The following is a 144,179-nucleotide window of genomic DNA, read 5'->3' on the forward strand; positions in this document are numbered from 1 at the left end:
TTTTGTTATAATATTGATGGGACAAAAAGAATACTTGCCAACGTTGAACAAAACAATGCTAGTTGAGGACCTGGTTTTATTATGTGTCCTTTTACTAGAAGTAGGAGTTTCTAAGAACCTATCGATGATGTAAAGTGAGGACTTTCCTGTATTCTTTTATCTGAAATACACTGTACAGTTATATAGAAACTTCAGCTTTCTTTCCTTTTTTTTGTAATAGTTTTATTAAGATAAGATTTACACTCCAGGGCCTCCCCGGTGGCGCAGCGGTTGAGCGCTGGGTTGTGAAGCTGCCCGCAGCCTCTGCAGTGCATGTTCGATCCCCGGCTGCTCCCCAGACACCAGAGGAGGGTCCCACATGGCGCGCAGACCTCTCCTGCCGCCCGCTGCTCCCTCAGCAGTGTACTTCGGTCCTTCTGCCTGCTCTGCTCCCCGCTCTGGCTCTGGTGAATTCTCTCACCTCCCGCGCTTCTGACTGTATCCAGTGCTTGTATAAATAAATAAATAAACAAACAAACAAACAAATAAATCGATAAATCATTAAAAAAAAAAGATTTACACTCCATTAGGATCATATTTTTTGAAGTATACAATCCAGTAGCTTCATGTTCACAGAGTTGTGCAGCCAACATCACTATCAAATTCCAGAATATCTTCATCAATCCAAGAGAAATTCATGACATCAATTATTTTACATTTCATCTTTTTTTTTAAAGATTGATTTATTTATGCATACAAGAACAGGGGTATAGGCCAGAGGTGTGGGGGGTGAGAGGATTCTCCAGAGACAGAGTGGGGAAAAGAACAGGCAGATCAATGGAAATACACTGCTGGGGAGCAGCAGGTGAGTCAGGAGAGGTCTGCTGCACCATGTGGGAAAGCTCCCTGGCCAGGGATCAAACTCCTGCTGCAGTGGCTGTGGACAGCTTCATAGTGCTGAGACTTTAACCCCTTGCACAATCAGGGAGGCCCCTTATCCCCCTCTTGTTCTGTCTTCATGTTCTCAGTCATTTTTCTGTGATGTCTAATTTGCAATTAATCTGTTATGAGCTGAATGTGTCATCCTCAAAGTTCATGACTTGAAGCCTTATTGTTACTTTATTTGGAGTTAGGGCCTGTAAGAATAATAAGGTTAAATAAGACCCTAAGAGTGAGGCCCTAATTTAATAGGGCTGGTGTTCTTATAAGAAGAGTAAGAGGGCCTCCCTGGTGGCACAGGGGGTTAAGATGCAACCTATGAAGCTATCCACAGCCACCGCAGCACAAGTTCAATCCTCAGCCAGGGAGCTACCCATATGGCGCAGCAGACCTCTCCTATCTCACCCGCTGCTCCCCTCAGCAGTGTATTTCAATAGATCTGTCTGTTCTGCTCCCCACTCTGTCTCTGGTGAATCCTCACCGCCTGCACCTCTGGCCTGTACCCCAGCTCTTGTATGCATAAATAAATAAATCTTCAAAAAAAAATAGTAAGAGACACCAGGAGTGCATGAATATAGAGAAAAGGCCATGTGAGGTGAGGCCACAGTAAGAAAGTGGCCATCTGCAAACCAAAGAGGGAGCTCTTCTCAGAAGCCAACCCTGATAGCACTTTCATCTTTGACCTCAGCCACAGAACAGTTTGAAAATAAACTTCTGCTACTAAACCATTTAATCTGTGTTATTCTGTTGTGGCAACACTTAGCAGATTCCATGCAGTGTATTTTTCATCTCTAAAAGTTTTATGTAAATATTTTATATATTTTCTGTGTCTTTCAACGTGCTTTTAATTTTATCTAACTTTTGAAATTATGGAATATATTACAGCTATTTCAATGCTTTTGTTATTACTGGGTCTGCTTCTATTGATTTTTCTCCTCATTGTGAGTTGTATTTTCCTGCTTATCTGCACACCTGATAATTTTTTATTGACTGGTCAACATTGTGAATTTAACATTCTTGATGCAAGTTATTTTGGTCATCTTTAAACAATTTTGTGTGTGTTTTGGGATTCTGTGAGGTTACTTGAAAACAGTTTAATATTTTCAAGCATTGCTTTTAAGCATAGTTAGGTAAAATCAGAGCACTTTTTATTCTAGAGTTGGAAACAGCCCCTCTACGAAGTACTCTACCCTAGCCCTGTATATTATAATGTGCCCCACTCAGATTGTTTGGACTATGAACAATTATCAGCCCTATGTAATTTCAGGGAATTATTCTGCCTCCTTCTATCCACTGTTTTTTTTCCAATGGTATAGTGTAGTCTCTCATACCCTCGTGCTGATCAGTATTCAACTGAAGGCTAAAAGCAATTCTTAGCAGATCTCTGAAGTTCTCCCCTCTTCAGTAGTTTGACTTGTGAAGAACAGATGTCTTGTTATCGCCAAATTCTTAACTACAGCTCCACAACTCAAAGAGACTCTGGGCTCGGGCCTCCCCAGTGGCGCAGCGGTTGAGCGCTGGGTTTTGAAGCTGCCCACAGCCTCTGCAGCGCTGGTTCAATCCCCGGCTGCTCCCCGGCCACCGGAAGAGGGTCCCACAGGGCGCGCAGACCTCTCCTGCCGCCCGCTGCTCCCCTCAGCAGTGTACTTCGGTCCTTCTGCCTGCTCTGCTCCCCGCTCTGGCTCTAGTGAATTCTCTCACCCTCCCGCATTCTGACTGTACCCAGTGCTTGTATGAATAAATAAATAAATAAAATATAAAAATAAAAAAACAAACAAACAAATAAATAAACAAATCTTTAAAAAAAAAAAAGAGAGAGACTCTGGGCTCTGTTTGGGTCCTCCTCACTGTGCTGATGTCTAGACACTGTCTCTAGCTATGAAGCTACATGGTTCATTTTCCCCCTTTTCTTCCAGCAGACTCTTGCATTGTTTGTGGTCCACTTTAGGAAAGCCATTTTATCTAAACTTTAATTTGTGGGTGTATGTGTGTGTGTGTTTAAAAGATATTTATTTATTTATGCGTATAAGAACTGGGGTGTAGGCCAAAGGTATGGGGGTAAGAGGATTCACCAAAGACAGAGTGGGGAACAGAACTGGGGGATCTACTGAAATACATTGCTAATCAGGGCAGCGGGTGAGGCAGGAGAGGTCTGCTGCATCATACGTGGCTTAACTTCCTGGCAAGGGATTGAACTCAGGCTATGACAGTTATAGTGCTGAGACTAAATCCCTAGGCTACCAGGGAGGCCCTAATTTATGTTGTCAGTTATTTAAGGTGAGAGGATGAATCTGGTCTCTTGTTATACTTACGTGTTCAGAAGTTGAAATCTTCTTAAGAGCATTTAAATACTTGATCCTTATAGCTGAATGCATGCAAAGAGCATAATATCATTAATGTGTGACTAGAATAATGATCTTGGGATATAAGGCTCATAAAATTTCCTTGGATTCCATTATGTCAAAGAGAAAATTAACTCGAGCAAATCTGTGAAGGTATATTATAGGCCCTTCTGGGGCAAAGCAAATAGTCTCTGGTGATTCCTGCAAATAGATACATGTTTTTAAAAATCCTTTGCAAGATCAAAAGGTACATATCTGGGCCTCAGCTGGTGGCGCAGGTGGTTGAGTGCTGCGCTGTGAAGCTATCTGCAGCCTCTGCAGCACTGGTACGATCCTGGCCGGCCGGCGAGGGTCCCACATGGTGCAGCAGACCTCTCCAGTCTCACCCACTGCTCCCCTCAGCAGTGTATTTCGTCAGTCTGCCTGTTCTGTTCCCTGCTCTGTCTCTGGTGAATCCTCTCACCCTCCCGCGCATCTGATCTATACCCCGGTTCTTGTATAAATAAATAAATAAATAAATAAATATTTTTTTTTTTAAAAAAAGGTACATATCTGTTATTTTTATTTGTTCCAAAAAATATATCATGTCTGAAGTAATAGCTGTAATTGGAGTCACTATCTCATAAATTTTATGATCCACAATTGTTCTCTAGGGTCCACAAAATAAACAGGTGCGCTAAAAAGGAGTATTTTAGATACCAATATCCTTATAAACATCAAGCTTAGAAATCAGGATCACCAATTACAAAAAAAGTTAATATTGTGTGGACCATATTTTCTGATAAGGAGAGAAAATTAGAAATCAGTCATAAAAATATAGTTTTTTTTTTTTTTTAAAGATTTATTTATTTATTTATACAAGCACTAGGTACAGTCAGCAGCGTGAGAGGGTGAGAGAATTCACCAGAGCCAGAGCAGAGAGCAGAGCAGGTAGGCGGACAGACAGAAGAAGTACACTGCTGAGGGGAGCAGTGGGCAGCTGGAGAGGTCTGCGAGCCATATGGGACCTTCGCCCGGCGGCCGGAGATGGAACTGGTGCTGCAGAGGCTGAGGGCAGCTTCGCAACCCAGCGCTCAACCGCTGCGCCACCGGGGAGGCCCCATAAAAATATAAAATATAATTTTTAAATGCACATATTTGGAAAACCTAAAATGTACTTCTCTATAGATTTATATGGAATAAACAAACTATGCATTTGAAGTAAATACCAAACATTGTTTCATATATGTTACTATTTATGTAAAGAGAGAAATTATACACACACATATATTGCACGTATATGCATGTAAAAATTATTTGGACATATGTTCTCAAAATCTAATAGTGTACACACATATTGAGGGATTATATAAAATGATATGGGTCCTATCACTAGAAGGAAAGAAAGCACTGAATGTTAGTTTACACTTTTTCATTTTTGACTTCTATGACTATATTAACTCACCATAAATTATCTGCTTAAAATCATTTGAGGGCCTCCCTGGTGGCACAAGGGGTTAAGCATAGCACTGTGAGGCTATCCTCACACTCTGTCGCATGAGTTGGATCCCCGGCCAGCCAGGAAGCTACCCACATGGCGCAGCAGACCTCTCCTGTCTCACCCGCTGCTCCCTCCAGCAGTGTGTTTTGGTCGGTCCGCCTGTTCTATTCCCCACTCTGTCTCTGGTGAATTCTCTCACCCCCCCACCTCTGACCTGTACTCCAGTTCTTGTATGCATAAATAAATCTTTTTAAAAATTTATTTTAAAAATATACCTTAAAAATCATGAGTCCTATAAAACAATTGCCATTTGAAATAGCATGAGTGGAACTGGGGGAATTATGTTAAGTGAAATAAATCAGAAGGAGAAAGGCAAATTCTTGGTGATTTCAATAATATATGGACAATAATGAAACAAAACCAAGAAACAGAAAAACTAAACAAAAATAAACCCTAGACATCTGACTGCAGAATTGAGGCTTCCAGAAGGGGAAGGTGGGGGTGGGAGCAAAAGAGAAGGGGGCCCATTGGGCTATGGGGGAGGGTTCTTGATGTTTTGGCGGTGGGCATGGTATGGTAACATATATACGAAGAGGTAATACACAGAGTTGTAAGCCAATATTACCTCAATAAAATAATACAATTTAAAATGTGTTAATTAAATTAGAAAATGAAAAAAAATATGAGCCAAAGAAGAAAATATAATGGGGAATTTAGAACTGAGTAACAATAAAATTCTTATATTTCAAAATTTGTAAGGAATGGCTGAGGGAGTTCCAAGAGGAACATTAGTAGTCTTAAATAGATGGATTGCAGAAGATGGATTGGGGTTAAAGTGACAAGAATTTTCTTCTAAAATTAGAAGTATTATAATAATCATATAGATATAGGGAAATGTTTTAATTGAATTCTGACTATATGATGAAGAAAAAATTTGAAGAAACTTGTTTCAATTAAAATTCTTAATAAAATAGTATTTTGAAAACCATTCCTTGGGGCCTCCCTGGTGGCGCAAGGGGTTAAGATGCAACCTCTGAAGCTATCCACAGCCACTGCAGCATGAGTTCGATCTCTGGCCAGGGAGCTACACACATGGTGCAGCAGACCTCTCCTGCCTCATGCGCTGCTCCCCTCAGCAGTGTCTTTCAGTAGATCTGCCTGCTCTGCTTCCCACTCTGTCTCTGCTGAATTCTCTTATACCCCCCACCTCATACCTTTGGCCTAAACCCCAGTTCTTGTATGCATAAATAAATAAATCTTAAAAAAAAACCCTTTCCCTAAATGCATCAATGGGCTATCTTAAAAGAAATATCCAAGGCACTGTGAAGCTATCCAAAGCTTCTGCAGCACAAGTTTGTTCCCTGGCCAGGGAGCAACCCACATGGCACAGGAGACCTCTCCTGTCTCACCTGCTGCTTCCCTCTGCAGTGGATTTCAGTCAGTCTGCCTGTTCCTCTCCCCACTCTGTCTCTGGTGAATCTTCTCACCCACACCTCAGGCCTGTACCCCAATTCTTATATGTATAAATAAATAAATCTTAAAAAAAAAAGAAATATCCAAATTTCCAATATGAGTTCCAGAGAGGGATTCTGGAAGTTAAATGCTATAGCATCTATTCTGAGGTTTTCTGACCAACCCAAGGTCTTGATTTCCACTTTGATGCTACCTAGATCATGGGATTCAGAGGACAAGCCAGTTGTTACAAAATTGTGCATGTGCAAAAAAATCTACTCAAAGTGAAAGACAGATCAATAGATTCTAATTTAACAAACTGAAGGATTTATTGGTAGGGTTTTAGATTCCACATTGCAACTAACTTTTAGGAGATCATTACTTGCTGAATTTTGGTATAATAGTAAAGAATCATCTGAATAGATTATTGAAATACTTCTTTTTCCAATTACATATAAGTCAGATTTTCTTCAACTATTCCAAACAAGGCAACATATGACAATAGATTGGATGCAGAAGTGTATGAGCTACTATCTCTTAAGCAGAGTTGTAAAACAGTATCTTATATACAAACAAATTATTGTTTCTAGGGGAAGACAACAGAAAAGTATTCTCAGGCATATAAGGACCCTATGAATAGAATACCTACCTGTCCTTCTGAAAAGAAATTACTTGTATGGGCCTCCCCGGTGGCGCAGCGGTTGAGCGCTGGGTTGCGAAGCTGCCCGCAGCCTCTGCAGCACTGGTTCGATCCCCGGATGCTCCCCGGCCACCGGAGGAGGGTCCCACATGGCGTGCAGACCTCTCCTGCCATCTGCTGCTCCCCTCAGCAGAGTACTTCAGTCTGCCTGCTCTGCTCCCCGCTCTAGCTCTGGTGAATTCTCTCACCCTCCCGCGCTTCTGACTGTACCCAGTGCTTGTATAAATAAATAAATAAATAAATCTTTAAAAAATAAAAAAAAGAAATTACTTGCAGATTTACTTCTGCCATTCAAGATATGACTAATTATGACAATGAGAATGGAGAAATTGGGTGCTAAAAGGATTGTTTTGTGATTTAATTGTCTCCAAATTACTTGTACTATTGCTAGGAGAGGGGCATTTCCCAAAAAGGGGAGGGGATGCCGGCCAAGCAAAAACTGAGAGCCAATACATCACCTGTTATTGGAATAAAAACAGGCCCACAGATCAATGGAATGGAGTTGAAAGTCTGGAAATAAACCACATGTATATGATAAAGGAGGGAAGAGCAAACAGTAGATAAAGGAAAGTCTCTTCAATAAATGGTACTGGGAAAACCGAATAGACACACACACACACACACACACACACACACACACACACACACACGAGACTAGACCTGTATTTTTTTTGATATACTAAAATTGATGCAAAATGGATTAAAGCCTTAAATATAAGACCTGAAACATAAGAGAAAACATTGGTAATAAGCTTTTCGACATTGACCTTAATGATGTCTTTGTGAAATTGTCTCAGCAAGCAAGAGAAACAAAGGAAAATATAAAGAAATGGGCTTCGGGCCTCCCCAGTGGCACAGCGGTTGAGCACTGGGTTGCGAAGCTGCCCGAGGCCTCTGTGGCGCCGGTTCGATCCCCAGCTGCTCCCTGGCCACCGGAGGAGGGTCCCATTGGCGCGCAGACCTCTCCTGCCACCCGCTGCTCCCCTCAGCAGTGTACTTCGGTCTTCTGCCTGCTCTGCTCCCTGCTCTGGCTCTGGTGAATTCTGTCACCCTCCCGCGCTTCTGACTGTACCCAGTGCATGTATAAACAAAACAAACAAACAAACAAATAAATAAATAATAATTAAAAAAAACACATGCCTCTAAAAAAAAAAAAATTAAAAAAAAAAAAAAAGAAATGGGCTTCACCAAACTAAAAAACTTCTGCACAATGGAAGAAGCCATCATCAAAACAAAAAGGCAGACTACTGAATGGGCAAAGATATATGCAAACCAGATATTAGACTGGGGAATTAATATAAAAAATATAAAAACAACTCACGCAACTCACCAACAGCAAAACATGTACAAGCTGATCAATGGGCAAAGCATGTAAATAGACACTTCACCAAAGAAGATACACAGTCAACAGGCACATGGAAAGATTTTTTTTAAAAAAAGATTTATTTTATTTATTTATGCATACAAGAGCTGGGGTATAGGCCAGAGGTGCTGGGGGTGAGACAATTCAAGAGAGACAGAGTGGGGAACAGAACAGGCGGATCTCCTGAAATACACTACTGAGGGGAGCAGCGGGCGAGACAGGAGAGGTCTGCTGTACCATGTGGGTCAGTTCCCTGACCAGGGATTGAATTTGTGCTGCAGTGGCTGTAGATAGCTTCATAGTGCTGAGACTTAACACCTTGCACCACCAGGGAGGCCCTGGAAAGATTTTTTTTTTTTAAGATTTATTTATTTATGCATACAAGAACTGGGGTACAGGCCAGAGCTGTAAGGGGTGAGAATTCACCAGAGACAGAGCAGGGAACAGAACAGATAGACTGAAATACACTGCTGAGGGGGGCAGCGGGCAAGTCAGGAGAGGTCTGCTGTGCCATGTGGATCAGCTCCCTGGCTGGGGATCAAACTCATACTGCAGTGGCTGTGGATATTTTCATAGGTTGTCTCTTATCCCCTTGCGCCACCAGGGAGGCCCTGGAAAGATCTTCTATATTGTTTCTCATTAGGGAAACGCAAATCAAAATCACAATGAGATTTCACCTCACACCAGACAGGATGGCTGTAACAGAAAAGTTAAGAAAACTAGTAAGTGTTGAAAAGATTGTGAGGAAAAAGGAAATCTTGTGCACTATTAGTGGGATTGTAAATTTGTGCAGCCACTATGGAGAACTGTATGGAGGGTCCTCAAAAATTTTAAAACAGAACTACCAAACTACCATAATCCAACTACGGTAATTACCAACTACGGTAATCCCACTTCTCGGTATTTACCTGAACAGAAAAAACTAATAATAATTCAAAAAAATATATGCATCCCAATGTTTATTGCAGCTCTGTTTTCAATAGCCACAAATAAAGAAACCTGCCAAATGCCGGATGATGGGTCAAGAAGATGTGGTACATAGACATAATGGAATACTACTCAGCAATCAAAAATGTCACATCCTCTTGCTACTTTTGACAACATAGACAGATCTTGAGGGGATTATATCAAGTGAAAAAGGTCAGAGGAAGAAAGATAAATACCCTATGATCACTCATTTGTGGAATATAAGGGGAAAATTTCAAATGAACACATGAAACGAACCCTTAGAGTCTAACAATAGAATGATGGTAACTGGTGGAGATGGAGTGGTGGGTGGTGACTGGACATTTGGTAGTAGGTGTGGTGTGATATGTACAGTTGCTGAAGTGAGAAATTCTACACATGAAACCTATAGTGTTGTAAACTAATGTTACCCCAATAAAAAGGAAAAATAATAACTGGTATACAATAAAACTGAAAAAAAAAACCAAAAAAACACATCACCTTGTCAAAGTCCTGTTCAGAACTCCCATCTCCTTCAGTGCTCATCTAAGTCCTATTTATGTTTCAAGACAAAGATCAGATACTACATACACTCAGAGAATATCAGTACTGGAATGGCACAGAAGAGAGGGAAATAATTTTTACTGAGATCTGCTATGTACTGCCAGGGTCTTTAAAATTCATTCCCCTTTAGTCCTTACAGTAACCTTGAACAGGGTTCTTATCTCCACTTTATAGACAAGGAGGTGTTCTTATTGGCCTTCAGAGAGGTCAAACCACTTGTCCATTGTCATCCTACAAGCTAGAGGCAGGTTGGGAACTCAACTCCAGATATTTTTTCCTTTGAATTGCACAGCGTTTGCATTTCACTCTACTGCCTTAAAGTTCACATGATCTAAATAAGTCCTGCCCAATCTGTTGCTTAAATTCTCAGTGTTACTTAAATCCCCGTGTGTGGTTATTAGCCCAATCTCCATGGACAGAGAAAATCCCACACATTTTAGTGCAGTCCATTATATTTATTGACTGCATAAAAGTTTCTCTTGATAGTAACCTAGTGTAGTTCTCCTGAAACACTTACCCTTAAGTCCTAACAATGCCCTTTGGGGTGATGTGTAATTGGTGGAAGAGGCTTGGTGGAATGTCTATCCTCTTCTGTTTACAAGGTCATTGAATTTTTACCTCCCCAGAGGCCCACTAGAGGCCCACTACCAGAAAACCAAAAAAGCTACAGCTTCAGAGCCCCCCATTTGCTGTGCCCTCATGAGTGCTGGCAGTGGCTGGGAGTTTGGAATGTTCCAGGTGGAGAGGGGAACAGATTGCACAGGAAGCATGTCTGCCAACTTGGCTAAAGAGACTTCAGAAGAAAAGGGCCTGAAACCCCACAGCTCCAGTAATTTGTTGTGATTTATTTTCTTGTATTTAACAAATATTTGCTCTTGTACCTAATTTTGTACTGGAGACTTTTTTTTTTCCTTACCGAGGGTTCCAAAAATTATGTTCAGCCTTATAAAATCTGAGCAGACTCTTGTTTTTGTCATTAGCCATCCTGTTAAATATATTTTCAATACTAGATAAGTCTGGACTTTTTACATGAGAGAAATTAATTCCTATCTTATTTAGCCTGTTGTTATTTTGGATCTCTATCACAGTGGCTAGACCAATGTCATGGTCAATATCAGAATGTTTAATTTTGTATCCAGTATGCGCGTACATAACCACTCCGGTACTACCACCATGGGACTGCACTGCCTCAGGGAAGGCCTGGCCAGGCCATTAATTCCTTGCTCACAACTTTTGAACTAGGATAATAAAGACAGTCATTCTCTGCGGTTATCTGGACTTTAATCAGTACAGCACTGGGTCCCTGCACTCTGTGTCTCATTATTTCCATGTAGAAGAGGATAGTTCCCATTCAGAGAACATGCAGAAAAGGAAAGAAAAGATGAGAGCTATAAAAAGTCTGTCTCTTCAGTTATTTCTTGAGTTTATGTCCTTCCTGTGGTTTGCATAATCAATTTTTTCTTGACTAGGAAAACAACACCAATATCCTTCCAATAAATGACTGGTTTTCCCAAGCTAGTTAAGTTGGGTTTCCATCTTTTATAACCAAGACACCAGACTATTAGAAATCATTGTGCCAGAAAAACTCGTAAGGCACATGTGAAGCAAGCAAGGAAAAAGGCCCAGGGCACCCCCACTCGGGGCCTTTTCATGTTCACAATTTGCCTCTGACTATATATCTCTATTTTTTTATGCATATAAGAGCTGGGGTGCAGGCCAGAGATGGGTTGGGGGGTTTGCTGGCAGTGAGAGGATTCACCAGAGACAGAGTGGGGAGCAGAACAGGCAGATTCACTGAAATACACTGCTGAGGGGAGCAGCGGGTGATATAGGAGAGGTCTGTTGGGCCATGTGGGTAGCTCCCTGGCTGGGGATTGAACTCATGATGCTGTAGCTGCAGATTGCTTCATAGTGCTGCACTTTAACCCCTTGCACCACCAGGGAGGCCCTTATGACTCTGTATCTCTTGAGCTCCTAGATCCACCTGCCTTACTGACAGGGTATTGCAAAATTCCTCAAACTCTGTATTCCATGAGCTGAAGTCGCAAATTATGATGTGATCCATGTCTTGAAAGAATTAACAGATGCTGGCCCCTGTACACCCCTCCGAGGTCAACCATGCTGTTTCTGCTTCCGTTTCTACCTCCAGCCACATGGTTTATCTGAAATTAATTATGTAACCTCTCTCTTCCCCCATGTTCCTCTCCAGTGCCCATTTGCGTAGAGCTTTCTTTTGCAAATCCATCACTGTATGCAAAGTACTTAAAATGGAGAGTTACACAATGGAGTGAAGCCACAAGCTCCTTCCGCCCTCACCTCTGTCTACACAAGACACAGCTCTCAGGGATAAGGTTAAACTCATCCCCACATATCTACGAGTTTGAAATAAAGGGGATAGAAATTTAAAAAACAAACACAAAAAACCACCAGAGGGGCCTCCCCGGTGGCGCAGCAGTTGAGCGCTGGGCTGCAAAGCTCTGCAGCGCCGGTTTGATCCCTGGCCGCCAGGCAAGGGTCCCACATGGCGCGCAGACCTCTCCTGCCGCCCGCTGCTCCCCTCAGCAGTGTACTTCGGTCCTTCTGCCTGCTCTGCTCCCCGCTCTGGCTCTGGTGAATTCTCTCACCCTCCTGCGCTTCTGACTGTACCCAGTGCTTGTATAAATAAATAAATAAATCTAAAAAAAAAAAAAAAAAAAAAGAAGTACTTAAAAAAAAAAAAAAAAAAAAACACCAGAGAGGTAATGGGGTATCATGGCCCATACTGACATATTGATACATAGGATGAGTTGGGTGAGGCCCTATCCTGTTGTGGGGGCTGGGGGGCGGGGAGGGGGAGGATGTCCTGAACAAACTCCACCCCCACCCCAGACCAAGGAGATCTGAGGCACCAAGGACTACAAATCCCATAATGTCATCACCGCCAAAGGGAAGATTGCTGGGAACTGAGGCTTGATCTATGCCAGGCTTGATATATAACCAGACATGTGGGCCTTGGGGGGCTTGGTTTTTTGCCGTCCTTCAGCGTGCTATTGGGGGTCCCAGCTCAGTGGCACTGGTGGGACACATTCACCAATTTTCTTGCCCTCTTTCTCCCTGAGTTACTCCTTTCTTCATTTTCCCCTTTTGTAAATAAGCCCTTTATTACCCTTTTTGTGTGTGACTGCGGCTGAGTCTCATTATAAATCCCTTTTAAGCGTGCAAGTGAGGACACACAGTTAGGCCACTCCATTTCACATTGGGGTTGCCCTGTGACAATCTCACTTGACAAATAGATGATTGGGCATCTGCTGATGCACTGGTATTGAAAATTGGTCCTGCGTGCCCCTTGCATCCCTATCCTGCTCTCTTCCTAATCAGAACCTCACATAGAAGCATTTGATTGGAGAGCTGCTTTCATGCTGTGCCCTAGTTGCAAGAGATACTGAGATAGTGAAGGCCTGGCTTCTACTTTGGGGAGGTAAGACTTACAATGGCACCCTCAAATCATAGGGTCCCCTGCTCCTAGCTTAATCCTATCAGCTCATGGCATTCTTTTGGCCATGATTGTTTTGCTGTAGATTTCTGATCCACTTCACCGCAGTGAGATGTTGGGGAGATTTCCAGGGTTGTTGTCAAACAAGGTCCCGCAGCCTTAAGGTCAGCCAAAAATTGTTCTCTCCTTCTGGACAATGTGAGACCTGGAATTACTGTAGTAATCTGTCGTCATGAGAAAGGTTATGCCCTAGGTGAAGAGCAAAGCAGGATGCAGAGTGGAGATACGGGAAGGCAGTGAGAAATGAAATTTCACCAATCCCAAAGCCTGCACATATACTTCTGGGTCTTACAATTATGTGAGCCAATATATTGCCTTTGTATTTTAAGCCAGTTGAAGAGTTTTTGCTTGGTTGTCTAAAAAAGCACCCATCTGACAAGAAGCCAGTCTCCATAATATATAAACAACTTTCAAAATTAAATAACAAAATAACAAACAACCCAATTAAGAAAATGGGCAAGGAATTTGAAGTGATGCTTCACCAGAGAAGATAATACATATAGCAAATAAACATAAGAAAAGATGATTGTTATCATCAGTTATTAGGAACAAATTAAAACCACAATGTGAAACTACAAAACTGTACAGCTACAAGGATGACTAAAATGAAGTCTGACAAAAAAATAGCAACTGAAACTTCACACAACGTTGATGGGAATACAAATGAAACAGTAGTTTGGAAAACAGTTTGATAGCTCTTTTTTTTTCTTATTAAAGATTTTATATTTTTATTTATTTTTTAAAAAAGATTATTTATGCATACAAGAACGGGGGTACAGGCCAGAGGTGTGGGGGTGAGAGGATTCACCAGAGACAGAGTGGGAAGCAAAACAGGCAGATCTACTGAAATACACTGCTGAGGGAAGCGGTGGGTGAGACAGGAGAGGTCTGCTGTGCCATGTGGGTAGCTCCCTGGACAGGGATTGAACTCGTGCTGCAGTGGCTGCGGATAGCTTCATAGGTTGCGTCTTAACCCCTTGTGCCACCAGGGAGGCCCAGATTTTATATTTTTAAAGCACTTTAATTTTCAGACAAAAGGAAACGGAATTTCTTTTATATTAAATTAAATTTTATTTATTTTTGTGTAGAACTGGAATGTGGGGGGTGAGAAGATTCACCAGAGACAGAGTGGGGAGCAGAACAGGCGGATCTACTGAAATCCACTGCTGAGGGGAGCAGCAGGCAAGACAGGAGAGGTCTGCTGTGCCATGTGGCCGGGGATCAAACTCAGACCATAGCGGTGATAGCACTGAGACTTAACCCTGGGCCTCCATGGAGGCCCACAGAGAGTTTCTTTTCAAGTTAAACATACAATTGCCAAATAATCTAGGAATCCCATTCTTATGTTCCTAATCCTAAGGGGAATAGGCAATTTTTGTTGACACAAAAACTTGAACATAAATGCTTATAGTTGCTGTATTCATAATCACAAAAATCTGGACACAACCCAACTTCAACTGGTGGAAGGATAAGCAAATCTGACACATCCATGAAGGAGAATACTACTCAGCAACGAAAATGAACAAATGGGCCTCCCTGGGGCACAAGGGTTATAAGTCTCAGCACTGTGAAGCTATCACCAGCCACGCAGCTTGGGTTCTATCCCCGGCCAGGGAGCTACGCACATGGCGCAGAGGACCTCTCCTGTCTCACCTGCTGCTCCCCTCAGCAGTGTATTTCAGTCAATCCACCTGTTTTACTCCCCACTCTGTCTCTGGTGAATCCTCTCACCCCCTGCTCCTTTAGCCTACACCCCAGTTCTTCTATGCATAAATAAATAAAATAACTTAAAAAAAAAAGTGGGAAAGTACTCAAGTCAAATGAGAAGCCCCAGAATAAGTCCCTGTGCACAAGCGCCAAGGCTGCCAAGACCCCAAGGATTTTCTCTTGTTAGGGGCAAAGCTTAGGGGTTACCATCTGGTAATGTCTTGATATGGGGTGACTGAGGATTGGCTTTTGCATGGCAAGGTTTGCTCTCTGAGTGCCTGGTCTTTTTTTTTTTTTTTTTTTAAAGATTTATTTATTTATTTATTTATACAAGCACTGGGTACAGTCAGAAGCATGGGAGGGTGAGAGAATTCACCAGAGCCAGAGCGGGGAGCAGAGCAGGCAGAAGGACCGAAGTACACTGCTGAGGGGAGCAGCGGGCGGCAGGAGAGGTCTGCGCGCCATGTGGGACCCTCCTCTGGTGGCCGGGGAGCAGCCGGGGATCAAACCGGCGCTGCAGAGGCTGCGGGCAGCTTCGCAACCCGCACTCAAACGCTGCGCTACTGGGGAGGCCCTGAGTGCCTGGTCTTACTCTCATGTGCCCTGCTCACTGTGAAGATGCAGGTTCTGTTGGGTAGAAGAGCAAGTCCCCACCTGCCTGCACTGGGGTACTTCCTGGGGCAGCCCCCACGCTTGCCCACTTTTCCTGCCTGCCTGCCTCGCTCAGCATTCTGCAGAAACTAGCTTCGATGGTATCACGTTTCCAAGATCTGCGAGGGTCCTCTCAGCTGCAGAATGAGGATGTAACAACTAACCTTCAAAGTGGACTGATCCCAGGTAGGGGGTTCAGAGCAGCAACCACCTCCGGAAAGTCAGTATCTTGTGAGCCCACTAGTACCCCACAAATCAGCTGCCACTGAGATTTGCTAGAATGAAAGAAAACTGTTTAACCATTTTACTTGCCCCGCCAAGGATCTGAAAGCCTGAATTCTCCCCATCAAAAGGGTTCTTTGCCTTGCAAGCTACAGAGTAGGAAGCGTAAAGAATACCTATTCAAATAGGTCCTGTAATTCCTTCCCCTTTTGGGCAGCCCTAGCTGGACACTTTCCCTGGACACCAGACACTCAACTCTTTTTTCTGGGGAAAAAATAAGGATTTATCTTATTTTTTTTTAATTTATTTATGCATAGAAGAACTGGGTGAAGGTAAGAGGTTCAGGGGGTGAGAGGATTCACCAGAGAAAGAGTGGGGAGCAGAACAGGTGGATCTACTGAAATACACTGCTGAGGGGAGCAGCAGGTGGGACAGGAGAGGTCTGCTGTGCCATGTGGGTAGCTCCCTACCCAGGGATTGAACTTGTGCTGCAGTGACTAGTGACAGCTTGATAGTGCTAAGACTTAGCCCCTGTGCCACCAGGGAGGCCCTGAAAATGTCCTTCTTTTCAACTCTAGAATCTACTAATCGTTCATGAAAATACCTTCCTCCTGCTGCACTGTTGTTGCTTTGGTTTTCTGTTATTGTGGAAGAGATCTTCATAAGTACACCTATCTCAAATTTTAATGCCATAGAAGAAAAGCACTGACTCTGATCTTCTAGAGTGAAACCTAGCAACACATGATTTTTTTTTTTAAAGATTTATTTATTCATTCATTCATTTATTCATTCATTCATTTATTTATTTATTTATTTATTTATTTATTTATTTATTTATACAAGCACTAGGTACAGTCAGAAGCACGGGAGGGTGAGAGAATTCACCAGAGCCAGAGCGGGGAGCAGAACAGGCAGACTGACGAAATACACTGCTGAGGGGAGCAGCAGACGTGGCAAGAGAGGTCTTTCACGCCATGTGGGACCCTCGCTGGCAGCCGGGGATCGAACTGGCACTGCAGAGGCTGCGGGCAGCTTTGCAGCCTAGAGCTCAACCACTGTGCCACCGGGGAGGCCCAACACATGATTTTTTAAAATCATAAACACATCACATGGAGGGGAAAACAAAGGTGTAGCAAAAAAATATTCACAGCTCCCCCTCTTGCAAGTTCCTGCCTATACGTAGAAAAGAGTAGGGGGCTCCATGCAAAACCAAGAAGTACAGAGAGACTGAAAATCACTCATTCCTTCTAAAATGTTTCTGGACATATGTATTTTTTTAAGATTTTTTTTATTTTTGCATACAAGAACTGGGGTACAGGCCAGAGGTGTGAGTGGTGAGAGGATTCACCAGAGACAGAGTGGGGAACAGAACAGGCAGATCTACTGAAATACACTGCTGAGGAGAGCAGCGGGCAAGACAGGAGAGGTCTGCTGCACCATGTGGGTTGCTCCCTGCCTGAGGATTGAATTCATGTTGCAGAGGCTGCGGATAGCTCCATAGTGCTGAGACTTAACCCCTGCAGCACCAAGGAGGCCCTGGATTTATGTGTTTCTTTCCTTTTTTTTTTTTTTTAAAGACTTTTTCTTTCTCTCTTTCTCTATTTCTCTCTTCAAGCACTGGTACAGTCAGAAGCGCCGGAGGGTGAGAGGATTCACCAGAGCCAGAGCCGGGAACAGAACAGGCAGACTGACGAAATACACTGCTGAGGGGAGCAGTGGGTGCAACAGGAGAGGTCTGCACGCCATGTGGGACCCTCACCGGTGGCCGGGGATCGAACCGGCGCTGCAGAGGCTGTGGGCAGCTTCATAGCCCAGTGCTCAACCGCTGCGCCACCAGGGGAGGCCCGATTTATGTGTTTCTTAATGCAATAGCAAAAGACTTGCTTTCATCTCTTTTTCTATTTTGCATACTCAGAACTTGAGAGACACAGAAAATATTTACAATATATTCTAATTACAAAAGGTTTTCCACATTCAATGCGGCATTGCCCTGGCCCTCAGCTGTCCCCCTTCTTCTGGCCTCCTCTCCTCGAGGTGACCTGGCACCTCCAGGGTCCCACCTGCCCTTTACTCTTCCTCTGCCTCAGTTCTCTCCGTGTAGCTCAGTTTCATCCTTCTAGTTGTGGCCAGACCTGGGGGTTATTTCACAAAGGCAGGAAGTGCTATGGGGTCCTGGGCAATTTCCTTGCCCAACCCACAGACGGGGAGTTTGGAAAAGCCTAGAGAGCACCTAGTAGGCTTTAAATTCTCACATTCTAGGGCCTCCCCAGTGGCGCAGCGGGTTGAGCGCAGCGCTATGAAGCTGTCCACAGCCTCTGCACCTCCGGTTCGATTCCAGCCGGCTGGTGAGGGTCCCACATGGCACAGCAGACCTCTCCTATCTTGCCTGCTGCTCCCCTCAGCAGTGTATTTTAGTCAGTCTGCCTGTTCTGTTCCCCACTCTGTCTCTGGTGGATCCTCTCACCCCCCATATCTCTGGCCTCTACCCCAGCTCTTGTATGCATAAGTAAATAAATATTTGAAAAAATATATATATAAATTCTCACATTCTAAACAAAGGCAGCCCCCAGGGGACCGGATCGGTGAGGAACTCTAGCCCCACGGGCAAGGTGCCTCTGCCTGGAGACACCACAGCAAGTGGGAATTGGGAATTTTCTAGCCAATCAGCTTAAACCTGTAAGTAAAAGTCTCTGAGGGGGACACTCTGGGACCAAATGGGGGAATGAAAAGCAGTGCCTGGGTTAGGCAGGTGCAGAAAGCACAAGCCAGCTGTTCCTGTGAGGGCTGGGAGGCCCTCCCTGCAGCAGTGGGGTGTATACGTAGCATGTGCACTTTGGGGGCAACCTGTTCATCCCAACATCACAAATCAAGGCAGAGCTCAGATGATGTATTTAAATCCATGGGATAGGAAAGCTGCTTGGTGCAGTGACAGATGTAACATCCTTGAGGCAAGACATGAGGAGCCGCTGGGTTCATATCTTCCAGACCTGCAGAAATTTCCAGGCAATACAGATGTAGGACCTAAGTGCTCGGGTCTATGATGCTTGGTCCATGCATTGAGAGGAGAACGTTATTCTAGTTTCATGGAACACTTTACTGTTCAGAAAGTTTGTATGCATTCTCTGATTTCATCCTTGTGATAATCTTATGTGGTGGCCTTCCCCCCCACCTTACAGAACAGGACACTAAGGCTTGCCGAGAGGAAGGTGTATGGAGATCGAACAATTCCAGTGACACAGTAGCCGGGCCTTCCGCTGCCTAATTTGGTCTTTGTTCCACTACTCAGTGGTTCTCAGATGGTTTTTCAAGACCTTTAGCAATTCCATGGAGGTGGTTGCGGAGATTCTACTACAGGTCGGAAACTTCAAATCACTGCCTAGTCATGGCTGAGCCAGGTGCAGACCTTTGATTCCGAGGACATTTGACTCCCTCAGCTGTCCCCAGAGGGTTGTTAGCCTCACTTCCCCCCACCACAGTGATGAGGCGGGATAATAACAGAGATGGGACCTGGCCTTGAAACCAAACCTCGCGTCGGTGAGAATCCCGGCCTGGCAGGCTGTGGTGAGAGACAGGCTCAGCGAAAGGAAGTCTGTTACTGATGCTCCGTGCTTTTGGGTGATAAGGCAACCGTTCATCTTCCTGTGGAAGAGCTTGAAGTGCTTTCACAGTTATGAATTAAATGCTCCCAGATTGGTTTTCAAAATTCTCTTAAAACCTCTAGTTCCTGAGTTATTATAACTTCCTGCGCCAGCAGTTCTGACACATTTCCACAGTGACCACTCTGACATAAGGCGGGGTTTGCTCGCAGTCGGAACCCCCTTCCTATGTTTGAGGAATTCCCTGTCATTTGAACCTGAGTAAAAACAGGGCCAGCGTCCCGCTCCAGAAGGGCAAGGCCCAGCTACTTACTTTCCCGGCACCTCTAGCAGCTGGGGGCTGCATGAGCTGTGGGCCTGGACAACTGGACATGCCCACCTGGGATTTTTACTCAAGAAACAGTAAAGCAGAGAAAGAAGTGGGAAAACAATATTATCTTAACAACTGCTGTCCCCAGTTTCCACACCAGGAACGTCACGCGGGGCCAGTGCTGGCCCGAGCAAAGCTTCATCACACCGGCTGTGCCATCCCATCTCCACCTAGAGCCATTTTCAGAGATTGAGTCTCCATCTTCTGGACTCCATCTCCTTTGCTTGCTCAGGTCCAACCCTGAGACATCTTTGAGTCTTCTTTGCACCTCTGTTACCCAATTCATCAAGAAATTCTGGAAAGTGGCCTACCTCTTCTACTGGTGCCGCCTTCTCCCTCGCTGGACCACTGTGCTGGTCTCAGCTGGTCTCCAGGCTTCGCCTTTGTTCCCATCCAGTCCCGTGTCTACACGGTAGTTTGTGATTTTTTAAAGTCATGAATCAGGTCATGTCACTCTTGTGCTCAAAACCAGCTCCTTGTAGTTCCTTAATGTTTATCTTACTCAAAATTCAATCGGAAATACTTAGCAAGGTCGATATGATTGTCCCCTTGCTTGAGACTTTTCTGATCTCATCTCCTATCTCTTCTTCACTTGCTTGTCTGCTCTGGCCACACCAACCTCCCTGTCATTCTTCAAAATGCTGAGCAGGGGCCTCCCCAGTGGCGCAGCGGTTTAGCGCTGGGTTTCGAAGCTGCCCTCAGCCTCTGCAGCGCCGGTTTGATCCCCGGTCGCCGGGCGAGGGACCCACATGGCGCGCAGGCCTCTCCTTCTGCCCGCTGCTCCCCTCAGCAGTGTACTTCATCAGTCTGTCTGTTCTGTTCCCTGCTCTGGCTCTGGTGAATTCTCTCACCCTCCCACGCTTCTGACTGTACCCAGTGCTTGTATAAATAAATCAATCTTTAAAAAAAAAAAACAAAAACAAAATGCTGAGCACACTCTTGATGCTGGACCTTTAGCTTTGCTGTTCCGTCTTCCTGAAACACTCTTCCCACAGTGACCTGCTTCTTTACTTCACTCAGGATTTTTTTTAAGATTTATTTTATTTATTTATACATAGAAGAACCACGGTGTAGGACAGAGGTGCGGGGAGTGAGAGGATTCACCAGAGACAGAGTGGCGAGCAGAACAGGCAGATCTACTGAAATACACTGCTGAGGGGAGCAGCGGGAGAGACAGGAAAGGTCTTCTGCGCCATGTGGGTAGCTTCCTGGCTGGGGATTGAACTCGTGCTACAGTGACTGGTGATAGCTTCATAGTGCTGAGACTTTAACCCCTATGCCATCAGGGAGGCCCTTCAATCAGGATTCTTAAATGCTGACTTTACCAGCTAGTGCCTGGTCCACCCTATCTAAATTAGCACTCCTCTGCCAGATCCTTTCTTTCTTTTTTTTCGAATATCGGAATCACTCATCTTTATTTTCCTCTTCAGCACTTGAAATGAAACATATTTATGCATTTGTTTATTGGCGATTTCCCCTACTACAATGTAAACTCCTGGAGAAAAGGGACTTGGTTGTCTGCTATGTACCCAGGGTATAGAGTGCTGAGCACATGGTGGGAGCAGAATAAAAATACATTAAGTAGATGTGTTGACCAAATGTGGTAACCATTTTGCCTAAATCAGTCATAGTTGGTATCTGTTTCTTACTACTAAAACACCTTAGACCAGATAGACATAATGTAGGATTCAGAATATTGGGAATTAATTTTTTTTAATGATTTATTTACTTACGCATACAAGAATTGGGGTACAGGCCAGAGGTGCAGGGCAGTGAGAGGATTCACCAGAGACAGAGTGGGGAGCAGTGGGCAAGACAGGAGAGGTCTGCTGTGCCATAGGTGGGTTAGCTCTGGAATTCATGCTGTAGTGGCTGGCATTAGTGTCACAGCGCTGAGACTTAACCCCTTCACCACCAGGGAGGCCTCAATTAACTTCTCTTGAACTCACTTGGAAAATGACAGGGCTATGTCAAACTTACTCCCTATTCAAAAACATGGACATTCTCTCAGCTAGTCCATATTTCTTGTGAAATGACATTATACTATCTCCTTAAGTATCTATTTTCCTTCTCAAAGACAAAACAACAATATTTCTCTTCGGTCTAATGATATTTTAGCAATGGTGAGTCTTGCAATTTTCCCAATAATAGTCTAATTTTGATTCATTCCACAAATGTTTGTTGAGTGCATAGTATTAGGCCTTTTGCAATCATCAGAGCCAGTTAAGCATTCTACTTGAGTCTGTGGCTTCTGCATTTGGTGCTAGGCCTGAAATCAGCAAGGCTGACAGTTGCAAAGGGGAGACAGACATGATGCGGGGACCAAAGGACAAATTGGACCCTTCGGGATAAACTCAAACTGTGTGTCTCTCCACTCTTTCTACTCTAAATGCCACAGATGATCTGCAGAATAAGCTGGTATTCCTGTGTCCATACTTGGCCCAGGGTTTGGAGGAGACGGAGGAGATCCAATGGGAGATGGCTACTGCACCAAACCAATGAAATGAGTCAGTAAATAATCGATGGCATTGAGCCACCCACCTGCTTCTGCCCTATGTTGTGCATCAGAGGATAAAATTGGCTATTTCTACCTCCAAAATTTCATACAAATTTCTCTTATGGATAATTCGAACCAAGAAATATACAGGGAAGGAAATTATGGAAAATGTAGTTCCAGTTTAGCTATGTCGACCCAGTTCAAAGCCATCATAAGAAACAAAATACCAGGGACACACTTACATACTTCACCCTTGCTCTTCACCCACCCCAAATTCCCTGTTATTGCAGTTGTTTCTATTATCAGGGTAGGAAAAAAAGAAGAAAAACATCTTCAAAAATCCTTGCACACTCCGGTGGCATAGCGGGTTGAGTGCAGTGCTGTGAGGCTGTCCACAGACTTTGCAGACCGGGTTCGAGTTCTGGCCAGCCAGGGAGATACACACATGGCGCGGCAGACCTCTCCTGTCTTGCCCGCTGCTCCCCTCAGCAGTGCTTTCGATCCATCTGCCTGTTCTGCTCCCCACTCTGTCTCTGGTGAATCCTCTCACCCTCCCATGCCTCTGGCCTGTACTCCAGCTCTTGTATAAATAAATAAGATCTTTTTTTAAAAAAAAATCCTTGCAGAGAAAATTTGGAAACCTTATTTTAAGACATAAAATTAAGGAAAAAAATATACCATGATCATGGATGGGAAAGGTCAATATTGAAAGTCAATTAAAATGTGTTAGGCCTAACTAATCTAAAAATCCAATGAAAATCCCGTTAGACTTGTTTTATAGAATTTATACTTCACATGAAAGATTAAAGGGAATAGCCAGGACAATTATAAGAAGGACAAGGTATCAGATATCAAGATATCAGATGTCAAGACCTATAAAAAGACACATTAAGATCTGTGGTACTGGTTAAAAGGGTTGTAAAGGCTGCCAGCAAACAAGAAAGAGACCATGGTACAGACCATCCAAATATGATTGAGGGCCTCCCCTGGTGGCACAGGTGGTTGAGCGCCGCACTGTGAAGCTGTCCGCAGCCTCTGCAGTGCCTGTTCGATCCTGGCCTGCCGGCAAGGGTCCCACATGGTGGGGCAGACCTCTCCTGTCGCGCCCGCTGCTCCCTTCAGCAGTGTATTTCGTCAGTCTGCCTATTCTGTTCCCCGCTCTGTCTCTGGTGAATCCTCTCACCCTCCCGTGCATCTGGCCTGTACCCTGGTTCTTGTATAAATAAATAAATAGCCTCTGGCCTGTACCCCGGTTCTTGTATAAATAAATAAATATTTTTTTAAATTATAAAAAATATGATTGAGGTGTATTAAAATTTTTGTAGCAAAAAAATTATTATTGAAAAGTATACATTAAAATAATTAATAACCCTAATTGAAAAAAATTACAATGGATCTTTATTTTACATCTTATGCATAAAGAAAAATTCAGGGGCCTCCCTGGTGGCACAAGGGGTTAGGATGCAACCTATGAGGCTATCCACAGCCACTGCAGCACAAGTTCGATACCCAGCCAGGGAGCTACCCACATGGTGCAGCAGACCTCTCCTGGCTCGCCTGTTTCTCCCCTCAGCAGTGTATTTCAGTCAATCTGCCTGTTCTGTTCATCACTCTGACTCCAGTGAATCCTCTCACCCCCATACCTCGGGCCTGTACCCCAGTTCTTGTATGTATAAATAAATAAATGTTTTTTTTTTTTAAAAGAAAAGCCAGATAGACCGCAGATCTTAAAATATTTTAGAAGAGAATAGTGGAGAATATTTTTTATGACATTGGATATAGACCTTAAAGAAAAAGAATAATTTTGAAACTATTGTAACTTCTTTAAAACAGGATACCACAGGGCCTCCCTGGTGGTGCCAGGGGTTAAATACAGCACTGTGAAGCTATCCACAGCCTCTGAAGCATGAGTTTGATCCCTAGCCAGGGAGTTACCTACACGGCACAGCAGACCTCTCTTGTCTCACCCACTGCTCCCCTCAGCAGTGTATTTCAGTCAGTCTGCCTTTTGTGTTCCCTACTCTGTCTCTGGTGAATCCTCTTACCACCACCCCCTGCACCTCTGGTCTGTACCCCAGTTCTTGTTTGCATATATAAATAAATCTTAAAAAAATAAAATAAAATAAAACAGGGCACCATAAATAAAGTGAAAACAGGCCATTGGCAAAGAGAATATAATTGTATTAAATACAAATGACAAGGAGTTAATAATGAGAATATCTAAAGAACCCCTACAAATCAATAAGAAAATGAAGAATAACCTACTAGAAAAATGGGCAAAAGATAAGTTCAAGCAATTCACAAAAGAGAAAACCTCAAATAGCCAATAAACATAAGAAACCTAACCTTTCTACTAAAAAAGGAAAAGTAAAACAACAACACCTCCCACACCTCTGGCCTGCACCCCAGCTCTTGCATAAAAGCAAGTATTAGTAAGATTGTGAAAAACTAGAACCAGTTAGCAGAAGGTAAATTGGTACAAACACTTTAAGGAATAATTTGACAATGAGTAATAAAGTTAAAGATGCATGTAACATGTGACCCAACAATTCTATTCCTAGATATAAATATTCTATAGAAATTGTATGTGTACATGCAAGGAGAAATTTACCAGAATATTCACTGCAGCACTTACGTGCAATGAAAATGCACGTAACAACCCAAATTGGTAAATAAATAAATAAATATAAATTGCAATATAGTCATTCACTGAAAATCATTCAATAGTTGAAGTTAATGTACCAGAGTTACATCAACATGGATAAATATAAAAATAATCTTCAATGGAAAAGCACCCTGTAGAGCCTCCCTGGTGGCGCAAGGGGTTAAGACACAACCTATGAAGCTATCTGTAGCCACTACAGCACAAGTTCCATCCCCGGCCAGGGAGCTACCTACATGGCGCAGCAGACCTCTCCTGTCTCGCCTGCTACTCCCCTTAGCAGTGTATTTCAGTTGATCTGTTCTGTTCCCCACTCTGTCTCTGGTGAATTCTCACCCCCTACACCTCTGGCCTGTACCCCAGTTCTTGTATGCATGAATAAATAAATCTAAAAAGAAAGAAAAGTAGTCTGTAGAATCTATAGTAAATGTCAGGGTACAGTCAAATAAGGTTAAAAAGCAAGCCCCACTGCTGACTCAGCAGGTGGGTTGGGAGGCTGGAATGGATAAGGGAATGGTTAAGGCTGTCTCGGGGAAGAGGACATAAAACTGATCACCAGGACCAGAAGGACCAGCCCGGCAACAGGAACCAGAAGCAGAGGCCAGAACATGTTTCTGTGTCAAAGGCCAGTACCAGAGACCAGACATCCCAGCAGATAGCTGGTGCAAACTGATGCCTCAAGTTAGAAAGTCCGCGAAAACAAAGTATAATATAAAAGAGAGCCTCAAATCCTCCTTAGCACATAGACGTCTCCCATCTTACCTGCTGCTTCTCTTAGCAGCATATTTCTTTTTTTTTTTTTAAGATTTATTTATTTATGCTTTACAAGAATTGGGGGATAGACCAGAGGTGCAGGGTGTGAGAGGATTCATCAGAGAGGGGGGGGAGCAGAACAGGCGGATTGACTGAAATACACTGCTGAGGGGAGCAGCGGGGAGACAGGAGAGGTCTGCTGCGCCATGTGGGTCAGCTCTCTGGCTGGGGATCAAACTCGTGCTGCAGTGGCTGGTGATAGCTTCATAGTGCTGAGACTTAACCCCTTGCGCCACCAGGGAGGCCCTAAGTGCTTTACATTTACTAATTTATATCAATGAAGAATCTGGGACACACATGCTTAAGTAACAAGCTCAAGTGACACAGAGCATAGAGCCAGGATCTGACTCCTGAGTCTGTGTTCTTAATCCCACAGCTATACATAGATAACATAATTTCCTCTGTAGAGCTTTCTCTTTTCTTTCCAAAGAAAACAGAATTTAATTCCTCTCATCTCATGAAAACACTCCTTTTTATTTTATTTTATTTTTTTTAAAGATTTATTTATTTATACAAGCACTGGGTACAGTCAGAAGCGCGGGAGGGTGAGAAAATTCACCAGAGCCAGAGCGGGGAGCAGAGCAGGCAGAAGGACCGAAGTACACTGCTGAGGGGAGCAGCGGGCAGCAGGAGAGGTCTGCGCGCCATGTGGGACCCTCCTCCGGTGGCCGGGGAGCAGCCGGGGATTGAACCAGCGCTACAGAAGCTGCTGGCAGCTTCGCAACCCAGAGCTCAACTGCTGCACCACTGGGGAGGCCCGAAAATACTCCTTTGTAAACAAGTAGAGTCAGTGCTGGGATTCAGATCCAGGCATACCTGACTCCTCTAATTCACCACACTGAGAAGCAGCAGGGGTGGTAAGAGACACTAGACAGATTCTGTGAAATCCCAGACTAAGATCTTTGTGCTGGTGCCATCCCATACTTTCACAGTTGTGTAAAAGAAGGAACATTCTAGCTGTGTTACTTTGAGTGGTCAGAACTGAAGAGTTTCAGTCTATATCTTTAAGAAATGGGCGTTCATGGAAAACTCACTTGCACTCAGTAATAGGAGGAACTGTATATAGTAGAGGCAGGTGCTCTCACAGGAGCAGAAATCAAAGGCAAGAAGAGCACAGGGAAGTCAAGGAGTTGGGAAATTGACTCTGGGGTCACTGCCCTCACCCCTTGAGCTTCATTTACTCATGCCAAGTCTAATCCATTCCCTTCTTGCTAAGCAGTCCCTGAATCTTTCTTTCCACTGTCTATTTCCACTGTTTGCCCTAGAGCTCCTCCTCTCATGGTGAATGCTTTCCATGACAGTGAGTGCCTGTGTCTTCTCACGGCTCCCATTCCACATTTACTTCATAAGGTCGATAAGAGAAGAAACCAGAAGACCAGATTTGAGAAAGAAGGCCACGCATCGAGTTTGAGCTGTTACAGGCTACCTAAGAGATGCTGAGATGGGTAAATTTGGTCTGCTGAGCCAGGGAGGTATTGGCCTACTGAGCCAATGTGAAGCTTTTGATCTGTATGTGTGGTGTGAGGCATGAAGAAGAGCAAGCCTGGGCTAAAGATGTGGACTTGGAAGTCACTGGTCCCTAAGTGGCAAGTGCTCTGAACGGAGGCCAGGAAACTCTCTAGTACCCTCATTTCTTGCTTGTGCAGGGTAGCATATTACAGTGGTGAAGATGTGTACGGGCCTTGCAATCTGATGAGTGGCATTAATAGCTAAATACTGGGCTAAACAGTCAAACAATTTAATAGCTAAACTAACTAGGGCATGTCATTTAGTGTTCTTGAATCTCTGTTTCCCATTTTTAAAGTGGAGCAATTATTTGAAGATTAAAAAAAAAAATGAAGGGCCTCCCCGGTGGCGCAGCGATTGAGCGCTGGGTTGCGAAGCTGCCCATGGCCTCTGCGGCGCCAGTTCGATCCCCGGCTGCTCCCTGGCCACCGGAGGAGGGTCCCACATGGTGCGCAGACCTCTCCTGCCGCCCGCTGCTTCCCTCAGCAGTGTACTTCGGTCCTTCTGCCTGCTCTGCTCCCCGCTCTGGCTCTGGTGAATTCTCTCACTCTCCCGCGCTTCTGACTGTACCCAGTGCATGTATAAACAAAACAAACAAACAAACAAACAAATAAATAAACATTCCTCTATTAAAAAAAAAAAAAATGAAACTGGGCCTCCCTGGTGGCACAAGGGGTTAAGCACCGCACTATGAAGCAATCCACAGCCTCTGCAGCGTGAGTTCAATCTTGGCTGGCCAGGGAGCTGCCCACATGGCACAGCAGACCTCTCCTGACTTGCCCACTGCTCCCCTTTGCAGTGTACTTTATGGTTAATCTGCCTGCTTTGCTCCCCACTCTGTCTCTGGTGAATCCTCTCACCCACTGCATCTCTGGCCTGCACCCCAGCTCTTGTATGCATTAATAAATAAATCTTAAAAAAAGAAATGAAACCATGGGCCCCTTCATGGCCTAGGGATTAAGTCTCAGTGCTATCATTCCTAAAGACTGAGTTCCATTCCCAGCCACCGATCTAAGCCACCTATGGTGCAGCAAACCTCTCTTGTCTCACCTACTGCTCCCCTCAGCAGAGTATTTCAGTAAATCCACCTGTTCTGCTCCCCACTCTGTCCTTGGTGAATCCTCTCACCCCCCGCACCTCTGGCCTACACCCTAGTTCTTCTACAAAATAAATATATACATGATGAACATCTCTTTAAAAAAATAATGAAACCTGGGCCTCCCTGGTGGCACAAAGAGTTAAGCACCCCACCGTGAAGCAATTCGCAGCCTCTGTAGCTCAAGTTCGATCCCCGGCTGGCCAGGGAGCAACCCACATGGCGCAGCAGACCTCTCCTGACTCACCCGCTGCTCCCCTCAGCAGTGTACTTTGGTCAATCTGCCTGTTCTGTTCCCCACTCTGTCTCTGGTGAATCCTCTCACCTGCCCCCCGGGCATCTCTGGCCTGTACCCCAGCTCTTGTATGTATAAATAAATCAATCTTTTAAAAAAAATAATAAAATCAGAGGATACTACTTAATATGCTAACTAAATGCAATGTGATCTCCTGAATTAGATCCCAGAAGAAAAATTAGGGCAAAATTAGTGGGAAAATTGATAACATTTGAAATTTATTTAATAATAATGTACCTGAATTCATTTCTTACTTTTGACAAATGTACCAAGTATGTAAGATGTTAACATTAGGTAAGGTTGGGTGAAAGGATTTTAGTAATTTTCTGGAGTATCTTTGTAACTTCTGTTTAAATATAAATTCCAAAATAAAGCTTATTTGAAACAATCACCAGTATCAAGAGAGTGACTAACATGTTCTTTTACAGTCGTAAAAAATTAGTCACTTTTTTTTTTTTAAGATTTATTTATTCATACAAACACTGGGTACAGTCAGAAGTGCAGGAGGGTGAGAGAATTCACCAGAGCCAGAGTGGGGAACAGAACAGGCAGAGTGACAAAATATACTGCTGAGGGGAGCAGTGGGCACGGCAGGAGAGGTCTGCGCACCATGTGGGACCCTCGCCGGCGGTTGGGGATCGAACTGGCACTGCAGAGGCTGCGGGCAGCTTCTCAGTCCAGCGCTCAACCGCTGCGCCACCAGGGGAGGCCCTGTCACTTTTTTTTTAAAAGATTTATTTTATTATTTATGCATACAAGAGCTGGGGTACAGGACAGAGGTGCGTGTGTGTGTGTGTGTGTGTGTGGGGGGGGTGACAGGATTCACCAGAGACAAAGTAGGGAACAGAACAGTCAGACTGACCGAAATACACTGCTGAGGGGAGCAGTGGGCAAGACATGAGAGGTCTGCTGCGCCATGTGGGTTGCTCTGTGGCCGGCAGGGGGATTGAATTCGTGCTGCAGAGGCTACGGACAGCTTCATAGGTTGCGTCTTAACCCCTTGCGTCACCAGGGAGACCCTCTGTCACTTTTTTGTGAGGTCCTAGAGACAGGATTCCTCAGGTTTGTAGGAGCAAATACCAGGAAAAAAATATGATATTCAATATATTTATTGAACATAATATGTAAATTGTTTAAATAAAGAGAGCACAATCAGGCCTCCCCGGTGGCGCAGTGGGTTGAGCATGGCGCTATGAAGCTATGCAGCGTGGGTTGGATTCCCAGCTGGCCAGGGAAATCCCACATGACATGGCAGACCTCTTCTATCATGCCTACTGCTCCCCTCAGCAGTGCTTTCAGTCATCTGCCTGTTCTACTCCCTGCTCTGTCTCTGGTGAATCCTCTCACCCTCTCGTGCCTTTGACCTGTTCCCCAGCTATTGTATAAATAAAACATAAATCTCTAAAAAAGAAAGCACAATCATACATTTATATAAATTACAATTGCACATAAATAAGAAAATACTTAATAAGCTTTAAATAAAAGAACGTTTATTTTTCTCACATTGGAAATCTGGATGTATTTGTTGTTCAATGAATCTATCAGGGATTCAGGCTTCTTCTGTCTTTTAATTCTAGTTGGTCAAATTGTTGCTGCTGTTGCTCCAGCAGTTTCATCACAGTTCCAGGCAGGAAGAAGGGGGGGGAACAAGCAACAAGAGTGACATCTGTGGTGGTGGATGGGTGATTTGTGATGCGTGCACTAAGATCGCAATACCTAATAGGGGTATCCAAATGTTACTTCAGTTAAAAAAAAATAGTGGCCCCTGTCCTTTATATAGGAAGGCAAATCTTTCCACAAACCACAAGACAACCTCTTCTTTCTCATTGTCCATACTGAGTTATGTAGCTACTTTCACAGGCAAGGGATGCTGAGAAATCAGGTATATAAGTTTATCAGTCTTTTTTTAAAAATATTTATTTATTATTTATGCATACAAGAACTGGGGTACAGGCCAGAGGTGCAGAAGGTGAGAGGATTCACCAGAGACATAGTGGGGTACAGAACAGATTTACTGAAATACACTGCTGAGGGGAGCAGCGGGTGAGTCAGGAGAGGTCTGCTGCACCAAGTGGGTAGCTCCCTGGCTGGCTGGGTATTGAACTTGTGCTGCAGTGGCTGCAGATAGCTTCATAGGTTGTGTCTTAACCCCTTGCGCCACCAGGGAGGCCTGGTTTACCAGTCTTTTTAAGGGATTATAAACAGGTGTTAACTAGCAAGCTCACTACCTGCTATAATGAAATATAGGATTAGCTACAAAAATATACTATTCTCCTGTTGTTCCAAACACAAGAAAAATTGATTACTGAAGGGGAAACTGAGAAAATTAGTAAATGGTGTCTTATCTCAGAAAAAAATTAAAAAAATAAGAGGGGAGGAGCTAAAACTATTTCTGTTCTCAGATTAGAATTGGAGATATCAGTGTGAATTTATGTTTAATTATACACACATACACATATATACACAGAAATAGTTATGGAGATGTCTACACGTGGCTAGTATACACACTTACATTTCCTAGATCCATTCTGCTGAGTCTAGAAGCAGTGATATCCCAGTAGCAATGAGCACACCTGAGCCCAGATTTTGCTTTCTAAATCATTCTCCAGTAAAAAGAATCAAGGGGTCATTGAATAAATGATTGATTCAAGGGTCAGGGCAAGGGAAAAAGATGGGTTTCCAGCATGTTTTAGTGACAAAAAGAAAAGATGGCTCAAAAGACTAATGGGGGCATGTCAAAGGGACACAGGAGCCAGCTGAAAGAGCGACCAATGACAGAAGCTGGGACAATTTGAACCATAAAATAAATAGCACAGTATTGGATTAAAATCCAAAGCATGACATAAACAATCATGAATCTATGTGGACACAGATGATTGCATAAAGGGAGAAGAGAAAAATACTCCTGACAGAAGAACTCCAAGTAATACATGTAGACATTTTCCCTCAAGGTGTGGAGCATAATTGCTCTACCTTGAGTGTGAGCTGTAGTAAGTCACTTGCCTTCAAAGATAGTGTGAAAAGAGAAGAATTCAAGGTTTCAGTTGAGAGACTTGGCCGACACTACCCTAACCAAGTGATCAGGGTTAACTCACCAGCAATGTCATGTTGATAACAGGACTACCCCTAACATCTGTGCCAATACAGCGGGCATAGGCACAGGAGGTTCAGGTCAAAGGTCACAGAAGATTGTAAACAGAGGTTTCCAGTCTCATAAGCATCTAATTAAAATCCAAAGATCTTCCTGGGAGAAATATATTGATAACACGTGTATAATTTTTTTTTAAAGATTTATTTATTTATGCACACAAGAGCTGGAATACAGGCCAGAGATGCGGGTGGTGAGAGGATTCACCAGAGAGAGAGTGGGGAACAGAACAGGCAGATTAACCATAAAGTACACTGCTGAAGGGAGCAGCGGGCAAGACAGGAGAGGTCTGCTTTGCCATGTGGGTTGCTCCCTGGCCGGCCGGGGATCGAACTTGTGCTGCAGAGTCTGTGGATTGCTTCATAGTACAGTGCTTAACCCCTTGCACCAGCAGGGAGGCCCCATGTACAATTTTTAAACACACTATAACCTTCTTCGCCTTTTTGATGGGGCTTTTATTATAAATTTAACAGAATAAGTCCTCACTAAACGTTGTGAATAGGTGCTTGAAAACTGAATTTAAGTGAAATGACATTTAAGAAACCAATTTTACCTTAGGTCAATTGATAAAAATAAGAGATAAGGTATCTTTACCTTATCTTCTTGAGAAAGGTAAACTTACTGATTGTTTCAATAGTTTAAAAAAGAAAGCATAATAAAATTCAGCAACATACTCATTAAGAGCAAAGTTATATCCTACCAGCATTAACCACACTGTAAAGACTGAGGGAAAACAGCCTCTCTGGTGGCCTAGGGAAAGTCTCAGCCCTATCACCATGAAGACCTGAGTTCAATCCTTGATCAGGGAGCTGACCCACACGCCACAGCAGACCTCTCCTGTCTTGCCTGTTGCTCCCCTTAGTGGTGTAGTTCAGTAGATTCACCTGTTCTGCTCCCCACTCTGGTGAATCCTCTCACCCCCTGCACCTCTGGCCTATACCCCTGTTCTTCTCTACATAAATAAATCTTAAAAAAAAAAAGCTAGGTGGGCCTCCCTGGTGGCACAAGGGCTTAAGCACAGCACTATGAAGCAATCCGTAGCCTCTGCAGCACGAGTTCGATCCCTGGCCAGCCAGGTTGCTACCCAAATGGTGCAGCATGTGGGTAGCTCCCTAACTCGCCCACTGCTCCCCTGAACAGTGTATTTCAATCAATCTGCCTGTTCTGTTTCTGACTCTGTCCGTGGTGAATCCTCTCACCACCACCACCACCCCACCCTGCCCCCGCACCTCTGGCCTGTACCCAGGCTCTTGTATGCATAAATAAATCAATCAAAAAAAAAAAAAAAGCAAGGAGCATTGCCAACCAGGGTAGCTCAACCTGTGTCTTTTGTGTCATGCTTTCATTTAAGACTTGATCAGAAACTGCCCACATGGTTGATTTTTAGTTTTCAGTCCTTCTCAAGGTCAAGTTAATGCCTTTAGTCATCAGTTCCTCTTGGAGGTAGTAAATGATATATAGGGCTCAAAGTTTGTACCACAATCATACTGTTATACTATTCAGTTATCAGAGCTCCCCAGCAAACAAGAACACCCCTATTAGGCAGGATGTTTCTGTAAGTCAGAGCCTAGAGATCATCTTCCAATATCAAAGGACAAAGGCTAGACATCTCTTTGAGTAAGATTCTTTACCATATATCCCTATAATAAGGAAATGTGCTTCAAATCATGAGCCAATATTCTATTTATTGGAATGAAAGCTAGAGATACTCTCTTCAAGATCAGAAAAACAAACATGTATGATCTATGTAAAAATTATTACTATGTCTTTGAAAGTTCTAGCCCAAGATTAAGAATTTGAAGAACTGATGTTTGTTTCTGGTAATGTTAGCCTAAGTATTTGGATCAGCCCACATCATCCATGGTGGTCAGATTAAGCAAATAAAAATACTGGATGCATGGTTAAATTTGAGTTTCAGACATATTAATACTGAAAAAATGATTTACCTAAAACCCAAATTAAACTCATGCCCTATATTTTATTTGGCCACCCCAAGTCCTCCCACTAAAAACTGAAAGTGCAGGAGATACACAAAGACAGACGTGTTAATATACACCTTCTTAAAGGCAGGTGTGGTGAGGATGTGTGGTGATTTTGTGTTGTGTCAAGGAATTAGTAATTTATTAACATATTAGAAATAAAATGTTATATACTCATGAGAGGCAAAGAATTTTCTCATATAGACATGCAGACCTACAGAGAGCTTCCTGCTTTACTATCAGAATTGCAGCTAGGGATTCAAGTTATCACAGAACACAAAATCTAACCAGTTCTGATCTCAAAAGGAAATTCTCTTTTTCAGTTTTCTTAATGATTTGAACTAAGTAGGAACACGCACAAATAAAGAAAAAAGAGTAACAAACCATACTGTGTCATGTATTAGTTAACAGAATAAACCCCCATCATGATGATATTGCTAACCAAATGGTCAGGCCATAAAATCAGATCCCTAGCTGTTATTTCACCAGTTGAGATTAGTTTATGAACTAGTACAAATCAGAAGTATAACTAAGCTTGGCCGAGAACCAAAAATAAAGTAAAAACTCAAGATCAGGAATAAAGACAGGGATCGAGAACAAAGTTATATTTCCAGCAGGATTCACTTCCCCTACCCCAACCCCAAAGAAAGTGCATGCACGTGGTGTACTTCTGGCACTCTAATTGGCTTTGGTAGACGTGTCCACTTGGGCATCTCAGTGGAGTCATACAAAGTAAAATATTCAAAAAGTTAGCAATGTATTTTACAAATAATAGAATGAAGCTATGTTAAAAAATTAATTCACTAATTATGACCCACAAAGATGGTAAAGCTCATTCCAAGTGATTACATAAAATAATTGATACATTATTTTTAAATTTTTGTTCACAGATTAAAAAAATTGTTTATGCTTACAAGAACTGGGGTACATGCCAGAGGTATGGGGGATGAGAAGATTCACCAGACATAGAGCGGGGAACAGAACAGGCGGATTGACTGAAATACAAGGCTGAGGGGAGCAGCGGGTGAGACAGGAGAGGTCTGCTGTGCCTGTAGGTCAGCTCCCTGGCCAGCTGGTGGTCAAACTCATGCCGCAGTGGCTGGCGATAGCTTGATAGTGCTAAGACTCTAACCCCTGTGCTACAGGGAGGCCCAATGCATTATTATTTTTTTTAATGCTAGATTAATATTGCTAGGTTAGATACAAAACTGGTAAAGGAGTTTCAGGATAATAAAACTACAACCTTTGGGTTATCTTTTCTAGTGGTCAGAAAGCTAAAAGCTAACACGTAATGTCACAGTCTGGGCTCTACAGATGGGAAACGGAAAGGCAAACACAGGCACAGCCTTGTGAAGTCAGTAACCCTTGGATGGTCTTGCTAAATAATGCTCCAGGAAGACATTGAAAAGATAGGCTGTACGTCTTTTGCTTACTTCCAACTTTCATTTTTTCCCCTCTTCTTTTAGATGAGTTCAGCTGAAAAAAGGAAAACTGAAACTGCAGAATACTCTCACCACATTGATACTCTCCTGATACTCTCCCCTGAACTCTAGTTGCCTTGACCTCACAGGAACCCAGCTCCATCTCCTTTAATGCAGGGAGTTATCTGGACGGTAGGGAGCACCCCCTCCCTGCATCCTGGCAACTGTTTTCTGTTGAAACAGCTGTAGGGCTTTATTTGTTTCCCAATAATCAGGTGCCTGAAGTTCAATGTCTTGAAAGCCATTGCTTTATATTTGGTCTGGTTATTACAGGCAGGAGGGCAAATCCATTTCTTTACGCCATCTTGGCTTTCCACTTCTTTCCTCTGCCTCACTGCAGTAGCTAGAACATTCAGGACAATGTTGAACAAGTGAGACTAGATCTCAATGCCTGCTTCCTGGTCATAGAATGCATTCAATTTTAACATTAAATGATGTTTAATGTAAGTTTTAAAAAAATGCCTATCCCTACCTAAATTTGCTGATTTTACCAAGAATGGATGTTGTATTTTGTCAATGTTTTTGTGCAAGTATAGAGATCATATTTTTCATAGGCAATTAATAGAGAATTCTACAAATTGGCTTCCTGGAATAAGGGAATGTACTTTCCTCTTTGATTTTCTGATTAACTTTGTGAGGAATTGGATTTTTTTTTTCTTCCTTTAAATGTTTGACAGAATTCACTTTTTTTTTTTTAATTTTTTTTTTTATAGAGGCATGTTTTTTTATTTTTATTTGTTTGTTTGTTTTGTTTTTGTTTATACATGCACTGGGTACAGTCAGAAGCGCAGGAGGGTGAGAGAACTCACCAGAGCCAGAGCAGGGAGCAGAGCAGGCAGAAGGACCGAAGTACACTGCTGAGGGGAGCAGCGGGCGGCAGGAGAGGTCTGCGCGCCATGTGGGACCCTCCTCCGGTGGCCGGGGAGCAGCCGGGGATCGAACCGGCGCCGCAGAGGCCGCGGGCAGCTTCGCAACCCAGCGCTCAACCGCTGCGCCACTGGGGAGGCCCCAGAATTCACTCTTCAAGAATCTGGGTCTGGAGTTTTCTTTATGCTATTTGTAACTACAAATCTAAATTGTTTAACCATTGTTACGTATTTCTTCTTGAGATTTGGTAGGTTTGTCTGTCAAAATTTTTGTTCATTTCATTTAAATTGTAAAATTTATTATTTATTCTTACTGTCTTTTAATTAGTAATATCCCTATTTGTCATTTCTGATATTCATAATTTTGCCATGTCTTTTTTATTCCTGTCCAGTCTAGCTAGACATCAACAACTAGGTTTTGGTTTCATTGAGTTTATTACTTTTCTGTTTTCTATTTCATTGATTTCCGCTTTCATTTTTATTACTTTTTTTCTTCTTACTCCGGATTTCATTTATTCTTTACTTTCTAGTTTCTTAAGGTAGTACAGGCTATTGATTTTAGAAATTTCTTTTCAAATACTGGTATTTACACTATAAATATTTATCTAAGTTCTGCCTTAATTGTATACATACATATCCAACATACAAAACTCCCAGATTTGATATGTTGTATTTTCAGTTTTTGTTCATTTTAGAATAGGTCCCAATTTCCCTTTAACTTCTGCTGATTCATTTGCTATAAAAAAGCATGTTCAGTTCCAAAATATTTGCGGATTTCGCAGACTTTTGTTATCAATTTCTAATTGAATTTTGAGGTTAAAGAACATACTTTGTGTTTTAATCCTTTTAAATGTATTGCTATTTGTCTTACTCCAAATATGACCTATCTCATGAAACAAAACACTTTTTCTGTTGCAGAGTACTGTGTCAATTGTATTAAACTGGTTGCTAGTGTAGTTCAAGTTTTCATGTTCTTATTAATTTCCTACATGTTTACAGTTATTGAGAGATGTTGAGATCTCTGATTACAATTGTGAAAATTTTGTTTCTCCTCAGTTGTTGTTCCATGTATTTTAAAGCCCTGTTGGTGGGCACATAAACATGTAGGATTGTTATTGACTCTTACTGAACTGATCCTCTGATCTTTGTATTTATTTATTTATGCATACAAGAGCTGGGGTGCAGGCCAGAGGTGGGGGATGAGAGGATTCACCAGAGACAGAGTGGGGAACAGAACAGGCAGATTGACTGAAATACACTGCTGAGGGAGCAGCTGGAGAGACAGGAGAGGTCTGCTGCACCATGAGGGTCACCTTCCTGGCCAGGGATCGTTGCAGTGGCTGCAGATAGCTTCATAGTGCTGACACTCAACCCCTTGCACCACCAGGGAGGACCCTCTTCTGATGTTTTTAAATGGTATCTTCTCCCTGTGTGCTGATATCTACTCCAATGATACTTGTATAGATTCTCCAGCTTTCATTTTATTAGAGATAGGTCATCTGTTGTTTTTTTTTTTTTTGAGATTTATTTATTTATACATACAAGAACTGGGGTGTAAGCCAGAGGTGCAGGAAGTGAGAGGACTCACCAGAGAATGGGGACCAAAACAGGCAGATCTACTGAACTACACTGCTGAGGGGAGCAGCGGGCGAGACAGGAGAGGTCTGCTGTGCCATATGGGTTGCTCCCTGGCCAGCACGGGATTGAACTAGTGCTGCAGAGGCTGTGGATTGCTTCGTAGTGCAGTGCTTAGCCCCTTGCGCCACCAGGGAGGCCTTGATATGATGGATTTAAATGCAATGCCTTGTCTTTGGTTGCTCCTAGAACTTCTGTGTTCCCCCTTTTCCTTTGTATTGTCTTCTTCTATGCTGAGAATTGAGTCCATTATATATATCCTTTGTTGGTTTGTCAGTTTTGTAATTTTTTGTATCTGCTTTAGGATTAATCGTATACACCAATCTTTAAACTATTACACTCTATATTCAAGTTAAGTAAGACTCTTTTCCCCTTCTGAAGGGAATTTTGTCACACATTTTTACTGCTACATATTTAAAGCTCTTGATTAATTTTATTAAGCTTTAATTATCTTAACGAAATCTTACTCCTATTCCTGTGTATAGATCCAGGTTCTCACTCAGTATCTATTCTCTTATGCCTGAATGATTTCTTTTAACAGTTGTATAATGAATCTACTGGTGATGAATTTTTTGAACTTTTGTATATTTGAAGCAGTGTACTTCACTTGTTTTTTGGAAGATATTTTTGTTGTTATTGGAGATTTCTTTCACGCTACTGTCTCCACACTTGCATTGTATCTGATGACAAATATGCTGTCATTCTTATTTTTGTGCTTTAATATGTACTTTCTTTTCCCCTGGCTTTAATATTTTCACTTAATCTCTGATTTGAGAGTATTGAGTGTTCAACTTTGATCTAGTTTCATTTCATGTTTGTTGTGTTTGGCCTTCAACTGAGATTCCTGGATCTATGGGCTTAGCGTTGTGATCAAATCTAGAAAGACTAAGCCATTATACCCTCAAACATTTTTTCTGTCTTCCCTTCTTGGCTCCTTGGGGACCTGCAGCATACATACAGACCATTTGAAATTGTCGCTCAGTGCCAGTTTGCTCAAGTGCTGTTCAAGCTTTAGTCTTTTTCTTTTTGTGTTTCATTTTGGATAGTTTCTATGCTATCTTCAAGTTTATTAGTCTCCTACTTTTTAATTCTAAATCTGCTGTTCATTCTATCTATTGTGTTCTTTATCTCAGACAGTGAAAGTCACATCTCTAGAAACTTGATTTGGATCTTTTTGTTTTTTTAATCTTTCGATGTTAAAGCATTTTCCACTTCTTTGAATATAGGCTAAGTGAAATAGTCACCAAAAAGACAAATACTTGTATGATACCAACTATATGGGTATCAAATCAGAGTAGTCAAAATCAGAGATACAAAGTAGAATTATGATTGTCAGGGGTTTGAGAAAAAAAGAGTTTGGGGATTATTCTTTAATAGGTATAGTTTTATTTTTTATTTTCTTAAAGATTTATTTACTTATACATATAAGAACTGGGGTACAGGCTAGAGGTGAGGGGGGTGAGAGGATTCACCAGAGACATGGTGAGGAGCAGGACAGGTGTATCTACTAAAATACACTGCTGATGGGGGCCTCCCCAGTGGTTGAGCGCTGTGGTTGAGCGCTGGGCTGCGAAGCTGCCTGCAAACTCTGCAGCGCCGGTTTGATCCCCAGCCGCCGCGTGAGGGTCCCACATGGTGCGCAGACCTCTCCTGCCGCCTGCTGCTCCCCTCAGCAGTGTACTTCATCATTCTGCCTGCTCTGCTCTCCGCTCTTACTCTGGTGAATTCTCTCACCCTCCTGCGCTTCTGACTGTACCCAGTGCTTGTATAAAGAAATAAAAATAAATCTTTAAAAAAATAAATAAATAAAATTCACTGCCGAGGGCAGTAGTGGGCAAGTCAGGAGAGGTCTGCTGCACAACATGGGTTAGCTCTCTGGCTGGGGATAGAACTCATGCCACAGTGGCTGGCGATAGCTTGATAGTGCTGTGACTTAACCCCTGTGCCACCAGGGAGGCCCAATAAGTATAGTTTTAGCTTTACAAGATGAAAAGAGTTATATAGAGATAGATGGTGATAACGTTTGCACATTACGAATGCATTCACTTAACGCATTACTTAATGCTCCCCTCAGCAATGTATTTCAGTCCGTCTGCTTGTTTTGCTCCCCACTCTGTCATGAATCCTCTCACCCTCCACACATCGCGGCCTGTATCCCAGTTCTTATATGCATAAATAAATAAATAAATCTTAAAAAAAAAAAAAAAAAAAAAAAAGGTAGGGGAGCCTCAAGTATTAATCTCTGGAAAAAGGATTAGAGATCCACAACCACATTCTTGAAATTTTCCTTGCAAAAATCCTGTCTCTAACAAGTCCGTACAATCAACTTGATGTACCTTTTTTGAAGACAAAGGATAAGGTAACTCCCCTGAGCCTGAGTATAACTATGTTCCAATTTTCCTTACCTTTCTTATATACTTTCATAACAAAGGGTAAGAAATGTTAAAATACTGAGTACATTCTGGGACACTCTTGGAAACATACCATATGAGGCATGAAGATGTTCACTGTGGCATAATTTATAATAGCAAAAAAGCTGAAACTATGGACATGTCTTATAAATTATGATTTGCCAACTCAATGGAATATCATGTGCAACGCCTAAAGGACAGCAGAAAAAACTATTAGAACAAATTTAATTAAAGGTGAGATTTTTTTAAATCCCTGAAAGTCATAATAAATTGTCTTAACAATGAACTCTGGAATACTCTATAGAGTTGAAATAAGGTAAAAAGATTATAGTAGAGTACTTTTTCTTCCCTTTAGCTGTCTGGAAGAAGTTAACAATAAAAGGAAATGCCCTTATTGATCGTCACCTACAGCTTTTCCTGCAGCTAATTCCATGACACTGAACCCTAGACACTTTTAAAGCCTCCTATACAGAAATGAAATAATTCCTCAAATTTGTTCTAAGAGGTGGTGGGAAGATTATGTATGAAAAAAGCCTAAGTAGTAGCCATGAAAAGATCCATTTGGCATAAAAAACAAAAACAAAACAAACAAAACACAAAATTCACACTTCTTTGAAAAGAACAACCTGAAAAAATTTTTTCAATCCAAAAGTCTATGTTAAATGTTAAAAAGTTCGTAAGACAAAGAAGATGGGACTTTCCAACTGGGTATTCAGCTACACAATTAGAATCTTAATAAACTATTTAAATTTGTTTTATGGGATTTATATCTAAAAATATAAGAAAAAGAGCAAAATCAGGTCAAAGAATTAAGAGGTAAAATCTTCTTTTACCATACATGAAACAGTGAAATAGTACTGAAGATAACTATAATAAATTGGATATATATTGTAATCCCAAGGAAATAATGCTTTTTTCGTTTTTGTTTTTTTTTTTGTTGTTGTTTTTTTTAAAATTTATTTTATTTATACAAGAGCTGGGGTACAGGCCAGAGTCGTGGGAGGGTGAGAGGATTCACCGGAGACAGAGTGGCGAACAGAACAGGCAGACGGACCACAAGCACTGCTGAGAGGAGCAGTGGGCGAGGCAGAAGAGGTCTGCTGCGCCATGTGGGATTCTCCCTGGCCGGCTGGGAATTGAACAAATGCTGCAGAGGCTACGGACAGCTTCACAAGTGCTACGCTCAACCCGAGGCGCCACTGGGGACGCCCCCAAGGAAACAATGTGGAAAAAAAATTTTTTTGATGAGGGAGAGCTAATAAACCAATAGGAGAAATAAAATGGGATCATAAAAATAATCCAAAAGATAGAAAAATGAAAAAAAAAAAGAGGAAATGGGACAAACAAAATATAAAATGAGGTCAAGAACTATGAAATATAAGAAATTTTCTTTCTTGCAAGCTAACGAGTTGGACTGCCAGTTTCATGGCTGTTGGAAGAAAACATGAAAATCTGGATCAGGGAATGCAGTTTATCGCTCACTTCAATGGCAGCATCCAGAGTATCAGCATCTTTGCACCAGATCCCTAATATCAATTCCCTGAGTAAAGAAACGAGGCCCACAGTATACAGCCACATGCAATGGGCTGTATTATAGCAGAAAAACCCTGAATTTGAGTAACTACAGCTTAAAGAAAGATATATGTTTTCCAACGATGGTTGCTAAGTAAACATCCCGATAGTCCTAAACAAAGTGCAGTTAGTACTTTGCAAGACTGACAGAAATATAAGAGATTCATGAACTGTATCCTGGCAGATTATGGTTTTATACCAATCATATCAATAATTAAAGGTAAATGACTTAAATACCCCACCACCACTAAAAAGGGGCAGAGATTGTCAGACTAGACCCAAATCTACTATTAACCCACTTTGTTCAGCAATTGAGAGAATGAGTAAACCAGGTATTAATGACATAGGAGACCTAAACAAAACTATTAACCAGTTTGACCTACCTGACATTTATAGAATATTTTCCCCAATGACAGAATACATTCTTTTAAAATGCATATAGAATATAGAATATTCTATATACTACGGTATAGTACCAACAAGCTTAAAAAATTAAAAATAACTGAAACTGTATCTAGTATATTATCTGAGTTCATTGAATTCAGCTATATAAAAATGGATTAATATACCATGACCAAGTGTTTATCTCAGAAATGCAAGATTAGCTCAACACTGAAAATCAGTGATTTACTTCATCAGACAAAAATAGGAAAACTCTAGGATCATCTCAAGATTCAGGAAAAGACTAGGAAAACTCAATATACTTCCATTTCAAAAAGTCTAAGCAAGTAAAGGGTATTTAATCTGATAAAGGGATATATGCAAATGAAAATGAAATACTGTTACATATCAGAATTAATTTGGTATTACACAATACCAAATCTAACAATATCAACGTGAATTCTAACAATACCAAATGCAGAGCAACTGGAACTCTCATTCACTGCTAACAGAACTATAAAATCAATTTCCAAATAGTCTGATAGACTCTTCTAAGGTTAAAAATACACTTGTCATTTGACCTAAGTAATCCCACTCATAGATATTTATCCAGAAAGTTAAAACATGTCTGCAACTAAGGTTTGCACATGAATTTTACAGAAGTTTATGCATAATTGCCAAAACCTGGAAACTCAAGTGTCTATTAACTAGTTAATGTATAAACAAATTTTTTACATCCGTACAATGGAGTATTGCTCAGCAATAAAAGGGAACAAACTACTGATACACAAATTATGAATCTCAAGAGTATTACATGAAGGAAGCCAGACACAAGAGGCTACATAGATTTCAGTTGCATGACATTCTGAAGAGACAAAACTCTTAAGTTCAGAAAACAGACTTGAGGTTGTAAGGCAAAGGAGTGGATAAGGTAAATTTACTACAAAACGGCCTGAGGCACAATTTTGAATTTTAGACTATGGTAACACTACACATCTATATATTTGCCAACTATCAAAATATACAAATACAAATTCTATCTCAATAAACTTGATTTTAAAAAAATTCCAAAAATTATGTTTTGTTCTGTATGGGATGAATTTATATTTTCCCTACATACATTCCTAGCAAATGATCTATAATTACAAAAATACTTGCGTATACCTGACATTGCTAAGGTGCTTTCTTATGTATTATCTCATGAAATTAATCCAACAACCCTATGAAACTAAGATTCACATATTTGGGTTAACTTCAAAGTTGGGATTTAGGGTCTCCCTGGTGGTGCAAGGGGTTAGGATGCAACCTATGAAGCTATCCACAGCCACTGCAGCACGAGTTTGATCCCCGGCCAGGGAGCTACCCACATGGCGCAGCAGACCTCTCCTGCCTCATGCGCTGCTCCCCTCAGCAGTGTATTTCAGTCAATCTGCCTATTCTGTTCCCCACTCTGTCTCTGGTGAATCCTCTCACCCTCCCACACATCTGGCCTGTACCTCAGTTCTTGAATAAATAAAAAATAAATCTTAAAAAATAAACAAAAAACTAAGTTGGGATTAAATCCAGGTACACTGGACTTCAGGGTAATCTTTCCCTCAACATCTCACCACTTCGCCATATCTTTGATGGACTAGATTATATATGATTTACTCTATCTAGCACATATCAACATCCAATAAAAATTGACATTGGTGAAAAATAATACCCTACCAAACTTATTATTTTAAGGAATAGAATCTTAAAGTGACTGTTTTCCTGGATAAAATACTCTTACCCTATTCCTCTTCTACTGTCCAATCCTCTGTCTTGTAACGCGGCAGTACATCAGGAAGAGCATTCATTTGTTTATTCTCCCGTTTCCCACTGCAATTTCCCAGCCCAGCAAAACATCTCTAATTCAGAAGGCTCTGGGGACGAGGTTAATCTGCTAATACTCCAGAGACAGCAGTTTCTATGGACATGGAATGATGGATGATGGTCATCTTTCTCAGGAATTATTTTCTTAACAAGGGAAGGAAACAAAATTTACTGCTTTATTGAATAAAATCAGTCACAACTACTTATTTCTATTCTACCATATTGTCCAAAGTTATCACTTCAGTTGCCAACTTTCTCAACTATGACATTTAACAATTTTTCTAAGCAAATGATCCACTGTCAGAACAGTGTTGTGACACTGTTCTCAGTTATAATGCTTTTGTTGTGACAAAACCCAACCCGGAAATTTATTCTCTCACATAACAAGTTTGGTGGCAGGGAAGTTCCTGAGCTGATTAATTCAGTAGCTCAAAAGTCATTGAACACCAAGTTTTTTCCGTTTTTCCACTCTGGTATCCTTAGGATGTTGGCAGTGATTATTTCATACCAGCTTCAAGTAAGTAAATCTCATTAAAACAACTGTCTGATGATTGGCTGGTGTGAGGAAAACAATTTCCCCCCATGCACTTTCGAAGGCAGTTTAGAGGAGTCTACAGAATTTTTTTCCCTACCCCACCCTATCTACAGAATTTTTAAAACTATGCATATCCTTTATTTTTTTTTTTTATGCATATCCTTTAATCTAGCAATTCCACTTCTAAGAATTCACCTCAGAAAAACATGTAAGTGGGCAAAAGTAGGTATAAAAGATGTTCATTACAAAACTTTTTTTTAACAGCAAAACAGCTGGTAATAAAATATCCATCAACAGAGGAATGTTTTGGTTTTTTTTTTTTAAGATTTATTTATTTATTTATACAAGCACTGGACACAGTCAGAAGCGTGGGAGGGTGAGAGAATTCTCCAGAGCCAGAGCAGGGAACAGAACAGGAAGACCGATGAAATACACTGCTGAGGGGAGCAGCAGGAGCGGCAGGAGAGGCCTGCGCGCCATGTGGGACCCTCGCCGGTGGCCGGGGATCGAACCAGCAGCCCAGCACTCAACCACTGCGCCACCAGAGGAGACCCGGAATGTTTTCTTAAATTGAGAGATTAATACAATGAAGTACATAATAGCTACTTAACACGTAAATATGTCAAAGTTTTGCTGATATGAGCAAGTTGAAGAGCATGCAGAAATACAGGGGCCTCCTTGGTGGCGCAGGGGTTGAAGTTTCAGTGCTATCAAGTTATCTAGGCAGCCATTGCAGCATGAGTTCAATACTTGGCCAGGGAGCTGACCCACATGGCGCAGCAGACCTCTCCTGTCTTGCCCGCTGCTTCCCTCAGCAGTGTATTTCAGTCCAGCTCTGTCTCTGGTGAACCCTCTGCCCCCAGCCCTTGTACCTCTGGCCTAGACCTCAGTTCTTATATGCATAAATAAATAAAATAAATCTTGAAAAAAAAATAAGTAAAAATACTTTCAACACCAAAAGCATAGGCAACAAAGAGGTAAAGAGATAAATTGGATTATATCAAAATTTAAACTTAAAACTTCAGTGCATCAAAAATCAAAATCTATAATAGAGTGAAAAGGCAACCCACCAAATGGGAGAAAATATCTACAAATCAAATTCTAATAAGAGGTTAAAATCTAGAGTATGTAAAGAACTACAACTCAACAATCAAACTGCTTAACAACTGACACCCATCAGGATGGGTGCTGGCAAAAAAACCAGAAAATAAGTCTTGAGGATGTGGAGAAGTTGGAATTCAAAATGGTGTAGCTGCTGTCAAGTTTCAAAGAAATTTCTGGATGTGTAGTCAAAAGAATTGAAAGCAGAATCTTGAAGATTCTAGAGCATCACTATTCACAACAGCCAAAAGGCTGGAGCAACCCAAGTATCCATCAATAGCTGAATGTATACAGAAAATGTGGTCTATACATACAATGGAGTATTCAGTCATTAAAAAGGACATTTACACATTCTATAGTGGTTTGAATCATCAGGACATATATGCTAAATGAAGGTAGCCAGTTGCAAAGATATTTATGAGGATTTGTTTATATGCATATCTAGAGTCATGAAATTCACAGAAACATAAAGTAGGATGGTAGCTGCCAGAGGGTGGATGGAGGAAAAGAGAAAATTATTTAATAGGTAGTGATTTTATCATAAATTTTCAAAATTACTTTTAAAAAAAGAAAAAGGGCCTCCCAGGTGGCACAGCGGTTGAGCACTGGGTTGCGAAGCTGCCCGCAGCCTCTGTAGCGCTGGTTCGATCCCCAGCTGCTCCCCGGCCACTGGAGGAGGGTCCCACCATGGCGCGCAGACCTCTCCTGCCACCCAGACCTCTCCTGCCGCCCACTGCTCCCCTCAGCAGCGTACTTTGGTCCTTCTGCCTGCTCTGCTCCCCGCTCTGGCTCTGGTGAATTCTCTCACCCTCCTGCGCTTCTGACTGTACCCAGTGCTTGTATAAATAAATAAATAAACAAATAAATAAATCTTAAAAAAGAAAAAAAGAAAAAAAATCCAAATGAGAAAACAAGCCCAACTATACATGTTTGTCAAAAGCTTAAAAGGATAAGCACCTAACTATTATTATGGTTATTTGTGAAGAGTATTGGTGGGGGAAGGGAGGATTTTTGTGCTTTCCAGCTTTATAACTTTGCATGTTACATGACTTTTGTTTTCTGCTTTCTATCTTTGTTAACTGTTTGTATGTTGATTATCAACGTACTAAGCTAATATCTTTCAATGAAAACTTTTAAAGTCCTGTTGGATATAATTTTTAAACTCTAGCTACTAATCAAGTTCTCATGACGCCTTAATAAAAGCTTTACCAACATCTCATAAGCACACCATTCGCTCTAGAAGTCATTAAGGGAAAGCTCTATTATCCTGTTAACATAAGATGCTGCCAGCTGAGCATCCCCAGGAGCTGCCCATGGCAATTCCTGACCAATACGCCTTAAGTCAAATTAGATAGAGATCTGGAAACTGTGACAGATAGGACAAGAGCTGGAGTCTGCAAACACAAAACCCTAGGGTTTTCCAATCATTCTTTTCCTTCTTTCTCCTTACTACTAGTAGAATATCAGGCCCACATCACACTTTTCTTTAAGAGCCTGATTCTCCTCCAACCCCACTCTCCCTTCAAGAGAGTTAGTGGGTGGTTAGCAAGACCCCCCCCCTCAGAAACCAACAACCATTCCAGAAAAATAATTGCTCACATTCCAAGGGCTGCCAACAAGAGCAGCTTCCCAGCAGCATGTTTTAATAACCTTAATGAAGCAGAGAGCAACGCCTCCTGTAATACAAATTCTAGTTGGAAGAATTGACAGATTGTGGAAAAATAAAACTCAAAAAGCAAACACCACAGGCTCCAGGAGCACAGGAAAGCAAATGGACATTTCTAAATACAGCTTGATTGTAAGAGTTCACTCTACCTTATTTCTCACTATCATCATTTGCTGCCGGAAATAGAAACTCTCACGTGTTGATCCATTCAGAGTAAGCCACAGCAGGCACAGCTTTGCTTACACAGTGCAGCCAGGTAAGAAAAGCAGCAGAGGGAAGTGGAAAAGCAGCCAGCAGGTTTTCTTAGGGATTATACTGCTCCAGCTTTTATCCTTCTTCCCAGCTATTTTGGTGCCAAGAAAGCTGCAGGGAGGTCTTTGCTCTGCTCTGAAAAAGCTGAAATCTTTTCAGCAGAAAGGCTCAAGCAGCCTATAGGCTGCAACTCCCTCTGCTGCCCGGTATTTTCTTTACACGCCACAGCAGGCTCAGTGAATTTAACTCAATGTTAAAGGAGTTCAAGTGGCCCTTTATTGCAAAATGTGACCATGAAGGGAAAAGTTCAAGTAACAGAGGAACAGCAGGAACCCACATTTGAAGCTGAACTGGTTTCTACACTCACCTACAAACCTCCTCTGGCTCACGAAGGGTTTCTTTTACTCAGCTTGACCAGAAGTTCTATTTCTACTTCACAGGCACTTGAAAAGCAGGAAGTGGACTTTCGGTCCTTCCTCAGCCATCCTCAGTAATGCTACCTATCAGAGGAACTGAAGGCAACCTTACTCACCTTTTTTTTTTTTTTTTAAAGATTTATTTATTTATACAAGCACTGGGTACAGTCAGAAGCACGGGAGGGTGAGAGAATTCACCACAGCCAGAGCGAGGAACAGAACAGGCAGACTGACAAAATACACTGCTAAGGAGAGCAGCAGGCATGGCAGGTGAGGTCTGTCCTGCCATGTGGGACCCTGGCCGGTGGCCGGGGATTGAATGGTGCTGCAGAGGCTGCAGGCAGCTTCGCACCTCAGCGCTCAACCACTGCGCCACCAGGGGAGGTCCAAACCTTATTCATCTTTTAGGATCCAGTTTAAACAACAACTTAGCATGCCATTTGTCAGTTTCACCAAATGTATTCAACTGTGCACTTAACAGCAGATGCCTAATTGTCATTTAACAGAATTATAATTCAATCTAACCTAAAAACTGGGTGAGGGGAGATTTGTCCAATGAAAAAATACGAGATTACTGGGAGGGTACCCTACATTTAGAGACAGGTAGTAGCTCTCCTGCGCGCCCGTGACTATGCAGGTGTTTTTTCACAAAGCTTTTCCCTTTGCAAAGCAGCAGCAGCTCTCCTGTGACTATGCAGGTGCCTCTTTTTCTTTCTCCTTTTCCTAATAAACCTGTCCTTTTAAAATGTAAAAAACAAAATACAAAAAACAAGAAAGAAAGAAAAAAATGAGATAGGCAGTTCTCCAAGTAATATACTTATTCTCCCTAACAACTTACCAGTTCTGGGTAAGGGCATTTTCAGGTTACCAATCTCAGTCTTCCATTAACTCTCAGCTGAGCTTGTTTTTAAGGTACTTTCAAGGGACTTCATTCTTTGCCTGTATGCAATTACTTCTCTCACATTCTGATCCTGGTGGTAAAAGAGTCTCAAAGTCCTCAAGCACTGACTCTATGAGAGTGCTAAGCAAATACTGCAGTTATTATAATGGTTAGAGGGCCTCTCTGGTGGTGCAAAGTGTTAAGACACAACCTATGAAGCTATCCGCAGTCATTGTAGCACAGAGTTCAATCCCTGGCCAGGGAGCTACCCACATGGTGAGGCAGACCTCTCCTGTCTCGCCCACTGTTCCCCTCAGCAGTGTATTTCAGTCAATCTGCCTTTTCTGTCCCCCACTCAGCAGTGTATTTCAGTCAATCTGCCTGTTCTGTTCCCCACTCTGTCTCTGGTGAATCCTCTCACCACCCCCACCTCTGGCCTGTACCCCAGTTCATGTATGCATAAATAAACAAATCTCTAAAAATAAATAAACAAATAAAATGGTTAGAAACGCTAGTCTTCCAGCATCAGAACTGAAGACAAAGACTTGTATTAGTGCAACAACCTTTGTTTATTTTTGTGAACCTGCCCATTTTCAGCCACTTTCCTATCAGGTAGAATTCTTACTTTCTGCCTTAAGAATCTATATGTCAACCTCCTAGAAAGCAACTGCCAACAACTCCCAACCTTCAGAAACCATAAACACTAACAGCTAGCAGTGCTGTTGTACACGTTTCTACCACTGGATAGAAAGAAACAATGTCAATTTTTAAATAAAAACAATTCCACAGAATTTATTGCCATCTGGTAATAACATAAGGGTTATCCAAACAATAGGAACAAATGCTTCAGAACTATCGTCCCAATAAAGAACAGGTAAAAAAAGCTAACTGAATTATCTTCTCAACCATCCCTCACTTGATTGATCTTTTCTAGTTGGAGACACTTTGGAGCAGGGTAATGTTATCACCTTTCAGCATGATCCGACCTGCAATACAAAATAATAAAAAAAAGAACTATTAATAGCCACCCAGACAATCGTGCAACCACTTTTTAGCCTCAGTATTTTGGATTGCTCTCAAGCAACATTTTGACAATGACTTCTCTCATGAAATCTGTGAATATTTTCACGTATCCACGTTCTGAAAGGTGTGCATATCAGAGCACTCGTACAATTTCAACCACGACCTAATGAAGGCAGATTATTTTATCAACAGTACAATATCCAGACACTAAGTCAACTGAACAGTCTACCCCCCAAATTTCCCCATGCTCTGAGCTTCTGTAAAACTGAAAATGAGTTAGTCTTATGCCAAATTTAGTGACTGCAGCATGTAAACCCAACTCTTAGAACTCTTATTAAAAACTTTGCCCTGATATAACAAACCTATGTTTCATCCAGAAATAAACAAAGCTGTTTGTTTTATCCAACATTTCCTAAACTTATGTGAAAAGAGGACACTTTTTTCCTGAGAAGTATCCATAATCTTTAGGACACCTGTAGTCAGTAAACACTCTGAGAGATGCTAATCAACCTCAAATGTGGTTAAATTCACCAGTCTCCTACAAGAGCAAGTTAAGCCTATTCTACAGGTGGGCATTTCCATGGAAACTCAACATTTTGCAAGTAACTTACAAACACGTCGTAAGGCTAGCTTGTCCTTGTGGCAAGGTATGTTTAAATTTGAAATATTCCAATTTCCATCTAAAATGGCCTAAGCAGGAAAAAGCATAGTAAAATATTCTCTCACTTCTCAAAAATCTACTCTTACTTATCTACCAGACTCCTGCATCCTCAGAGTCAGGAAAAAAGAGATACCTGAAACCCACTGTAATAAAATGGCTAGCGAGCCATGAACCAGGGTATTCAGTGTGGACGCTCAGCAAACTTCAAGTTAATTGGACAGTAACAGAAATAAATTTGTCTAGATAGGCTTTATATTTCTAAAGACTCTTTATCAACTGGGTTAAAAAATTATATCCACAGTTCAAATACTTTTGAGTTTCAACTAAATGCCAGGCAGTGCCTTACTGAGTTGAGCACTGAGCATATTAGAGAGCAAGAGACATGACTCGTGCATTTATGAAGAATCTGGTCTAGCGGACAGAGTTTTGCTACAGAGCACACCCTGTCCTCCCCCTCCCCACTCCAAGTAAAACCAAAACAACTCAGGGGGGGACTAACATTTGATCTGAGTCCTAAAGACACTTCAGGACTTATGGCAGGGCAATTCAAAGGGCTCAAAGAAAACAAATATGGCAAAAGTTCAGAAAATGGGGGTCTCCCTGGTGGCATGTGTTAAAGACAGAGCTATCACACTATTGCCAGCCACTGCAGCACGAGTTCAATCCCCGGCCGGCCATGGAGCTGACCCATATGGTGCAGCAGATCTCTCCTGTCTTGCCCTCTCAGCCCCCACACCTCTGGCCTATACCTCAGTTCTTGTATGCATAAATAAATAAATCTTAAAAAAAAAAAAAAGTTCAGAAAATGAGGCAGTGTGTTACAAAACAAGCAAAGGGAGATAAGAACGTATCATGAAGGAGCTGTGAATGCATTAAATATTTTCTTATCCTACAAGTAAAAGGACACCACTAATAAATCTTTAGTGATCTTGGTGTGAGCTGTCTGAATGGAGAGACAGTAGTAGAAATGGAGCGGACAAGGAGTAAGTGGTAGAGAATGATTTCAAAAGTATACTACTTTCCCGAATACTAACTACTCAAATGCAAACTAGGTTTAATCATGGACTGAGTCACAAGTCATTCAATTCTGCCAGTGAATAAAAATGTCACAATTCATTAAGGCCGTTGATATTCTTACCCAGTTGTTTTCGTGACTTTGTTTTAGAATGAATCTCTTCTGCATCATCTAATACGAGGTTCATATACTCATCAAAACCCTAGAAAAACAAACCAACTGACCGTCATCTTTAAATAAGATCACATTCAAACCATTTTAAATGAATATGCCTATTTGGATATTGAAATGATAACTAACTTCACTCATCTTTCAGTTGCAACACAGCCTCCTTGGTCTCTTTTTAAATAACAAAGAAAGTCTAATGCACTCCAAATTCCTTCCGGAAGATTTTGGACATAAAAGATTTCAACAGCTATGCCAAAGAGTCACTCTCTATCTTTTAATAACCTGCTCAAAATAAAATGTGTGCATGTATGAATTAATTGCTACTACTCCCACACTTTCCGTGTTCCCCCACAAAACACTAACACTGCTAACTGCCACCATTTTAACCACTAAATAGGAAAGGGGGTGATTATTAATGGAAACTGAGTTCACATGATGCTTTCAGCCATATTTTATCTTCCTTTAAAACACTATTTAGGGTACTCAATGTGCCAAAGGTTAAGTAAATTTAACCTCACCTTGCTGTATTCAGGACTAATCTTCCATTAATCCTCACCCCATCCCACTTTATTTCTTTTGTCTCCTATTTCAAATAACACTGTTGTTTAAATAATTTTTGAAAGTTAATTTTCCCTCTATTTTGTATTGCTCAGTTTCTATTAAGGAGGACAATCAGATAAGGACAGTGGGCCTTGCAAAAGTCTTCCTGGGTTGGGTTTTAACTTTTTGTACATTGCTCTGGCTGGTCACTTTCTATGAAATAGTTGTCAGTGAACAAACTGCTGAGATAAAATATCGTGGGTACTCACAATGATACAGCCCTCTATCCGCATATTCACTTGCTCATAAAGCCACACCTGAATCCGAGATCGCTGAAATAAGCATAAAAATAGAAAAATTAATAAGTTAACAAAATATGGTTAAACAGTAGGGAAGTACAGTACTTAAAAAACTTTAGTATGTTAAAGTTAGGAGTTTTAACCATCTGACTCATATCCAAGAATTAGTAACCAAGATTAGTTACCTGTCAAACATTTTAATTTACTAAATTCTACACTAAGACTTTCCAAGTGAGTAATTTTCCTGCAATCTTGGATCTCAATCATCGTTCTTACTGCTTTTACTCTCAACACTTTCAGGGTCAAAAATGGTGATAGTATAGCACAAAATATTAATTACCGATGATCAAGAACTTTTTCCTTGTCTGTGAGGGAAATCCAGCTACAACAGAGTTCTTAGTTTTTCATGCCTCACACCTAACAACCCAAAGAGCAACCCTCCATTTTGATGATTAAAGATTACAAATGGCTTCAAGTTATTCTGTTATCTAATTCTGTTGTCACAAACCAGGAATTGTCTTTTCAGAGATCACTTAAACATACTGCCCTGGCAACTCAAAAATCTGAGTTGCTATAAACACCCTCAAGTAGGGCCTCCCTGGTGGCACAGCAGTTGACCGCTGGGTTGCGAAGCTGCCAGCAGCCTCTGCAGCACCGGTTCGGTCCCGGGCCACCGGGTGAGGGTCCCACATGGCTCTCAGACCTTTCCTGCCGCCCGCTGCTCCCCTCAGCAGTGTATTTCGTTAATCTGTCTGTTCTGCTCCCCGCTCTGACTCTGGTGAATTCTCTCACTCTCCCGCGCTTCTGACTGTACCCAGTGTTTATATAAGTAATTAAATCTTTACCCCCCCCCCCAAAAAAAAAACACCCTCAAGTAAAGCCGACTGCCACTAAATTCTCTGATATAATCCCTCCCCTCTTTCTCTTTTAGTGTCTTCTCAATTTTTAAGTTTCCCTGCAGGTACTAAACACACCACCGTATACCAAGTTTTAAGCTGATTTGCTTTTCCTCCCATACTTGTGGGGCAAAGAGGTAAAGTTTCCAACATCGTGTTCATAAAGACAGTGCCCAACTAGCACTGTCATGTCTGCCAATAATGATTTTAATTAATTTTGGACAGGAAAATAGTAACGGTACAATTCTTTGCAAGCTTGGAATTGGCATCGCTAGACACCATTTTATCAAATGAGAGCCCACCCTCTACCTCTTCCCCTGGAATGCTCCTCCAATCTCGCGTTTCATGTATTTTGAACTCTAGGACAGTGATCAGACAGGATAAAACAATAGCTCAGTAAATTTACCATTTGCTTAAGAAGCAATTACAAAGCAACAAACCACAAACAACTTACGTACATTTTGCAAGTATCTGAAGATGAGGTTCTGCATCGGTGGTTAAGGAAAAAATACACACACAGCATGCTCTGCTCCCTGAAACTGGTCAAACCCCACCCCTTCTCACCGTGTTTCCTCAAACAAGATCTTGTGTCTACATAATGAAAAGTGTCCAACTAGGAGCTATGGGGTCCAACAAGGCTTTGAAGGAACATTCCCCCACCCCCAAGCCCCAGTCTTGAGACCGAGAACTCTCTTCACTCAGTACCTAATTAAAAGTGTCTTCCCTCGCACACCCCCACCACCCTGCATTGCCCACCGCAGGGTCCGCCCGAGCCCACCTCCCACCCATCCCCGGCTCTTCAACTACCCGCGCTTTCTCCCCGGCTCGGTCGCCCCGGTGGCTCATGGGATGTGGCCCGCATTCCGCTCCCCCGGGCCTGTTCCCTGCTCCCTCCTTCCCGCGTTTCCGTCCCGAACCTCCTAGTCCTAGACATCCCGCGTAGGATACGATGGGCTGCACCATCACCTTCTGCACTTTCTGACCCTGGCCGCGGTACGCCATGGTGGAAGCTCACAAAGACCACACTAAGTCGCACGCTAGCTCAGGGGCAACTTCCGGAATAATGAGCCGGAAGCGGAAGTACTTGCTAGCGCGATGACCTGGGTGGCTCCTGGGAAATGCCTCTCTAGCCACGATACTCTGTGCTCTGTAGCTTCCGGGGGCGGCAAACCGAGGAGACTTGTGTTGGGACGTGGGTCGGTCCTACGGCGCCGCCTGGAGGACAGGGGTGGAAGAAAGCTCTGAGGGTCTTTGGTGCCGTGAACGCGGGGTGGGTGGTGGCGTCTTCGTCAGGTTGTGTACCTCTGCCTGAGATGGTTGGGTTAGTCCCTTTTCTAAGGCCTGGTTTCCTAGAATTTGGGTTGGATGGCAACATTGTCCCAGAGAGGGCGGGACAGCGAGAAACCCCATTTCAGGGCTTCTACGACGGGCACCCTCAGCCACGGGCAGTCTCAGTTCAAAAGCTGGGCCCTGGGCCGCCTATGAAGCTATCTGCAGCCTCTGCAGCACGAGCTCGATCCCCAACGAGGGAGCTACCCACATGGCGCAGCAAGACCTCTCCTGTCTCGCCTGCTGCTCCCCTCAGCAGTGTACTTCAGTCAGTCTGCCTGTTCTGTTCCCCACTCTGTCTTTGGGGGATCCTCTCACCACACGCGCCCCTGGCTTGTGCCCCTGTTCTTGTATGCATAAATAAATAAATCTTAAAAAAAAAAAGAAAAAGCTGGGCCCTGTTTCTGCATCGACAGCTTTGCAGGGAGCAACAGAGCACGGCTAATTAGCGCTGAGAGCCAGTTGCAGGGCTCAGGGGTTGCTGTTCATGAAGTGGTAGTGTACGTGCACTTGAAGCCCTCAGTGTTCAAATTTAGCGTGTCCTGGGTAACAGCCGCTGGGATGGGAGGAGCTGGAGTTTGTTAGGTTATGTCATGGGCTTGTGATCTGGCAGAAGTTTCATTCCATTGGAATGTCTGTTTTATAGGTGAGAAAACTGAAACTCAGAGTTGAAGGGGTTAAGGGGACTTGGGGCAAGTGGCAGAATCATAACTTGCTGACCTGGGCTCTTATGTTTAATGAAGATATTAATGCTGATCTCATAGAGGTGTAGAGATCAAAGGATATGAAAGTGATTTTTAAACTATAAAGAGCTACAAAACACATGGTATAATTATTTTTGTGAAAAAAAAAAAATTTCCCCACCCTAAACCCAGTAGGTCTTATTGTGCACAGAGTAAACTGAAGATAGATTTGGTGAATTCAAAGATAGCATGCATAGAACATAATGGAATGTCTGTCCCATCTCAGATGCACACATATTCAGCTACTGATTTTTGCATTCTCCTGTTTCTGAAGTAATGATTTTTAAAATTTTGGGGGAATCCCTGTTGCCAATCATTTGACTGCTAATACAAGTCATCAGGAGTGATTTTAATAATATTGCTTTTTTACATATAAATCATAGATACATCTAGAATTTATCCTAGTATATCTTAGAACTGATACAGCTTGATAATTTCTAGATGGCTACACTGTTTTCATTACTACAAAAAAAATTCATAGTTCCCAATTCAATCCGAAATGCCACATTTAAAATATGCCAAGTGTATGTGAATGTATATAGTTTCTATTTTGCACAATTGATTTTTGTGTCTTTTTATGGCCATGTATCACCATTATAAATATTGTATTATGTTTTCTTATTTGATAGGACTAGATGAGGACAAAATTTTCCTATCCATGTTTATTTTTCTTACAAACTTTAAAATTAGCTTATCTAATTGTTTTAAAATCATTTTTGATAGTTTTTTTTCTTTTTTTCTTTTTTAAAGGTTTATTTATTTATGCATACAAGAGCTGGGGTACAGGCCAGAGATACAGGAGATGAGAGGATTCACCAGAGACAGAGTGGGGAACAGAACAGGCAGACTGACTGAAATACACTGCTGAGGGGAGCAGCGGGCGAGACAGAAGAGGTCTGCTGCGCCATGTGGGTTGCTCTCTGGCCTGCCTGGGATCAAACTCTGCTGCAGAGGCTGCTGATTGCTTCATAGTGCTGTGCTTAACCCTTTGCACCACCAGGGAGGCCCGGTAGTTTTTTTTTTTTTTTTACTGTGATTACATCTAACTGTAAAACAACTTAGAATTAATTTGTTCAGATCTAAGTACATGATGTCTTTATTCAAATATTCAAGTACTTGAGAAGTTTTTAGTAATCTTTAGCGTTTACTTCTTTCTAATTTACCTAGTTTCATCAAAAATATTTCATCTTTCTTTTTTTTTTTAAAGATTTATTTATGCATACAAGAGCTGGGGTACAGGCCAGAGATGCAGGGGTGAGAGGATTCACCAGAGACGGATTGGGGAGCAGAACAGGCAGATTGACTGGAATACACTGCTGAGGGGAGCAGTGGGCGAGTCAGGAGAGGTCTGCTGCACCATGTGGGTTGCTCCCTGGCGGGCCGGGGGATAGAACTCGTGCTGTAGAGGCTTACAGATTGCTTCATAGTGCTGTGCTTAACCCCTTGCGCCACCAGGGAGGCCCTTTCATCTTTCTTTTTCTTGCAATTTGTCTTCTCCTCGACAGGATGCTCTAGCATCCTGATAAATTCAAATGCATAAATAAATTCTGCATGATTGGGCCTCCTTGGTAGTGCAAGGGGTTAAGCACAGCACTGTAAAGCAATCTGCAGCCTCGGCAGCACTGAGTTCTATCACCAGCCAGACAGCAACCCACATGGCAAAACAGACCTCTCATGTCTCACCCGCTGCTCCCCTCAGCAGTGTATTTCAGTCAGTCTGCCTGTTCTGCTCCCCACTGTCTCTGGTGAATCCTCTCACCCCTGCACCTCTGGGTGCATAAATAAATCTTCAAAAAAAAAAAAAATCTGCATGACTAAAGAGCCACCATAGTAAGCAAAGTCTAAAGACCCAGGAGAAATATAGCTGCACCACATCAGACAAGTTGCTAACTTTACAAATATACTTTTGATATGTGAAGAACTCAGGAAAAAGCTCTTCTGGTTAGTAATTGCTATGTAAGGAATATTTCAAAACTTAGTAGTTAAAACAACAGCCATTTTGTGTTAATTTATGACTTTGTAGGTCAAGAATTTGGACGGGGCTCAACTGAGCAAGTCTCCAAAGCCTCGGTCTCCAAAGCCTCGGTGTGTGCATTTGGCAGACTGGCTGCAGCTGGCAGCTGCCCTACAGACATAGCCCCAGGGCCTGCCCACACAAGTCGTCTATGGCAGAGCAGTGTGCTTTCTTACATGGGGACCTAGGGCTCTAAAATCAAGGCCAAAGTCACCAGTACCTTGAAAAGCCAGGTTTGGAACTAATGTAATGTTCACACCAGACCAGACTCAAGTACCAGAAGGCCCGCCTCTTAATGGGAGATGTGTTGAAGACTATGCAGCCAGCCATTTTTATTCTGACACAAGACCCAAAATAAAAATTGGCAATGGGTGTGAGCAATCAGTTTATAGCAAAGAAATATAGTCAGTCTTCAAACATATGAAAAGATTACCTAACTTAACTCGTTAAACTTGGAAACTAAATGACACTGAGAAATCATTTCCCCTGTTAGATTGACATCACCAATTAAATGAATTCATTAAATAGTGGAAAAATGCCTTTTTTATTGCAATTAATCTGGAATGTATAAAAAGTTGAGATTTTGGGGGCCTCCCTGGTGGCGCCACTGCAGCACGAGTTCAATCCCTGGCTGGCCAAGGAGGTGACCCACATGGTGCAGCAGACCTCTCCTGTCTTGCCCGCTGCTCCCCTCAGCAGTGTATTTCAGTCAATCCACCTGTTCTGCTCCCCACTCTGTCTCTGGTGAATCCTCTCACCCCCACACCTCTGGCCTGCACCCCAGTTCTTGTATGCAGAAATAAATCTTTTAAAAAAATTTGAGATTTTCATGGCACTCCCCACAATAGGCTTGAGAACTGTGCATCCAGAGACCCACTTTGAGAAGTTACTTCCACGACTCCCAAATATTAAAGGACAGCTTTCCTCTCAGCTTGCTGTTTCTTCGATCTCAACTAGAAGCTTCATAATTCAGTAAATGGTTGTGGTCAATTAGAAGAGTGCCAAAGAATGGGGCTGGGAAGGGACAGGGGCCATGTAGAGAAATTAGCAGTCCCTGAGAATGGGTCAAGAATGTTTTTTCACATTCAGCAAAGACTATTGGCTGAAGTGTGCCCCCCAGAACTCATGTTGAGGTTCTAAGCCCCTAGTACCTCATAATGTGACCTGTGTTTGGAGTTAGGGTATTAAAAAGTATTTAACATTAGGTGAAGTCATTTGGGTGGGCCCTAATCCAGGCTGGCAGTTGCCCATGTAGAGGCTAACACAGCTGTGCATGCAGAGGAAAGACCCCATGAAGACAGAGCAAGACGGACATCTGCAAAGAAAGGAACCAAACTTGCCAACAGCTTGATCCTGGACTTCCAGCTTCTAAAACTGTGAGAAAAACTTGTGTAGTAGAATAAGACCCCCCATCTGTGGTATTTGTTGTGGCAATCATAGCAGACTCACACACCTTCTGAGTGCCAGGTCTGGGCTAGGTATTGAGACTATGTGTTGAATAGGTTAGTAAATCTAAAGAAGTTTATAGGGCCTCCCCGGTGGTGCAGTGGGCTGAACGTAGTGCTATGAAGCTGTCCGCAGCCTCTGCAGCGTGGTTTGATTCCCGTGCAGCCAGGGAGATACCCACATGGCACAGCAGACCTCTCCTGTATTGCCTGCTGCTTCCCTCAGCAGTGTTTTTGTACCGTCTGCCTATTCTGCTCCCTGCTCTGTCTCTGGTGAATTCTCTCACCCTTCTGCCTCTGGCCTGTACCCCAGTTCTTGTGTAAGTAAATCTTATATTAAAAAAAAAGTTTATAGCTGCTGAGGATGGACAGATAAAGGATTTGGAACAATGGGTAAGTGAAGAGCATACGCCTCGTGGAGAGGCACTACACCCGGCTGGGGAGAGGTAGCCTGGAGTGTGGCATATAAAATGTGTAGACATTGGCCAAGAGAAAAGACTTTTGCATAGAAGACAGACAGCATCGACAAAGAGAGAGGGCTTGAGAGAATGTAGGAAGTTATCTTTGTTGCAGTGTGGAACATGAAGACGGAGTGGCAGGAAAGGAGGCTGGCAGAACAGAGTCTGAGGGAAATGAACTTAATTTTGGAGGGAGGGGAAGGTATTGGAAGATTTTACGTGGCAGTGACTCAGGTTTGTATTTTAAATAGATCTTCCTTTTTTTTTTCTAAAGGATCAGCTTCTATCTTAGCCAAGAAACTGACAGCAAGCTGAGAGCAAGGAGACAAGGCAGACTGAGTGTACTAATGGGGTGAGATGATCAGATGTCACGAAAACAAACCTTCTATACCCAGCACGGCTGTTTGCCGTTCAAATCATCTCTTTTACTAAGCAACACAAAACTCCGGCTCTCACACCTCAAGAAAACCTTCCCTGACCAGTTTGCTTTCTCACTCATTCCTCTGGTCATTCTCTTAGTACTTGCACCTTCTTCACTCCTGTTGCTTTTCCCTGAGAAGTATTTCTTAAGTATAGTTGATCCATGGATTTCAACTGTATGAGTTCACTTATACAGGGAAAATTTTTTCTACATTTGCTCTCCTTAGTGAATTCTGCATTCATGGATTCAACCGAACTTGGTTGTTGGTTGGTTGAATCTGGGAATGCTGAGCCCATAGATATGGAGGGCAGAGTAAGGGCTAGGTAGAACACATTGGGATTTTAGTATCTGCAGGAATTCTGAAATTTGTTGGATACCGAGACAACTAAAGATTTGTGGGAGTCAAAAGCTACATGTGTGGGGTCAAGCATTCCTAACCCCTGTGCTGTTCAAGGGTTAATTGTATTTCAAGGTTCTGCCTCTGTTGCTGGTAGTGTTTTGGAATTCGGGTTCTAATTTGAGCCTCGTCAGAGGATGAGGTTCAAAGTATTTTGTGGCCATTATGCCACTGTATCTTTCATTTTTCCTCACAGCAACCTTTCTAACTCGGCTATTCCCCTTGAACTCCTAACCAAATAAGCACTTTCCTAACCACACACACTTCTCTGGTAAGTGTTCTCCTTCCAGTTGAAAATCTCCCCCTCCTGTTTCTTTTGAGAATACTTGATCCATTCGGATCCCTATCTCATTCACTTGCTTTTTCAAACAGGAGTCTTTAGAATCAAAATCTTGGCTGTTTATCCTTATTAACAATTCTAAAAGTTGTTTTACTCCTGAGGACAAGTCAGTTATTGAGTATAAAACCAAGAAACCCAAGGACAGACAGGTTTAATTCGCAGCTTTTTGCTTATCACTAGACTCAAGATTCTTTATCACCTTAGCAGTTAAGTGCAAAATCTAGGCATTTTACTAACTTGCAAATTCCTACCCCTAAATTAACTTTCTAAAATTGCAGTTTCTTATTTAGGTCATTATTATTTGCCCATTTTGTACAATGTTAAGAAAATGGTCAAGATTAAGCATTTGTCCTCATGTCCTTAACATCAATTGGCAAAATCAAATAAATGGAAACAATTTGGGTAATTCAAATAATAAAAAATGTAGTTAGATGCATGGGTTGTGGGAACTATATAGGCAGCTTCCTAAGATCAGATTTAAAAGATAAAGAGCTCTTAGAAGGCTCAATGAATCAAAGCCATTGCACATAAGAATGTACAATCTGACTGTTAAATTTAAGCATGCTGATTTCAGCCTCACAGTGAGGATAAGTAGTAGTGACCTTCCAGGGCAGTGTAGGTGATAAGTGTCAAAAGGGTTGTATGAACTAAGAGGTACATAATACATACTCAGTAAATGTTGGCTATTTTAAAACTGTCAAGTTCAAAACAATACAGTATTTTAAGGGATTGTGCACATATTCTGGCAAAATGAAGCCAATTTTTAAAAAAGGACATTTAATATAGAACAAGTTATATTTCTGCAACTGTCATATTTCTTTGCTGGATTCAAAGACTGGTCAAGATCAAAAGGAACTATATTCTGGCCATCAGAATGAAAAGATCCACTGGCATTTGAGGTTAAGGTCAGAACTTTAGGAAGCATTTATCTTGAGACAATAAACACGGACTTCCCCGAATTAAAAATATGCCTTCATGTTTGAAAACTTAAAGTTGTTGAATCTATCTAAGAACACTTCTAAACCCTCTGTCCTGCTACACAACGGTATTACTTAGTTATAATGGCTACATATCAATGTTAGAAAAAAAAAATTCTCACCTAAAATATTATTTCTGTCTAAAGCACATGTTGATAAAACTGAACAATTCGTGTGGGTAAGTTTAGCAGTATGTTCTTGTGAAAGTTTTCTAAAGCCAAATAATTGTGAAATTGGAGCAGTTACACAAAAGGCCAACAACATACTGATTTGGGCCTCTATCGAGGCTGAAGTATTTACGACTACTTAACTCACAACGTCAAGACTTTCCTATGCCAGTTTTATTTAAAACACAAATAAGTATTTCTCTTTCTGTAATGGCAAATGGTTCAAATAATGCTGAACATGAATCACTGACTAATACAAGGGCTATAAATATGAAACAAACTTTTAAAAAAGCAAAAGAATAAAGGTTATATACAAAAGGGACCTGGAATTTATACGCCAATTCCCAAAATGAAATGAGTAAAAAATCTACGGTGAAACCAGAACATTCCACCCCTGCTTTGGAGAAGGGCTATTATACAACATTCAGTCAGCTGAAGATGGACTGGTAGAGAAGTGTCTATACATAAATTTCAAGTCATTTTTGCTTGTGCAGAGTCATCCAGATCTTCCCAAGACTGAATGAGCAGTCCCGTGGCTTTCTTCCTTTTCCATATTCCCGACAAGGCTACATGAAGTTCAACTCTTGATGAGCCGCTTACAACAGCAGTTCCTTAGGAGCCAACATGATAGGTGGGTCAGATTTCCCTATGAGAAACAAAAGTGGCCACCTACAGCAAAACGTCAAAGTAGACAAGTCCTTCTTTCCTTTTCCTTCTGATTATGTACAGTATGTCTCTTTTCAAGACTATTATCTCCATCATACTTGTTCCTCCACAAGTCTAAACCTTGAGGTGATATGAAGGAGACCAACATCAAAAGAAAATCCAATTCAGAAATGAAGAAAACTGGAAGGTATACAATACACCCCCAGAGCGTCTCAGTAATCCCTGCTGACAGTACAATTCTGTGCACTGCTACAGTCCAGAGAGAAATATTGGCGACTTGCATGAGTTATTTTTTTCCCCTAAAGTGGTTAAAGGGCCTCAAATAAATACTGGGCAAAAGGAGTTTGCTGGGAGAGTTACTAATAAAAAATTAACCAATTTTTATCTCTGTGATAATTCAATGTTAGTAAGAGACAAGTACCGAAGAGAAGGGACAACTTTTATATTAAAGACAGAATTCCTCTAATACTTTGTCACCATCTCTTACAAATCCAGGGAATCCCAGAAATAGAAAATTAGTTTCATAGGACCCCTGAGGCACTTTAAAGCCTTAAACAAATTACAGTAATAATAAATTAGCTATTGCTTTTCAGAGGTTTACAGAGCAGCAGAAGTATGAAAATCAGATCCAAAAAGTAATGTCCAGATTACAGGCTTTCTGAGCTGCTCAGCTCTCTCTAAAGCTTAGTTGACTCTCCATATACCTTTAAATAGACATACAATTTAACACAGACTGAGTGGATTTTTGCTGTTGTAGTATAGTGCTAGCATGAAATTTGGTCCTTAATGGTAGCAGCTGTCTTCATTCCTTTTCAAACTTGGGCAACATTAAGTATAGCTAAGACAATACATGAAAGAAATAATACAACAAAGGGGAAAAAGCCAAAACTGACAAACACCTCAAGGAGTCACTAGATTTTCTTGCACCCTCTTTCACTTGAATCTCCCTCCCTCTGTCTTTTTGTGGCAAGAGGGGTAAGACACAACTTTTTTCTCAAAGATGCTAAATCATGGCATCAGATGGACAAAATGGTTGTCAAGGGAGTTTAAAAATCTCATCCCAAGGAATCCAGGACACATACATATAATTCAGAGGTATACTTCTGGTTTTGGGGAAATTCTAGACTAAAGAAATGATCATCTTGGTAAATGTTACAATAGATGAAACTAAGTCCAGTTTTTTGGCGAGGTTTTTTTTTTTTTGTTTAAATGTTCTACTACCACCTTCAGCTATCAATCATTTCTGATAGCTCAAGAAGAAGGTCATCTTCATCCTTCCCAGGATCCAGGTCAATCTCTGCTTCTAATTTGCCTCCTGAAATTTCCCATATTAGTTTTTCAAAATCATCCTCCATAGAGAGTGGTGGCTTTCCTGTTGAGGCAGAGCTGAGTCGGCGAGTTTTTGTGGCCATCTGGGATGAGGAAGGGCCAGACACTTCCGGTGGGGAGGGAGCTGAAGAAGATTGAGCTGGAGGCAGCACAACACTGATAAGGGAAAAAAAAAATTTGTTTTTAAGGGCAAACAGACAATTATATTCCTGTATTGGGACAAGGCATTTTCATCCTTTAAAGCAGAATTCAAATAGGCAAAATATAAACTAAGTCACCCAAGGAAGATAGCACCCCTGAGTTTCAAGTTTTTTTGCAATGAATCTGAAGTTTAGCAGGCTTACTTAGATCTCAGATGTTCCTAAACTGTAAATGTTTCAAGTTAATTTTTATTCCTTAGACAGCATAAACAGTAATAGTTGACTAAAGCTTGGGTAAAAAGAATTCAAGGCATTACCTGTCTCTAGGTTTTTCTGTCTCAGGCATGGTGACTGACTTATCCTCAGAGAAGAGTGGGACAACAGCCTACAAAAGTAAGAACAACGTAATTCAGTGGGAGTCAGGCCTTTTAATTTGAGCATATTAATTTTCTTCTGCTGCCTTCTCAGATTTATGGACATCATTCTGTAAGCCCAGGAATGTAAGAACAGATAATCTGAAATATCATACATATCAAACCAAAATTAGCTTTTAAAAAAATCCCATCTTGTCACTCCACAAGCAGAGTGCTTAGGAAAGGGCAGAAGAATTACACACAGATACAGCTAGCGCTAACAGAGTTCATCTGTCCTGCTGCCGTACTACACGGACTGACGCATCACTGGGCTCGATTGACCTACCACAGCTGCTTTCTTGGCCGGGCTCTCCTGCAGGACACCGCTACTGCTGAGTGGCTTTACAGCTGCAATGACAGCGGGATGGACCTCTGCTGCCTTGCGTTTTGCGGGCAGTTTGGGAGATGAGACAACTTTCACCACAGATGGCTTCACATTCACTTTGGGTTTAGCTATAAGAGACAGAAAACATTGAGTTAATAACTAGAATAATTCCTCTTTCACAAAGAATAACTCAGAATATCAAAATCCTTCATAGCCTGAGAAACATACAACTAATTAGAAATGAAAAACTCCAAAAACGATCCCAAACGACAGAATTATCTTAAATATTACTAGCCAATGGTGTGCCCAGTATATTAGACAAATAAAATTCAACCCAATTGTTGCCAGCGAGTTACTGACACTGTAATTTTGAAATCCTAAAGTAAGACAGGCCAGGAAACACACTCACCTTTTCCCTTTTTTTCCAAGGTCTGTGCTGCATATTTTATATTCAATACTGAGTCCCCAATCCCTGAGGTTTCTACCTCCACCTTCTGGAATGATTTTGTGGGAAGTCTCTTTGTCAGGTGCCGTGTGATGCCTGGCACAGCAGTGAGCACATCCCCCAGAAGGGGTGTCAACACTGATTTTTCCTTCTGTGAGGCTCCCCTCTCCGACTGTTTCTGAATGTGCTTTTCTCTCATGGTTTCACATCTCTTGACTTGAATTTTAGTGATGTCAGCTCCTACAGTCTCACCTGAAGCCTATAAATAAGTTTAAAATGAATTAAAATCTAGTATTTGTAATCTACTTATAGGATTGCTATTATTTGTAAGTTACCAGGTTAACATCTAAGTCAGACATTCATGTATATTCACAAATAAAGATCTTTTGCCTTTTATTTGATGTCAAATAGAAAGAAGCAGGCTAAAGATGATTAAAAATGTGCAGGAAAACAGAAATCCACCTTCTACAGAGTAGACAATTATGACCCTAAATCTAATGCAAATGACTCCTAAATAATAAGACACTTGCAAAAGATTTATATACAAAGACATTCATTATCTTAATAAAATTTTAATGTCCAGAGCCAGATTATATTTGTATAATAGAACGTTTTATGACTAGCAAAAACAAATGTCCTGAAGAATTAAGGTAGGTTAAAGTAGGTTGCAAAATGATACACTGTAGAGTTCTCAATTACAGTCTAAAAATGAGCTAAACATAGAAACAAGTTACATGCTTACATATATAAACAAAAGGCCTAAAGGAAATCCATGACAAAAACTAATGGTGGTTACATCTAGTTTGTGGAATCTCAGAGGTTCTCATTCTTTCACAAAATAAAAATTCCCAAGTTTTGTACAATGAGTGGCATTACTCTCAAAGACAGGAAAAAAACAAGCTTAAAAATTATTTAATGGCAATTTAAAAAAACAACATTAAAAAAAGTTGGGAACACTGATATAAACAAAAATTCAGAACACGCTCATAGAAAATTATATGTATAGTAAAAGACAATTCACTTACTATAGTAAAATAATATCAGTGAAGTGTAAAATAGAAATTTATTACAAGCTTTATTAAAAAGCATATTTTGCCATTCACTGAGCCTTTTTTTTTTTTAGAGGTTGATCACCTCACAGGGAGACCTCAAGAGTCTCTCATTTGTTTTTTTTTTTAAGGTTTATTTATTTGTTTGTTTGTTTGTTTATTTATTTATTTATTTTTACACGCACTGGGCACAGTCAGAAGCACGGGAGGGTGAGAGAATTCACCAGAGCCAGAGCGGGGAGCAGAGCAGGCAGAAGGACCAAAGTACACTGCTGAGGGGAACAGCGGGTGGCAGGAGAGATCTATGCACCATGTGGGACCCTCCTCCGGTGGCTGGGGAGCAGCTGGGGATCGAACCAGCGCTGCAGAGGCTGCGGGCAGCTTCGCAACCCAGCGCTCAACCACTGCGCCACCAGGAAGGCCCATTCACTGAGCCTTTACTTGCCATGGACAAAACTATAAAATGATGGAAAACACACTCACCTCTTTAGCCTCTGTCCTATTAACACTGTTCTGAGAAACAACTTCACTTTCTTCTTGAAGTTTCTTTTCTTCTTTTATACCTATGTGCACATTAAACACATCAATTATTTCACGGGCTGCAACTTCAAGAGAGATAAAGTTAAAACTTTTCTTAAAGAAAGTAATGATAATTGTAGTTAAAGTCCATTAGTCATAAAATTTCAAAATGCCCATTAGAATAGCAGAGGTCTAGATAGTACTGATATAAAGAAATACCTTAACTTTATTTAATCCAGTGATTTTCAAAATCACTTAAGAAAAGTTTTCACAGGACACCTATGAATATCCTGTGCGATACTGTCCTTTAAAATATTATTTGAGGAAACGGTGCTACAGACCTAGCTGTTTGTTACCTGCTTTTTTGGTGACTCGGAGAAGCCGCCTTGCACCTGGGGTGGCCTCAAGCAGAGGCTGGGCGCTGGAGCTGCTCTCAGAGTTCTGCTGTACCCGCAGGGCCTTCTCCAGTTTAATTTCCTCCAGTGTCTTGATATGCACCTCCTGCATAGGCTTTGTTCTGCCTGCAGGGTCCTCTGATAGTCCTTTGCTGGCAACTATGGGCGGCAAGACTGCAGATTTTTTAATTTCACTGTCAGTCTTTAGCTTGATACAGGTTACATCTTTTTTGCTTTTTTGTCTCTCTGCTTCCTGCTGTCGGTGTTTCTTTTCAGCCAGAACCTCAGAGAAGGTTTTGATTCGGATATTGGAGGAGCTTCTTGTTCCTGAAGTAGAATCATCAACTTTTGAAGGTCCTTCTGTTTTGAGTTTAGTTTGCAATTCTCCACGTTTTTGACTGGCTCTTTCAAGAAGAATTTCTTCCAAGGTCTTCACATGGATCTCACCAATTTTAGTCACTCTCTCTATTTTTATGAGGGAAAAACAAGTCACTGTACTTGGAATTCATCTCTCTCTTTTTTTTTAAGATTTATTTATTTATACAAGCACTGAGGTACAGGTCAGAGGCGTGGGAGGGTGAGAGAATTCACCAAAGACAGAGCAGGGAGCAGAACAGGCAGAAGGACTGAAATACACTGCTGAGGGGAGCAGCGGGCGAGACAGGAGAGGTCTGCCGCACCATGTGGTAATCGAACCAGCGCTGCAGAGGCTGCGGACAACTTCACAGTGCTGCGCCACCAGGAAGGCCTGGAATTCATCTCTTATTGACATGCTCTCTCTATCCTTAGATCAGGACAGCATCCAATAGAACAGTATCATTTGGACAGGCAATTAAAATGATCAAAAGTACATGAGTTTTGATCTTAACTTTAGAATAAAACATGTTTCTGGTAATGGCCCTCAGGGGAATCTCTTAGGAGGCAAAAATTACTCATTTGAATTTCTATTCAGAAGCTTATTCTTGAGGAACCTGAGAGCCATTTACTAGTTAAAATGTGTTATTAACTTTTACCAATAAAAACGGGAATAAATTAATTCTCACTCATAGATCAAACATGTGCTGGATACTGCTAAAAATATGATGGTCAGCAAAATACAATCTCCCCCCACATGTAGTTTATAGCCTAACAGATCAATAATTAAGCAACACAGTATTATAATAACAGCTTTGATAAATAAAGCACAATGCTACACAGGAGTATGTAGCAAAAACACTAATCTCTAGGAATTAAGAGAAGCTTTTCAGACAAAATAGTAAGTGATAAGAGGTAATAATGGTGAAAATGAGGTAAAACAGAAAAAAAAAACGGGAAACACTCAGAGATTGGCATGTTACCAAAGAAGTAATTTTTTTATCATTTTTCATTTTTGTACAATGTATGCATTTTCATCTTTGTTATAATCCCCATAAAATTCCCACCAGCCTTGTTTTGATCCTGCTTCCTTCTCCCCCCTATAGGGTGTCTCTGGTTTATAGTTGCCTGTTGATTTTGATTTTTACTTTATCATAATTAGTCTTTTTCCTGATCCCTTTTTTGGGTCTTCTAAATTCCTGCTATAAGTGAGACCATCAGGTATTTTTCTTTTTTTTTTTCCTGGCTTATTTCACTGAGCATGATCCCTTCCAGCTCCATCCATGTTGCCGCAAATTGCATGAGTTTATCTTTTTGATTGCTTAGTAATATTCCATTATGTATATGTACCACATCTCAAAGAAGTATTTTTAATGATCCATTCATCATTCCATATTTAAATTAAAGAATAAATTTCATACTTGACAGATATGCCTATCATTGCTACTATAGGGCTAAATAATAATGAAGTGATGTGGAAATAACAGGATTTGGAGATTATATACACAAAACTTAATCACTGAATAACAGCTCTGAATGAAGTATCAAAACTAAATAATGTCCCTTCACATCTTAAATACATTATGTTTATTCTATTACATTCTGAACCTTTGAATATGCTATTTCTTCTATATAGAATGTCTCATTTGTTTTGTTACCTCATTAGTTTGAACTAAGTTTAGCTTAGAACCTGCCACCCTCTGGTCTTCTTTGTTTCTCTGATAACAGGACTGATCACATAGTAATATAACTGCCTGTATTTCTAACTACATTAGATACTTCACAAGAAAAGTGACTATTAATTATCTGCAATCGTCTAATATACAGCTGACCCTTGAACAACGGGGATTAGGAACTCCCTGCACTTTTGAAAATCAATGTATAACTTCTGATTGCCCCAAAACTTAACTACTAATGACCTGCTGTAGACCAGCAGCCTACTAATAACATTAACAGCCAGTTAACATTTTCTATGCTACATGTATTACATACCATATATTTAACAATAATGCTAGAGAAAAATGCTATGAAGAAAACTGTAAGGGAGAGAATATATTTATAGTACTGTACTGTACTTATTGATACTTTAAGTTCATGTCGTCTACAAGAAAATCCACATATAAATGGACCCATGTAGTTCAAACCCAATTTATTCAGGGTGAACTGCACTGTCTGTTACATAGGAAGCACTCAAAGTCACTGAGTTATTTCCTTGGGTCTCTTGAATAAAAATTCTTCCATTTCAAGAGTCAGCCTGATCTCAAAATTACCACTCCATGAAAGTGCAACGTGAATGGTGACATGCGCACCCTATTTTCCTGATCCTGCCAAAATTTAATTAAACTGATAGAAGACAGACAATGCTTCAAGCCATTCATGACAGCAGTGGGGGGGGGGGGGGGAAGGGATACCACTGGCACAGATTAAATCTTGAGGAATTTCTGAGACACAAGCAGATAGCTACATTTACAAAGAAATAGATAAAACTGTAGGTATAAGATCTGTTCTTGCTAACAAATCTAAAGCTGCCAAAGTATGAAAGGCATTAGTGGGTAAAAATTTAAGGGTGGTCTATACAACAACTGGGCCAGCTGTGACCTCCTCCTGAGAACTGTTTTCTAAAAAGAGGAGCTATCTGCCAGGGAAGAGAGCAAATTATGAGGATGAGGAGGGTGGAGAGAAGTAGAAGACAAAAATTTCATGTTTTTACAAATACCAAACAGAAAAAAAGAAAAAATGGGAGAAGAGCAAAAAACAAAAGCTAGAGAAAGAAGTCAGTTCTCTGAAAGTAAAGAAAATCTTCTACTATGCCAATTATTTGGGACCCCAGCCTTCCAGGCTGCGACCTTACACAAGAGCTGAGTACAAATCTCCTTTCAGTGCACTCTCTCCACTTAAGCAGACACATCAAAGTCTCCCAGGCATGGGGGAGCACTACTTGGGAGAAAGAACTTCCAAACCACAGAGAAAACCCACCCTGGGGAGTCACAACTATGGAAGCGACATTAAAGATGAACCTAAATAAAGAGAAATTATAATAAAGACGACAAAATAACACACAATTTTTAAAAAAAGATTCAGATATGAAATCACAGGGTAGCCTAAACTTACACTGTGAAAAAGGAGAAACCTACACTCCTCCATGCACATATGCATATAGTGGCGTTGCAGAGCTTAGTATAGCTGGGCACCTGAATATCATTTCGTTTAACATACTTCCTGATAATGATAATGAAAAGGGAGGGAAAAATTAATCCCAAAGGATGTTTTCAGAGAACCTGGCTTCTTAAAGTAGCTTGTTTTGTTTGCAGTTGCAGTTTTTGAGCACCCACCAATGTCATGGAGAATTTAACTGTAATTGCAATGGAGACTGGACTGCAGAACCTAAAATATTTACTACCTGAACCTTCAGAGAAAGTTTACCAATTCCTGATTGAGGGGAAAAAAACCAAGCAAAAATATAGAAGGTGAAGCAAAAATAACAGAGATGGAAAGTATGACAGCTATATTAAGAAATGTTGATCACACGTCTAAAAGTTCCAGCATCTAGTAAGAATTTCTCAAAGAAAAAACAAAAAAAGGAATAAGAAAGATATATGCAAAAGAAATTAATAGAATGTTTTTTAGAATTAAAGATTCTAAAAAAAACCAAAAACCTTAGATTCAAAGGGTCCACTGACTACTAGGCAGAATGAACAAACAGATCCATGTTTATAGCTATCACAGCGCCGGTCATAACACATAGCACACAAGGGGAAGAGATGTATCCAAGTCAGATAAGGATGAAAAAGGAAAGCACAGGCTATCATCACTCCTACTACAGAAATAAAAGTGGAATAATTGAGTACATGGATGTTCATTTTATTATTCTATATTTGCACACACATATAAACTTATGTAGTTATATCTTGCAATTTAAGAAGTTTAAAGAGAGTACAGGAAGAAAATAATAAAGGAAATTAAAATCACCTAAAACCTCAATATTCCAGGTAAAGCCCATTCTAATATTTTGGTGTATTTTTTTTGGTATTGTTTCCCTAGACATGTATTTTTATCTTATAATACTGGAATCATCTCATGCTTTTCTTGAAAATAAGTTTTTATAATAAAAAAGATGACATCATCCAAAAAACCTGAGGATTCTTATGTTGCCCTTAGTCAAGTGATGTCCTTTCACATACTTTCTTTGTTCAACACAATGAGGAATGTTACCATCATAACTGCTCAGAATGTGACTTTTCACGACAGCAATACTCTTGAACATAACTACCTTCGTTTAATCAAATTCCATTTTTAAATATTTATATTGTTTCTAATTTCCTATTTTTCTCTAATTTCTTACTAGTAATGCTGTAGTGAGCAATCATTTAGCCATGGTTACATACAGTAGGAATTTATAGCAGTGAATAATCAATTACTTAAAAAAAAAACACGAACAGAAAAGGGAAAAACTCCAAACCTAATACAACCACAACAGGTAAAAGTGAGAAAAGGTATTCACATGACAAGGAAAAAACTATGAGAAGCTGGTTTTAGGTTTACCCACCTGCTGCTTCCTCACTGTTTGCACCAGCTGACACGCCTAATCGCTCCTTCAGAGACTTGGAAACTTGAACTATAGAAAGATTTAAAAAAAAAAAAATCAAAGTTTAACAGGACTTTTTCTTGTCACATATCTTTTTCTACGTTCATAAAAAATTCCCACCACCAATTCATCTAATTCAAGTTTCCAGGCTAAGCTTTTCCTGACCATTTGTAAGATTAGGTACCCTCCACATGCACTGCCATAATACTGTACCTTCTCTGTTACAGAAGCTGTGTATTTATATATCTATGTATTTATTTGCATGTATTCCTATCTGTCATTACATTCTAAGTTCCCAAGGACTGTGGTGTTGGTTATTTTATCCAATGGTATGTACTCAGACTCTAGCAAAGCAAACACTCAAATGTCTGTTGAGACAAATGTCATGGTCACACACACGCACACACACAAAGTGTAACGAAGCAAATAAACCTTTCTTTGGTGTTTTGTCAGAGTTAGTTTCTGGAGCTTCAACTTTTTTTCCTAGCCTCTGTGCAAGGCTGCGCTTCAAGGGAGGATCACTGTCACCACCTACAAACAGAGGAATTCAGTTCAGGAATTCAAGTCAATCTTCAGCAAGATAAAAAACAGTAAGTCCACTGCAAAGGACTGATCAGAAGATGTGGTATAACCACATAATGGAATGCCATTTAGCCATAAGGACAGACAAAATGTTGCCATTTATTATAGCAAAATGGAAAGATGAACTTATATGTTGTAAAGCAAGTGATAATGACAAATACAATTATTGAACATTTACATCATGGACAATGAAGCAAATGAAATGAGGATTCTAAAGACAGAAGTGAAGGGAGAAAGTGTCAAAGGGGTAGCCAGGGGGTGGTGGGGAAAAAATTAACAAAATTTGTTTTTAAAGAAAGAAAAAGGAAATACAAGTAAAAACAGCTAACAAAGAATAATTCTGTAGTCTTTCTGTACCAATACAGTGTATTCATTCAGGAGTTTCCTTAGAAATCAATGTTAGAGAAGGAATCAAAGTGTCCCAGAGAGAAGGGGTAAAGGGGTGAAAAATTAGAATGCAAAAATCAACATTTACCAAGTAACTCACTAAAGTTATAAAAGGAGTATTGTAAACCCTGAAGTTAGTTACATTAGGAATACGAGGGGAAATAAAACCTCATATATAAAATAATCTTAACTGACCGCCTGTTAAATTCTAGGTAACTTTGTGTTCAAATGCACCTGGGATAACTAGGAAGACAGCCAAAGAATCATATAATTTTTTTTTTTAAGATTTATTTATTTATTTATACAAGCACTGGGTACAGTCAGAAGCGCGGGAGGGTGAGAGAATTCACCAGAGCCAGAGCGGAGAGCAGAGCAGGCAGACTGATGAAGTACACTGCTGAGGGATCAGCGGGCGCCATGTGGGACCCTCACCCGGCGGTCGGGGATCGAACCGGCGCTGCAGAGGCTGCGGGCAGCTTCGCAACCCAGCGCTCAACCGCTGCACCACCGGGGAGGCCCGAATCATATAATTTAAAATCATACAATTTAAAATCTTTTTCTGACATGAAGACTGCAGGCAAAATAGCCTCTTTTTTCCATTCCAGAGAAGAAATCTAAGGTCATGAAAGATTCTATATTTTACCCAAGGACCAATTAAATAGTGATAGAGCCAAGACCTGAACCAAGTTTCCAACTGTTGGTGTATTATTATATCACACAGTTTCATACAAGTTGTTTGAAAGTCAATGAGTTGTTAAAAACTGTTTCATGGATTACTTGACTAAAGACAGACTTTACAGAGTTCCAGTAAGGACTTGAAAGAACCTATACTTCGAATATGATTCTCTCTCATTTATGAAAATGAAGCAAACAAATCACAAAGGTTATATGCATGCTGACACTAAAAAAGCTCACTTCTATATATTTTAGCTAAAATTTCTCAGATGGTAATAATGGCATCAGGAAAACACAAAACAAATTAAGAGTTCACATTTGTAAGCACATTTTAGAGGATGAAAAAACTTCTGTAGTTCAAAATTATTCTTTTGGGACAGACACACTAGATTATCTAGTACACTGCAACTCATTAATATGGTAAAATACTTCTCCCCCACCCCAAATATGAAATAGCATATTTCATTTGGTTCAGGGACCAAATTTATATTAACTAGATGCCTTTTCCCTTCTAAAAATTCAAATTTAAATTTGCCCACACAAACAGCAGTATTCTTTACCATTTTAAAAACCTACTACCTTCTAAAAAGCTGGCTACGGGAGGAGTAGGAATAATAAAGTGGTTGGGGTGGGGGGCACGAGGTGCGGGGGAGAGACCACAAAGGACAATGGTGGAGGACTATGGGTGCTTTGGTTTTGGGAGTCTTATACTGGCTACACCTGAGTGAGGAAATCCTATACTGGCAAAACAAACAAGGATATAAAACAATGGCACTTAAATTAAAAAAAAAAAATTTTTAATAAAAGGCTGCCAATATTCTAAAGTTAACACTCTAAATTTCTCTGACTTCAATGAAAATTACAATGCATATGTGAAAAACATGAATTTTTAAGTGCAAAGCCAAGAATATAGGGGGACTAACAGAGTTTTAGAGAGGGTATCATGTTAATAACAAGTAGAAAACAAAGGGCATACACAAAACTCATCTTACCTACTGAAAACTTCCGTTTCCCCAGTCTTTCAGTGAGACTCAGTCTTACCAAGGGCTCCTCTCCTAAAATAGCAAAAACAGAATTTTTCTACTATTAGTCAAATTTTCTGTATTCAGTTAACGGCTAGTATAATGTATTTTCTGTTATTAATATGAGTCTACTAGAAAGCCTCTTGAGAATCATATCTAGTCTTATGACTACTACATTAAAAAAAATGATTCAACTACTAAATAATAATTTAAATAATCAAATGCACAGCCTAAAGGAAAGCTGCAGTAAAATCCTAATTATTATTAGCAAAGAATATGAGAAGAGAGTTGCATTCCAACTATAGGTATAAAATCTAAACTATGCTTTTGCACAGTAGGAAGTGGGCTCTTTCTCCTCTCTCTGATGTCTGAATGTCATAAGCACTTGAATATATCTAGATACTACAATAACATATCATATTCCTTATTTAGATTTAAAAATATTAAGGAAAAGGACTTTACATTTCACTGTAATTTAAAGGATTATATTATTTATTATACTATTTGGTAAAAAATAATGAGTGGTCAACAACTTTATTTAATAGATACAATAGTAATGTAAAAATCAGATATACACAAATATGAGAACTACTTGAATCAGGAATTCAACACAGGGCCTCCCTGGTGGCACAAGGGGTTAAGCGTCAGCCCTAGGAAGCTACCCGCAGCTACTGCAGCACGAGTTCGATCCCCAGCCCACATGGCACAACAGACCTCTCCTGTGTCGCCCACTGCTCCCCTCACCAGTGTATTTCAGTCAGTCTGCCTGTTCTCCTCCCCACTCTGTCTCTGGTGAATCCTCTCACCCCCCACACCTCTGGCCTGTATCTCAGCTCTTATATGCATAAATAAATCTTAAAAAAAAAAAAATTCAACACAGTCCAATGCACTGATACTTCATCCTTTTATCGGAGCAACATACTTAAAAATCTTCCTGCAAATCCATCCAAGATAAAAATATACCCAAGAATTTTGTCCCCACAAAGAGTAGCCTGACAACTCTTAGCACCTATCTACATATACTGCACCTTGTTTGTTGGACAGAGTTACTGTCCTCACCACAGTCCGGACATTCTCTTTTTCAGGACCTGGAACGGGCTGAGGTTGGAGTGAAAGACTGGAAGCTCCTGAAGAACCTTCTGAATAAAGTTAAACAACACAATTTATCAAGAAGTTCCATTCTTGTGACCAGCTCAGTTCCACGACTACTGGATAACTGAAAACCAAGCAGGCTTTCAGCTTCTGTCTGCCTACAGTGAAAGAGGGTGGTGGTGGTGGGAACAGGAAATAATCCGTATTTTGTATCTGCCTTGGGCACAATGTGAAAATAAAATTGTTTTGAGAGATTTAGGCACGTAATCTACTTTTATTTGCCAATAATGATGATGTTACTCAAAAGTTAACCAAGAGCAATTCAACTTTTTCCATCTGCATTTAATCATCTGCAAAACAAAACGCCAAGGTTCCTGTAGAATAAATTTTCACAAGAACATATCTTAGAACTGACCATTTCGTTCTCTTTAAATACTACATTTTTATATTTTTAGGGTTAAAAGTATACATCAACATTCTGAGACAAGCTCCAGAAGAAAAACTTAGCAGCAAGAATTCATACACTACAGGGCCTCCTCTGGTGGCGCAGCGGTTGAGCACTGGGCTGCGAAGCTGCGCGCAGCCTCAGCGGCGCCGGTTCGATCCCCAGCCACGGGGCGAGGGTCCCACATGGCGCGCAGACCTCTCCTGCCGCCCGCTGCTCCCCTTAGCAGTGTATTTCGTCAGTCTGCCTGTTCTGCTCCCTGCTCTGGCTCTGGTGAATTCTCTCACCCTCCCGCGCTTCTGACTGTACCCAGTGCTTGTATGAATAAATAAATCTTAAACAAAACAAAACAAAAAAAAAATTAAAGAATTCATACACTACAAAACAGTTTTTCCTTGTTTACTATGGTTTATATGTTGTTCTTTTGAACTATAGATCCCAAGCTAAATTTTTGTTTGTTAATTATACTTCAATTTTTTAAAAAAGTTATTTCAGGTTCTTTATTGTCATATGTCAAGTTCTGAATAGTTGGGACTGAAAGACAGCTTTGATGAAATTAAAAAGCAACCATATGTGTGTTTTATTTCAAACAAGCATAAGAGGTCAAAATCGATTTGCTGGGCCTCCCAGGTGGCGCAGCAGTTGAGCCCTGGGCTGCGAAGTTGCGCCTCTGCAGCGCCGGCTCGATCCCCGGCCGCCAGTGAGGGTTCCCACATGGCGCGCAGACCTCTCTTGCCGCGCCTGCTGCTCCCCTCAGCAGTGTATTTCATCGGTCTGCCTGTACTGTCTCTGGTGAATTCTCTCACCCTCCTGCGCTTCTGACTGTACCCAGTGCTTGTATAAATAAATAAATAAATCTTTAAAAAAAATCAATTTGCTCATTTGACCTGCTGTCATGTGTCATTATCAGAAATGTTCTTGTTCTCTGGTAATATTTAACCACCTGTGTGAAAACTCTCAATGACTTACCACCTTGCTTCTTGGATTTTTCCTTCATTTTCTTTGACTTAATTTCCTCAAGAGTTTTTATTCCAAAATTCAAACATTCACCTGAGAAGTGCAAACAGAAATCATATGAGGAATATCTTTTCACCGCTATGTTTTATTTATACATAGCAGGCATTCAAGTATCTTCTGATTTGAGGAGAAGATATATAGTAAGTATGTGTATATAAAATGAGGGCATGGTGGTGATTGTGAATCAAGTTCAAGGGTATTTAAAATAGTTTGGACACACGCCAGGCTAGATGGGGCAGAATGAAGATGCCAGGCTCACCTCCTCCAGATAATGCACAACCAGACTGCAGTAAAACAAAGCCAAATGCCCCTTGAGGGAAAAACAGATGACAGCATCACACACGAGGGGAGCAGTCCAGAAGAAAAGGGTAGGAAAAGCTTTGTTCACAGTGATACATGGCAGTACAACCCACAAAAGGGAGGGGTAGGTCTGTAGAGAGCCCCCTACTGTTGTCAACTAGAGCTCAAAACCAGTACTGGGTATCCTGAGACCCCACATTACAATGAATAAAGGGAGTGTGATTTGGCACCCAGGAATGAGTCTGCTCTGTTGGTGAGCTACAGAGGTGGGGGTATAGAGCAAGGATTACTGGCTCGAGCCTGAAACTCTCAATATAGAACAGCAGCGTAGGGGGAGTGGGCGCAAGTCAGATCACCTGGATCTCCTCACAGAAGAGGCTACTAGCCCAGCCAGAGGTTAGAGGCTGTGCTATTCAAAATACCTGTCACCCTCCTCCCCAGGGCCAAAACAAAAACAAAGGAACAGTGAAACAAACTAGAGCTTAAGCACCTGTCAATAAAAGGAGAAAACACCCCAAGTGAAGGTTCCATGCAAGAGAAGGAATGAAAATGACTGTGACCCCATATCAATTACAATCCATACCCAGAGCTGCATCTAGTGCTGAGAAACAATGTAGACTGGAAGCAGACATAAGGTGTAAGAAACACTTTGCTGGCCCAGAGGAAGGGAGAACTTCCTATGTGGATCCCTACCATACCCCTTTGGCACCCAGAGCACAACAGGTTGTTCCAATTCCTGAGCTTACTGGAGGTGATCCTTTGGTGTCTGACTACCGTGATCCTCTGGGATACCTGCTACCGTACTCAACAGTACCAGTCTTCAGATTACTTTAAGAGGTACAAAGACAACAGTCTGAACTATATAACCTTATTATAGCCCAAAAGAAATCACAAATGAGGAAATCACATTATAAATGCCAGAGCAAAAATCCTGAGCTCCAACCCAGAAGAAATGCAACAGGACAAAAAAGGAGTTCAAGGTAATAGTTCTAACAATGCTATAGAGGTGATTTCCAGAGAATGTACCATCAACATTCATCAGCGCATCCACAGAGTGGTCTGCAAGAAGTGTGCTGCTTGAGCACTGAGAGATATCTGGAAATCTGCATGAAGGAAAGGTGCACTCCAGATGTGCTCACTGACAACAGGTTCAACAAAGCTGGGCCAAAGGAATAAGGAACATCCCAGATCATATCCTTGTGTGGTTGTCTAGGAAATGTAATGAGGATGAAGATTCACCCAACAAGCTGCAAACACTGGTTATCTGTGTACCTGGCACAACTTTAAAAAATCTACAAATAGGCAGTGTGGGTGAGAACTAATTACTGATGGTAAAATAAAGTTATAAAACTGCAAAAACAAAAAACCCAAAACCAAACCAAAAGGAGGAAATGCTCCCTAATACATTTTATGATGCCAACATTACTCTAATACCAACACCAGAGAAAGCACAAGAAAATTATAGACTAATATCCCTGATGAGCATTAAAACAAAAATCTTTGACAAAATACTAGCAAATGGAATTCAGCAGTGTATCACCAGGACTATACACCATAATCAAGCTGGATATATCCTGGGGCTCCAAGGATGGTTTAATATGCTTAAGTAATGTAATACCTCACATGTTATAGTTAGAAAGCAAAATAATATCAATAGATGGAGAAAGCATTTGATAAGATTCAAAACCCATTTATGATAAAAACTTCTTTTTTAAAAAGATTATTTATGCATACAAGAACTGGGGTACAGGCCAGAGGTGCGGGTGGTAAGAGGATTCACCAGAGACAGAGTGGGGAGCAGAACAGGCAGACTTGACTGAAATACACTGCTAAGAGGAGCAGCAGGCGAGACAGAAGAGGTCTGCTGTGCATGTGGGTCATCTCCTTGGCCAGGGATTGAATTTGTGCTGCAGTGGTTGTGGATAGCTTCACAGTATTGTGTCTTAATCCCTTGTGCCACAGGGAGGCTTTTATGATAAAAACTTTTAAACAAGATGGGAATAGAAGGAACTTAACTCAATATAATCAAGGCCATGTATCACAAATTAAGAGCCAATATAATACTTAATGGTGATCAGAAACAAGACAAGGATGCCCATTGTCACCACTTGTATTTAACGTAGTACTAGAGGTTTTGGACAGTGCTATCAAACACAGGAAAGAAAAAGAATCCAAAATAGAAAAGTGAAACTATCACTATTCACAGATAATATATGTAGAAAATCCTACAGACGCCATCAAAAAGTTTAGAAACAATAAATGAATACAGCAAAGTGGCAGGTTACAAAATCAACATGCAAAAATCCATAGCCATTTTATATACAACCAACACAGAAGAATCAATGTGATTAACTCCAATTATAACTACTTAAAAAATAATCACATACCTCACAATATAGCTAACAGAGGAGGTAAAAAGACCTATACAATGAGAGCTACAAGATGTTAGCTCTCTTTGAAGAAGTGAGAGAGACATAAGGAGGTGGGAAGATATCTGGTGCTCATGAATGGAGACAATCAATATAATAAAAATGACCATCCTGCCTAAAATGATATATAAATTTAACACAATCCTCATCAAAATACTGGCAATATTTTTTTTAAAAAGTGAACAAAAGATATTGAAATTTATACGAAACCACAAAAGGACTCAAGTTGCAAAAGCAACCCTAAGGGAAAAAAAGATAGAAATGGAGGTATCATGTTACTGACTTCAAACTTCACTACAAAGCAACAGTACAAAAAAATATATGGTATTAGCACAAGAGCAGATGCATGATCAATGGAATAGAACTGAAAGCCCAGAAATAAATCCATGCATATAGCATGTACATATGATAAAGCAGCTAGGAGTATAAAATGGGAAAGGACAGTCTCTTTAGGAAACGGTGCTAGGAAAATTGGAAAGCTGCAAATAAAAGAATGAAGTTGGATTACTCTTTAACCCCCTTCACAAAAATAAACTCCAAATGGTTAAAGATTTAGATATAAGACTTGCAACAATGCATATAAGAAAACACTGGTGATACATATCATGATGTCAACAACAAAGATATTTTTGATGACTCAACCCTGCAGCAAGAGAAATAAAGCCATAACCAAATAATTGGGATTACCTCAAGTTAAGAAGCTTCTACACAGTAAAGGAAAATACAAGACAATTAAAAAGACATCCTACTGAATGGGACAAAATAATTACAAAATATGTAACTGATAAGTGATTAATATGGGAGATATATTAAAAAAAGCCTCATTCAGTTCGACAAAATAACTCCAAAAATGGGCATTGGCTTTGACAGACAATTGCCTAAAGATGATATCTAGAAGGCCAATCTAGGAAAAAATGGTCAAAGTTGCTTCCAATAAGAGATGCTGGTTAAAAATACAAGGTGAGGGCCTCCCTGGTGGCGCAGGTGGTTTAGTGCAGTGCTATGAAGCTGTCTGCAGCCTCTGCAGTGGGGTTGGTTCCCAGTCAGCCACGGAGATGCCCACATGGCGAGGCAAACCTCTCCTGTCTCACCCGCTGCTCCCCTCAGCAGTGTATTTCATCAGTCTGCCTGTTCTGTTCCCTGCTCTGTCTCTGGTGAATCCTCTCATGTTCCCGCACATCTGGCCTGTACCCCGGTTCTTGTATAAATAAATAAATCTTTAAAAAAAAAATACAAGGCGATAGCATCTCACAACTGTGAGAATGGCATATTTTTTTTTTTTAAAAAAGATTTCTTTATTTATGCAAGAGCATAAATACAAGAGCTGGGGTACAGGAAGGCCAGGGGTGTGGAGGGTGAGAGGATTCAGAGCGGGGAACAGAATAGGTAGACTAACCAAAATACACTGCTGAGGGGAGCAGCGGGCAAGACAGGAGAGGTCTGCTTCACCAGGTGGGTTGCACCCTGGTGGGCTGGGGATCGAACTCACGCTTCAGAGGCTGCAGATTGCTTCATAGTGCAGTGCTTTAACCCCTTGCACCACCAGGGAGGCCCGAGAATGGCACATATTAAAAAGACCTTCAACAAGTGATGGAGAGGATGTGGAAAAAGAGGAGCCCCATTATACTGCTGTCGAGAATGTAAACCAGTGAACTAGTATAGAAAGGATCTACCTTAAAAAAATAAAAATGGGGCCTCCCCTGGTGGCGCAGCGGTTGAGCACTGGGCTGAGAGGCTGCCCGCAGCCTCTGCAGTGCCAGTTCGTTCAGCACCGGCGAGGGTCCCACAAAAAATAAATAAATAAATAAATAAATAAAATAAAAATGGAAAAAACATACAAATTGGGCATATATCCAAAGAATATGAAATCATCTACACAAAAACCCATACGCTCCAGTGTTCACAGCAGCATTATTTACAAGAACTGGGGCAGGGAAACAGCCTGCATGTCCATCAACAGACCACAGGATCAAGTGGTGGTCTGTCCATACCACAGAGTACTAAGTCACCACAAGAAAGGATGAAACACAGCCATTTTCAACAAAATGGAAGGATTTAGAGAATTATGTGCAGGGAAGTCAGAACAATAAAAACAAATCTATTTATATAGCAGACAATTTGATAACGTAAAACCAAAGAACATGAATAAATATCCTGAGGTTTCTGAGGTTAACAGGGATGGGGATGGAAAGGTACAAGGGGAAATAGATGGTGGCAGGGGAAAAGAAGTTTCAGTAGCTCAGTACTGCTGGAGACAACACTGTAGCTAGGAGCAACTACTGGTCACCTACAGAATGATTACAGTTATGTCATGAATGGTTATAAATCTTTGTAAGTTTTATGTTACCGCTAAAAGGCTACACACAGTCTTATAATTTCAAAGGTACAAATACCCAGGTGCAGAAAAAAAATAAGATAGGCTGGAGTAATTCAGTTTAATAGAAACACCATCTTCTAAGAACAAATCATAAGTTATTTGTTTTATACCTTTATCTGAAAAGTATATGGGAATACTTAGCAATTCACGTATCAATTTCTGTGGAAGTATTTGTGACTGTTTGTTTGCCTTAAAAAGCTAAAATTTACCATCATCATCTTCAGCACTGATTACAACTGCACTAGAAAGTATTATTCCACAACAAATTTAGAACAGAGAGGGGGAAAAAAGCTAATGGACAGGAGTATTTTCTAAATGCTTTACACAACTTAGTATCAGATATATCAGAATTAGAGTATAAGAGAGAAAATTACATTACGGTCAGGGCTAGGACTGTGACTTTTAAAACATGTTTTCAAATTTCTTGAATTTTTTACCCATCAAAGTGGGGTTTAATTCTCTTCCACCTCAACACAGGCCAACATTTCTGAACATTTTGCTAATAAATATAATCAGCAAAAGAGAACTGCCTGACCTTTGGTGGAAGGTTAGGAAAGCCCTAATTTTTTTCTTTGGATGTTCATCTTTGGGGGGGAAAAAAGTTTGGACACATTTAATAGTGCACAAGATTTATGACTGGGAATTAGCATTAATAGTCTCTTCTTACCTTGCTTTAAATTGACCCCAGGTTTCCGGGCCGAAGTTACTCGTAACCCGTTATGAACTTCAGGAGGTGGCTGTAGGAGAGGTGCTTTGGTTTCATCACCTTCCTCAGAAAACTGATCTATACATCAACATTTAAAGCAAATTTACAGTTAAAAACAGGTTTTAATTCTGATGATGTCTAATTCACCAAATATCTGTGACTATTTGCCATAAAGAGCTAAAACTTACCATCATCATCTTCATCATCATCTGCAGCATTGATTACAACTGGTGGATGTGTGGGGCTAGGAACATTTTCTGAACTTTCTACTTTCATAACACTTCGCAGCTGAGGGGAGGGGTTAGACTGGACAGACAATTTGTTTTGCTGAACTGTGAGCTGGCTAGCCTTCACTTCCTCTTCTGGTGACTCAGGCACAGTGGGCAACACAGCTAAATATACAAAATCAGTCATAAGTTAAAAATAGAAAACATAGTTCCAGTTTAAAAATCTATCACCTGCAAGTTTGGTGCATTTTCCTTACTAGCATTTATCTAATTTCTCCACTTTCTCAATTAGGTTCTAAATTCCCAGGGACTGATAAATGCGGCTTTTAGTTAATAACTCTTCACTGTATGTATACATCCTCAAAGTGGGCACCCAAATCATAAACTAGGAAGCTAAATGCATTGTAACTGCAAATCCTTGGTATTCAAATTTAATGCTGAAATTCTAGGCCTTTTGCTCAGCAAAATGCTATAAAGAGAGTAGAAAAAACTTTTGAACCAAACCAGAAAAGAATGAGCTCACTTTTTTATCTTAAGCATGAAAATATGTTAACCATCAAATTTTAATTACACAGATAAGACTTTTGCTTATTGCACTAGGGAACTACTTTAAAAGGGATTTTGGAAATAAATACTAGTTTCTGGTAGAGTGAAAGTTTTACTTTACATTATGGCCTAGAGTGGGGCTGACAGCCTTTTCTTATAAAGAGCTAAATGGTAAATATTTTAGGTTCTGTACGTCTCTATCTCAACTATTTTGTAGCAAGAGAACAAAATTTGGCCATAGAAAATAAGTAAATGAGTGGGTCTGGTTTATTCTAATAAAACGCTATTTTACAAAACAGGTGGAGGACCAGGTTTGCCAACTTGTGGCCTAGAGAAATCAAATTTCTTTTGAAAAACCTCATTTGGTCTGATAAAAAAAATGGAACTGAAATAAAGTATAGCAATCTAAACTGTCATTACAAGAAGCACCTTGTAATGTTTCTTGCATGGCTTTTTGTCAAAGGAATTTTAATGATTCTGCTACTTACTGGCTAGTGACTGTTTTTTAACCTTAATAAAGTTCCATTCCCTCAAACTATGATGGAGTAATTCTGCTTTCTCCTACGACTAAAAGAAGGCAATGTATATAAGTATACTTTGTTCACTGTGCAGAGTAGGTGTTTATTAAATAGAACTTACTTTTGCTTGGAGGTAGGAAAAGTCCTTCAACATAACGTCCTTTGTTGTGATGGAAAGCACAGTTTAGCTTTTGACATCCCATTGGCTGATTTTCCCAGTAACAAGGAATCTCACTGCGTTTTTTCTGTAACAGAAAACAAAAAATGAAGAGTGACCTATATTAATTTGGTCATTTATTTTTCTGGACAAAATTCATACAGGTTTTAAAAATCTGAAGCAGATGGACAAACAAAGGGAGAAGAAAAGTAGTTTATCTTCTATTCTTTTCTCTTTGACATCACCCTGGAACCCTAGATGTCTACATTCAATTTAGAGAAGCAGGATAACATAGTAGTTAAGATTATAGACTTAAGGGTAACAGGATTTGAATCTCCATTATGCTACTTACTGGCTATGTAATGTTGAACAATTGAATGCCTCTGTCTCAACTACTAAATGGAAGTAACCATAGTACCTAATACTTTCTGATGAAGATTAAAACAAATAATGTACAGAAGGCTCTTACCACATAATCGAATAAACTGCAGCTATTATTTACAGCTTTGATCAAAATTTTTCTACTCCTTGCCACCTCAAAGTAAAGCACTAGGTATGACATTTTTCTTCCCAAACAACTTCACTTTCATGAGGAAAATAAGAGAAGAAAATCTGCACATCTAGAATAAATTGCTGGATCACAGGATCTATGTCCAACAGAAAATATATACCTTAGTTTATATTAATGTGCATATAGACATATATTAGATGTGTAAAAATGTTTAAAGCAATACTATTTATAAGAGTGCCAACCAGAAACAACCCAAATGTACATCAACACTAGAAAGGGGAGAGATATTGTTGTACAGTCATACAATAAAATGTTATCCAGAAATGAGAAGGAATAAACTGTTGCTAACACTGAACCACAGATGTACAGGAACCAGATATGAAAGAGTACATGCTCTGCTCCGTGCTCTGACTCCATCTGCGTCAAGATGAAGATGGGCAAATCTTCTCTTTGGCAGAGTAGTCAGGATGGTGATTAGCTTTGGGGATGTGGTTAGTGACAAGCAAGGGATGAAGGGGCAAGAATGAGTGCTGAAAATGTTTCACTTTTGGATCCTGCAGTATTTATGTTCTATAACATTACCACAAACACCGATTTAACAAGTACTGAGCTACTGCTGAGGGAAATACAGTTAGGTTCCTGAAAGCTTCTGGTCACATTTTCTTAAACCACATGTAACACTGTTTCATGTGTGTTTCTGACTTTATTTAACATAGAAGGTTGACTCATTAACAATGAACTCATAGGCAACAGCATGGTAACTTACAGCTGAATGAACCTTATCTTCATACACTCATCTTAACATTTTCCCAATAAGGAACCTATGAGTGCTTTAGCATTATGCTTGGGAGCCACTTTAAACAGCAAAATAACCAATAAAAAGCACTAAAATATCCCCAAAATATTTTTTAATAGACTTTGGAAAGGACACTTATTTTAAAGCATAAGGCAATATCACTTTGTTTGACCTTAGCTGGGAGTTAGTTTGTATGTAAGGCTATTTAAGCAGCTCAAATTTTTCATATTTTCAAATGACACTGAAAGTATCACAAGTATTGCTTAGAGTAACAATAAATTTTAGTGAGTATGCAAATTTGCAAATACGAGTAATGAAAAGTTACTTCATGTAGAAGGGGTATTCAGTAAAAAGGCTCCCTTCCACCCCTGCCCCCATGCCTCAGTGGGCATTGTTTATGTTTCCCCATTAAAATAAGTTCCAGTTATTTTTTAAATGCACATGGCAAGTGAAACAAATATACTTTTACGTCTCATTTTTTATATAAATTATTTGCTTTTTCAATGACAGATCCTGATCTTTCCTTATCAATCAATAAACCTCTCCCTTTTAAAGTTTCTGTTAACAGTTGCCTAGGGCTCCAGTGTAAGAAGACAGTAAAATTTATTTTAAATGAAGGTTAGGATGTCTGATAATTTACTATTACAAATTATGCTATGCGTAATTCTGCATAGTTCTCATTTTGTACATGAGTACAAATGAGACAAAGTTATATATATCATTTAGCATTCTTAAAAGATGACCCAAATAAGGTTCTGTGCAGAAAAGAGTTACTACAGCAGCCCTAACACTGCTCTTCTTAGAGAGCTTACAAACTTGGCACCTGCCTGGCATGTGAATACTTGGCTCTAGGAAGGTTCTCAGTCAACTTATCACTGTGCAAAGAACACAATTTATGCTGAATGCGTGCTATCCTCCTGGGAGTCTTGGTATATGTAAAGCAGAGGATGCCTATGTGTCCAGCTCCAATAAAAATCTTGGATACTCGGCCTCCACTGGGTTTCCCCGAGCAGAATCAACCCATGCATATTCATTTTTGAGAGAAGAGTGTTGTGTGACCCTGCACTGAAGGAATAGGGCATAAAGAAAACTGCACATGGATTCCTCCAGACTCTGCCTGTGTCTTTCTCTCTTACAATCAGTATATCCTCACTGTATCAATGCAATAAATCTCAGCCATGAATACAACTGCATGCTGAGTCCTGAGTCCCATCTATTTATGGAGATGTTAAGGACTCTGACACAACTTCCACTGGAGTTATGCCAATTTACACTATGCCAGCAACGTAATAACATGATTTTTCAAAAGTTGCAGAGTAATTCTTTCTCTAAATTTTAGTGAACTCTCTGCTACTTGGAAACAGGCAGCATAGAATATAGTTGAGACTACTTATCTGGAAACAGATTAAAGTGGTTATCTGACCCCCCCAAGCATACATGTAACTTATTTAGTCTCTTCTTTTTACTTTTTTTTTTTAAATTTTATTTATACAAGAACTGTGGTACAGTCAGAGGCGCGGGGGTGTGGTGGTGGTGGTGAGAGAATTCACCAGAGACAGAGCAGGAAGCAAACAGGCAGACAGACACTGTTGAGGGGAGCAGCAGGTGAGGCAGGAGAGGTCTGCCGCACCATAAAGGTTTCCCCCTGGCCGGCTGGGAATCAAACCTGCACTGCAGGGGCTGCGGACAACTTCATAGTGCGGCACTCAACCCACTGCGCCACTGGGGAGGCCCTCTCTTCATTCTTTCTCCACCCCTTCTCAAACAATTGAGTCCAAAGGCTTTAGGTGAGGCTGAGAGAAGCAAGCATTTGTGCTGGCAGAGGAAAGGATACATGGCCTAGAAGGTGGTGGAGCCTGACTGAGATGAGGAAGGTGTCCTCATGACAAGATTTAACTGCCATACAGTCTGAAACCTTCAAGGGATTAGAAGGACATTTGCAGAGAGGCCTGGCAGAGGGCTGGAATTTGAGCAGGGTGAGCAAGATTTCTATGCAGAAGGAATCCCAATGTTAGGTGAGTAGTATATACCCATGGAAAGTCAGCCTAGAATGGTCATGAAATAATAAGTGGGGTGAGGAAGGCAGGGTCTTCTTCGTTAGGGACCTGGTGGAGTCAGAAAATAAGCAGGGTGTGGAGAGAAAACATACTCCAAGGGAGGGCTGTCTGACAGCAGTATCAGAACCCAGAGTGTGAAAAGGGAACCCAAGGGGGAAAGATGGGGTCAGAGTAGGATTCTGGGGTTCAAACAGGGTGAGGAAAAGGTTCTCAAGGTGGAACAAGGAAGGAGGTCTGGAACAGTGTTAGAACTGAAACAAAGTGAGAAAGATGTCCCTGATTTTGGAGCCCAAGAAGGAGAAAGAGTCTGTGATATAACAGTGGTTTACAGGGCCTCCCTGGTGGCGCAAGGGGTTAAGACACAACCTATGAAGCTATCTGCAGCCTTTGCAGCACGAGTTTGATCCCTGGACAGGGAGCAACCCACATGGCACAGCAGACCTCTCCTGCCTCGCCCGCTGCTCCCTTTAGCAGTGTATTTCAATAAATCTGCCTGTTCTGTTCCCCACTCTGTCTCTGGTGAATCCTCTCACCCCCCACCACACACACCTCTGGCCTGTACCCCAGTTCTTATAGGCATAAATAAATAAATCTTTTAAAAAAAAATAGCAGTTTACAGACTTAGGGGAAATGATCAAATAAGTCATATTAAGGACAGTGGGAATAAAATTTCTCACTTTGGAGAAGTTACAGGTATGAAAAAGGAAAAGTCCATAGTAAACCTTATTTGTTGTAAACTAGAGGCCATCTATATGAACACACGATTTTCAATACAAAGACAAAGTGCAAAAATAATGATGTAAATGTGTGTATTCCTATGTTCTGTCTACTGTGGGCCTGGAAACAGTGACACTCCAAGACTAGCTCAATCTTATTTCCATCTATCATTCTTCTCAAGGAACCACAGTTCCTTGGAGAAATGGAGGATCCCAGGTTTGGAGGAGGAAAAGTACGGGATGACCCTGAAAAATGCTGTTGGCCCAGAAAGCAAAGAAACACTTGAAGAATGAGGGAAATATCAAAAGGACACAAAAATCAGCCTGAAGAGCTTTACTGGCCAAATCTGGCTCAATTTGAGAATAAAAAATGACAGTAAGTACAAAAATGACAGTAAGAATAAAATAGGAAACCATGATTTCACACAAATACAAATAAATAGAGGAAATTTAAAGTCTGATGTGAAATGGGATAACTACAGGGTCTCAAACTATCTCTCCACAAAATGTTTATTACAAAAATGAAATAAAACAACTTTACAATGATGTAATCTAACAAATACTGCTTTTATAAAGTAATCAAAGTTAACATCATCAAGAATGAAATTATTAAAATTATGTCATCTGATATACAACTTGAATTTGGTAGTGAGGACTACCAGACAAACCCAAAATGAGGGACAAATCCTACAAAATGACTGGTCTATAACTACCCTAAGTGTCAAGGACAATGAAATATAAAGAAAGAAAGAGCAACAATTATAGACTGGATGATACTAAAGTCATGACAACTATAAGCAACAACTGATTCTAGGCTCATTCCCACAACACAGAATATTATTGGGATAAATGGCAAAACTTGACTGGGCTCTAAAGATTAAATAAAGGTAATATGTCAGTGTTAATTTTCTAGTTTGATGGTTGCATTATGGTTATGTGGAGAATGTGCTTCCTTCTTGTAGGAAAGTATCTGGAAATGGTAAGGAATATGTAATTTACCAGGTGACTTACAACAATACAAGTTGGGGGTCTCCCTGGTGGCGCAGGCGGTTGAATGCCACACTGTGAAGCTGTCCGCAGCCTCTGCAGGGCGGGTTTGATCCTGGCTGGCTGGCGAGAATCCCACATGGTGCAGCAGATCTCTCCTGTCTCGCTCACTGCTCCCCTCAGCAGAATATTTCCTCAGTCTGCCTGTTCTGTTCCCCACTCTGTCTCTGGTGAATCCTCTCACCCTCCCATGCATCTGGGCTGTACCCCGGTTCTTGTATAAATAAATACATCTTTAAAAAGAAACAAAAAAAAAAAATACAAGTGGGAAACTTACATCAATCTCCATGTGCCGAAACCTGCACACCTGTCGAAAACAGCGCCCTTCTTGCCATAATGTACAAACAGTTTCATTTCCTAGTGCAGCTTCACAGTGACGGAATGGACAGCTGTCACCCTGTAAACAAAGGGAGTAATACAGAAAACTACTGTGGTACCGACATAGATCCTAGCTAAAATGTTCAACATAAGAGTTTCTGGCATCAAGACAAACACAAAAGAGGAGACAAAATAGGCAAGGCAGAAAACAAACACAAAAGAGGAGGCAAGATAGACAAGGTAGAAAACAAGATGCGATAAGAACAAGCTGAGGTCAACAAAGGTATACTTTTCTATTTCTTGACAGTACCCTTCATCTCATATGACAACATGAGTAACACAAGCTGGGAGATAAGGATGAAGAAGACAAATGAGAGTATTAGGCACTCTTCAAAGATATATTTTATAGTTCATCTGCAAAAGTGTTTCATACTTCCCCATTTGTTTAAGTAATTTTTGATGGAAAATAAGAAAAGTTAATAGATTACGATTAAAGTATAATTCCATGCTTCACTACACACTTTATGAAATGGTAGTATCTGCAACAAAATGTTTCTCTTTTAAAAATTTTGCTATTCTTAAAATGGATCATTCTATTTTTTTTTTAAATATTTTTTATTTATACAAGAACTAGGGTACAGGCCAGAGGTGTGGGAGGATGACAGGATTCACCAGAGACAGAGTGGGGAGCAGAACAGGCAGACAGACTGAAGACACAGCTGAGGGTAGCAGCGGGCCAGACAGGAGAGGTTTGCTGCGCCATGTGGGTATCTCCCTGGCCAGCTGAGAATCGGAATCTGCACTGCAGAAGCTGCAGACAGCATCACAGTGCTGTGCTCAACTCGCTGTGCCACCAGGGAAGCCCAAAATGGATCATTTTAAATATGATGATTAAAGAAAAAGTCTCAATATATACATTTACAGAATCAGCAATTTTTAGCAAAAGAAAAGCCGACAGAACAAAATGGAGCTGCAGAAGACTGAAGCAGAAAAATAGGAAGTTTTGAAAAAAGTAAAAAAGCAAAAAGCTGCAAAAGCATATATTAAAGATGGCTTTAGTACCCAGCAAAAAATCTGAAGAGGTCAAATACAATCTACAAGTTGCTAGAAGTACAATTCATTTAATACAAAGTAAATAATATCAAAGTTAGCAAGTCATGGGCTAAAATATCCCTAATTCCAAAGGCACCCTAAGTTATAAATTAGAAAACACTGAAAAACGATTGTATGCTATGCATCTTTTTCATTTTTGTAGACTACAAAATGAAGAGAAAAAAACATGAATTCTAAGAATGCTACATTTACTAAAAAAGCTGACAGCAGGTAACAGTTAAAACATAAAAAAGAATTTTATATACTTGGAAAATTATATCCAGTTTTATTAGGAAACTCATAGAACTGATTTAGAGATAGCCATTCTTACTTTGGTACATGTAGAATAGAAAAAAAAATAGCAGTCTTCTCCTTGATTAGGCATGCTGCGTCAATCCTTGGATTAGGTGGCTTCTTGAAAACAAGCCACTGTTTCTCAAGGCGAGGACCAGCTCCAAGTCCTCTTGCAATGGATTTAATCTTCCAAAAGACAACTCAATCACAGAAACCGCCTTTAAAATGTTATCCTAAAATGAGGAGATAAAGAATTAAAATATTTCAGGCAAATTCTTCCAACTTCCTCTTCCAAATCACCCTGATCAATGAGACTACAAGTTAAAACCAAACTTTAATTGTATTAATAGGCCCGAGCTTACAAAGAACTTAGGAAATTCTTAGCCTTTTTATACTGCAAAATGTGGTCTGTACAGAATAACAGTGTGACTAGACAAGGGTTTGCTGATATTAGGTGTGTGACTTATGGATCTAATCAACCATCACAGCAGAAATGATGCCAGACTGAAGTGAAGGGGACAGACATATACAAGGGTCAGATGATATGAAGACACAGGGAAAAAACAGCCATGTGACTAAAATGACACATCTATAAGCCTAGGAATGCCAAAGATTGCTAGCAAACATCAGAAATCAAAAAAGGCAAGGAAACTCCTACAGGTTTCAGGAAAAGCACAGACATGCCAAGACCTTTTCAGACATTTCACCTCCAAAAACTGCAGATTATAAATTTCTACTGTTTTACCCAGTTTGTGGTATTTTGTTATGGCAGACCTAGAAAATTAGTACAGATTATAAATATAGTCAACTGACTTGACAAAAGAGCAAAGGAAATTTCAATGGAGAAAGGATAGTCTTTTCAATGGAAGATGCTAGAAATGGATACCATCTAAAAGAATATAGAAACAGATCATATACCTTTCAAAAACCAGACTAAAATATGAAATGAAAGATTATACAACTAAAAGACAGTATTCTAGAAATTCAGGTGACTTTGTGGTTGGCAATAACTTTTGAGATCACCACCAAACACAGGACCTATAAAAGAAAACATGATTAAGTTGGACTTCATTAAAATTAAAAACAACTGCTCTGTGATAGCAATCTTAAGAGAATGAAAAGAAAGTCACACACTTGAGAGAATCTTTGCAAAACACATAACTGATAAAGAATTAGTATCCAACATATATAAAAACCAATTAAAACTCAATTAGGAAAACAAACCAACTAAAAAATGGGCAGACCTCTTGGCCCCTTTGCATACTGAGGTAGAAAATCCAATGAATTCTTTCATTCACCTGAAATTATTTAATTTAGAAATGTAATCTAACATCTTGTTACTCCAATTTTGTTTCAGCACCAATAGCATTAACCAGGAGTTTCTTAGAAATGCAAGGAGACTACCCTAGACTTCCTGAATCAGATCATCACAACAAGATACCTACATAATTCACACAAATGATAAAGTCTGAGAAATACTAGTCTTAACTGGTACTCAATTTCTGTTTTGGAATGATTCCATCTATTAGATCTTTTCTCACAGAATTCTTCAAGTAGCTTCAAACAACAAATGAAAAGGAAATCAAATAAAAACCAATGATATCCAGAAAAAAAAAGGTCTGACTAAATGAACAGAGACGTCACCAAAAAAATATATATGGGGGCAATTAAGCATATGAAAAGATATTCAACATCATATGTTACTAGGGGATTGTAAATTCCTTTCAGAATAACAAAAATCCAAAACACTGACACGACCAAATGCTGGTGCAGATGTGGAACAACAGGAAGTACAAAAAACATACCAAAATGTTAGTAATAGTTACCACCAGAATGGCAGGATTATAAGGGGCTGTTATTCTGTTTTATGCTCAGAATAATATTAAATTTCCTAATATAACGCAACATAGACATAATAAAAAAGTTGGGCCTCACTGGTGGACCAGGGGTTAAGTCTCAGCGCTATTACTGCAAAGACCTGAGTTCAATCCCTGTCTAGGGAGTTAACCCATATATGGTGCAGCAGACCTCTTTTGTCTCACCCACTGCTCCCCTTAGCAGTATATTTCAGTAAATCTGCCTGTTCTGCTCCCCACTCTGTCTCTGGTGAATCCTCTCACATCCCCACACCTCTGGCCTACACTCCAGTTCCGACACACACACACACACACACACACACACACACACACACACACACACACACACACACACACACACACACACACACACAATAAAAAAACATTCTACCAAAACTGGCTTGACCATTATTGATCCACTACAGAATGGCACTAGGGCTGGACTTTTAATAGCATCTCACTGATCCACTAAACAGGATTCCCCAGACCTCAACCCCAGGGAGTACCAATCTACATTTTAGGGTATGTGAAAAAGTATTTTAAAAATCATCTCAAATGGGATCAATTCTCTAATGGATATTCAACTATAAGGACACATGCATAGAAAAATGGAGAGTCTTTTCAATAAATGATGAGAATGAAAAATCTAACAATAGAAAATAGTATTAGAATGGAGAAAAAGAGGTCAATTTTATTCCTAAAAATCAATCAAGAATATATATGAAACTGTTGCTGGTTTCTGGAAGACCGCCAACATACTAAACAACCAATGAAATAGCAACAAAATAACACGAAATTGCCTTTTTTTCAATGAGTTTCAAATTAGCAGACAAAGGCAGTGTGTGGAAATACTGAATACTTACTAATGTTTTAATAGAGCAGGTTCTTCCATGTATGTTTTATATACACTGAGCTTCAATGTATATTGAAGAGGGTAGGCAGATGTAATTGCTATTCAAGAAAATGGAAAAAAAATTTTAGAGATAAATATTGATAGCAATCACATCTATCCCAAGCAAAAATCCAAAGATGTGTAAAGTTTCAAAGGAGGGGGGAAAAAGTGACCAGTGTCTCTTCCCCTGGAAAGAGACTTCAATAGAAGAGATAGCAGAATAAGCATTGATGAAAACCACAACTACATTGTATCACTCACTGTTCAGGATATATCCCAAAATGCAAGAGGTTAAAATGAGAAAAAAGGTGATGTATATATGTGGAAATAAACCCAGAGGATTCAACAATGGAAATTCTAAAAGGAAGGCAGAAAATAAAAAAAAACAATACAAGAAAATTTCTCCAAGCTGGATGGACTTGAGCCTTTTGATTAAGAGGCTCATCAAATGCCAGGTAGAAATTTTCTTTAGAGGTATCTCTGCTACATCTAATATGGTAAAACTTTTGAATTCAAATGGAAAATGCAGAATTACAGAGGCTTCTAAATAAAATCCAGCTGAAACAAAGAAAGACACTTGACATTAGACTTCTCATCTGAATCACTACATGCCAAAAGACAAATAAATGCTATGCATCCAGAATTTAAAGGAGGATTATGACCTTTGATTTAGTCTTTCAAACTCCATTTCAAGGTGAACTCAGGATTTTGAAGTCTTTAAATATAAGTCTCAAAAAGTATACATCTAGGTACATCATGTATTCTTGAAAATAATTACTTAAAGAACTATTCTATATAGGGCCTCCCTTGTGGTGCAGGGGTTAAAGACAGTGCTATCAAGCTATTGCCAGCCACTGCAGCATGAGTTTGACTCCAGGCTGGCCAGGGAGCAACCCACATGGTGCAGCAGACCTCTCCTGCCTTGCCCGCTGCTCCCCTCAGCCATATATTTCAGTAGATCTGTCTGTTCTGCTCCCCATTCTTTCTGGTGAAGCCTCTCACGCCCCGCATCTCTGGATTAAACCCCAGTTCTTGTGTGTATAAATAAATCTTAAAAAAAAAATACTATTCTACACACTTGAGAAAAAGAATTTTAAAAAATGAACTTAATGCAAATAGAAAAAAACTGTCACATGCAATATTTCACTGCCTTTTAAAAGAACTTTAAAACAACTGCTTTGGCTATCTGATGTATGATTGCCGATAAATCTTAAATAAAGTATTAGCAAATTAAATCACAATGTATTAAAGGAATAACATACAATCAAAAAAGGTTATTCCAGTACTAAGAATGTTAACATTAATAAATTCTTTACATTTATAAAGGGGGTAGGGAACTAAAAACAAAACCAAAAACTGATATCTGGAAATTAAAAAAAAAAAAGATGGTGAAAAAGGATTTTAAATGGTTTTTTAAAAAAGTTAAAATGGCTTTCTAAAAAGGGCTAAAATGCAACATCTACTCCCAATAAAACTTGTGAGTAAATCACAAAAGATCCTCATTAACATAAGTGCACTTAATTATCAGGAACTGTCAGCATATGTGATATGGTAAGACACTAGGGGTATGGCTCACTCAAGGCAACCAAAGAAAGAACAATCACTGTCTCCACTGTGATTCAACACAGTCCTGGAGTCTAGCACTTCCAGTAAAGGAAAAAAAGTATAAATACTTTTAGGTTAGAATCTTAAGTAATTTTTCCCAAAAAATTTTATCTGCAAATCACATGCTTGCAAACTGTCAAATCTAACAATCAACTAAAAATACTAAAAATAGTAAGATATAAAAAAATCAATTTTCAGTATGCCAGCAACAGTCACTCAGAATGAAAATGAAGCCATATACAAGACCCACATTAAATTAAATTTAAAACAAAAAGCTATGACTCTAAAGACCAGGATATTGAAGAGGTAATGGAATGGAGACTTAAAGTAGTTCACTTCTCCCCTGAAAAATGTATACACTGAATAAAATACAAGTTGAAATCTTAGAGTTATTTGAACTTGACAGAATGTAAAATCTTCTAGGAATAACTATTTGAGAAAATTAAGAAAAATTCAAGAATGAGGACCTCGTGCCACCTCTATTACAGATGTGAAATAAGACACTTAAATGGAGAATTGGCAAATAAATGAATAAACAGAACTCAAGAGAGTTCATGAGTAAATGTAATGAGAAAAGTAGCATCTGAAATTAATAAAAATGACCATTCATTTGAAGAAAAAATTCTATTCCATACAGAAATGTTCCAGAGGAATAAAAGACAGGAAAGAGGCTTTGGCTCACTAGCTAAAGCACTGTTCTAAAACAGATTTTGTGCTCAGCAACAGCTGACAATGTCTACCATGCTTATGAAAAAGTGATGATGTCATTACTATAATCCCTAGATTATATTTTTAATTAAAAAAACTATCACCACTCAATTACTGGGAAAAATGTCATTTTTACTTTAATAAAGATGGAAAAAAATCTTCTCCTAACACAATACCAAAATTTAAAACTCTAGCAATAAAATTCACAGATCTGACTACATAAAGTGAAAAACACTCATATAGCAAAAGATTTATCAATAACACAGTCAAAAACTATTATCGTTACCAAAAGGAGTGTTTCAAGAACTTTAACAAATCCAAAAGGCCCTATTAATTATTAGCAAATTCATAAAACCTCTCAAGAATTACACAATTCTACAAATTAACTGGTTCTAAGGAAGCAAGTTCACATAGATGTGTACACAGGACTGTTCGTGGATATCGGGTATTTTTGTTTTTAATGGAAAAAATCCAAATGCCTATCAATCAGGAAAAAAATCAAATCATGGCACATCCTATAAAGGAGAAGTATGTCATCAAAAAAAAAAGGTAAGGGCGAGCTCTGTGTATGGACATGAAACTATGCTGTGAGGGACTATCCATGATGCTTCTCTCTGAGGAGGCAGAATTACAGGGAGATGTCAGCTTTCACGAAATCATTTTCATTTTTTGGAACGTGCATGTGTTACTTAAAAAAGAACAAAAAACCAGCTAACAACAAAAACCCACACATGCAAAGGGAATGTCACCATCCAAAAACAAAAGCTGGTAAACAGTTATAAGAAAAAAATGCCCGGAACAATAATTTTAACTTTACTGATCCAGGAAAATTAAAAAACCCATTTTCACACTTACATTAGCTGGTTGCTCTCAACAGGGACGTCTGTGTCTTCACTGAGTTCCAATCTATTACGCCTGTAGGTCGAACCAACACTCAATCCATGAATTAATAATAATGAGGCAGAAAGAATTTTCCTCCTCACATTGCCAAGGAAACCTCTCAGCCACAATTCAAACACAGGACGTGTTTTTAAAACCTCTCCCAACTACTGGGAGATTAAGTCCATTCCAATAACCTTTGTCAGACTGGAGACAGCTAGAGTTAGTTATCTCCTCAAAAAGACAAAACCAAAAAACAACAACAACAACAACAAAAAAAAAAAACAAAAAAAAGTTCATGTAAAGATGAACTTGAGATTCAAAGGATTATTTAAAAAAAATCCATCTTCCATAGCCGAACAATATAATTTAAAAAGAAAAAGGAAAAGAAAAAAGAAAAAGAACACCAAAATTCATTAAGATCCAATTTCTGGTCTTCAAGATTTCTTCACCTATTAAGAAAAAAACAGAAACCTTCCCCCATCTTTATTATATGTATAATAAAAGCATACTTGTATGTAAAAATATAGTGTTTTATGTATATAATATACATATATACTAACTGGCTTATACACACACACACATACACAAATGTGTAGAAATAAAACATTTGGGTAAGTTTTCCCTTTTAAAATATAGTATAAAAGTCTTTAGATTTGGGTTCATTGTAAAAATAGTGAACTTAGTCTTATACCAAAGTATCATGAAGTACATTAATATGTTATGCTAAATTTTGCCCAGCCCACAAAATAAAGATGAAGGGAAATCCTTACACATTTATTAATGTGTATAATATGGATGTATGTATATATATCATCATCATCTTTATCCTCTTCAGGGAGTGTTTAACCAAAAAAGATAGAAGCACATAGTTACAGAGTAACTACAGAGAGGTGCAGCAAGCTGTAGAAGGCAGAGCAGCAGTACAGCCATCCTGAACTGGCACTATCAAAGCACAGAAAGCTTCTATAGAAGGGAAGAATTTTTTTATAGCAACACCAATGTGATTGGCATGACATTCAATATGAGCCCTGCAAAGGCTTGCTTATGCAGCCTAGTTCCAAATTCGTTACTAGTGGTGGCTACACCTAAAGACTTTGCAGTTATCTATTTACTCCAGTTAATAAAAGGGTAAACTTTAAGAGTTGAAATTTCATTTCACAATGGTACATATACCATTTAAGAATTAAAAAAAAATACAAAAACAAAAAACTATTTTGATACATAGAAATTTTGAAACCAGCCCAGTAACAAAGCAATTTTGATTCTCATGTAATAAATACTATTGGGTTGTCGGAAAAGTCATGATGTATTTTTTTCTATGTTTTCCAAAGGTCATTTATTTAAAGAACAAAGATATCTCAATGATATATTGCCCATTTTGTTTGATAAACTTCTGCAATCTTTCAGTGAGCTTCATAATTCCTCGTTCACAGAAGGACCTCTCTTTTATTAGCAAAAAACTGAACAAGGTGCTGATATACAGCCTCATCTGAATTGAACATTATACCATACAAGAAATTTTGAGAGTGAAACAAGTAGAAGTCTGGCGGTGCAAGGTCGGGCAAGTTTAGTAGATACGGCAACACATTACATCCAAACTCCAATAATTTTTGATGGATGATCAAACTTGTGTGTGGTCTCACGCTGTCATGATAGAACACAACTCCTTTATGATTAATGAGCTCTGGACATTTCTGGATGATGGATTAGTTCAAACTGTCCGATTGCTGACAGTACACATTTGAATAGATTGTTTGGTTCCGTATAAGGAGCTTGAAAAACACACCTTTAAAATCCCACCACACTTAGAGTATAACCGTCCTCTGATGAATGTCTGCTTTCGATATCTTTTGAGGCAAACTACCACTTTGGGACCAAGACCATTTGTGTACCATACTGCTGTAAACAATCCACTTCTCATCACCAGTTATCAGTTACTTCAAAAAAGGATCGTTTTCCTCCCGTTTAATGAGTGTATTGCAGATACTCATACGTGCTGCCAAATGAACTTCTCTGAGTTCATGAGGAACCTCGAGATAGCTTACGTACCCCCAGTTTTTTCAGGAGCTCATGAATGCTTGAATAATGATGTTCAATGTTTCTGCAATCTCCATGTCAGGTAACCTGGGTTTGACTCATCAATGCCTTTATTTTTTCATCATCAACCTTGGCATTGCCTCCCTGACTGAGGAGCATCACTGAGATCAAAAACACCAGCACGGAATTTGATGAACCATCACCGGCACTGATGTCGTTGTAACCATAAACTTGATGAAACTTTTCACAAGCTTGATGTGCGTTCTTCCCTTTACGGAAGTAAAACAGTAAAATACAGCGAAAATGCAGAGTGTGGTCTTCCATCTTCAACTTGTAAGATTTCCGAAACTCAACCAAATCACTCATTTTTTTTTAAATGAAGCCAGAACTATCAACTGTCAAATGACTAGCAATAACATAGATGCGAATGACTCTAGTACTTCCAAAAATGAACTAGTGCCATCTGTTGCAAAAATGCATCATCACTTTTCCGACAACCCAATACATAATTTCTAGGCTAAATCTTGCCAAATACTATCCAAGACAAAACTAAAATCAAAACTTAAAAAAAAGTGGACACCTTTTACTCACACTTAATACTAGTCAATTTTCCAGGAAATTTTTGGGCAGGGAATATCCCCAAATCTAAAATGAAAAAAAGGAAAAATTGGGATCTCATATTAGTTATTCAGTCTAAAACTTTTAATAGACTTTTACTAAAAGTCATCATTTTCTGGCCTCCCACTCAATCACAAAAATATACTTTTAGAGTGGAAAGGGACTTTAAAGATCGCTGAGATCAATTTTTCACTTTACCAGTGAGGCAATGATTCCTAACACATGAAAATATTGGCCAATTAATCTCATAATTATCTCATAATTAATAATCTCATAATTAATAATACAGTAGTATGGATCAGACAGTATACTTTTTAAAGGCGATCTAAAATCACTTAAATTAGAGAAACATTCTTTGGGAAATGGATACTGGGTCTCAAAGTATGTTCATGGGACTCATGCTAATTCCAATTACCATTCAATCTGTAAACTTCTGCTATGTCATTTACCCATAAATTATGTAAAAGTACAAACACAATATTTTTATTTTACACTATCTTATAAAAGTTTAAAAAGGCAGTTCAAAGACTACACATAAAAATTGTTTTACCTTTTATATAAATCCAATCCTAAATATAAAGGGTAACTATGACACTAAGATGAAATTATAAAGCTGACCAGTATGAGGAGGCAATTAGAAATTGCCAAATATAAAACAATTTTGTGAGTTTTTGCCATGCAATAAGTAGTAATCAGTTTTTAAAGAAATAGGAAAATGGGAAAAGGGAAAGGAATACCCACTCAGTATGCTTTCTTTCTCAATTACATTGGTTTCAGAGCAAACTTTCCACATTGGGAGAAATCTTTACTTAAAACCAATCACTAATTTAATCAACTAGTCAGAAAGTCTCAGGCCTTTCAATGCTGCACTATATTTTTTAAATTAAAAAGTATCTTTTTTCTTTCAGTAGGCATAAACCAAAACTCAAGTGACAGCTGTATTGAATTACTAGTATGAAATCTTGAAAGTTAATCTTCACTTTGCAACATTATATTGCCTCTGAGGAATTTTCAGCAATTGCATTTTCAGATTTACTCAGATTAGTTTATAAGGAATAGTTAGTATAACTATATGTAACAACTATAGCAATTAGGATACAGTAACAGCAATAAACTGCCCATTTTTAATGGAGAAAGGAAAAAGAAATTAAGATAATATTTCTTTTTCATTGCTTTGAACAACTTCATTCTCAGGATCCCAGCTCAGAACCAATGTAGAATAATCATAGTTAACATTTTTCAAGTTCATTTTCAGAAACATCAGCTGTTCTATATTGTCAAAGTCCAGGCTCATGATCTGCTTTGGATGAAAGTGGCTATTTGTAGTAAAGATACACTCAGATTGCCAACTACACATGGGGCAGCTCAGATACTGAATGGCAACTTGGGTCAAAGCAGGCCATATGCTCACCTTCCTCTGCCAGTATATCAAAGGGTCATCATCTCCTGAGATCTCTGCATACTTCTCTTTGAAATATTCATCCACTACTGCTATAGCAGAAGGAAACATGAAGCTTTTGCTTCCAATGGCAACAATATCTGCAGTTGAGCTATCAATAGACCCTGAACTGGAGGGGCCTTCTCTTATAGATGAGGTAAATGAATCAGTTCCTACTATAGTTGAGGGACCAGAAGATTCTGGAGTTGCAATATGGCAGACCTCTGGTGAAGATTCCATATAATTACAAACTTCTTCTGCAAGGATCTGCTTATAAGTTTCTATATCAGCACCTTGAGGGAAAAAGTCTTCCAATTTGTTTTTAAAGCAAGGATCTAACAAAGCAGCCAAGATACAGGGCTTGGACTTGAGCATGGCACTTAGAAGGGTATCAGTTTCAAGTTTCAGAGATAAACTGTCCACCAGATTGAGTGCCTGAGTAATACCTCTGACCTGAAAATCTTCTCTGAGTTTCTGCAGTGAAAGAAGTAGATGATGGATTAGGGGTAGCACCTGATTCAATCCTGTGGTTTTCACACTCACTTTCTGAGTGGCCTCCTCAAATGGCTTAAGAATATCACAAACATAAGTCATTAGAGTCCATTGAAGGGAGGTTAGCACAACTCCACTAGCTCTACCAAGACTATGGTGAACTGAGTAGCAATGCTCCAAGAGCCATTTTAACATATAGAAGGTAGAAATCCAGTGGCCAGTTTCATCCTGCTTCAAATTCTTCCAAGGAAGTTGGTGATCATTTTGGAATTCTTGCAGTATCTGACGAGCCTTGACTGAATGACTAAAATGATGACAGGTTTTCCTAGCAGCCACTAACATATTCTCAATGCTTTTGTGCTCACAGAAAAAGTCCTGAATGACTATATTTAAACAATGCAGGAAGCATGGCACATGCGTAAAGCCACCATCTTTGATTGCATGTACCACATTAGAGGAATTGTCAGAAACAATGAAGCGGGGGATGAGGAAATTAGGAGAAAGCCACAGACCAATCTGGTCATTTAATTCTTGTAAAATGTTGGTGACCAAGCAGTCTTTGGCCAAACCTGTTACACAAAGCACTGCCCACTTTCTAAAATTGGGGCACCTGCCATTATTGAAAGGTGTAGTTTCCAAAGAGACCCAGTGCACAGTCACAATGAAATAGTCAGTGGACGGATCATGGGTCCATATGTCCACAGTCAGGTGAATCTTCTGGCTTTGAACATTCTCCAAGGTCAAGAAAATTTTTTCTCTGACCCAATCATATAATTGAGGTACAGCCTTAGTAAAAAAGTAAGTCTCTGATGGTAACCTATAATCAGGGGCTACAATCTGCATAAACCGCTGAAAAGCTGGGGTTGAAAAGTAGTTGTAAGGATGCATATCCTCCACAATCATCTGAATAATTGCCTGACTTATTTGACTTGAGACTGAATTTTCACATGTTTCTCTCTCCTGTGCATTCAGCATAGAATCTTGCTCTGCAACAGGAATAGGACTCTCAGATCTTCTGCTTTCAATCTCTAATACAGGAGGTTCATCTGACTCAGAGTCACTAAGATCCTCAACTGTTGTATCATGGCTGCCTGTAGACTTCTCTCCATGCACAGTATCGCTCAAGAGCTCATTTCTCTCAGTCTCAGCCTCAGCCTCATCTAATCCATTTCCAACTGTACCACTGTCTTTATTGGCAACAGCCCAATGGATGGGATGTGTGGCCTGCAGATGTCGTTGAAGTGTTGAAGTTCCTAAGTGAGAACCTGGCCTACCACGGCTCACACTTCTTTTACATATGTTACACACGGCTCTTGAGATGTGCTGAGGATCAGTATAAAAAAAATTCCAAACTGCAGATGTCTTGGCTCTTGTTCCAGGAATTAAGGCATGCTTGACAATGTTACTTTTGATGAGAAATCTCCCTCTTTCTGCTCTCAGGGCATCAGATACTGATTTCTCACGTTTCTTGCCCACTCTATTATCATCTAATGAATCGGTAGGGATATAGTCAAAACTTCCATTGCTTCCAGCAGAAGAGGGAGACAAAGGTACATCCAAAGTAAAATCCTCCTCCCCACTAGTGACTCCAAATTTGTTGGCCCTGGTCCAGTGAGGTGAATGCCTTGCCTGCAGGTGTCGTTGAAGAGTAGATGTCCCAAGATGGCTGCCTGGTTTACCCCTGCTAACACTTTTTTCACAGAGGTTACAAATAGCACGCCAGGTGTACTGTGGGTCAACATGAAAGAAGTGCCACACAATGGAGGTCTTGGCTCTGGTACTAGGTAGATAAATCTGCTTTTCGATATTATTCTCAAAAAGACTTTCTTCATCCTGCTCAGGAGCACTGGAAGTTAACAAGGCAGGACCATCTGCAACAGGCCTTCCAGATCCCAAATCCTTACTAAATTTTTTTGCAAGGATCAGTTTTTTCCGTCGTCTTTTCCCCTTAATTCGCAAACCCTTCTTTCTTTTTTTTTTAGCAGGCAATTTCGCCTCTCTATCCATTCCTTCTGCCACCATCTTTCCCTCTACCACATCATCTTCATCTGTACTAGAATTAATAGAAACACATCCCAGAATTCCAGCACCACTAAAAGTGCTGCATCTTCTACCAGGAGAGAGTGAGGAAACCGGTACACTTAAGGTACATACACTCATTCTCTTTATGTCTCCAAAATTCGTACCAGAATCTGTTAGAGGGTTTATTGCTCAAGCAGACATACGGCTGTTTCTCTCTACTTGCATTAACTTTTCTCCAATTTCTATGGAGACTCAAATTCCCTTTGGACCAATGACTTCCAAGCCAGGTTATTTTTGGAGCAAAAGTGACAGCAATGAAGAACATTCCCAAACTCTTTCTTAGAGGGCTTTAAGATCCCTTCCAACTTTCTGAGTTCTAGATTCAAATAGTCCAATCTCCTCATGGTACAGAAAAAAGAACTAAGGCACGCTTTCCCAGGGTCAGTAGCAGCTAGAAGGCAGGTCTTCCAAATCCCTGGCCCATGTTCTTTCTGCTTCAAGAACTTTATCTGCTTGAAATGTCTTCAGCTTTTAAAATATTTTTATAAAGCCTCACGGTAGCGACACTGATTTCCCTTACTTCTGAAATTAATTATTTTTTAGGAAATTTCAAGTAAACAAAAACATAGTGCATCATTCAACATTCATCATTTCGGACTATAATTTACTAATACAACTCCAAACGTCAATTCTGGGAAGCTAAATCAGACTCCACATACTGGTCATTAATGGCAAACACTATTTTCACCCTTTCAACTCTAACTAAAAAGTAAATACAATTTTTAAAATTGTGGGTAGCTGAAAAAAAATGCTTCGAGAGTCAAATGAAAATATCAAGGTTACAAGCTGCATTTTCAGCTGACTGTTTCTATCAAGAGTTAATCTACGTTTACTTTTCAGACTAAAGGCTGGAGCAGCTTTTACAGCTTTATGGCCTGTAAATGAGTGACTCATAAGTTGGACGCTATATGAGCAGCAGAAACTGAAATAGGAGCTTTAAACCACTTCCATACCTTCTCGGTTGATCTTCCCCCTTCCCCCAATACCTACATACATTTACCCTAAAAAGCATCGCTATCACTAGTTCCACAGCCTCCTTCACAAGGTCCAGAACCAAGGCCTGGAAGATGTCAACAATATGGGCCTTCCCCATAGGAATCCGCACCGATTATGGGAGTTTAGGGGATGTTCTTCATTACGGTTTCATCAATCCTACAAGGAGAACGGAAGTGCCCCTGTTGCTCTTGACTTCGACGCTGAGGGCAGGGGTGGGAGTGTAATTAAGGTAGGGAAGGGGCGTAGGATACCGGAATAAGGTCGGAGGCTTTCTGTATGTGGAGTTTGAGAAAATCTCCAAAGTAGGAGGACCCTGGAGAGGAATAGAGTAGGTAAATTCAGCTCCTGGCACTCAGCTTCGTTGAGGCAGGGGGGGCCCCGCTAACCTAGGGAAACTGCAGCCCCGAGGACAGCAACCTAGCGCGCTCTCTGGGAGGCAGGAACGAGGCGGCTTTCTGACGGCTCCTACGGTTTCGCCAGCACCGGATGTGGGGGAGGGGAGGAAGGTTGGCCGGGAAAGGAGCAGGCGCTGTGGGGATGGGGTGAAGTGGGATGGGGGTGGGGCGGATGGGAGACGGGAGCGGGAGCCTGGGGCTCCCAGCCCGCCCGGGCGAGGGCAGCGGTAGGGGGTGGGGTGGAGAGGAGGGGGTTGTTACGGCTGAGCCGAACGACCCGCTCTGACTTTCTGGACTAGGCCGCGACCCAGGGCCGAGGAGAGGCCGCAGCCACTCCCCTCGCCCTCTCCCCCCACCTCCCCGGCCCAAGCCACCCGGGAATCAAAAAACGGGTCTAGTTACCAGAGAACAGAAACTTTACCGAACCGAGGACACTATCCCCGACTCCCGCTTGCTGCCGCGACTTTCTTCTTTCTTAGCCGCTGCCGCCCGCCGTCCTCTCAGCAGCAACACCAGCAGAAAGCCAAGACTGCCAGCGTCAAAGATGGCGCCCGGCTACAGGCTCAGCTCTAAGCCCCGACCAGTAAAAGTGCCAGCACGACGCGGGGCGCAAGGATTCTGGGAAATGTAGTTTCCGCTACGAGGCGAGGCTTAAGATGGCGTCCTGCGGTCACCGGTCACGTGAAGGGGAGGCGCTAAGTCGTCCAGTCCCCTTCCCTTCGGAAGAATGGGTTTTACAATAGAAAAGTGACGGTTTCTTGAAAATATATTTAGTTTATTGGGAAAAAAAAAAGTTTTTAAACCAACCGAAGTAATAGGCGAGAAAGCCGGGAGAACTGTGTCAGTAGGTGTTCAGTTTTTTCTTACCTAAATGTTTGTTTACTAAATGAATTGTCTGACCGTTTAATTTAGAAACAAACTACTTTCCCCATGCAATGTTGAAGAATCCGTGCATTTATTTTTATTTAAAGAAGTGAGATTGAGCTTGGGGACAGTTTCTTTTATTTCTTAAAACGAATTTTTGTATTGAAAAATAATTCATGCACACTAAAAAGTTCACGAGGTTTAACATGGGTCATGAAAAGGGAAAAAACAGTCACCTCCCACTTTATTATTAACAATTCCTTCTTTTTTCGCACTTAAATGTTTTTACTTTGTTCTCATAAAAATGATACACAAAACTGGTTTATAAAAAATACATAAATATATGTAGAGTAGAAAGTTTAAATCTCAAGCTCATTCCTGAGAAATAATCTTACTAATTTAGCATATATTCGCTATAAGTTTTTGGTATGCAAATATACTTAAATATTTCACAGTGATAGAGCAAGTAGCCCAGGCACCTTGCCCTTCTTACCTCCCACCCGGCCAGGCATTGCAGGCGCCACGCAATTTGTTGAGGAGGCAATATTTTACCGAACTAGGATAAGACGATACAATTTTCGTACTAAGAAAGGATAATTGATGGTAAAGCAGATGGGACTTGAGGCACCTTTTTTTTTTTTTTTTTTCCTCTTGGGCTCCTCTGCCAGCTACCAGCTTGGTGAGGGAGTCCCAGCCAGTTCACACGGGGTATGTATCAGGTCAAAGGGGTCCTGAATCTCCTTACACTCGGGCTTTCATCTCCTTTCAAAAAGAGAAGTCACAGCTCTAGAACACTAGCCCCATCCCTCCCTGACACGACAATACTCTCTGATTGCCATGCCAACCAGCCCTAACAAGCACGTTCACAGTAACCAATTTCTGTATGTACCACAACACCTAGGGTTTTCTATTAACAGAGGGCTTCTCAAACAAAGGGCTTTCCAGCCTAAGGCTTTCAAACTGCAGTCCTGGTCTGATTGGTATGCTGTGCGTACTTTTATCATGTCATCAAGTCCAAAGTATTATAGATTGCAAGATGTATCTTATCTTTAAAAAAAAAAAATAAGTAAAAGCCCTGACAGGTCAATTAAGCCCTGACAGATCATTGATCAAAGATCGAAGATCAAATATGTAAAGATTTGAAAGAAGGTGCATCTTACAATAAATGAAACCTGTGTCCCAGTTCTTGTATGCATAAATAAATAAATCTTTAAAAAAATAAATGAAATGCAGTATTTTAAAGATAACAGGCTAAAATTATGTATATTGTCATGCAGTTGTTGGTTTTTTTTTTTTTTACTTTGTGATGTATCTTAAATATCTTTCAATGGTCATCAGTGCTTAGAGGCCTACCATATTCTTTTTAGCAGCTCACACCTCTGTAAGGCTATTTTGCAATATGTTTTACCAGTTCCTTATTGAAGGAAATAATCACGTTTCAGTTTCCATATTCTCTCCTGAGTGGGGAACGAAAAAATAATGGAGCAATAGGAACATTGAAGAGGGCAGAAGTTAAAAGCTTGGGATTATTAAGACGAGGTAGAACCTCTGAAGGTCAAGGGAGAGCCCACATTGGGGTAACCTCCCCCATATATATGCAAAAAGAATTCTCAGGGGTGGCTCTGTGTTTGCCCTTGTATATAAGGGAGCAAGTGTCTCAACCAAAGGCATAATCCCCGGTTCCTCCTACTGTACCTCACCTTGAATTCCAAATGAATTTCAATCTCTAGACCGCTTCAGTAAATAACTGACAAAACCTTTAGGATGGCTATTGTGAGAACCAAGATTTGGTAGTGCTCTTTAGGAAAGCAATTCAAAATTAGGCAAAATTTGACTCAAATGTAAATATTTATTTAGACTAGGACAAGAAATAATAAATGGCACATTTGAAAACTCTGTCCCACATACATTTGAAACTCAAAGTCACTTTTTTGCCATAACTTAACATAGCTATAATCCCCTGTGAAACAGTCTTCTATATATTTGGCTGAATGACAGTTTTGTAATAATTTCTATAAAGACAATGAAAATATAAAGCAGTCTTTCAACTGGCATCTTTAACAATTTTATCAACGATAGTTTAGAAAAGTTTCTATTCAACTTCACAACTTATTGGTAATGTCTTGAGAATTATAGGATTGTTGTGAAATTTAGGGAAATTTCTATCAAATTTACAGATGCAAGCACTAAGGCTTTGTTGAGTACTATTGAATTTATATAATATATACTTGATAAGAGAACTATTATTTTTACTAGATATATTAGGTATCTAATGCTGCATAATAAAGAATTCTAAAATTGAATGATTTAAAACAGCAACTGAATTATTACTCCTCTGGTTCAGGAAGTCAGAAGCAGTTTCACTGGATGGTTCTGGCTCAAGGCCTCTCTTGAGTTTGCAGCTGTTGGTCAGTTTCACAGGTCATCTGAAGGCTTGAGCTAGGGGATCCATTTCCAAGTTCATGATATACCTGTTAACAAGAGGCCTTGGTTTTTCCATATGTAGGTTTCTCTATGCTGCTTGTTAGGATGTGGGCAGCTGGCTTCCTCCAAAGCCAGAGGGAGGGATGCAGAAAGAAAGAGGGAGATCAAGATAAGAGGATGGAAGCTACAATTTTTACTATCTAGCCTTGGAGGTGATATACCACCACTATCTTCCACTTTTCTTATTTATTCTTTAGATTTGCCACTTGTCTCCATAAGTATATAAATTTTGGAGTACAACTTCATATCTCCACATATGTGCATACCTCACTCCTCTCCACCAAATCTCCATGGAAGAGAAACAGGGAGGAGGAACCTAGAACCCAGTGGACGGATGGTGCTAATAGTCAACTCAATGGTAGAAAGTAGAGCTTTCCAGACTCCACCCCCTGAGCAGGGGCTGATAGGAAGTCGGGGCTGAGCTGGGCCTTTTCATGATTTAAAAGTTACCGGGCTTTTGGAAGTTGAACTGCTGGTGTTTTGGCAATTGTACAGCTGGGGCTTCGGCAGTTCAGCCACTGGTGAGATGGGGTGTCTGGAGAAGCTGCCAGCTTGCCCTGGGCTTCTTTATGGGCCTTGGTCTCTGCTCAGTGGATGCTATCTGGGGTAGCACAAATGGCATCTGGTCATATGTCAGAGTGTAAATATTTTCTCTCTCCTTTTTTTTCTCACTCCCTATGTAAATAAGTCCTGCTATTGCTTTTCTTCCCATGTGGCTGGGAAGGATAGGACTAGAATGGCTTTTACTTCTCATACTAGATAGGACACCCTGTCCAGCCAAAAGGCGCTACCCTGGGATAGGACAGTTTCCTCTGCCAGGTTTGGTGAGTTGATTGAATGAACAAGGGCAACCTGCCAGAGACTATTGGTCTCATACTCCTCTTTCCACTGGGGATCTCCTGAATTGAAGAAATTGTATCCCTTCATACCAGCAGGATCCCAAAAGGATGGCTCTTTCTTTCTTTGCTTTTTTTTTTTTTTGCCTCTACTTTTATGTCACATTTTCCTACCTGGGCAGACATACAATCCATGTTACATGTGCTATTAATGCCCAGATGGGTGGGGATGGTTTTAAGGGAGGCTACTGAAGAGGCTCATTATCTCCATCAGGAGGATCTAGAAACCCCATAACCAGAAACTGTCTTAGTGCCAGACCCTAACTAGGACCCCAGTTATAGGGGGATAGAAAGGTGAGAGCACTGTCCCAACTACTCATTAGTAGGGCTGAGGCAGGAAATTCTAAACCAGAGAGTTTAGTAAGATACTGGAGCTTCAGCAGAAAGCCAGCGAAGGTCCATTTGAGTTTCTTTTTTTTTTTTTTTAAGATTTATTTATTTATGCTTACAAGAACTGGGGTACAGGCCAGAGGTGTGTGTGGAGGGGTAAGAGGATTCATCAGAGACAGAGTGGGGAACAGAACAGGTAGATTGACAGAAATATACTGCTGAGGGGAGCAGCAGGCGAGTCAGGAGAGGTCTGCTGCACCATGTGGGTAGCTCCCTGGCCAGGGATTGAACTCATGCTGCAGTGGCTTTGGACAGCTTCATAGGTGGCATCTCAACCCTTTGCACCACCAGGGAGGCCCCCATTTGAGTTTCTTGAAAGGATTAGCTAAACTTAGGTACTTACACAGATGTGAATCCCCATGTGCCAGAAAATGGCATGACATTCATTGGGCACAGCACTCCAGATACAAGGAGGAAATTAACCCAGGTAGCTGGTGCTATAGAGATGAGTCCTTCCCAACTAGTAGATATAGTCTTTGGAGTTTACAATGTTAGAGAGGAAAGGGATGGCAGGGAGAGAGAGAGAGAGAGAAAGAGAGAGAGAGAGAGAGAGAGAGAGAGAGAGAGAGAAGAGAGAGAATGAATTTAGAGTGGGACATGGTCAGATGCTGTCTGCTTTACCCCAGCAAGTTGTATGTGGAAAACTGGAGGCTTTTCCAGATACCCCGCCTACCAGCGATTTAACTACCAGCAGCCACAGCCTCACCCCTATTTCCCATCAGCCCCTGATCAGGAGGTGGTGTCTGGAAAGCTCCACCTTCTACCGCTGAGTAGGCTGTGAGCCACTAACTCAGAGGTTGCTCCACCCCAGTACACAGCCCTGTCACCTTCTGTCCCCTGCAGCCTTCTTCCTTTCTCTTGGTAACCTGCTCACATTCTGTTCATCACACAGATGCACCCTGATGCAATGTGGAAGGGGACTAAACAGGGCCTGAATAGCATGATGCAGAGATGTTGGGATCTATATTGAATGTTTGTTGCCATTTCATGTATTAATGATAACTGAATATTACACCTAAAATTTTAAAAAATATTTTATTTATTTATTTTGGTATGGAACTGGGATGTAGGCTAGAGGTGCGGGGGGTGAAAGGATTCATCAGAGACAGAGTGGGGAGCAGAACAGGCAGATCCACTGAAATACACTGCTAAGGGGAGCTGCAGGTGAGACAGGAGAGGTCTGCTGCACCATGTGGGTTAATTCCCTGGCTGGAGATCGAACTCAGGCAGTCGTGGTGGGCCCTTGCAGTGGTAGCACTGAGACTTAACCCCTAGGTCACCAGGGAGACTTCACCTAAAATTTTACGTGTGTGATGATTAAAAGTATTTTCCAATAAACTCATGCCATTTGCAGCAACATGGATGGAGTTGGAAGGGATCATGCTCAGTGAAATAAGCCAGAAAGAAAAATAAAAATACCGGATGGTCTCACTCATAGCAGGGATTTAGAAAACTTAAATAAGGAAACAGGAAAAAGAATAACTATAAGAAAGAAAAAATCAAAATCAACAAACAACTATAAACCAGAGACATACTATGGGGGGGCGGGGAAATGAGGAATTGGGGTCAAGAGGGGTGCAATTGTATGGGGAATATTAAAAAAAAAGAAAAAAACACACAAAAATTTTAGATTTTCCCAAGGATAGTTAAAGTAAAAATGTGAATCCTTGAGTCGTTAAAAGAAAAAAAGAATTTCCACAGACTAGCTTCTGGTTCCATATATTTCAAATCTTGTCTCTTTTCTACAATCTGCATGCTCTTCATATCAAGATATGGCCTCTGGTTGTGGAATTTTAGGTCATAAGTCCAGATGAGTCTGCATTGTGGATCATCAGGATATCATTGAAAGCCATTTCTATCTATCTATCTGTCTATCTATCTATCTATCTATCTATCTATCTATCTATCTATCTATCTATCTATCCAAGAACTGGGGTATGGGCCAGAGGTGAGGGTGAGAGGATTCACCAGAGACAGAGTGGGGAACAGAACAGGCAGACTGACGAAATACACTGCTGAGGGGAGCAGCGGGCAAGACAGGAGAGGTCTGCTGTGCCATGTGGGTAGCTCCCTGGCTAGCTGGGGATCCAACTCGTGCTGCAGAGGCTGCAGACAGCTTCAGAGTGCTGTGCTTAATCCCTTGCACCACCAGGGAGGCCCTGAAAGCCATTTCTGTACCTACATGTCTAGCAGTAATTTAACTCCAATGAAAGTGACTGTGTGAGCTACATAAATATAACCCCAAAATAATTGTATACTAACTGAAACTCTTAGCCAAATCCCAAAAAGGATTTGGAAAGTATTAGAAGGTTGGAGGGAAAAGAAACAGGGCTCTTAACCATTGTTATTAGAATATCCTATTTTGCAAATTTTGCAATGACCATATGAACATCTTGCTAATTTCCTTGCCCAGAGCCTTGAAGGGGGTTTATATCGCAAGGGGCCCTGAAGGTTAAATTTTATGAGCTTCATTGTAACCCTCTTCTCTTTGTGTGGTGGCAAGGTGTGCCGATTGTGGAGTCAGATGATCTGGATTTAAATCCTGGTCTCTCCCTCATCCTGAAGTTCTAGCCAACTCAGTGTGCACTACACGCTGGGATTAGTCCCAGTTTGTGCTTCCCCACATTGGAGAATAGAGTGGGGGAAGGAAACTTCCCTGTGAGTAGCTAATGTCCAACAATAAAGTCCATTCTCTCTTTTTTCCTCCCTGCCTTTAGGTCTCAGCTGCCTGACATGAGAAAATAGGGATCAACAAAGCTTCGAGCTTGGAGATTAGATGGGTCACAATATGTGCTACCTACAGGTTAGTAGGTAATTCATAAGCTTAAGATTCAGATATCTCGCTCTAGCTGCAAGGACTGGTATAACTGAAATCAACCTTCCCGAGACTGCCTCTTCACTCCTGATCCTGTCTTAGGCTGTTTCACTTCATTAGGTAGAATGCATTTCTTGGTACTTTGTTTTGGATGGGTTAGCTGTGCTTTTATTGGGCGCTGGGTTAGTGAAGAAACGCCAGGGAAGGTTCTCATTGTCATCGTTGTACATATCATTGTCGTCATCATCATCACCATTATCCACCTTGCACTGAGTGCTCTCCAGTGTTTACGTCCTTGCTGTAGGCATTGTGGGGAATCCCAAGTAGCCAAAATATGTAGATCTGCCCATATAGAACTTTTCTGGAAGACATGATAAATATAAAGATAAATAAAAACCAGATAGTGTACACTAAGTGTCAGGCTCTTGTTTAGACTTGGGGTTACAAACTTGATGGTTACATAAACCAGGCACATGTGTACATGATCTGGTGAACTGGGTATAAGAATAAACATTGAGGGCCTCTCTGGTGGCACAAGGGGTTAGGACGCAACCTATGAAGCTATTCGCAGCCACTGCAGCATGAGTTAGATCCCCGGCCACGGAGCAACCCACATGGCATAGCAGACCTCTCCTGCCTCGCCCACTGCTCCCCTCAGCAGTGTATTTCAGTCAATTTGTTCTGTTCCCCACTCTGTCTCTGGTGAATCCTCTCACCGGCTGCACCTCTGGCCTGTACTCCCATTCTTCTATGCATAAATAAATAAATCTTTTTTTTAAAAAAAGAATCAACGTTGAGGGCCTCCCTGGTGGCGCAGGCAGTTGAGCGCAGTGCTGTGAAGCTGTCCCCAGCCTCTGCAGTGCGAGTTTGATCCCTGGGCAGCCAGGGAGCTACCCACATGCCACATGTGCGGCAGGCCTCTCCTGTCTCTCCCGCTGCTCCCTTCAGCAGTGTATTTCAGTCAGTCTGCCTGTACTGTTCCCCGCTCTGTCTCTGGTGAATCCTCTCACCCTCCCGCACATCTGGCCTGTACCCCAGTTCTTGTATTCATGAATAAATAAATCTTAAAAAAAAAAAGAATAAACGTTGAGAGTGTGCATGCCCTGCCCAAAAGGTTCGCCATTACCACCCAGCTGCAGCCCTTTCCTGCCAGGAGGAAATACACACCCAGTGTTACTGTTTGTGGGCAGGGTGAGGGGCACTCTGGGACCCCCAAACCTGCCTGCTCTGTATAGGTTCTGCCATCTGCCTCATCAAGACAAAACATATTCTAGTGCGTAGACCTTCGATAGAAAAAGACTTAAATACAATTAGTGTGCAACAAAGAAAAGAGAAGAAAAAGAGAAAGAATGTAGTTTCCAAATCAAGCACTCAAAGTTACCTATCCCCTAGTGGGTGAATGCCCAGCCAAACAGGTTGGCCCAAAGCAGGGCCACTGAGACCTGAAAGGCTGCCACAAGTCTAAGGCATCTTCTGGTGGGGACACATAGTAAAGGGGTCGTAGGGGCCAGGCAAGTCTGGAAGGAAAAGAGCAAAATCAAAACCCAAGTCAAGATAAAGACTGCCATTGTCAACCTCCCTGCAGGTCTCTCTCCCACATTTCTGTCTTTCAAGTGTCTTCTTCCATATCCCCCAAATGCCTGGTACAAGTCCAAGGCCAGAAGCAAGCACAGCTTCTTCACATGTCTCTCTGCTCCATGTGCCTCTTCCAGGTGTTCTTCTGCTCCCTCTGTCTGCATGTTCTCAGCCAGGTTTTCTCTCCTTTCTGTCTTTTCTAGCTTTACCTCCCTGCCCAGTTCCACCTTCCTCACAGTGGGACAGGGAATCTGGAACCTCCCCTTTCCTCGTGGACCACCGATTACATTACCACATCTGATTTTTCAAGACAAAATAGAAATCCAGATTTTCTTTTTTAAAAAAAAGATTTATCTTTATTTATGCTTACAAAAATTAGGGTACAGGCCAGAGATATGGGGGGCATGAGAGGATTCACCAGAGACAGAATGGGGAACAGAACAGGTGGATCTACTGAAATACACTGCTAAGGGGAGCAGCAGAGAGGTCTGCTGCACCATGTGGGTCAGCTCCCTGGCTGGGGATTGAACAGTGGCTGGTAATAGCTTGATATATTACTTTAACCCCTGCACCACCAGGGGTTAAATACAGACTTTCATGAAAATTTGATTTGTAAATTTGGAAGCTAATTCAAACAAAAACAAAAAAAATCACTTTGTGGGTTGGTCTGCAACCTCTTCTTTAGTTCTAGGAGAGTTAGGAGGAAGAGGTTGTCATTGAAAAGTGCAATGTTTCAGGAAATACTCTGAAGGGAGGGAGACTTTCATTCACCTTACTGTAGGGCAGGAGTGACATATGGAGTCACTTAATGTAGGGCAGAAGTGATTATGGAGGAGGAAAGAAGCTATGTTGGGGTAACCCCTGAAGGGGCAAAGAGAGAAATTCAACCGAAGAGGTGTCCACAGGTTCTAGGAAGGCATGACGTTGTAAAGGTAGGTTGAAACAAGACCATGGAACCTTAAATATAGGGAAGGCATTGATAAGCATTTCATTGGCAATAGGGATTCCTTGCAGGCTTGAGGAGGGGCAAAAGCTAGAGGATATGCCACTTGCAAAGCTATGTTTCAGGAAGGCTGAGGAGTGTGGATGTTCAGTGGGTGTCACCACAGTAGAGTCAGTGGAAGCATCAAGAGTGGTCCCCTGCCCAAAAATAGATGACTGGATCAAGAAGATGTGGCATATATACACAATGGAATATTATTCAGGAATTAAAAAAGATAAACTCATGCCATTTGCAGCAACGTACATGGAGCTAGAAGGAATTATGCTCAGTGAAATAAGCCAGAAGGAAAAAAAAAATATCGGATGGTTTCACTTATAGCAGGAATATACAGGAACCCAATAAGACATCAGTGTTACAAAATAATAACAGTACAAAACACAACAAAGCAAAAACAATTACAAATCAGACATCCTGCAGGGGAGGAGGCGGGAGAGGGATCCGAGGGAGGGAGGGAGGAGCACAGGGGACTGAGGTGATGGTGCACGGGGTGCATTAGTGAAGGAAACTCTATGGGGACTACACCTGGGGGTGGGGGGTAGCATAGTTTAAAAATGAACAATGATGTGAAAAAAAAGTTTAAAAAAAAGAGTGGTCTCTTTCTTAGTCCTCCCCATTGCCCCTCTTGTTCTATAATTTATACTTTTCTTGTTGTTCCCCCAAAGTCTAATAACATACACAATTCCCACATCACCAAAAAAAAGTGCACATGAGAGCGTTATGCTCAATTCTTAGCCTCTGTCTGGCATGCCTAATGTAAGGGCAGAAGGGCACTGAGCAGATTTTCTATGATTCTATGCAGACGGGGTAAAGGAGTCCTGGCGCCCTCAGTGGCTTTTCAGATTTTTATTGGGATTTACCTGGTACACAGCAGGCGGGGGTGTCGGGGGTGAGGGGGCTGCCAGGAGGCTGGCAGGCCTCCCAGCCCCCAGCAAGTCTTCACTCTGTCTAGGCTCTGCTGCTCTCGTAGTTCTTCATGCTTTGCTGCTTCTTTTCTGCTTCTCCTGGCATCTCTGTGACGCCGCCCTTATAAGTCCAGTCTCAGCCCAGGTGAATCCCATCTACCTATGCCCACACCCCACTCCAGGTGCCCGTCATCAGGCATGCATTCAGGACCGCAGGGATCCATCATCTATCCTTATGGCGCGAGGGCAGAAAAGCCTGATACTTTTTACCTTACCCTACACCTAATTTCTCATCTTCATTGCCTAGTTTCTTGTCTACTTTTCACCTCCTATATACTCTTTAACCTATTTCATTTGGATGTATGTCCTTGTGGCATACAATGGGAATAAATGGATCCATTTCAGTACTTATTTTTCTTTTTAGTTTTACTCATCAGCATTATCGATAGTTTATTACATGCCAGACTTTGTGCTAAGGTTTTAGGTACATTGTGCAATTGAATCCTTCCAATAATTCCATTAGGTAAGTACTATTATATGTCACCTCATGGGGCGGCAGCGTTGGGAGTGGCTCAGGGAAAGACAACTCAAAAGTCCAAGTAGAGAGAAGAGACCGAGAGGGGTTTACACCTCAGGAGTGCAGCCCCTTTCCGAGGGCAGTCTCACATTTATTGGAGATCAGGTTCGGGGAAGGTGGGCAAGTACATGGAGGAATGTATGTGGTGGGGATGGTGTAGGGTAAGGTAAAAGGATCAGGCTTTTCTGCCCTCCTGCCATTAGGATAGATGAGGGAACCCTGTGGTCCTGAATGCATGCCTGATGGCGGCCACCTGGAGTGGGTACCGCTGGGCTGAGAGACTGAGGTTATAAGGGCGGAGTCATGGGGACGCCAGCAGAAGCCAGGAACAAACAGTAAGCCAAGAGAAGAAGAAGAGAAGCAGAGAGAATGCCAGAGAGCCCAGAAAGAGTGAGGATTTGCTGGGAACTGGGAGGACTGCCAGCCTCCCGGGGGCCCTCCTCCTCCCCCCGCACCCCTACCTGCCATGTGCCTGGTAAATCTAAATAAAAGACCTGCAAAAGCCACTGAGGACTCTGACTCCTCCTTTACCTGGTCTGCTAGATCAGAAAACCTGCACAGTGTCATTCCTGCCATTACAGATGTGTATTGGGGATGCATAATAGTCTGGTGGAAATGTGTATTGGGGTGCATAGTTGTCTGGAACAAGCTAGGGGGGAGTAACTAGGGCTGTTGCCTAGAGGCTCCATTGTTCCTGCTGATCACAACATCCCATCTCTGGTTCTGTGCCACCATAGATATGGTGGAATAAAAATTAAAAGGGGGAATTGTAACAGGGTGGTCCCCAGGAAAGGGGGAGGTTCCCTGCCCCACCCAAGGGAGGGTGGAGCTGAGCAGGAAGAGGAGAAGCTGCAGAAGAGACTGAGGAAGGAAGCAGGATGTAGCCAGGAGACACGTGAAGAAACTGTGCTTGTCTTTTGGTTGTGGACTGGGTGACACAGATGTGGGTGAGACCCGTGGGGAGGTGACAATGGCAGCTTTTATCTTGATGTTGATTTTGCTCTTTTCCTTCCGGGCTTGTCTGGTTGTTTCTGACCCTTCTCTGTGGGTCCCCACTGGAAGATGCTTTAGACTTGTGGCAGGCTTTGGGGCCTTGTTCTGGGCCGATCCCATATGGATGGACTTTTACCCACGAGGGGACGGGTAACTCTGGATGCTTCATTTAGAAACTAGACTCTTTGCCTTACCTGTATTGTTTCCTAGTTGTATTAAAGTTCCTTCCCATTAAAGTCTCATATGTTTTGTGTTGATGCGGAGGATGGCAGAACCCATTTAGAATAGGCAGGTTTGCGGGGTTTGGGCTGCCCCACTCCCTGTCCTATAACAGATTCTGTTGTCACTTAATTTTCTATTAAGGTAGTCTATCTGGTTATGCTAATCTGGCCATAATGTCTGCCTGCTATTTTCAGCAGATACTGGTTTTCCAGTATGTTCCTCATACCAAGATTTTTGTCATGGTGAGAGACCTCCTACCTGACTGTTAGCTTTACCAGCAGGAACTCTGGGTACCAAGACAATATCCCTGAGAACAAGGGGGCTGGGGAATCCACAATTATAAACCCAATTTTTACAAATGCTTGTGAATTTCTAGTTCAAGGTACCATTGTGGGTAGATAATAAAGCCTGGATTCAAATCCAGGTGTGTCCAATTGCAAATCATTATGCAATCATTTGACTTCATTCACTATTTTCTCCTTCTTTAACTACCTTCCCATGGTTTATAGGACACCATCCTCTCTTGATTTCCTCTGCCTATTTTCTAGCACTTTCTTAGGATCCTCTTTCTTTATCCCTTACTTGCTGGTTGATAGCCCCAGGATTCAGTTCTCAGCCCTCCCCTTTTCTCTCTACATTTGATCCCTGGGTTATTTCATCCATTTCCTTGGTTTCAACTATGAATTAATTATATGTGGTGACTCTCAGATTGTATCTCTGACCCAGATCTCTGTGTAGCTGCCTGGAGGTATCTTCAGTTGACTCTTTCACAAGCACTTTGAATTTTGCATACCAAAACCTGAAATCATCACTTTGTCCCCATGTCTCTGCCTCCTCCTGAGTCTCTGTCTTAGCAGGTGTTGCTGCTCACCACCACCCAGTTACTGAGATCAGAAATCTGGGAGTTAACAAGGACTCCTCTTGTTTGGTCACCTGCCATATCCAAATGCTTATGAAATCCTATTGACCTTACTTCATAAAAGTCTCTTGAATCTACATTTTCTGGTCTATTCCCATTGCTTCTGCTGAGTGTAAGCCTTCATCACTGTAGGGTAAAGAAAAATGTCAGGCTTTTCTGCCCTCCCACCATCAGGATAGATGATGGATCCTTGCGGTCCTGAATGCATGCCTGATGGTGGGCACCTGGAATAGGGTGTGGGCATAGGTAGATGGGATTCACCTGGTCTGAGACTGGGCTTTTAAGGGTGGCATCACGGGGATGCCAGCAGAAGCCGAAAGAGAAGCTGAGAACGAACAGAAGCCGAGAGAGAAGGCCGGAGAGCCCAGATAGAGTGAAGACCTGCTGGGGGCTGGGAGGCCTGCCAGCCTCCCGGCCCCCAGCACCCCTGCCTGCTGTGTACCTGGTAATCCCAATAAAAGCCTGCAAAAAACCACTGAGGACTCTGACTCCTCCTTTACCCGGTCTGCTGTATCCTAGAAAACATGCACCGTATCCATCCTGCCCCTACAATCGCTCATTGCTCATTTTCCACATTGCTGCCACAGCCTCGTCATTGATATTGCTCTTGTACCAGGGTGGTCCCCAGGAAAGGGGGAGGTTCCAGGTTCCCTGCCCCACCTAAATGGAGAGTGGAGCTGAGCAGGGAGAGAAGAAGCTGTAAAGGAGACTGAGAAGGAAGGAAGCAGGATGGAGATCCAGAAGCAGAACTGGAGGAGGCACATGGAGTGGAGAGACATGTGAAGAAACTACACTTGCCTTTTGGTCGTGGACTGGGTGACACAGATATGGGTGAGAGACCCATGGGGAGGTGACCATGGCGGTTTTTGTCTTGATTTTGATTTTGCTCTTTTCCTTCCGGGCTCGTCTGGTTGTTTCTGACCCTTTTCTGTGGGTCCCCACTGGAAGATGCTTTAGACTTGTGGCAGGCTTTGGGGCCTTGCTCTGGGCCAATCCCATTTGGATGGAGTTTTACCCACGAGGGGACAGGTAACTTTGGGTGCTTCATTTAGAAACTAAATTCTTTGCCTTTCCTGTATTGTTTCCTAGTTGTATTAAAGTTCCTTCCCATTAAAGTCTCATATGTTTTGTGTTGATGCGGCAGATGGCAGAACCTATTTAGAATAGGCAGGATTGTGGGGTTTGGGTTGCCCCTCTCCCTGCCCTGTAAACCCTGTTACACTCTCTCCATCTTGCCCTTTCTTTAGACTTTTCCAATCTGCCACAGGATATGTCTTTCTAAAATGCAAGTAGTCCCCTTTCATCTGAGGGGGAGCCCCTCAGTGGCTGTTGAAATCTCAGGTAGAGCTGAGCCCTATCTACACTGTTTTCTCCTATATACACATATCTATGGTAAAGTTTAATTAGTAAATTAGCCACCAGAAAAGATCAATAATAACTAATAGTAAAATAGAGCATTTAAAATAATATATTGTAATAAAAGTTGTGTGAATATGGTCTCTCTCACACATGCTGTCTCTCAAAATATCTTATTGTTAATAATATTTTTGGGTTGTGGTTGGCTGAGGGGAACTGAAATTGTTTAAAGTGAAACTGGATAAGGGGGGATGACTGTAGTATAAACATCACACACGCACACTCTTATGCACAGAAAATATTCTGGAAGAATCTATTAAGAGTGGTTCATTGAGGTGAGTGGAGCTGAGTGTCTGAGGTGAAAAGGAGATTTTTTTGGGTACTGATTCAAATTTTGTTTTATTATGTAGTCAAGCTTCTCTTAATGCCTTGGTCAATGATGAATTTCGCACAGTGGTGGTCCCGATAGGCTAACCCATACAGCCTCGGGGCACAGTGGGTGGGGCCAGCAGGGTTTGTATAATTATAACTCTGTGATAATCTATGGTGTTCACACAACATGAATGACATTCCCTGTTGTTGAGTGCTGCATTACTCTATATGTTACTTTTATTATGTGTAAACTAATTGATGGAACTGGAGGGGATAATTAAGTGAAATAAGTCAGATGGGGAAAGACAAATACTGGATTCCACTTATATGAGGAATGCAGAGAAACAAAACAAAGGGTCAAACAGAACCAAAATCACTAACACACTCTAGAAGTCTATGGAATTGAGGCTCCCAGAAGGGAAGAGGGAAATGGAGAGCAGAGGCTTGTTTCTTTGCTAAAATGCTTTTTCCACCTTCAATCTAGTGACTGTTTCCTCTGTGTTCAGCAGACAGTGACTTATCACCTGGCTTAGGAAGGGCCTGTCACTCCTTTGTGTCTTTCTATGCACAGTGAGGGCGTTGGGAACAACATCTCGAGAGCCTTACAGCTTTTAGTGCAAGACTGAATGTGGGGGCCCAATGCTAAGACTGGGTAGATGAGGACACAGGGCTTCCAGACTAGGGAAAACAGTTTGGATGGTTATAGGTAGGAAATCATGGTTTCTTGCACAGGGAATGACATGACAAGATGGACTGAGAGAGAAAGATGCTGGAGGGAGAGAGATTAGGTAGTCAGATGTTGGGACTGATCTGAATGTGAAGAAATGAAGACTAAGATTTTGGGCTGTGGCCATGTGAGAGGAGGAAAAACCTGAGGGAAAACTGGTTTGAGGAGAAGAATGAGTTTGCAAGGCAGAAATGAGCACTAATTGGAAAAGTTATCATTTATAGAACATCATCTATACCATGTACGTGCCAAGTGTCTTCAGGCCTGAGCAGACCTTGAGCTCTTGCTGAGCTTACTGAGGCCCTCCCCCAGTGCAGCTGTTTGCTGTGGGCGCTTGGTTATTATGGCTGGTGAATTCTGGTAGAGTCCCCTATATTTTTCTGCAGGCACAATTTATTCAGATGAATAATTATTGACTCATCCATCCCTCCAAACTAAAGGAATACTGACCCCACTGAAATTTAAAGCTATAAAAACATGACAGATGATGAGTTGTGGAGGCTAAAGTTAGATTTCAGGAAAGGATAATCTGGTTCCCAAGAAGGAAATTTCTCCAAGGGAAAGTGGATTTGGGGCCAGTGACACAGACTCAAGTCAAAGTCCGGATGGGAGGTGCGTGTTATGTACCCGAGGACCGTGCAAAGTGGAGGTAGGTGTGACCCTGCAGGAGTCTTGGTAAGCAGCTTCGCTTACTGGAGATGGTGTAAGTTCCCTTCCACATCACTGAAGCTTTACTCTCCGGGAAAATCTACACGAAGGCCTTGGAAGCCAGTAGAATTTTATTCCTTCAGGATTTTTTGGGTGTAAGCCAGGAAACTGACACCCATGCTGTTGACTGGTTTCTAGCTCTGCTGAGTGCAGAGCTGTGGACAGTGGCGGCAGGTGTCTGGCTACCCCTGGCAGGGGCAGAGGCCAGCAGGCAGGGGTGACTTGATCAGAGTTGTGTCTTTGAGATTTTTTAGAGACCAGGAATTGCAGGACTGATCTCAAAGGGTATTTTAGTCTTCTTTCATCATGGTCTGAAGCAGCAGCAGTGAGCAGGGCTATTAACAGATACCTAAGGTGCCAGGGAGATTCTCAAACATGAGTAGAAAGTAACCCCTGGAAAATGCTGCACCTTCCTATTTGTCTCACAAGTAGAGACTCAGCAGTACCTGGAATGTTGTTAGGAATGAAAAGCCTCAGACCCACTAAATCAGAAAAGACTGCAGTTTGACAAGCCCTCCAGGCATTTCTACTGAACATTCAAGTCTGGAAGTCCACTGACAGAGCGTCACTGTAAAAGTAAAATGCCTTGAGTTCAGACTAATAATGTCTTTGACATAGATTAACTATAATCTGTAATCCACAGGTCAACCCATTTTACTGATGGAGGAAATTAATTCATTCTGTCTTCCTTGGTGGCAGATCCAAAGAAGAGGCCCTGTCCCTTGTCCCCCAGCTGCTCTGCATCAATGGCCGTGGACAACCACTCCTTCTTGGAAACATGCTCTTTGCATGGCTCCTTGGATGGCAGGCTCCCCTGGTCTTCCTCCTCCAGCATCAGACTCTTCCAGGTTGTTCCCGCCATTTTTCAAATGTTGAGGCCCCAGGACTGGGACCTGCATCTCCTTTCCTCCGCCTTGACTCTCTCCCTAGGAGATCATTTCTCATGCCTTGAATATCTATGAGCTCGTGACTTCCCCACACTCCAAACTTTCCTTTTTTAAGAAAGGCACACTGCCACGCGAATTTGATGTGTCCTATTTGATGTGTCCTGAGTCTTAGAAGCTTGACTATTCTTTGTTCTCCTTGCTCTTGACAAATGGACCTGGAGTGTTGGAGGTTCTAATGGGGGAGCGCAGCTACTTGTATACCTTTGACAGAAGAATAATCTTCTGTCAAAGATCGTGGCATTCTCCAACATTCTGTCTGTTCTGGGGCAATGTCGCCCTCTTCCACCAAGGAGGGACCACAATGGAGTGGTGAGGGAGACGGGGCCACCTGCCAGCCAGACCTACTGAATCGGCCCTGGCGAGCAATGAGGTGACAGTCAGCCAGACCACCCTTCTATTGTCATCTCAAACTTGTCATTTAATTTCCTACTTGATGCCTCTACTGGGCTCACTAATGGTATCTCAGATGTAATCAAATCAAAGTGGAGCGCTTAACTTCCCACGTAAACCTTCTTCTTTCTCATCTTCCCAGATAATGACCTCATCTATCCATCATCAGTTTGCTTAGGCCCTAAATCTGGGAGTCTTCTCTGATGTTCTCTGAGGCTTATCAGTACTGCTTCCAAAATCCACCTAGGACCTATCCACTTCTGTCCACATCCCCAGCCACGATGTCAATGTAAGCCATCGTCGTGTCTCTCCCGGTGGTTGCTTGAGCTTCCTGGCTGGGGTCCCTGCTTCCTTCTACTCGTGCTCCTTCTCAGTACTTTCTTTATAAAGCAACTTTGAAAACAGAAAGCAGATCATGTCACTCTCCTACCTAAAACCAGTAAATGGCTTTCCATGATAAATAGAATAAAATCCAAACCCAGATTTTTTTTTGTGACTGAAAGGTACTGCCTCCCCTGGCCCCCAGCTCCATCCTTTCCCCTCACTCCCCTCACTCCAGCCGCAGGGGCCTCCTTTGTGTTTCTCAGGCCGCAGCTGAGGCCTGTTCTGCCTCTGGGGCTTTGTGCTGTGATTTTTCCTGGAATGCTCTTTCTGCTCAGTTCCTTTTTACCTTCAGGCCTTTGCTCGAAAGTTCACTCACTCGGAGAGGCTTCCTCTGGCTGCTGCATCTAAAGTGACTCCTTCAGTTACCCTGAATCATGGTTCTGCTCATTTCCTTTATAGCGCTATAACTCTTGTCACCGGTCTATAAGTAAAGACTTGCTAATTATCTGCCTCTCCATTAAATTGTTCACTCCATAAGGGCACAGGGATTTTCTGTTTTATTTACCATTTTATCCCCAAGACCTAGAAATGTATGTAGGACAGAGGACACATTCTCAATATTTGCTGGATGAATGACAGTTTAAATAACCTTCATACCCTAGTTCTGTATCACATCTGTTGCGAAGATACTTGCTATGTAGGAGAAAGAAAGGAGCACTAGGCATCTGAGACAGAGGACCTTATTCTGAGAGCTGGAGATGGGATTATATTAGTTCAGGCTGCTATAATCGAAGAGCACAGTTTGGTGGGCGGGTAGGGGGCTTCTACACATTTATTTCTCATTGTTCTGGAAGCTAGGAAGTCCAAAATCAAGACGCTGGCACATTGAATCTGGTAAGGGCCTCATTCCTAGTTCATAGACACCCGTCTTCTTGCTGTGACCTCACATGGCGGAAGGGATGAACGAGTTCTCTGGGGGCTCTATTATAAGGGTACTAACCCCATCCATGAGGGTTCCACCCTCACAACTTAATCACTTCTTTTTTTTTTAAAGATTTATTTTTGCATAAAGAACTGGGGTGTAGGCCAGAGGTGCAGGGGGTGAGAGGATTCACCAGAGACAGAGTGGGGAGCAGAACACACAGATGTACTGAAATATACTGCTGAGGGGAGCAGTGGGCGAGACAGGAGAGGTCTGCTGCACCATGTGGGTAGCTCCCTGGCTAGGGATTGAACTCATGCTGCAGTGGCTGGTGATAGCTTCAGAGTGCTGAGACTTTAACCCCTGTGCCACCAGGGAGGCCCACAACTTAATCACTTCTCAAAAATCTGGTCCCCAACTATCATCTCACTATAGTTTCAAAATGTGAGTTGTACTTGGACACAGACATTGAGTCTGCAGTAGTGCTTGATGACAGCATGACACACATGTAGAAATCTTTGTTGAACTTTGCATTTTATTTCCTCCTTCATTTAGCAGGTAAATCAGGATCCTAGGAGGGCTGCTGAGAATATGGACTCTGCTAAGGGCTGATGCTCCTGGAGAACCTTGAGTTGAGTCTTTTCCAGAATTTAGATTTTTTTTAGGATTTTTTTAATGGTATCTTTAAAAAAAATAGTTTTCTTAAATCACTGTTTTTGTATAGTACAGTGACTGCTTTCTCTCCTCTCAGGTGTAGTCCCCAAGGTTCTCCCACCACCATCACACCCGGGAGCCGTCACCATATTCTCTTGTGTTTTTCTCTCTCCTGTTCTGTGTGCCTCAGATCTACGGTCAGCTTGCAAGTTTTGTTTTTTTCTTGACCTTTTGTTCAGTTTCTCTATATTCTGCATATAAGTGAAACCATCTAATATTTATCTTTTTCCTTCTGACTTATTTTGGTTAGCGTAATTCCTTCCAGCTCCATCTATGTTGCTGCAAATGGCATAAGTTGTCTGTTTTGATAGCTGAGTAGGATTCCATTGTGTATATACCACAACTTTTCACCCATTTGTCTGTTTGGGGGCATTTGGGTTGTTTCCATACCTTGGCTACTCTAAGTAGTGCTGTAATAAACAAAGGAGATCAGGTTTCCTTTTGAATTAGTGTTTTTGTGTTCTTTGGGTAGATTCCTAGGAGTAGAATCGCTGGATCATATGGTAGATCTATTTTTAATGTTCTGAGGAACCTCCACACAGCTTTCCATAGTGATTGGACCAGTTTGATCCTACCAGCAGTATAAGAGGGTTCCTTTTTCTCTACATTCTCTCCAGCATTTGTTGGTTCCAGTTTTTTTAATGTGTGCTATTCTTGCCAAAATTCAGATCTTTGGTAAAATTTAGATTCAAGGAACATGGTGAAAAGAATGGAAAAATAATTCTAGATCACTTTAAATGTTGGCTGTCAACTTCCACTTTAGACAGAGTAGATTGTTCAACTGTGAAATGGCCCAGGGACATCCAGGGCCACAAAATTGGCATCCAGAAATGAATGCCATGAAATGAGGTGATGTTTCTGAAACCACAATGCTTGGGGAAGTGTGATGATGAAGAGTGTATGTAGGGGCTTGAGACCGCTCAGCCATATCCCAAGGGGGTGGAGGGGCCGATCAGGAGCTGGCTCCCTGAGCCCTCAGACCCATCCATGTAGTGTCAAAGTGTTGGTAAGATCTGCTGACTGAATCCAGTGATTGGTTAATACATCGGGAGTCTTTTTCAGTCAACAGTATGGACTCTGAGCAGGTGAAGAGTCCATACCTGAATGTAGACTAACTGCAACGACATGAAACAAGCTCTCCCCCTGACATGGGGTTCTGAGACTCAAGTATTAATTTGCGGTTGTTTAAGAACTCCTTGGTATCCTCAGGTACACAGATTATGCAACCTAATAGATCTTAAGACATGGAAAACAGGGGAAATATAATTTTTAAATCCTCTAATTGAGAAAAGCATTTAAAAAATCAGTACTGGCTCAAACCCTGGGAGGTTACAGGCTGAGTGTGTAACTATTGCCCTGCAGCTGACACAGCAGCCAGAACTAACTAAAGATGAACAGAGCTTTTGAGACAAGTGGTCCTCAATGTTTCTATGCAATGTTTCAACAATCACATTTTGAAGAATGTTGCCCACCCTGCTTTAATCCTGGGAGAAATGATATCTGATAGAAGATACGAGAGATGCAATGGACTCTGCATCAGGCAGAGTAATAACTTTTTAATCTAATAGCTCAATCATAAAAAATAGTAAAAATGAGGTTTTTGGTTTTGTCCAAGATGGAATAAGTTCACTATGGCCTCTGTAGCCTGTGGATTACAACTAAAAACTCGAACACAATGGAAAAAATAGCTACATCAGGATCTTTTTTTTCCCCAAAGATTTATTTATTTATGCACACAAGAGCTGGGTTACAGGCCAGAGGTGTGTGTGGGAGGGGTGAGAATATTCACCAGAGACAGTGGGAAACAGAATGGGCAGATTGACTGAAATACACTGCTGAGGGGAGCAGCGGGTGAGTCAGGAGAGGTCTGCTATTCCATGTGGGTAGCTCCCTGGCTGGGGATCGAACTCGTGCTGCAGTGGCTGTGGATTGCTTCATAGGTTGCCTGTTAACCCTTGTGCCACCAGGGAGGCCCTACACAAGGATCTTGAGAGTGAACAAAGCAAATGAATTATGGAGAGATGTCAAAACCTGGAGAACTAAGCCAGAGAGAGGTGACTTTCTAGTTTTTAAATTTTCCCTCTTTTCTCTCTTGGCCTGAGAGCAGGCACAGCTACAAAACTGTGTGGTGAAGGAACAAGCAGTAAACCCGTTAGGGCCTCCCTGGTGGCACAAAGGGTTAAGATGCAACTTACGAAGCAATCCGAAGCCTCTGCAGCACAAGTTCAATCCCTGACCAGGGAGCAACCCACATGGCACAGCAGATCTCTCCTGCCTCGCCCGATGCTCCCCTCAGCAGTGTATTTCAGTCAATCTGCCTGTTCTGTTATGCACTCTATCTCTGGTGAATCCTCTCACACACACACCCCCCACACACACCTCTGGCCTGTACCCCAGCTCTTGTATGCATAAATAAATAAATCTTTATTAAAAAAAAGAAACAAACCTGTTATAGAAACCCCATGTGGGGCCTCCCTGGCATTGGATTTATTTTGAAATCCACTCAGTACCCTTTAATTGGTGAAATCAAGTCATTTACATTCAAGCTAATTATTGAGACATAGCACTTGTTTTTTTTTTTTTTCAAAGATTTATCTATTTATTTATACAAGCACTGGGTACAGTCAGAAGCGCGGGAGGGTGAGAGAATTCACCAGAGCCAGAGCGGGGAGCAGAGCAGGCAGAAGGACCGAAGCACACTGCCGAGGGGAGCAGCGGGCGGCAGGAGAGGTCTGCACGCCATGTGGGACCCTCCTCGGGTGGCCGGGGAGCAGCCGGGGATCGAACTGGCGCCGCAGAGTCCGCGGGCAGCCCCGCAACCCAGCGCTCAACCACTGCGCCACCAGGGAGGCCCGAGACATAGCACTTGTTGCCATTTTTTTCTAGTTTGTCTTTATTTTTGACACTTTCATTTCATGTTTTTAGTTCTATGCCCATTGTCATATGTGTTACTTTTGTTGATTTTTGTTTGATGGATCTGCTGAGGTTAGTTTATGATGGGGATGTTTTTGTGGTCCTTGGATGGTCTGATCGCAAACTCATTCTGAAAATGATGCTTTTTTCTCTCTTCCTGCTTCTTCATATTGTGTAATGTAGGTGTTGTTACCTCTATGTTTGGGTGTTCATTTTGTTGCATTATAATAGCTCCTTTGGTACTTCTTTCAAATCCAATTGGGTGTTGATATATTGTTTTAATGTTTGCTTTTCAGTGAAGCGCCTCTCCCTTGCTTCTGTGTTGAATGGTAATTTTGCAGAGTAATGGATTCTAGGCTAAAAATCTTTTTCTTTGTGTACTTTAAATAGCTCCTGCCATTCCCCTTTTGCCTATAAGGCTTCTACTGAAAAGTCTATGGACAGTATAGCCGGTATTCACCGTATTGCCGGTGTTTTCTTACAAGTTCTTCTTTTTTTCAATGCTTTTAGTAGTATTTTCTTGTCAGTGGCTTTCAAGTTTTATTAAAATGGGTCTTGGAGTGTATCTGTAGGGTTTTATTTTGTTTGGAACTCCTTGGACCTCTTGGATCAGGTCATCTCATTTATTCCCAAGACAGATGGTTCTCAGCAATTATATCTTTAAGTAAATTTTCTATGCCTTTTTCTTTTCTTCCTCTGGGACCCTCATGATGTGGATGCTGTTTTTCATTAGGTAATCTCAAAGGGCTCTACGCTGTGTTCATCTCAGTATTTTTTTTTTTTTCTTTCTGTTCTGCTTGTGTGTTCTTCACCACTGTGCTTGTTTTTTTTGTTGTTTTTTTTTTTTTTGTTTTGTTTTTAAGATTTATTTATCCATTCAAGAACTAGAGTACAGGCCAGAGGCGCGGAGGGTGAGAGAACTCACCAGAGACAGAGTGGGAAATAGAACAGGCAGACGGACCAAAGACACAGCTGAGGGAAGCAGCGGACTAGACAGGAGAGGTCTGCTGTGCCATGTGGGTATCTCCCTGGCAGGCAGGGAATCGAACCTGCACTGCAGAGGCTGTGGACAGCTCACAGCTCTGTGCTCAATCCGCTGCGCCACCTGGGAGGCCCTCCACTACTGTATTTTCAAGCTCACTAATTCTCTCCTTTATTTGCCTTTGTTTACTTGTTTCCATTACTTGTATTTCTTGTGGATGCCCTCTATTGTTATTTTTAACATTGGTTAAGTATTTTTTAGATCTATTAGTTCTTGCTGTAGCAGTCTCATATTTTCTCACCTAAAAATCAGAGGATTTTTAGTCAGAGTTTTCGGTGTCTATTATTTCCCAGACTGATGCACTTTCACTTGCTCAGATAGCTGGTCAGGGATTCTCTCTGTGTGTCTGCTTTTGGGTCTTGTCCTGAATTCTTAAGTGTCATCCCTGTTTCCCTGGGATTGCCCTGGCTCAATATCAGCATCCTTTATAGTGTAATTGCCAAGGTTGTGTGAAACATTTTACTTATAAACACAAAATTCTTTTAGTCTGCAATTAGAAGCTGAAGTAAGCCTAAAATCCAGTAATTAATATTTCAGCTTAATGACATATATTTAATGAAGTCCCATTAATGTCTGAGAGACCAGTGAAGCAATTGTTAAGATTTCTGTCTCACTTGTTTAAACCTTACACCTCCTTGAAGGACCTATACAAAGAAAACTATAAAACACTGTTAAAAGAAATAGAAGAAGACACAAAGAAATGGAAAGACATCCCCTGCTCATGGGTTGGAAGAATTAACATTATAAAAATGGCCATCCTACCAAAAGCAATTTACAGATTCAGTGCTAGTCCAATAAAAAATTTCAATGACATTCTTCAAAGGAATAGAACAAATATTGAAGAAATTCATATGGAGCCACCAAAAGCCCCGAATAGCCAAAACTCTCCTGAAAATAAAAAGAAGGGAATAGAGGTATCACACGCCCAGACTTCAAACTATACTACAAAGCCATAATAATCAAAACTGCATGACATTGAAACAAGAACAGATCCATGGACCAATGGAACTGAATAGAAAATCCAGAAATAAACCCACAGATTTACAGTCAATTAATCTTTGATAAAGGAGCAAAGAATATGCAATGGAGCAAAGAAAGTTTGTTCAATAAATGGTGCTGGGAAAACTGGGTCACTACATGCAAAAGAATGAAGCTTGACTATTACCTCACACAAAGCACAAAAAACAACTCAAAATGGGTTAAAGAACTAGACATAAGACCTGAAACCATAAAATATATAGAAGGAAATATAGGCGAAACACTACATGACATATACTTCAGTAACATCTTTAAAGATACTATCACCCAAAGCAGTGCTAGTGAAGGCAAAGATAAACAGCTGGGACTACATCAAATTAAAGAGCTTCTGTATAGCAAAAGAGACAGTAACCAAAACAAAGAGACACCCCACCGATTGGGATAAAATTTTTGCATACAATGCTAATGATAAAGGACTGATCACAAAAATCTACAAAGAACTAATGAGACGCAACAAAAACAAAGTAAATAATCCAGTCAAAAAATGGGCAGAAGAGCTAAAAAGGAACTTCTCCAAAGAGGAAATGCAAATTGTCAACAGGTATCACTTGTAATCAGGGAAATGCAAATCAAAACTACAATGAGATACCATCTTACACCAGTGAGAATGGCACATATTAAAAAAACTAGCAACAACAAATGTTGGCAAGGATGTGGAGAAAAAGGAACTCTCCTGCACTGCTGGTGGGAGTGCAAATGGGTCCAACCACTATGGAAAGCTGTGTGGAGTTTCCTCAACCTGCTAAAGATGGAGCTTCCATATGATCCAGCTATTCCACTCCTAGGTATTTACCCAAAGGACACAGAAACATTAATTCAAAAGGACACCTGCATCCCTATGTTTATAGCATCACTATTTACAATAGCTAAGCTATGGAAACAACCCAAATGCCCAAAAATAGATGAATGGATCAAGAAGATGTGGTACATGTACACAATGGAATATTATTCAGCAATCAAAAAAGATAAACTCATGCCATTTGCAGCAACATGGATGGAGCTGGAAGGGATCATGCTCAGTGAAATAAGCCAGAAAGAAAAAGAAAAATGCTGGATGGTCTCATTCATGGCAGGAATTTAGAAGACCCAAATAAAAGGATCAGGAAAAAGACTAATTATGATAAAGTAAAAATCAAAATCAACAGGCAACTATAAACCAGAGACACACTATGGGGGGGAGAAGGGAGTAGGATCAAAACAAGCGGGGTGGGAATTTTACGGGGACTATAACAAAGATGAAAATGCATACATTGTACAAAAATGAAAAAAGATGTAAAAAATATATAAAATAAAAGAAATAAACCTTACATCTCTTAAGGCTGACATAGGCCAACATTTCCAGGTGATATGAAGTTAGTATTCAATTTTGGGCCTATTATTTTCTTGATATCGGCCATAAAAACCTCATGAAGCTACTAAAGTTATTTTTTCCTTTTTCTGTTATTTTTTAATTAAGGCAGTTAATTTTCTTGATAGCATGAGCTATAATTTGTGTTCATAAACACAAGTGTAAAAGTATTACTTATAATCCTGAAGATGCATGTTCATGTTTTAAATTAAGCCATTAAAATTTAAAGCTAGTTCTCATTAACTAAAATCCAAGATTGTGGGCTGCTTTAAAAAAAAAAACCTTTGGGTTATTTTCTATTATGTTAATATTCCTGAGTTTAGAAATATTTATATAGGTAAGTGAATTTATATATGGATTAATTCCAATATTACCATGCAATTTCATAAAATAATAAAACATATAGATAGAGGCATATAGACAAACACAGAGATCTCTTAGTTTTCAAAAATTTTTCCATGTGTTAAGTAAGACATCTGGGTCCTCCCTGGTGGCGCAGGTGGTTGAGCGCAGCACTGTGAAGCTGTCCACAGTCAATCTCCACCGGCCTTGGAACAACCCACATGGCGAGCAGACCTTTCCTGTCTTGCCCGCTGCTCCCCTCAGCAGTGTATTTCATCAGTCTGCCTATACTGTTCCCCACTCTGTCTCTGGTGAATCCTCTCACCCTCCCGTGCATCTGGCCTGTACCCCGGTTCTTGTATAAATAAAATAAAATCTTTAAAAAAAAATGTAAGACAGTTGACAATCTCGTCTCACAGGTTTAAATTTAATATTTGAGGAGAGGTAGCCCCATTCCTTAAAAAATCATGGCAAGGAAATCTGTTTGAGTTTAAAAGTGTTTCTTTTCCTCTCCGCCCTGCCCCCTTTCTTATCCAATAAGATTCCGGGGAAGCTGCTGCCTTTTAAACTTATAATAGTGGTTTTGCAAATGAAATAAAAACCCTGGTCTTAGCCAGAAAAATTTTGGTTCCTAATTTGACCAAAATGTTAATTATGGAGTTATTATAAAATGAATCTTTTCGAATACCGTAAGTTTTAGTCAATATTAATAGCAAATATTTCTGGCAATGCTAGAAAACCTCAGAATCATCCATAGATAATTCCCCCGAGGGCAGGCGACAGTAAAAACCCTGCTCTGAGATTCCTCATCTTCCTTCCAGTTGTTTATTGGCTCTAATTAGATCATTTAAACTATCTCTTTCTTTAAAACCTGCAGTTTCAAATTTAGAGCATTTTAGAAGCCTGAGGGGCATTTTTGCTGTTGTGGGTCCAGTGAGCCTGGAATTTTCATAAGGCTGTTAATTTCACTAAGACATGGTTTTAAGTCTTATTTCTGTATTTTCATCTTATTGATAAATTGCCTAAGGTTAGCCAAGATACTTCACTACATTTTCATTTTTACAGTTCTCTTCCCCTTTGTTTCTTCTCACACATTGGGTACAGCAGAAGCGTGGGAGGGTGAGAGAATTCTTTTTCTAATCGAACCGGCGCCACAGAAGCCTTGCCCATCTTTTTCTAATAAGAAATTGAGAATTACTTTTTTCACTGGCCCAGTAAGCAATTTAGAAGTTTTCCAATTCAACAGCATCTGAACTGACTATTAAGCATTCTTAGTGGTTTACCCAAAGATTCAGAAGTTCATTCCTAGCATAAGACACCACAAAAGGAAAGACTCAACATATTAATACATTAATAGTTTGGCTAAACCAGAATTATAACCTAAACCCCCCAAGTTTGTGACTTTTTGGCCTCCAAGTTTTCCTTAACAAATAGCATTTTCCTGCCTTTTTTTTTTTTTAAAGAAAAGATTTATTAATTTATGCATATAAGAACTGGGGTATAAGCCAGAGATGTGGGGGTGAGAGGATTCACCAGAGAGAGTGGGAAGCAGAATAGGCAGATCTACTGAAATACATTGCTGAGGGGAGCAACAGGCAAGGCAGGAGAGGTCTGCTGTGCCATGTGGGTCAACTCCCTGGCTGGCTGGGGATCAAACTCTGTGCTGCAGTGGCTGGTGATAGCTTGATAGCACTGTCTTTAACCCCTGTGCCAGCAGGGAGCAATGGCATTTACCTTCTTGTAACAACACAAAAGACAGAGACTAGAGGGGTGACCTGAGAATATTGCTAGCAATTCCTTTGAGGCCTTTCTGGTAGCCTAGGGTTTCAGTCTCAGTGCTATCACTGCTATGGCCTGGATTTGATCCCCAGCCAGGAGCTGCTGTATTTCAGTAGACCTGCTTGTTCTGTTCCCCACTCTGCCTCTGGTGAATCCTGTCATCCTCTGCACCTCTGGTCTACACCTCAGTTATTTTATGCAAAAAAACCCCACAAAAAACCCTTTGTATTGGAACAACATGGGGATGGGCAGGATGGCAAGAACTGGGAACCTGAATTTCCTGCCCAAGGAACAGAACAGTACTTCAAGGTGGACGAGACCTTTACCCAAACCTCCAGTTGCAAAGTACATCATAAGTCAGCATGAAACATATGATATCAATGAAGCATGACCAAATAAAATGATTCTGTGTGAAATGAAAACCAATTGGTGAATCACAGCACCAAAATTCTTACAGCCAAAAGAGTTGCTCAATACCCAAGAATCTAGCCTCAACAATATTTTCTTCTACTAAGTAAATTATGAAATATCTCTCACCACTTGGCTTCCTTTAGATTTCTGCAGGGAGAGGGAGCAGGAGTCTGACCTGGTAAAAATCTTCGTGTTGCTTGCCAGTGTGTTTGCAAGTCCTCAATCTCGTTCTCTGCAACCGTCCCAGGAAAACAGGCAACATCCAGCCATTTGCTACTCTGGCTCGGCTTACTAAATTGTCTGAGCACAGGGGAAATTTCCTTACCCATCTTTGTTCTCTTAAGTCTGGACTCATGAACAAAGTAACATCAGACAGATTGGTAGGAGGAAAGCCGAAAATTTAATAACACAACCTATGGAGAATTTTCATTTTTTATAAGTATCCCTGGCTGTTTATCCTGCATTTGGGGGCTGGGGGCCTCATGCAGTGGGGAAGAACTTTACATGACAGATGGGAAGGAATTACCTCACCCTTACTCTGAGAGTAGAGGACATGTTCTCTGGTAAACCTACAACTGGGTGAGACCCTCCCTGCCTCACCCAAGACTGCATTCTTCTAGGTAGCAAAAGGGGCAATAGTGATTGCTTCTCTGATTAGGAAAGGGCGGAAGCTTGGGACATGATCTGTTTTTTGAGTTGGGAGAGAAGGACTTTGGCAAGGGACTTAGCAGCCTCAAGGGACTTCAGTGTTCTCAGCTCAAAATACTCCGCCTACGAGAGCGGGGTGTCTTGAGAAGAAGAGGTCTGAGAATTCTGGGGTGTTCTGATTACAGCACCTTCAATGGTCACTTTATAGACCATAACTACTGTGAATAGCAAGAATCAATCGTGGGCCTCCTTGGTGGCGCAGGTGGTTGAGCGCAGCGCTGTGAAGCTGTCCGCAGCCTCTGCAGCGCCAATTCTATCCCCGCCGGCTTTGGAGCAACCCACATGGTGAGGAGACCTCTCCTGGCTCGCCCGCTGCCCGCTGCTCCCCTCAGCAGTGTATTTCAGTCTGCCTGTTCTGTTCCCCACTCTGTCTCTGGTGAATCCTCTCACCCTCCTGCGCATCTGGCCTGTACCCCGGCTCTTGTGTAAATAAAATAAATCTTAAAAAGAAAAAAGAATCAATTGCATTTCTTTCTCATAAAAACAGTAGCAAGACTGCATGAAACTAACTCCTGTGATGTTGTAATTTATAATAAGAAAAGTATATATTTGACCTAGTTCTGGCAGAGTTCCCAAACCTTTGGAATTTCCTAAGTGTTTAGAATGAGAAAGCTACCTTTTGTGATGTTATTGGTGACTTTTTACAAATTAGGCAACAGTAAGGATGGGGGCTGGGTGACAGGAGAATCAAACATGTGATTAAAGAGATGCACCTCCCACCAGCAGTGCAGGAGAGTTCCTTTTTCTCCACATCCTCACCTACATTTGTTGTTGCTAGTTTTTTTTTTTTTTTTTAATATGTGCCATTCTCACTGGTGTAAGATGGTATCTCATTATAGTTTTGATTTGCATTTCCCTGATTACAAGTGATGTTGAGCATTTTTCATATGCTTGTAGGCCATTTGCATTTCCTCCCTGGAGAAGTTTCTTTTTAGCTCTTCCATTTTTTGACTTGTTATTTACTTTGTTTTTGTTGAGTCTCATCAGCTCTTTGTAGATTTTTGTGATCAGTCCTTTATAATTAGTGTTGTGTGCAAAAATTTTCTCTTAATCCGTGGGGTATCTCTTTGTTAAAGTAAAAATCAAAATCAACAAAAACTATAAACCAGAGACACATACAGGTGGGGGAAGAAGGGAATAGGATCAAAACAAGGGTGGTGATTGTACAGGGACTATAATCAAGACGAAAATGCATACATTGTACGAAAATGAAAAATGATGTAAAAATATATTAAGTAAAAAAATTTAAAAAAATAAAAAGCAAATGTGTATTAAACAAAAAGAGATGGACCTTTCAACCCCCCAACCTTCCAGGGTGGGGAAAGGGGCTGGAGGTTGAACCTATCATCACTGGTCAATGATATAATCAGTCATGCTTATGTAACAAAGCCTCCAGAAAAACCCAAAAGGATAGAAGCTGGAATACCATCTTCTGGGGTGGTGACCCAGAGTTGCTCTACCAAGGATAGAAGCTTGTTAGTTTGAGATCTTGCCTTATGTACCTTTTCATCTGACTGCTGACTAGTATTCTTTAATACTCAATGTGATAAATCAGTAATCTGAGTAAACGGGCTTCCTGAGTCCTATGAGCTGCTCTAGCAAATTAATCAAACCCAGAGGATGTTGCGGGAACCTTTGATTTATAGGCAAGAGTCAGCAGCATGGCTGACAGCCTGGATCTGTGATCTGCACATGGAATGAAGGGCAGCCATAGGGGACTGAGCCTCAGACCCGTGAATAAGACACTATCATCTCTGGGTAGTGTTGAGTTGAATTGTGTGACACCCAGCTGGTGCCCCAGAACTGCTTGATGGTGTGGAGAACCCCCACCCCCACCCCGGCTCCATCCCACACACTGGAGTAGGTGATCAGAACCCTTAGCTCCACTTTTTGGTATATTCCACCAACATGCTCCACCCTCCACCCATGCTAGCTTACTGCTAGCAAAGGGAGACTGGAGGGAAGAGAAACTATAGGTTGCTTTCCCTTTCTTGCTGTCATTATTTGCAGCATAGTGGTTAATTAATACAGCAGACCCTCTAATCTGCAGCTTTCTTTTTCATGCTTGCAGTCCCCAGACATCGCCTGCAATCTGAACACGTTATATACATGATACCGAGGAGGGGGACAGCGAGTGAGACCAGTCACATAACTTCCGTTACAGTTTGTTGTTGTAATTGTTCTGTTATTACTGTTAATCTCTTACTGTGCCTCATTAATAAATGAAGGTTTATTATAGGTAGATATGTATAGGCAAAAGTAGCTTATCTGGAGTTTGGTGCTAGTCACAGTTTCAGGCATCCTCTGGGGGTCTGGGAGCACCTCCCCTGAGGATAAGGGGGGACTACTGTATAAGGAAGTGACAGAAGTATGAAAGGATGTGCGTGTCCTTGGTTGTTTGTGTTCCTTAGAGCACCGTTGTCCTTCTGTGACTCCGGCTTATAGGTTGGTTTAAGACTCAAAGTTTGAGAGTAGTTGTGAAGTCGGCACAGGCCGCAGCCCACAGGAAAACCAGAAGTTCTGATGAAGCGCCCTGATCATGAGGGAGGGAGTGCTTGGGGAGTATGCAGGCAGAGCAGAGCAAATCTTGTCTTCTTCTGCCATTAGGGGGTGAGTAATGGAGAAGGAAGGTGGACACTTAGTAAGCCTCTGAATTTGATACCAAACAGCATTCTGAATGATGTAATCACTATAATACATGGTTGAATAATTAATACACTATATTTTACTAATTATGGAATCAGAGCGGATTAGTTATCTTTGTATCTATTTTTCTCATCCTGATCTTGGAGAATTTTCCCCATGGTTGGCATTAACAGAAATATGAGATAAGACAGTTACGACCATTGCGCATTCAATTTAACTAAAAATTTTCTGGTAACTAATGTGAGGAAATAAAGAGAGAGAAAAATTATAATTTCATGAAAGAAAAAGTCTTTCATCCATTCATTTGTAAAAATTCTCAGAATAAGAAATAAATAGAAAGAGAAAGATTACCTATTTAATAAAGATAGTCTATAATTTTTAATTCTCAATTAGGGGCAGTATGCATAAGGCTACCTGGTTTATTGAGGGCTCCATCTCAGTGGGGTATAAACATGAGTTGGCGTTGTTTTTTCTCAGGACCTGCCCCTCTCCAGGTAAGTTGAGCATCCCTTTTCTCCTGGGTGGTAGCTCTCTTATGCTCCTGTAAATTTTCATCCCCTCTTGGTTATGAGAACTCTCTTGTGCCAGTATTTAAGACTCAGTTCTGTCTGACAGTCCTCTTCTGCTTGCGCAGGGGAGGTGGCCATCCTCTCTCAGCTTGTTTCTCTTTCTCTGGCTAACTCTGACTGGCCACCAAAACTGGACTGACACAGAGCCCTGTGTGGCAGGAGTTCCGCCTCATGACCTCCAAGCTCCACCTCAAAGTACTATCTCTTTGAGGATAAGGTTTCAGCCTATGAATTTTGGGAGAGCACAATTGTTCAGTCTGCGGTACTGACTGGGCACTTGTGAGGCCCCCTCTGATGGTCTGTACCTTACAGATTTATCCCATAGACCCTGGCCTCAGCAGTCCATTCAGGTGGTACCAACAAGATGGCCCCACTCCAGTCACCTTCCCTGTTGACACTCTCACTGTTGCTACACCCCATAATGGGTGGGCTGCTTCATAGCTCTCCTGTCAGCTCTGGAAACACTCTCCTCTTTCTGTTCTCCTGGGGCACCAGGCACTCTGCAAAAGGAAGAGTCATCACCTGGAGGCAGGAGCTGTTGAGGAGAAAAGAACCTCTCTTCCTGATTGACATGTTTCTCAAAAGTGAGCCTTACATGTCTTAGTACTCCACAGAGCAGGAATGTGGTGTGTTGGAGAGAAGTCATGGTTAAACAAGTCCCAATCTCTGTCCTTGGGGGTTGCCTGACCCCTGACATATGGCGGCACTCTGAGCTCACAATGCTGGCTGTTGTACTCAGTTTTGGAGTTTAACCTTCATTCCTGAACAAAATTAAAAAAAAAACCGGACTCAACATTTTTTTGTTATAAGTATGTGCACTGAAACCACATCATCAACAATCAGTGATCAATAAGCTGCCTCTATCTTGTGCTAAGAGCCAGGGTGAATACAAAGGACTAACATGTATTTTCCAGCAGCAAAGTGACTGCTGGTTGACAGGGGAGACTGAATTAACAGAGTAATGCAGACGGCAACCCCCAGAACAATTGCACTGGCGTGTGTTTTGTGCTGCATTCTTTTTGTGGACGGAGCGAAAATGCATTTCTTTAAGTGGGGTGAGCCAGGATGTCTTTACTTCCAGCTTTGTCTGTGCTTTAAAATTATTTTTTATTTTGAAATATTTTACAGAAGAGTTGCAAAGTTAGTATGGGGAGCTCCTGTATACCCTTCATCCAGCTTCCCCCAATGCTAGCATCTGACATAGAGCCACTCTCCTTGTCTGTCTCCTCCAGCCTGTCATAGTTCTGAGTCGTGATTTTAACACTTGAAGAGTTCTAGTCAGATATTTGTAGAATGGTATTTACTTTGATTTTTCTGCTGTTTTCTTATGATTTGGGCGAAGAACACCACAGAGGTGAAGTACCCTTCTCCTTGATCATATAGCAACAGAATGTTACCATTGGGTTAATCTTAATCACATGGTCAAGGGAGTGTTGGAAATTTTTCCACTGTGAGTTTAGTATTTTCCTCTCTTTATATTCTGCATGAGAAAAGACTCACTAAATCCAGGCCATTGAGCCTCCCTGGTGGCGCAAGGGGTTGAGTGAAGCTCTGTGAAGCTGTCTGCAGTCTCTGCTGTGTGAGTTTGATCCCTGGCCAGGGAGCTACCCCCATGGTGCAGCAGACCTCTCCTGACTCGCCCACTGCTCCCCTCAGCAGTGTATTTCAGTCAGTCTGCCTGTTCTGTTCCCCACTCTGTCTCTATGAATCCTCTTATCTCCTACACCTCTGGCCTGTACCCCAGTTCTTATATGCATAAATAAATAAATTAAACAAAAATAAATCCAGGCCATGCCGAAGGGGAGGGAAATTAAGTTCCAGGGAAAGTATCAGATAATTTGTGGACATATGTTAAAACCACCCCAGTAATGAAATATTTGGGGGGAAATTCTTTGAGGCTATGCCTCTATCTTATTTCTCCTTAAAATGTCACCCACTAATAATCAGTAATTATTCTGTGATGTCTTAATGGTGATTTAATCAGCTGCCCCACCCCAGCCTTCTTCCCCATACCCCACCCCATTGCTATTTCTTCTTTTCTACATTTATTACTTGGAATTCGCCTACAAGTAATATTTCTTTCCTCCATTTTATCTGTTAGTGTGAACTCACAAATGCTTATTTTGTTCTTTGAGTTATAAATCTGTATTATATATTTTTAAAATAAATTTTATTTTTACATTCCCCATACAATTGCAACCCCCTTATTTTGACCCCAATCCCTTCCCTCCCCGCCCCCTACCCCCCATAGAGTGTCTCTGGTTCATAGTTTTTTGTTGATTTTCATTTTCACTTTCTTATACTTATTATATTTATTTTTATTGCTCAAATTGTTCTACTTTGCCTTTGGGAATTCTCTCAGCCAACTCCTTTTGGCACACTGTCATCTTTTCTTCCCCTCCTCCACTTTGCTCTCTTCTCTTCTCATCCCTTCCCTTCTCATCCCTTTCTTTTTCAGTCCCTTCCCCACAAGATGGTCAGCTTCATCCTGTGTTTTCCCTATCCTAGCCCTACAACTAGCCATTTCTCCAAGGAGCTCTGCTTTCCTTTATTGGAGAGTGAAAATTAGAAACGAAATCTGAGTGCTAAGTATGTTCATTGCTCATGGGGTGTCACTGCTTCTGGCCCTTTTAGTGGGTAGAGTTAGAAAATATATGTATACTAGCTTACATATATACACACACCTATGTTTATTTCTGTATCTACTCATATTTATATTAAAGTTAACATGAGTTCAGCTGTACCCCAATTCTAATTTAGCAGCACAGATTTCATTATAGCCTTTTCCACTTGTACTTGTCACTTCGTTCTATGACAGTAAGAATTATCTGTAATATGTTTATTTATTTGTTCACCCTTACATTTAAATAGTTTCAGAATTGCTCCCATATACATTTAAAGTAGTTTCAGAATTGCTACCATATATGCCTGTGAGATACCAGTTGACTAACTAGAGCACAATGTTTGTGTGCAGTTCTTTGTGTCTGTATCTTAGAGTTTCAACTAAAAACCTTGCTTCCCAAAGTTACTTAGGTGAGCTTCTTTCTCCCTTACTTCCCTCCATCCCCCACGGGAGGCTATGCCATACAGGAGGCTATGCCATACATCGCTATACGTGAGATCGTTTGTTACAATCTGCATTCCACCATGGGTTTCCCTGTTTTTCAAATTCCCATGCAATAAAAGCCACTCTTTATTCTATACAGTGTGTGTGTGTTGGCAAGTACAGAATCAATATATCTACCACCTCAGTACCTTCCAGAAAAGCTATCACCTCAAAAGTTCCCTCCTCTCCTTTACCCTGCAACCACTGATCTGTTTTCCTTCCTAGAGTTTCATCTTTTCCAAAATATAATATAAATGAGATGATACAATATGTGGGCTTTTAGGTCTAATTTCTTGCACTTAGCAAACTTAACAAGCCTTGTTCATGCAGTTACAGGAACGGAAAGCTGGTTCATTTTCCCTGCAGTGTGTGGCCAGCCCATCTATGGATATGCCATTGTTTATCCGTTCACCTGTCGAAGGACATCGGAGATTTTCGCAATTGTGAATAAAATGCTGTAAGCAGTCAGGTTTTGCTTTTGTGAGAAGACAGGTTTTCAGTTCACTTGAATAAATACCTAATGATGGAATGGCTGGGTTACATAATAAGTGTAAATTTATATAAACTTCCAGTTTTGCAAAGTGGATGTTATGCTTTGCCATCCCATCAGCAAGGAGTGAGAGGTCTTCCTATTCTGCATCTTCACCAGCATTTGATCATCCACATTATTTTAAAACTAGAAACTGCTTTCCTCCTTCATTCACATTTCCCCCTTCCTCTTGACCTCTGCCTGGATTATAAAGTAAATGTGTATACCTGCTTTGTAGCCTGTTGATGTTAGGATAGAGATTGATTTTAGACTACTTCATATGTCCACTGTGCACTACAGCACCCTTCTATCCCCCTCCGTCCCAAGTGGTCCTAAGGCACTTTCAGCAAACAGTTTTTAGGTTGGCAGGAGGGACAACAGCATCCTGCTTGAGAAGAATTCCTTCCCTCTGCTTCTGTGCATCTCTTCACTCCCTACATATCTCAGCCTCTTTTGGCGCAACTGAACAAATCCTGCAAAATAGAAGGTTGGTCAAGGGTCTTCACTAGGCCATTCCATGTGGCTTTCCAGCTGGTGACTGGATGTTGATTCATGAGGAAGGAACCGGGTGTCAGACCCCTCTTTGGCGTCCTTGTCTCCTAACTTGGTGACTGGCAGGTTCTCATAGTCATTAGAACCTTCATTTGACATCTCTTCTCCAAGGTTCCCAGCACTATGGTCTCCCTGCGCAGATGGCTGGCAGTTCACATGATCTCCTAAAGCCAGGGACTCACCCTGTTGTGTTACAAGTTGGGCATGGGTCTCTGGAATATCTGTCCGGCCTGCTACAGGCTCAGTGTTTGAGAATGTCACTTCCTCCGCCTGCTGCTGGCTTCCATGAGGATCTGCTGGTGGGACATTCTCATAATCTCTGCGCTGCTGGAAAGTGACCCAGGGCTGCTGCTCCTGGATGACTCCAAGATCCACCCCTGCTATGTTGACGTAGTCGTTTGAGTTCTGAGAAGAGCCTTCCCCATCACTGAGTGGGTCACTGTACCCAATTTCCAGACACCAAAGACCAGTGTGGTCAAGGCCATTCTCACAGTCCCAGTCTCTTTCCTCAGTAAACTCCAGCTCCTGGGCACTTGGGAGGACAGAGAGGCTTTCAGGGGCGCTTCCAGTAGAAGCCAGAGACTCAGCAAGCTCTTCTGCTGTGGGGACATTGACATAATCTCTCGAGTCCTCTGAAGAACTGCTCGAGCAGTCTCTGGAAGCTCTGACGTTGATGTTGTGTGCTGAGGGACAGAGGTTGCCACACATCTGGGGCTCTGTGGTACTGTCATAGATGCCCACTGCATGTTCCATTGTAGGAGCCTGGGTTCCGTGCAGCTGGAGGCCACTGTCCACTGGGGAGGCCTACAAACCAGAAGAGGAAGCCAGTGATGGGATGGAAACATATGTAAGGACAGAGCCTTTGTTCTTTCACGCCAATATAATTCCTTCACTCAGGTCTCAACCTTGGCGAAAGGCTCTGAACGGGGAATCGCAAACTGCAAGGCTTTAGCTGCTAAGTAGATATAACTGAAATGGACTGAGTTTAAGGAAAGAAACAGTGATGATATATGACAACTGGTTTTGGCCACAAAGTGGATATTCAGTGTAGGAGTCAGGGCAAGTATTATAAACTCCAAGAGGCCACCCGCTCCGAGCATGTTGAGAGGCAACACATTGTAGTATAGGGGAAAAGGCAGAAGCTTAGGCACACACTGAAGCTGCAAATCCCAGATCACTACTGAGTTTGGACAAGTTCCCTAATCTCTCTGCTTCAGTTTCTTAACTTACAAAATGGGGATAATCATAACATCTACGGCATGATGTTTTCATGAGGAGCAAATGGATTGCTATGTATCAAGTGTGTAGAATAGCGCCTGGCTCAGAGAAAACATTAAAAAACACTAGCTGTGATTATTAAAGGGGCAGCTGACATGTAGACTCGGGGCCATTTAGGGATGCTGGTCCAATGTTTCCAGAACTTTTGAATTTTTAAGAAAAGCTACACATCTGAACTTTCATTTGAAATCTTTTAGAGTTTCATATGTTGGCAATGGTTTAAACTGTTCTTCAAACACTAAGGGGCCCAAGACAAACATATTTGTGGGTTTAAGTCAGTTTGGGATCTCGGCTCTAAATGCCAGATCCCTCAGGGCCAAGGAAGTCCTGAAACCGCTTTGGCAAGGAAGCTTCCTCTTCCCCGCCCTTCATCCTTCTTTCAGACTTCCTGCCCTGGGAAGTCTCAGAGGCCAGAGCAGAGCCCGGGGATGGGGCATCTGGGGGAGGGGGAGGCAAAGGTGGCTACATGGAGGTGGCTGCACCACAGGGGAGCCCAAGCCTC

The 144,179-nt window shown here is 41.2% G+C and overlaps 5 protein-coding genes across 9 annotated transcripts in view; all 5 read right to left on the bottom strand.

Annotated features, from left to right (window-relative positions):
• Positions 1-48,169: 48,169 nt before the first annotated feature.
• Positions 48,170-54,586, bottom strand: SNRPE (small nuclear ribonucleoprotein polypeptide E). The gene is made up of 4 exons (XM_054690389.1): positions 54,442-54,586; positions 53,952-53,978; positions 52,568-52,630; positions 48,170-51,792 (listed from the first exon to the last, which is right to left on the bottom strand). Exons 1-4 carry the CDS (start codon positions 54,493-54,495, stop codon positions 51,682-51,684), a joined length of 255 nt encoding a protein of 84 aa, XP_054546364.1. The 5' UTR covers positions 54,496-54,586; the 3' UTR covers positions 48,170-51,681.
• Positions 54,587-61,940: 7,354 nt separating this feature from the next.
• Positions 61,941-91,408, bottom strand: ZC3H11A (zinc finger CCCH-type containing 11A). Its single transcript, XM_037497607.2, has 16 exons — positions 91,353-91,408; positions 89,889-90,008; positions 84,449-84,572; positions 83,225-83,428; positions 82,998-83,114; positions 77,177-77,257; positions 75,699-75,809; positions 74,641-74,703; positions 72,437-72,535; positions 71,966-72,034; positions 67,027-67,530; positions 66,635-66,714; positions 65,067-65,361; positions 64,619-64,785; positions 64,237-64,304; positions 61,941-63,935 (listed from the first exon to the last, which is right to left on the bottom strand). The coding sequence occupies exons 1-16, from the start codon at positions 91,404-91,406 to the stop codon at positions 63,677-63,679; spliced, it is 2,415 nt and encodes an 804-aa protein (XP_037353504.1). The 5' UTR covers positions 91,407-91,408; the 3' UTR covers positions 61,941-63,676.
• Positions 91,409-98,089: 6,681 nt separating this feature from the next.
• LOC129145074 (uncharacterized) lies at positions 98,090-98,203 on the bottom strand. The gene has a single exon (XM_054690734.1). It carries the CDS (start codon positions 98,186-98,188, stop codon positions 98,090-98,092), a length of 99 nt encoding a protein of 32 aa, XP_054546709.1. The 5' UTR covers positions 98,189-98,203.
• A 1,691-nt stretch (positions 98,204-99,894) lies between these two features.
• ZBED6 (zinc finger BED-type containing 6) lies at positions 99,895-105,912 on the bottom strand. 5 transcript variants are annotated; one of them, XM_054690732.1, is made up of 3 exons: positions 105,719-105,911; positions 101,325-105,234; positions 99,895-99,940 (listed from the first exon to the last, which is right to left on the bottom strand). In XM_054690732.1, exons 2-3 carry the CDS (start codon positions 104,001-104,003, stop codon positions 99,899-99,901), a joined length of 2,721 nt encoding a protein of 906 aa, XP_054546707.1. In that variant the 5' UTR covers positions 104,004-105,234; positions 105,719-105,911; the 3' UTR covers positions 99,895-99,898. The 5 variants fall into 5 exon arrangements, with proteins under 5 accessions (XP_054546707.1, XP_054546704.1, XP_054546706.1 ...); XM_054690729.1 differs by having other exon boundaries at positions 99,898-105,077; positions 105,173-105,234; positions 105,719-105,912; XM_054690731.1 differs by having other exon boundaries at positions 99,898-105,077; positions 105,738-105,912.
• Positions 105,913-141,867: 35,955 nt separating this feature from the next.
• Positions 141,868-144,179, bottom strand: part of LAX1 (lymphocyte transmembrane adaptor 1) — a 7,219-nt gene continuing 4,907 nt past the window's right edge. The window contains exon 5 of the mRNA XM_054690145.1: positions 141,868-143,203. Within this exon, the coding sequence (XP_054546120.1) occupies positions 142,340-143,203 (864 nt within the window). The 3' untranslated portion in view covers positions 141,868-142,339. The remainder of the gene's footprint in view (positions 143,204-144,179) is intronic.

Source organism: Talpa occidentalis, unplaced genomic scaffold (genome assembly GCF_014898055.3).
Source record: "Talpa occidentalis isolate TD23 unplaced genomic scaffold, MPIMG_talOcc4v2.1 talOcc4.8, whole genome shotgun sequence".
Taxonomy (NCBI): Eukaryota; Metazoa; Chordata; class Mammalia; order Eulipotyphla; family Talpidae; genus Talpa; species Talpa occidentalis.

What these genes read in the sequence shown, in the direction of transcription:
- SNRPE (XM_054690389.1), bottom strand. Translation starts at nt 54,495, where the DNA reads ATGGCGTACCGCGGCCAGGGTCAGAAAGTGCAGAAGGTGATGGTGCAG. An exon ending in AGGTGATGGTGCAGCCCATC is followed by an intron (nt 53,979 to 54,441) that starts GTATCCTACGCG and finishes CCACCGATGCAG; the next exon opens with AACCTCATCTTCAGATACTT. An exon ending in GGATAGAGGGCTGTATCATT is followed by an intron (nt 51,793 to 52,567) that starts GTGAGTACCCAC and finishes TTGTTTTTCTAG; the next exon opens with GGTTTTGATGAGTATATGAA.
- ZC3H11A (XM_037497607.2), bottom strand. Translation starts at nt 91,406, where the DNA reads ATGCCTAATCAAGGAGAAGACTGCTATTTTTTTTTCTATTCTACATGT. An exon ending in AAAATCCAAGAAGCAAGGTG is followed by an intron (nt 75,810 to 77,176) that starts GTAAGTCATTGA and finishes AACTTTATTCAG; the next exon opens with AAGGTTCTTCAGGAGCTTCC. An exon ending in AAACAGTGAGGAAGCAGCAG is followed by an intron (nt 67,531 to 71,965) that starts GTGGGTAAACCT and finishes TCATAAAAATAG; the next exon opens with AGAGAGTGACTAAAATTGGT.
- LOC129145074 (XM_054690734.1), bottom strand. Translation starts at nt 98,188, where the DNA reads ATGGCTGTACTGCTGCTCTGCCTTCTACAGCTTGCTGCACCTCTCTGT.
- ZBED6 (XM_054690731.1), bottom strand. Translation starts at nt 104,003, where the DNA reads ATGAGTGTATGTACCTTAAGTGTACCGGTTTCCTCACTCTCTCCTGGT.